At 41.9% G+C, this 144179-nt stretch overlaps 4 protein-coding genes across 4 annotated transcripts; all 4 read right to left on the minus strand.

Annotated features, from left to right (window-relative positions):
- Positions 1-11159: 11159 nt before the first annotated feature.
- Positions 11160-22523, minus strand: camk1gb (calcium/calmodulin-dependent protein kinase IGb; the record flags this gene model as incomplete). Its single annotated transcript, XM_083769642.1, has 11 exons — positions 22426-22523; positions 19429-19554; positions 19261-19335; positions 18194-18332; positions 17714-17846; positions 16271-16346; positions 14847-14959; positions 14666-14744; positions 14444-14531; positions 12196-12479; positions 11160-11235 (listed from the first exon to the last, which is right to left on the minus strand). The coding sequence occupies exons 1-11, from the start codon at positions 22506-22508 to the stop codon at positions 11160-11162; spliced, it is 1272 nt and encodes a 423-aa protein (XP_083625768.1). The 5' UTR covers positions 22509-22523.
- Positions 22524-28845: 6322 nt separating this feature from the next.
- mical1 (microtubule associated monooxygenase, calponin and LIM domain containing 1) lies at positions 28846-54598 on the minus strand. Its single transcript, XM_083769506.1, has 24 exons — positions 54487-54598; positions 53924-54224; positions 53250-53457; positions 51119-51226; positions 49421-49516; positions 47315-47470; positions 46235-46335; positions 45768-46019; positions 44676-44791; positions 43312-43438; positions 42222-42291; positions 41552-41699; positions 40525-40721; positions 39349-39452; positions 38965-39027; positions 38011-38251; positions 37406-37476; positions 35573-36425; positions 34496-34605; positions 33836-33949; positions 32279-32372; positions 32005-32098; positions 31320-31393; positions 28846-30972 (listed from the first exon to the last, which is right to left on the minus strand). The coding sequence occupies exons 2-24, from the start codon at positions 54179-54181 to the stop codon at positions 30770-30772; spliced, it is 3858 nt and encodes a 1285-aa protein (XP_083625632.1). The 5' UTR covers positions 54182-54224; positions 54487-54598; the 3' UTR covers positions 28846-30769.
- A 4854-nt stretch (positions 54599-59452) lies between these two features.
- src (v-src avian sarcoma (Schmidt-Ruppin A-2) viral oncogene homolog) lies at positions 59453-101194 on the minus strand. Its single transcript, XM_083770242.1, has 12 exons — positions 100757-101194; positions 75676-75950; positions 74983-75082; positions 72760-72858; positions 71032-71135; positions 69152-69301; positions 68651-68806; positions 67720-67899; positions 66573-66649; positions 66329-66482; positions 63789-63920; positions 59453-62714 (listed from the first exon to the last, which is right to left on the minus strand). Exons 2-12 carry the CDS (start codon positions 75935-75937, stop codon positions 62506-62508), a joined length of 1623 nt encoding a protein of 540 aa, XP_083626368.1. The 5' UTR covers positions 75938-75950; positions 100757-101194; the 3' UTR covers positions 59453-62505.
- A 5266-nt stretch (positions 101195-106460) lies between these two features.
- Positions 106461-119368, minus strand: kcng1 (potassium voltage-gated channel, subfamily G, member 1; the record flags this gene model as incomplete). The annotated part of the gene is made up of 4 exons (XM_083769643.1): positions 119348-119368; positions 118330-118373; positions 108374-109208; positions 106461-107213 (listed from the first exon to the last, which is right to left on the minus strand). The coding sequence occupies exons 3-4, from the start codon at positions 109163-109165 to the stop codon at positions 106461-106463; spliced, it is 1545 nt and encodes a 514-aa protein (XP_083625769.1). The 5' UTR covers positions 109166-109208; positions 118330-118373; positions 119348-119368.
- Between the last annotated feature and the right edge of the window lie 24811 nt (positions 119369-144179).

A 144179-nucleotide genomic window follows, 5' to 3' on the forward strand; every position in this document is an offset into this window, starting at 1 on the left:
GGACCAAAGCATTGTGGAAATTGTAGTTCAGGAAGGAAGTGAGCGACATCATGGAGTCCATGGACACTTTGAAATCCTAAAATATCTAAAAAGACATAAAAACCCCAGGAAAGTGTTTGTCTCAAAAATCATTCAAATAAGATCTAGTTGCAAAAGGGGTGAAGTGGCCCTTTAAAGTTGAAAATTTGAAATCAAGTTGCTCTGTATGGTAGAAATGGGCTTTGAATTCTGAGAATTTTGTACATGTGTGTTTTCCATCCAGCAGAGAGACATTTAGTTTAGCTTAATCTTATGAATGCGTCTGAGCCACAGTTACAACTTGTGTTACCATTATGTACTAAAGTAAAAGGGTATGGCATCAAAATGTACTTAAAGAAATGACCAAATGTACTCATTACGCAGAATGTCCCTGCATTTCAAATGTTTGAAAGGAAAAACAGAAAATCTGAAAATAGCAGATCAATGCAGTGCATCACAATGCATTGTGAGATTGTAGATCAGCTACTTCCAAATGGCCAAAATGTGGTTGTAGGCTAGCCCAGTGGTAAATTGCAATGTAGCCAAAAGGATTTTTTTTTTAATAATCCAAATCTACAAAACTAGTAAAGTGTCACTGTCCAAATAATAGAATATAAAATAATATATTGTCCATAGTACTTCAGTTGATGTAATTATTTACTTGCCACCTGTTTTAGTTTATTTGTTTGTGTCTCAAAAAGTACCAACACATTCCTCATATTGTTGTCCTTTTAGAGTCACAATAAACAACCAACAGTCCTTCTAGTCCTTCAGTCCTTCCTTGTTTATTTGTTTTTTAAAATGACCGAAATAAAGATTCAAAGTTTCAAACTCATACTGTCATAGAGACTCAATATGTCAGTTTGTCACCTCACCCTTCACATACAACAGATCCCATGATATTTTGTGCCCAGATGTAATTTTATGGGGTCTAGTAGGACTATAGTAAATCATTAAAAAAATGAAATCGCTATAAGATTTTGTAAAAAAAGAAAGAAAAATAAACATATTTAGCTGTTCGAATGTTCGAATGCCCCCACCCCCATGTCAAAAATAGTATACGTAAGCTTGCAGACCTAAAATGAAAAACATCATAGCCTACTTGTCTATCTATATGAATTGATTGATTGATTGAAATATTTATTAACAGTTTGTAGAATTTACAGTACATTTTAAGCACAAACTCAATACAAAGACTGTCAACTGTGAGTGGACGACCCAATTAAGCATTACACTTGTTTACAACAGGGTCCACATTGTTCAATTCATCAAAACATTTAAAGACATACAAACATCTAGAGACATATGTGACATATGTGAAACATATGTGCCCATTGAATCTTATTTCAAAGGGATTCACCTCTGTTAAAAATGTAAGGCTAATTTTGGTTATAGTATGTACACAGAGTTGGATACACACTCTGAATGGAAGATTGATTTATTTAATACTGTATTAAGCAGAAATGTAAACGGCACGAGGTGCAGTCACATAAAATGATACACAAAAAGTCCAGAGGGCTAAATAAAGACCAATGATTAGTTTGCATCATTCATGTGGGGTTACAATTAAATTCAACAGTTAAAGGATTTCTAGTTATAAAACAAAACGGACTCCCTGCCGTTTATTTAAAAAAAAGAAATCAACCAAAATGAGCATAAATTAACTGATAAACACAGGCAAACAGCAGCTGCAGCAGCATTAGCATTAGCCCTCCAAGCAGAACCCAAATGCTACTGAAGTTTCTGACATTTGTTCGACCCAGTGCATTGGGTCCTGTTCCTCGTCGTCCATGCCACCTGATTAAAACATTTACTGGCTGTGTTTACATGTTAAAACGCCTCCCCGCGCTCTTTGACGATATTCTTCAGTATGAGGCTTTCTGAATATGTAAAGTATAAGTACACATACATACCTTTGCGAATATCTCCTGTGGCGCGGAAGCCGTTAAGTATTTTTAATATATGTTTGCCCGATTTGGAAGCTTGGATTCTTCTTGTTTATTGACACCTCATTGTACCGCCTATCTGGCTAGCTAGTGGCGCTATAGCTATGACACAGCAGATCAGAGGCAGGGACGTAGCCTCACAAGCCAACCGCACACCGGGAGGCGGTACAATAAACGGTAAACAAACAAGAAGAAATAAAGCGACCAAATCGGTCAAACAAAGATTAAAAATACTTAACGGCTTCCGCGCCACAGGAGATATTCGCACCGGGATGTATAGCTACTTAAAGTTACCGAATTCAGAATAACTCAAGGAAAATAATGGCGTCACATGCCGCGGGGCCTATTTTAGAGAGAATCTCCACATCCGCATTTAGGAATTTCCATACGAAAATACAGTAGAGAGCAGGGACCCAACGTAAAACTCAACACAATATCAAAAAAGTTTTACGTAGGGTCCCGAAAGGGGCTACATTAGCATTGATACTTACAAGTTACACGCACATCCAAATAAGACATTTAAGGCAATTAAAAAATGGTAAAGTATAAAAGACGGATACCATTATCAAGACAAAAATATGGTAAAACTGAAAACAGTATTAATGTTAACTTTACCTTTCGGAATGAAACGATATTGGCCTCTTAAAGTCTGTAAAATTGCATGTATCTCTATGGGCGAAATATGCCGCTACCCTTCAAAAAAAAACGTACGTAAACCGGAAGTTGTCAAACGTCATCGTAAATAGGGTCTGATTGATTTATTTTAAAAGACTTTCTCTGCGAATTCTGCTTCATTCTCAACTTCTCTATCACAGCTCCTCTCAGCATCTCTCTACTCTGTGCTCTCTCAGCATCTCTCAGACTCTCATAGCTTGCTCTACGACAGTTTCAATTGAAATCCGTTTGATTTTATATCAGTTTTGTTTATATCATACAGTTTTATATCATTTTCCACTTTATATCCGTTTTATCATAATTATTTTAATCTCACTGCTCGGTTAACGTCGACATCGGCCGTAATCAGAGAAACAATGAAACAACGCACCATGGAGAAGGTATGTACATTTCATTTTAGATACTGTGTAGAAGAGTAACTTAATTCTTAATGTTGTGTACACTACAGACCGAGTTTAATCAATTGTAATTTGTACCGTACGTTATGATCTAGCTCTGGTCCACCGTCCATAGCTCGGACCAGTTAACCGTTGCCGCGGTGAAGTTCATGGTTTCATGCAGCTTTCAGGTTGTATATTCACCCAGTTCCCAGTTGTGGTTATGATTGATGATGATGAACGTCGATTGAACAAATGTTCGGTGGGTTATGATTGATGTCCGTCGATTGAAACACATAACGAACGTTGAATTTGTTTTTTCGTGTTAGTAAAGAAGGTGATTTTGACAGTTGAACTTGAATCAACACAATCAGTTGGTTTGACTACAAAACGTTTGTAATAAAAACGGTTTCAATGTCTGTTTAGCAAATGTAGGCTACATTAAGCCTTAAGGATGATGAATTTAGCTACATAGAAATGTCTATTTGTATGTCTCTAAATGTTTGTATGTCTTTAAATGTTTTGATGAATTGAACAATGTGGACCCTGTTGTAAACAAGTGTAATGCTTAATTGGGTCGTCCACTCACAGTTGACAGTCTTTGTATTGAGTTTGTGCTTAAAATGTACTGTAAATTCTACAAACTGTTAATAAATATTTCAATCAATCAATCAATCAAGGACGTTTAAGGGGAGTCTTTATTGTAGGCTAATATCTCAAGTCAAGTGTTAGCCCCTATGTGCCCTCTCCCGCTGAGGGAACATACTGGGACTATAGTCAAGCTGTGTGCTGAAATCGTACATTTTACTCTGAGAATGTATAAAACAAACTAAGCCGTTTGTACACACAGAGTTTAGGATAATGGAAAAAATTAATGGACATTATTTTTTCACCAACAGAGAGTTCCAAACCAACCGGTTAAGAGACCACATGGACCCTGCCATGATGGAGACACAGCCAAGCTGCACAAAGTGCACATTCCAGTAAGTACATCTTTACTATTAAACAGAGTAAATTAATAAATAGCCTATATCAGTAACATTATGTAGAATAACTACATATTTACTATTAACAAGAGAAATGCATCAGTAACATTATAGTTGTGTTAGAGCAGCCATCCATGAAGCCGTTTTAATGTTGCATTCTCTATTGAGGATAAAGCTGCTGCTTAAACTATCGCTCAAAGGTGACATTCTACAAACCTTAAAACTGCTAACAGACATGAAAAATAGGCATTGATGAGATTGCCTGAAGAAATATGCTAAAACAAAACTCTTTAATTAAAGAAAATGGACTTTGATTTACTTAAAGTATTCTTACTGTATGAGGGAAATTGGCTCAAATCACTCCATTTGTTTCCCACAGGTGCATGAAGGTGACACCATGGCTTGGTGCTTTCAATTTGACCCCATCTACCCTGGGCGTTTGTTCCTGAGGGGGGTCCCTATTGCCTCACCTGGAAAAGCTCCTGAACAGGTGAGTTGGTTTCCATGTACGAGTGATGCTAATCTACATGAAATTAAAATTAAATGAAGGAACCTAGCTAAAGTTACAAATCACTGCATTTTCTCCCACAGAGGGCTGAAGATAACAGCTCCACCTGGACCAGCCATGTAGAGCCCACCAACCCCAGGCCGGTGGTGGTCCAGAGGAAGGTAGCTGCTGTCCCACGCGTCCAAGCAGCCAAGCAGGTGAGTTGATTGCCATGTCTGAGTGATGATGATGTAACTTCAAAGGTTCGGCACGCTCAACTGTCTAAAAACAAACCGTTGTCAGAACTGTCAGGGGCAGATTTGGGTGCAAAAACAAAATCGTTTTGGCTGTCATGTGCTGATGAAGGCCAATAGGCAGAAACACGTTCCATTTCTGTGACTGCTGATGCAGATGAAATAATATGTGTGAGTGTGGTTGTTGTTGTTTTTTATGTGAGTGATGATGAAAACATGTAGACTAACACATGTTTCCTCTTCCTCACAGCAGGTCGTCAACAACTCAAGGGTCACCAAGAAGAGACCCCACAGTGATGCGTGGAGGAGGGTGGTGAAGGTAGCAGCCTCCATGCAGCAGAAGAAGACCCCTGCCCACCTGGATCATCTGTATAAGAGACCAGTTGGTGTACCTGGAAAGCCACCAGTCAAGCACCTTCAAGTAAGTACATCTTTTTTTTTTAATTATGTTTTTATTTTGGTCATTGTGTACAAGCATAATGAACAACTTTACATCATAATGAACAACTTTACATCATTACAATGGTTTGTGCTCGTTTCTCACAGGTATATTTCCCATGTTCTCAATGGTGACTAAAGTTACAACATTTTTTTTTTTAAGTAAGTAAGTAAGTAAGTACATCTTTACACACAATAGAGGAATTCAGAAACCTAATAAATACATTGTGTGGTTTAGTTAGACCAGCCATCCATCGCTGAAGAACTCTAAAGTTTCATTTTATTAATGAGGATTGTTTTACTTGATCCCATAAATAACATTGATGAGTTGGGTTGAACTAGGCTAAGCTCACTTTCAACAAAACTGTAAGCAAAGATATCAAAAATGCACCTGTAGAACAGAACAAAAAATACATGGATTTTCTAGCAGTTCAGTTTCTGAAAATTTGTTCCAAGTTCAAATTACAAACTATTCCATTTTCTCCCACAGAAGGTTCCAGAGCCCATGAGGAAACCACATTTTGCCATCCTGATTGAAGCGCCCATGGACGCCCCCAGAGCACTCCAGAGGAACAACGCCCCCAGAGCAGGGTAAGTAATAGTACTTAAGTTACATTGGGGTCGATTTAGGACTTCTATTTTACTTACTTCTATATTACTAATCTAATTACAGTATTATGATCTGGGGGCGTGTAGTATGTCATATTGCAATTTTGGGCATGTTAAGAAGCGCTTTTGACACCCCACGGAGTGCGCAAAACGGCCTTGAATTAGTCATGGGTGTGTTTAAGGCGTGTTTGAGACGTACCCAATCAACATGTCCGTACTATTCTCTTTACCAGTCAGCTGATGTCACATACGGAATGCGCACTTTGGGGATCGTGGTATGACATTTCTTCAGGCTGGCACCATAGAAGACATGACATGCCTTTGTCACATTTGGGTTAATTATTCCTATTGCACTGCATGCTGTCACCTTTATGCCTCAAAAGAACAGACCCATCTTTCAGATCGGAATGGAATTGCGAGTAGATAGCAGCATATTGGCAAATTGGCAATTAATTAATTAATTCGATAACGATAGAACCATGTACCATACAGCGAATGAAAGCAAGATTCCTAAGGAATATGGAGATTTTTACATTTAATAAAACGGTTGAGAAATGAGAGAACCATGAGTGTTTATAGGCTAATATCAACGTTTTTTTATGAAAGACCAAACGGGCTGTGAACTTGAAGAGCTCAATCACCATCCCGACACGGAAGAAATATAGCCTAGTGCATGCATGTATATGCACTGTTGCACTTGCACACAGTAGCCGCCCTACACACGCTCTTTATTTGTTTCTATTGAAAAACACCAGTAAAATAACGTTTATTATATTTTATTTCATTCAAGTCACGACGAAGGAATGAGTTGAATGCGTGCTGCGTAATGCTGTGGCCCCAATGGTATGGTCTTCGCTGAGTTCGCTCGTAGCATTTTATTGAAGGAGACTTGAATCGGGTGTGATACAGCATATGAAAGCACATTTCCCACGGATTATGGAGATGTTTTTATTTATTTTTAAGGTTGAGAAATGAAAGAATTATGGCCGTTTCTAATCTCAACTTTCTTTTTAAAAAGACGCAAAACTGCCATGTCTCATAGAAACAAGTAATTAGGTCTATAAAAATAAGCGCATATAACAGGGGTCTGTAACCTATTTTAAATGAAGTGCCATGTTTTTATTTTCTAAATAGTGAGTCTGCCATATCCAGATTAATTTGAATGACACCACATTAAAATAAAAAAACATATTTTGATTGTCCACAAATATAAAGTTCTTCCTTCTTTTTAAATATGTTCTTGCACATTGTTATAATGATCATTATATATCCCCCTGCAGTCAGAGTTCATAGTTTTAATGAATGAATGTGATGCATTGTGAGCTGGTATAGATCTGCTATTTTCAAAAGTAATCTTTTTATTTAATTTTTGGATTAGCTGTCCTTAGTTGGGCAAATGCATTCATCTGGGGATCATTGACATCGGAATGTGCTGTGTGAGGATCACTGGTTTAAACAACATTAGGAGAAAAGCCCAAATAACCACTTTAGAAACAAGAAAAACAACTACACAGAAAGCAACTTTACAGAAAAATAAGCCGCTTATAATAAACAGACATGGCAACACTCTACCAGCTTCCCAGAGCCGCTCAAGTGTCAAATCAAACAGTGCTTTTTGCGTTTATGAGGTGGTCAGACCCACGTCTAATCGTTATGCGCTGAGTGTCTTTAGGTCAAGGGGCTTAATAGCAAATTGCGCAAAGCGAAAATAATTAACATATGGACACTCCCACAATGCTAAAATATTCAGGACCGCGGTAAGCCATAATGTGTGTGCGTTCAACACGGGTCAGTGCGTTCAACACGGGCCGATATGCCTTTCATAATACGAATGTGCGCAGAGCGAGGCCAATTTATGTATTTCCATTGGTAAAACGCACCTTCAAAATCTACCCAATTGTGTCATTCTGTTAGAGCAGCCATAGTCTTCCTGTGTTCCTGGCATTAAAGGACATGTACAGTAGGCCTGGCCTATGTCTCATTCTTCCATTCCATTGTAACCAAGAGGAGTCGCTAAGTACTCCTAATGTCACAGTAATACTACGCCACTCCCAATTACAGGGTGGGAGACCCGGAATACCAAGGTAAGTGTTCAGTTTGAGTGAACAATAACTGTCGGTTGCTTCAGGGAATATAACTTTATTCAGAGTACATACACAGTATTGACATTTCCTTTAAAACGTATATTCACTATTCATAGTATTGACATTTCCTTTAAAACGTAGATTCACTATTCATAGTATTGCCAATAGAAGGTTATCAAGTCATCCACCATACAGATAAAGAATCGGATCAATTGCATTAAGGTGGTCAGGGACTCCAGGTGGTTGATAAAACAGTGTGTTTGCTCGGTCGGGACACCGTCTCAAAGACTGTTGTGTATACACACGGACACACACATTAGCCAGGCTCTCGTTCGCCGTTTGCCTCTGCGTCTTGGTTTCTCTGAACTGTACACACACACTGACAGGGCTGTCGCTAACTCAGAGCTCCACAGTTTCTCGATGCTACGAGCACAAACAAACGCCACTCAACAGCCTGACTGGAACAGGAAACAACCTGGATAAAACACCGCCTATTCCCTATGCCTGGCCAGCTACCTTATATGCTGAGCTGAGGGGGGGTGGTGCTATGACACCTATTGGTTCAGTCCCACTGATTACACCATGGCTTTTGCCTACTTTCTGTATCATTGCCTAGAAGACCCCTGGCTTAGAGCCTACTGAACTGTGCACACAAACGCACACGCACTCACACACACACACACACACACACACACACACACACACACACACACACACACACACACACACACAGATTAAATTAATAGAAAGATTACAGTAGGTCGATAAGTATTGCACTTCAGTACAAGTCCTTGCTGACATCTGTTTTCCCTTCCTTCCAGAACTAGGTGGTGAGACAGCTGTGCAGTCAGCAGACCTGGGTTGGAGCTGGACATGGAGCATCTGGAAGTGGTGTTTTCCCAAAGTTCCCACCCATTCTCATTGTAAATAGTGTCTTTATAATAGCCTATAATCATTTTATTATTATTGTATAGTGTAAATAAATAGTGTGTATTTGTTTCTTCTTACTTTGAGTCAATCACATGTACAATTCTGTTTCTAGTCAAATAAATAGTGTGTATTAATCTAAAAAAAATGACATTTGTGTTTGGTAGATTATTTCACAATGTTTCTTGGCAGTAACCAGCGTTGGACAAAGTTCTCAACGGCAGTACAGTCAAAATATTACTCCTGGTTAAATTTGACTACTACAAGTGAAAGTTGTTTGTCAAACAAATGTGTAGGCCTACTTGAGTTAAAGTACTGGAGCACTTGTTTAAACAGTAAGAACTTAACAGCACAAATTACAAAGTACATTTAGTTTATTATCAATACATTGCCGTTTTACAATTTTGACTTAAAAAAAATATTGCTGATCTACAAGCTCACAAATGCATCGCAACACATTGTGAGCATGTACTGTAGATCTTATTTCCACTATATTTGAAATATGGCTTAATGATTGGTTAATTACTACTTGTAGTTGTATGGTCATGCCTTGTGACATCACATGACATCATGTGACATCATCAGGTTTTTTTTTACCATCAGGTCAAAATTCGTGTCAGATCCTGTGTCTAGGTGATACACAATCTGAGAATGGCAAAAGAAAAAAGAACAGTGCTGCTCTATCAATGGGTAAACAGTTATGTAAGACAGTGGTCCTCAAACTTGGCAGATTGTGAGCTTGTATATTGGATATTCTCAAATAACCGATGTATAGGGTTAAAGTGGTTAAACTGATTTGACGCTATATTGACTGGGGAGCCGCGGTATGCGATATGGCATTGTAAACTGAAGACCATACTTATTTCATGATCAAAATCTTCCTTTTTGAACTTGTTGGAAAGGGCATGTTTTATAGTATTTTGTATATTACTATAGATATAATTAGGCGATGTTCATGCTTTGGGTAGCCTAATCCTGTGTGGTGCTTATACAACCGACGGGTCATCTAATCAGGCCAGATTAGTTAGGCATCGCAGCTAGCTATAGATAGTCACAGAATCAGATAAACATCAGAAGAAACACAGAGAAAGGGTCATGGTTAATAAAACCAATGGTACCAAAAGTGGGGACTACACACAGGCTTTATTGATGCGCATACAGGAAAAACAACTTATGATACTGTAGAGAACACAAATCCACAAAACAGCTCAGGACAAAAAGAAAAAAGACAGAAAAAAAGGTGAAGGAACATTCCCAGCATTACTATTAAAATATCTTGTACATTGAGGATATATGCCTGGTATTTATGACATTCTCACAGTTGGTAGTTTGTAAGTGCCTTTGGTTGTCAAGGCCTAGATTTGTTTTTTGGGTTAGGGTTAGGGTTATTATTTGTTTTCATTTAAACTCCTGTGTGTGTTTTCTTTTTTTGTAGAAAAGTAGTGAATGTTTTAGAAAAATAAAATATAAAAGAACCAAAAAAACACAATCAGTACAGACAAAGGCAATTTAACCAGAATCTGTTATATAGTATACACAGTAATAACAGAATTTTAGAAGCAGAAGCAGTTTTGCCATCATGCTTAAATTAACTAAATAAATGAACAATAAATAAAGTTAGCTTTATTGTACCTCTCTGTGCATTTACTTAAATATAATAACATTTAACACATTCATATAAACAGTATATGTGCAAATTTCAGAAATCTATAATACAAAGTTTAGATTTTATCGAATATTTTGTGAGTTGATTGTTCAAGTGCAGTACAACATCAAGGGAGATTATATTCCCCTCTGAAGGAAACGGAGATTCTTTAATACTATGTGGAACAGTGGAAATCAATCTTTCCCATGAAACCCTTCTGTGAGTTCTGTCTTCAACAGTGTCTTTTGGTGTGCTTCTAACTTTCTCACTATGTTTCCTTATGGTGTGTTCTGTGTGTTTTGATTTTCTATTGGCTTGGTATTAGACTATACAGTAGGTATTTAGGTAGTTAGTTGGGTATAAAATGTGTATGGTATTTTTATTCTTAATCTAGGCAGTTGTATGTTGTTTTTTTCTCTATGTGTTATGTTGTCACACTGTGGTGTATTTGTATGTGGGACTAAGGATAGAAATGAGCTCTAGCTACATCCGGCATATTGTTGCATACATTGATTGAAATGTTCATTAATAATATGCACTGTCCTGGAAATAAATAAAGTACAATTCAGGGAGAAGACTCATAGGCACACTCTCAAAAATATACACACAACATCACAGCAGATTTCTACACTTTCAGAGTTAAACCAACACTCTGAACTTGGCTGTGTCTTGTGAATTCAGGAACTTCAGCGGACCTCTTTCTTGGGCCATTCTCAGAGCCTGCTTTCCACTCTCATGGGCCGGCTGATATTAGTCAGCCACATTCTGAGTCCATACAGCGACACTGACCTGAGGTGGGCAGAAATACACATGAAACAATGTTTTTAACCAATAACAAAAAATAATAGATGTTGTCACTGTCAGGTGTTTCCTTTTTTATAAATGAATGGCAGTGTCGCACAGAAGAAGCACTAACAGCTGATCAACAAGCTCACGACACGTTTTTTAAATTTGTTATGTTCACCTATAATGGCATGTCCAAAAAATAGATGCCAGGTTGGAAGTGGTTAAGTCTCTCTCTATTAACAAGAGCTTGTGACTAAATAATAACTTCAAAGGCTGGGTTTCCCAAATGACATTATGCATATGGAGTATGTGTGTGGTTCTTCTCAACAACACCCCCTTTCACTGTGAACATAGATATTCCGTGCATAGATGTGTCACGCAATGGTAGGCCTGAGGCCTGACTGATCAATAAAATAAACTAGCTTGTATTGGTAACTTTGACTGCACAATAGCCTCCCATTTAACCTCCTATATTTATTAAACCACAAGCTAGTTAATTCAGCATTATTTTATTGATCGGTCAGGCCGGTACCATTGCGCGGCACATCTATGCATGAAATATCTATGTTCACAGTGAAAGGGGGTGCTGTTGAGAAGAACCACACGCATACTGCCTACGCATAATGTAATTTGGGAAACCCAGCCATTGTTATTGGAAGACAGGATATCTTTTCCATTTCCTGAAAAGTTGCGGTACAACAAGGTTTCCGCACGACTGTGACGATGTAGTCATTATGTGCGATCCTTGTACTGCACGTGGAAGGAGAAATTCACACTGTACCTAGTAAAACGATTCATTCCATGTGAGCTGTGTCGAGCTTTCACATAACAGCACACACACCAGCCTTGCTCTGCATCTTTTTGGCATAGCTGCAAACAACAGAGGGAAAGATTATAGTCTTCCATCACTCATACTATCGTGGTGAGGTCAAACGTTAGAAGAACCTGCAAATTAATACAAACCCATTGAGGTTAGCTGGCTCAGAGTGGTAGTTGTGGTTGGCCTGCTCAGTCATTTTAGGCACATGGTGTGGCTCAAACTGACTGTGAGTGTGACTGGGCTTCAGGGGATGGAAGTGGCTCTTCACGTCAGGAGAGCGAAGGGGCAGGGATACACGATTTGTCTCTGGAACGTTCCCATTGATTTCCTCTGCCACTGTGTCAAACCTGGGTTTGGAACGGTCTACTGAACGGTCCTGCTGCAGTTTCTTCATGTGGTTAATGGCCACAGTGGCATGGAAGGCTTGCTGGAAACACACAGAGACAATAAGGTGTTAGAGTGTGACTTAAAAGCCATATAAATGGCCAAGAAATCTGAATTATTGTTTAATTTTCACATTTAGTCTTTGGTGACAGTACCACACCAATTAAGACTGCTGAATAAGAGCTAAGCCTGTTGCCACTTCACTAGCATGAGAGAATGCTCGCTTTTCTTGGAATAGAGGGGTGGATCAAACTAGCGTTGGAAACGGACGCCGGCTCCAGGACGTAAAAGGAGCGGGACATTATTTTTTGACTCTCATCTGACACCTTGATCGAGTTGGGAGGTTGAGAGAGTTCACACGGGCAGATGAAACGCACTGTGAGTTGATTTGGAGCAGCTACATGCATCATTGCGTCTTTTTGCAAGGTCATGTCCCTGGTTTCCATTGATTGTCGTTGCGTAATACTGCGGGGACATTCAGACCCAAATGACCCCCCTCCGGCGCCTATGGCCGGCTCCCTATTGGTTCACTGACGTATGTGCCCGCCTGTGTTTTAAAGGGTCTCATACATGACTCTTATTTTACTATGCACTACTTATTATGCAGATTAGTTACACATCGTGCACTTTATGCATGTTCTTTCCTCGCTCTCCTCTTTACCTCGTTATTGTCTCCACCAGGCCGAAGGCATGGGGAGAGAGTATGTTTTGCACTCCGTCCGTCCGTCCGTCCGTCCGTCCGTCCGTCCGTCCGTCTGTGTGTGTGTGTGTGTGTGTCCGTCCGTGACCAGCTAATCTCGGCCACCGTTAACACGGTCGATGCCACATTTTGCACACACACTCCCTGGATGCCAACGATGAACCTCTGCCCCAAACTTTCCAGAACGGCCTGTTATAGCGCCACCAGGAGGCCGCTTTGTGCAAAACAAGTTTTTGCACAGTACACCTACAGATTTTGTCCAAACATCGCGCAAATTGGTACACAGTCTCTCTAGAGCCATTCAACGAAACCGGTCTTTCAGATTTCTCAGACTCCATCCTGATTGGTTAAGATTGGCTTCCAAAGTTCACAGGAGTGCTCAGTTTCAAACAAAATGCTGCAAATCATGAACACATCGCGTGATTTCCGTGAAATTGTGCACCCACATTCCCACTAGGCCGAGGACGAAATGCCACATGAACAATTTCAACTCAGCCTCAAGGTGGCGCTATAACTGGCCGAAAAGTGTTTTTACCTCTAACTGCACGGATCTGTGGATAACTTTGTATGCCAACTCCCTAGAGGCCAAGGAAAAACCTTTGCCTGGAATTTTTCACATTTGCTCATCCTGGTGGAGACCTGTGCCCAGAAGGGCACTTTTTTACCTGTCTTTTTTTTTTTTTTTTTTACTTCCCTCCATCAGGCGCCCCGGCTGGCCAGGGGGAGGTAGTTTTAGAGACCAGGATTACTGCATGTTTTTGTGAGGGTATCTACCCTAGGGGACACGGGGAGAACATGCAAACTCCACACAGAAAGGCCCTTTCGCCAACCCCCACCTCGGGTATGGGCACTGATGACGCAGGAGGGAACACGCCGCGAGTGCCCACAGCGTCCCCAGCGGGAATCGAACCCAGGACCTTCTAGCTGTGAGGCGACAGCATTACCAACTGTGCCACCGTGCCCCCTCTTACCTATCTTTTTCAACTGCAATGATGGGTCTGCAGTGCACAATCAAGAATTTCACTCATATTACCTGTACTGTATGTGATGTGACAATAAAGATTGATTGACATGATGAGGGGGTGATTTACGTCTGTCGAATCTAACGCAAACAAATATAATTGTGCATTCTGTACATATATCCTCATATTTGACATGTCATCAGAAACCTTGATGAAGTAATTATGTTCATTAAATGGTGCTTAATCAGGAAAGATTTGGGCAGTCATCCAATTATTCTGCAGGGGCAGGACCTCAAAAAAGTCAGTGGCAATGAAAACAACCAGGGCACAGCATTTAAGACTTACCTTCCACTTTGACTTTGCAAAATTCTTCTGGATCTGAACACTGACAGAATAATGAATATCCTGGCTCCTCGCGGTTTTTCCCATGATCCTGAAAAAGAAAGAGAGAGGCACATGGTATTTAGAATTCCACGTAGACATACAGTATCACTAATCAGTCCTATGGGTTGTCTTAAGCATTTCTGGCATAACACAGAATAATAAAAAAAACGATGAGACTCTCACCAAGGGTGCCTGAGTGCCTGTTCACAGGTGTAGCGCATGTTGGGATTCTTCTGCATCATGTTCCGTATGAAATCTTTAGCTGCATGCAGGGAAAAGGAAACAGCCATCATGGTCAGGACAGTGCTCTGTAAAGAAGAACCCATTTAGTCCAGTAGCATCTCCAGTGTCTGCTGTTTCTTACCAGATTCTGAGATGTCATCCCAGAAGGGAGAATCGAACTCATACTGCGCCTTCAGGATCCTCGCAAAGAGCTGAGACTCTGATTCCTCGTAGAAGGGAGGATATCCACAGAGCCTGCAAACAACATGGCGCTTGAGTGTCAAGTTTTGGATCAATAGTAGAAATCACCTCCTAAGAGGTATACCGTATAACAGGGGTGGGCAACTGGCGGCCCAATGCGGCCCGCAGGTTCATATCAGAACACTGATATAGTATTGATTGCAGCTGTTACAATTCCAAACATGACCCGCTTCAAGTACTTAATGACTAGTATTAAAATATTATTGTCTTTTTGTGTCCAATGTTGTTATATTAACAGTTCATAAAGTTAACATAACTAACTAAATGTATTTGAAATTAAATAAAAAGGTTACTTTTCAGGATTCCAATTAAAAAATAAATAAATAGCCGATCTACAAGCTCAAACTGTGACGCGTTTTGAGCTTGTAGATCGGCTATTTTTGATAGTATGCGTATGCACTGTGTGTGGCCCTCTCCATGTCAAAGTTGCCCATCCCTGCTGTATAACATACTGTATAACCTGGATTTAAATGGCTTAACCTATACACTGTATGCTAAATGCTCACTAGGTGGTGCTACAACTCAATCAAAACTTTATCATCACATTGAACAACACTTATTAGCCCAGGGGCCAGGGGTGCCCAAAAGGTAGATTGTGATCTACCTTTGATACCTGTACCAATACCAGTACCAATACCAATACCAGTACCAGTGATACCAGTAGATCACAAAGGCACCACAAAGGTAGACCACATGACATGGGCCTAAAAATATATTATTCAAATGTAAAAAAGAAAAAAGGCCTCTGCCACTTGTATTAAGGTGACTTGATTGATTGACATCAAAAAGGGTCTGCCAGCTCAAACCCACAATGCAGTACTTTGTTTTCAAGTATTGTATCACAAACGTCAGTAGCATTACAAAGTTACCAAAAAACCCTACCAATTAAAATAAAATTCCCCCTGTATTTCCCATTCCAAGTGTGTTTGTCCTATTATGTAACGCCATCTTCACTATTCCAAAGCCCCCTCAGGTGCATTGTTTAACTATTTTCAGCAATTGGATATATTTTTTTTTTCAGATCTTGTTGATCTGAAAGTAGCTCTCAAGTCAAAATGATTGTATTAGCCCATAATTTGACTTTACATCTGTATATAAAGACAAACCATGGTTACAACCCATTTAGGCCTGACGTCGAATATATATTCAAAGATTTGTGCCACATTTTCACGATTTTTCCAAAATAGCAGACCTACAAGCTCGTAGCGGATCTGCTATTTTTCAATAGCTAAAGTATAACATAATGCTTAGTTAAAACATCATTCAAAACGGCTTCCCGTCCAGGGTTAACAGAAGAATACTCACAGAATATAGGTGATAACTCCAATTGACCAGCAGTCCACTGCCTTGCTGTAGGGTTTCTGTGCCAACACCTCAGGGGCTGGAAGTTAGAAGACACTCTTGTGAGCAGCAACATCATTTGAAAATACAATTGAAATCATTTCAACATCCACACTAGTCCTCTGATGTCAAAGTTACTACTGTGACACATTATAGTTTGGCCTCACAAATGTTAAGGAATGTTGTGCAGATGGGGAAATGCCTTTTGAAAACCTACCCCAAATTGAAACTGTATTGAAAACTAATAAACAAACTAAAATCACAGAGAAAATGTCCTTAGTTTTCGTCTTTTATTTCATTTGTACGATTCATTTCATACCATTTTGGTTGTAAGTGAAATCTATCTTGAAGATTAATGGCATGATGTTTTGTTGAGTTTTTATTACACAATACCTTTCATGACCTTTTTGAATCTTACAATTTAGGCATTTAGCAGACGCTCTAAATTTACTGTAAGCAAGAAAAACACGAGGTAATCTAGTAATTTAGGATCTTAGGTAAACCAAGAACCTAATATCATCAGTCTAAAGTAACAGTATAATAAAAATAAAAACTATAATATGTGCATTGAAACTATACACACTATAGGATGCTAGGTCTACAAATAACCTGTCTACATAACATGCTCACTAAATTTCATTAGCCTTTTCATAAGCTTTCTTATGGCATGTGCTACAGGCTTACTGTACCCCTGACAAAAAATAAACTAATTTAAATGAATAAAAACTAACAACACTAACTAATAAAAAGTAAACTTAATAAAAACAACTAAACAATAATAATTGTGCACAGTGCACACTGGTCGAGTATCACAGAGCCCAATGCATAATAAATGATGTTTTCTGTGCTTTAGTCTGTATTATCTTACTGTCATCATCCCCCCCTGTCCTTGACCCATTTTCAAACACCGATAGAGCACCGAAGTCTGACGTCAATATCGGTAGAGGGCGCAAATCCACAGGTTTGTGTACTTTTTATCTGCATTATAATCCCCATAGGGGGATTTTAGATCGCCTCATATAAGAACTGTGTTTGAAAAATAAACATGTCACCCCGGCCATTTCACTCATATGGATATTACGAATCAACTGACTGAGAGAAAACGCTAATGTTACTGCTACTGAATTAGTTACATTTTCGCTAGAAACAGATTGTATCATATGAGTGACTGACTGTTGCAAACGATACAGAGACACCTCCCGGACAATAACGCAGAGACAGCTTGTATTTTTTTTTGGACCACAACACTTAAATGAAACGAGTTTAAGATGAGCCCATTTTATTCTCCATAGAGAAGTTACTTCCACGAACCAGGGGAATCGAAGGGATGAGCGAGTTACACCAGGACTTCGGTGCTCTATATCCAACCATAGATCATTCATATTGACACCGGTCATATTTTCTTACCAACATATCCTGGAGTGCCGCAGGCTGTTGACATGACATGATGTTCACTGTTGTGCACCATCTTGGACAGGCCAAAGTCACTGATCATGATCTTGGAGTTCTCGTCCTGGTTGTAGTAAAGGAGGTTCTCCGGCTGCATAGAGACAACGAGATAGTCCAGGTGTTGATTCGGTGACTTTCCGCACAATTCAATTTCAATTTAAAGGAGCTTCATTGGCATGATAAAAACATACGTTTACATTAATTGCCAAAGCAAGTGTGAAAATATAATAAAAACAGTTGAAAATGGGGAAAGTATATAGAGTTGAAAGGGTACAGCATTGTGTAAACAGAGCTATGTCACATTGCGTCGTCAAGTTGCCAATGTGTGACTTCTTGGGTTAAACCAAGTTTCCAAATGGAAGGGTCCATTTGTCTCTCAGTAGGTAAATAAACACTGACATAAGGATTTAACTTTAAATTATATTGACTATGTCCTACCTTGAGGTCACGGTGCACTATTCCCATTTGGTGCAGGTAGTTGACAGCCTGCAGCACCTGTTCAATGACCCTGCTCGCATCCTTCTCCGAGTACATCCCACGTTCCAGAATACGATCAAACAGCTCACCACCCGTAACGCTGCCGGTATGCAATGCCGAACAACAACAAATATCAAAACATGTCACTGACAAATTAGTAACATTAATAGTACAGGAAATCTATGGAAAATACAGGATCAAGCAAAAGAAACAAACTCAGCTGATTTTGTATCTTCAATATATCCTGAATAACAGAAAAAAGTTGTCTGAGGGGAAAGTGTTGAAAACAGCCTGTACAGTATGGAAACTATAGATATCCTATATATAAGGCAAATCTTTTCTAGATTTCCTATTAGTAGCATGTGACTTGTTAAACTAGGGTATTTTCATGATGCTGAATCCATTCCAAACATTCGTTTTGCACAAAAAAAAAACTCCTTCCTTGGGCTAATAACGGCTATGGCCAAATTTAGCCCAATGAGTGTTTTATGCTAAACTAATGCTTGGAATGGATTCAGCAGAGGAAATCTTGAAAAAACCACACACGCCAATATCCAGAGTGCCAATATTTTATTAGGACGTAGCATCATGAAAACACCCTAGTTTGACTGACATGTCAGTCAAACTAATCCATTCCCTGGTGAAGGCTTAACCGCCGAAACGTTGGATTAATTTGTCTTACCTGCTACGCTCTAATAAAATATTGGCACTCTGGATATTGGACTATAATGCACTTCAACCACATTAACCCTGGATACTTTATTTTGGGCATGCAATGTTCTATCCCTGAAAGTGTGCTTGCTCTATTAGCTCAGTGGTAAAAATGTCCTCATTAGTACAGGAGACCCGGTTTGAATCTTGGGTAAGACATGAAAGTTATAAGAGTGCAGCTTTAAGTATAGTTAATCTGAGTTTATATTATATGACATGCATTTATACATTTGGAACCTTCCCTTTGAGGGTTATGAAGGACTGCCATTTTTACTTTACTTTTAGTTTAAAGGGACGTAAAAAAATTTCAAACTCACAGCTGCATGACGAGGTAGTAATGAGTCCGACTTTCATAAAAATCCTCCAGTCCCACCACATTCTTGTGGTTGATCCTGTTGGAAAGAATAGTATTTTAGCTTTCATCTTTCACATAATGTAGGAAAATGTATTCTATGCAGGGACAAAAATGACTTCATTATCATTACTTTCTCAACACAGCAATCTCATTATCCAGATTGAAGTCCGTCTTCTGATTCTTCCTCATACATTTCATGGCAAACATCTTCCCTGTCTTCCTCTCCTTCGCCAGGTAAACATCAGAGAAGGCCCCCCTGTTAATTATAATACAGAATGAGTTATTGGCACCAGAGTGTTTAATGACTGAAATAAAAACATTTTACAGGGACCTAATAAATGTTTTTATTTGCAAATTAATAAAATAGTATGCAGAAGTTCTTTCTTCTGCATTAGTCGACCCGCATCGCCAACTCTGATGCACATAGTTGATCTGTAGATGTGCAAAAGTTCTGTTCTTTAATGAATCGAATCAGAGTTGTTCACAAGTCAAGTTCACTTGCTGCCATCATCAGCTCTGTCTGGGAATAGTTGTTCCACCAGGTGGATTATAGGCCCTTAATCCGTTATGCAATGGAAACTGTGGCAAGCCAAGGGCTTCCAGGTATATGAAGCTTAGGCGCAGAGCAGGTGAAAGCCCCTAATCTTTAGGCCTGGTCACAGACAAGAAGTCAAGGACTCAGGAACTGATATAAATAAAGTACTGTAGTCTGTCATAGGCCTGACTCACACCTTCGCAACAGATTGATGTATGCTTGTTGTATGAGATGTATAGCTGATGCAAGCTCGCAATGCATTTCCAATGGGAGTCACATGGTTTGACACATTTGTGTTGTATGAGGGGGTGGGGGGCAGTCGAAACACAGCCGAAGGCCGTACAACACAAATGTTGTGTCAAACCATGTGACTTCCATTGGAAATGCATTGGGGCAAGATGTATCACACCCTTTGTATACATCTAGCATGCATCAATGTTGTATGCTAGATCGAAAGGTGTGAGTGAGGCCATACTGTGGACTGTGATTGCGAACTGGCCAAAATAATGAATACGAAATGAACAAAACAATTTAACATTGGCTGATTGATTCCAGTGCCACTGGGACACGTTTTAAGCTAGAAACAAAGGCAGTGTGAACTTGTTTGATCTGTTTTCGTGCTAATGAGTAAAGGACTTAAGTGGATGCCATTCAGGATGCTGAAAGAAACGTTAATTAAAGCTTGAAGTGGTCACACGTTGCCAAGCATGTCCAACATGAATTTGACGCGTAGATGAAGAAAAAGAAGGCACCCAAAATCAACATCCTTGCCCAAGTGACGTCTCCATGGTTACTAAAAATGCATTTCCTTCGGAGGCTCTCCTTGATTTTAATTGTGATTCTCAAGAGAAATTAAAATGTTCATTCGAGCAATGACAGGGAACGCTAATCACGACCCTCTTTGCTTTCAGATTGAGGGAGAGACGAGACCTCATAAATGCAGCATAGGCAATATCAAAGAAAGAGGATAGTGGATGGCATAAACCTACATCCATAACCACTTTCAATCTGGCGGTCCAATTTTGGTCAAGTCATAATAGGCTAAATTCTTCAAACATAAAATAAATAATATGTCAAGCAGCAATAAGACGGGGTCAAGCAATAAAGCAATGAAGAAAAAATCACACCCGTGTGAAGTGAGTGGTGCAACTCTGTGTGGGGGTCCCCGGGGGGTCTGCGGAAGATCCAGACCCACATGAACGCGGCCCCGGTTCCGGGGAGCCGCCCCGCGTCCCAAACGGTCGAGAAATTACAGTTACTGTGTGGGGGTCCCCGGGGGTCCCTGGGGGGTCCCTGGAACATCCAGACCCCCAGAAATGCGGTCAGGGTGCCGGGCCATTTCCCACGAGCCGCCTTGTGTCCACATGGTAACGGAACCGACTGAATACAACGACAGCACAGAAATGCCAAAACAGTGAAAGATGGCGGAACCCCATCGGGCTTGACCCCTAATATTAATTTGTGTTCTCAAAAATATCTGATCTACATGCTCATATTGCATCGCATTGTTGCAGATTAGCTAATTTCACTATTATGACATATCGTATCACATACATGACTAGAGAATAGAGGAATTAAATGGTTAACAGAGACGTCTTTAGGTCCTTTTTTAATGGTAACCGCTAAAATCCATTGTTTGACAGCAGCCATTGCTAGGCAACACCTTGTTCAGTGCTCCCGGACATGTTTTGTGCATGCGCACAGCCATTCACTTCCTTGTTAACGGGCCGACAAAACTTGGTATTATCTCTGAATTTACGGTGCTGTCCATGGTTTTGATCAGAATGCAGATGTCCTAATTTCTGACTTAACCAAGCATCTCGTTTGTAATATTAACGCTATGAAGAGAGATCCCTTATTAGCAATGGAACACTATACCTCCCGGGTTTTGGGGGGAAATGGAAGGCAGGGCTTTTCAGAGTAAAATCTGTCTCATTTGCTGGGCACTCTTAGCGCCTTTATTTTTAAAGATTAAAAAGTGTTAAGAAGAAGAAGATCAGCTACTGCTGATATTTTTGAGGGGCCTCCTATATACAGCTTTTGACCCCACACGTCTCAATATTTGCCATTGACAATGAAAGGAGAAATTAGGTCAAATGGCCGCCAAATATGACGTCGATTTGTGGCAAGTTGGCAACAGGCAACAGGCATTCTGATTGGCCTGTATGAGATAATGCATGATGATGTATGATAAGAGTGCCCCTCACTTCACACGGGTGTGATTTTTGAGGGGCGCCCTATATACAGCTGTAAAGCTTATCTTTCAACGATGCTTGTTTACGAAAACGATAAGATGATAAGAGCGCCCCTCACTTCACACGGGTGTGATTTTTTGAGAATGATCAGCTTAAGCTGTCTGTCCCACCGGACACCAACAGAACAAATTAGACCGATCAGGGTATCTTGTGTCAGTAAAGTACGTCTCCACAGGCCAATCCAATCAAACCAATAATCTGTACTAGTACTCAACCATGAGTAACAGTACAATCAGGCCATGCCAATAGTTACTAGTGTACCACTGTATCACAGTCAGATTCCAAGCACAACGGTGGATGTGACAGTTCTTTGAGCAAGATGAGACTGAATACGTACGTTCCCAACTCATCCATGAAGTCAAATAGTTCCAGGATGTTAACAGTGTCCTTCCACACACAGTCAGCTTCCTTACGACCCATGTCTGCTTCAGCAGGGATTTCTGTCATGAGGAGAAAACAGTAAAAAATTTAATCTGTACCAAATGTGAAAACAAGAGCTGTTTCATATATCTGCAGCAATACATAGCTCCAATCAGCTAAATGGATTTGAGGGATTAGAATTACACTCATTATGTGAACAGGTATAAGCCTATAGCTTCCTAACCAGTTTTGGCCTTATATAAGGGATTTGTTGTTCTGGGGACCTGATCTTGGAACAGGCACCCAAAGAGTAAATAGCCTAACTGATCACATTAATACGGTCCGTTTAATGAGGTTTAAACATTCAGCGGAAAGATGCATAGCCAAGAGACACAAGCCAAACAATTCCAGCGATAGTGAGTAAAACCAGCAATTAAATTACTTGATGTGTGTAATAAAAAAAAATGCATCCAATCTCCAAATAATTTAGCAAACAAGATGTAGGTTATGCTTATACTGACAGTATAATACTGTAGCTACAACCTGCAATAAGCACTCTCTGTACACGCCAAAGTGTGCACCCCATAAATGGTAAATGGTAAATGGTGCATTTATATAGCACCTTTATCCAAGGCGCTTTACAGAGATCGTGCATTACATTCACCCATTCACACACACATTCATACACCAATGGCAGCGGAAACCATGCAAGGCACCAACTAGCACATCGGGAGCAATTAGGGGTTCAGTGTCTTGCTCAAGGACACTTCGACAGTAACTCTGGGGGAGCCCGGGTTCGAACTGGCAACCTTGCGGTTACCATCCAGGCACTCTACCCCTGAGCCACCGCCGCCCACAATGCATCGCATTAATCATCGCATGATTAAAGGACCACTTCACCACTTTTCAACTTATCTTCATATACAGTAATTGGTACTCACTAATGTTCACTAATGTTCATACCACATTTATTTCCTACTCAGTCTGTGTCTCATAGGAGGGCTGTGGGCAGTTCAGAAACCCGTCCACCAGTGACATCATCGTTAGGCAGATGTTTTTGAAACAATATTTTATAAAAATAGATTTTTATTATCGTGAGAACGATGGCTTCCATTATTGCATTGAAACTTTTCAGGAAAAGAAAGCCTGCAGTTTCTATTAGCTTGGATGCCCCATGAATGAATGAATGAATGGTTTATTTCAGTCTTAAAAACATGTACATGATTATTACAGCAAAACTTTACAGGAAATGTTTGGACCGAAAAGGTGTAGGCTGAAGCCGTATAGCTTATATAGTGCCTACCGTTTCTGACTTACTTATATTACATTAATACAAATAATAACAAAAGGAACAACAAGCAATTGAACCAACAGGCAAGCAAAGGAATACATTTGGTAGAATCATATGGAGATGGAAATGATGCATTATAAGATGTTTATTGGCAATGTTTTATATTTTTCAACTATATTATTTTTAAACATTTTCTTAAATTTATAGATTGAATTGCAACTTTTGTGGTCATTATCACAACTATTCCATATTTCTGCTGCCATTACAGATGGACATAGTTTTTTGTATATTTTTTGAGCCCCTCCTATATAGGCTACAGGTTTAATGTTTGTTTTTAGTTCAATGTTTGTTTTAAAAACGTCATTGACAATGAAGGGACAATCATATTGTCTCTTTATTGTTAATGGCATTTAATGTTTGTGTTGGCACCGCTTGTTTTACACCACATTACATCACCTAATCAACATGAGTTAGACTTTAATGTATTAGCGCCCTCACTTCACACAGGTGTGATTTCTACCAGTGACATCTGGACGGCTTTCTGAACTGCCCACAGCCCTCCCATGAGACACAGACTCTAAAAACTGTGCTATTTTATCATGAACATTAGTGAGGACCAATTATATGAAGGTATAGGTTGAAAAGTGGTCCTTTAAGATAATAAATAATAGGATGACAGAAAAAACAAAATTCTTAAACAGAAACAGTAAAAGATAGAAGAACAAGTCAAAGTATAGGGTAAAATAATACAAATTAATAAAAATCACACCCGTGTGAAGTGAGGGACGCGCTTATGATCGTACTACATCACCATGACTTAACTGTTAAGTCACGATGAGTCATGATGAGTCTTAACATGTCGATTTGCTCAGACACATGATGTAAATTCTCAATTCATTGTGAATGGGAATTTTGTTTGTGTAAGACGAAAATCTACACCAATATAGCCTGAATATAGGAGGGGCTATAGTGCCCCTCAAAAATGTAAATAGAAATAAAGTCAAGTATATCCTTGGAAAAACACTGCGGCAAGAATGCGAATGTTTACAGATAGCCTGCCATGCAGATCATTTTATAAAGCAATCTCAGAATTGAATAATATTAAAATGTAGAAAAACCTGTGGGATGCTGAATGAATGCCGACGTATATATGCACACACCCGAGCTATCCAAATAATCCGCGTAATTAATTTTGGACCAAAACAGGCTCGTCTGCCTTGTCAACTCAACACACAGCGCCGGTAGGTGATGAAGTGTTATGTGTCCAAACACTCAAACAGCAGTTACCTACGCTACTATAGTAGGCTACTATAGGCTACACTAAAAAGAGTTAAATGTTTTCATCACAGCCTGTGTAGTTCTGAACGACTCCATGGCTAGTTATAGATATCTTACCTATTGCGCTGTATGAGGTTTGTGCCACTGCTAACGCTTGGAGGTGTGGACCGTCTGGACTCTGGAGGGATGGTACGAGATGCTAGTGGACAGGCGAGGCTGCAGCCGCTGCACTGTGTGAATGAAATGAGACGCAGCCAGGAACTATAGAGCGCCGACGGGAGGGGCTGACAACATAAACAGTGCTCTGAACAGGTGCTGCGCCTCTCTGGCGCCACCCAGTGGCCAGGATTGACAAATCACTTTTATTAAGATTAGGCTATGTAAGTAACTGCAGTAGCGAACATGAAAATGAACACAGAGAGACTATACATAGCCTAAATAGCCTACATAAAAAAATTACATTTGAAATTGAAAGTCTGATTCACCAGTCAGATTAACATATGGAATGTCAGAAGGTCAGCTCCATACTATGGAGATCTAATCATCTAAGGGTGGTAGCTGGGACATTCTCTTGAGTGTAGGCTACAGGGTTTGATGAGGGCCCAGGTAGGGCCGGCCTTAATTTTCGGGCCTGTTGAGAACTCTAGTTTTCACCGGCTGCCGGCACGGCTGCACTAATAACTTTGGGGCAGGCCCGTCTAGAGGCCACAACCTGACCTGGCCTGCAGGTGGAGACCTGTGCCCCGAGGGGCACTTTATCTAGTTCAGTCAGATAACTCATGAATAGATTTAACCAATATTTATTATAGAACGAGAATACAATTGTGCATATAATATTTTATCTTGGCGTTCGGCTCTGCTAAATTTTAGATAGATATACAATAACAACCCCCCATGGGGAACAGAAATAAGCGGTGGTGCTGGGGTGGCGGTGGGAGCAAACATCACATAACAACTAGGAACCATATGCAGAAGGAAGGCAGGGAGAAGCATGCATGTTATGTTAGCATGCATTGGTCAGCTGACTGCGACATCAGCAAATGACATGTCTGGTCTTGCACACTGAATACACCGACATAATGCAGCATATTAACCCCTTGAGTATAATTATGTATGCACCCTTGAGCACAGCATGAAACCCCTTGAGTATATCTGACTGAACTAACTCAGCAAGCTATATGTATCATTTATTATTTAATTGCAGTCCTGCAGACAGTGCAGATTATAGGCTAATAACTCCACAGGCAGTATACTAAAGTGAAATGTTCTACAGATAGTATGCTGCCTACAATCTGCAGTCTACCTGCAAGGATGCAGCGCATGAATATCAATAGCTGGAGCAGTTCTTGATGTTGTCATGGATACTGCCGTTTCATAATATTGTCATAAAGGAGTGCGCTACTAAAGCGCTTCTGCTCTATTTATGAACAGAAGCGAACAGCTGCAAAAATAAATGATTGCATAAATTAATCACCATCACCATGTTTTTAATAGCCAAATTGAGGCTAAATCCAGAATTGATTTCTACAGGATGTTCTCTTTTTGTTCTGAATATATTAGTCGATGTTTACATCAAAAAGAAAAAAGGTGCTCTAAATTAGCATCTGAAAACTCCACAGGTTCTCAGCTTGGTTGCAATGCCTTTGCTTAACCCTGTAACACCCAGCGTTGTAATACTACAACATATTTTAATTAATTAATTATTATTTTTATGTTAATTTTTCAACTAAAGGTCATCATTGATGTTCATTGCAAAGCCATTGGTCATGATATTTGCATATAAATACCCCCCACAGAGGCTGAAATTCACACAAATTGTGTGACCTTTGACCTTTAACCCTGATAAAAGTAAGTAAAATAACTAATATGTTTTTTGTGATCATTAGAATGTAATATATAAATTATTAATTTATTATTTTAATAATTATTATAAATGTGCATAAAATGTGCATCATTTCCTCTGATAAGTCCTAGTAGTAAAAAGTAGTAGTAAGGTTGAAATCTGTTTTTTGCAAGTAGAAATTTATCCGGGTTTTACAGGGTTAAAACGTTAAATGGTGCTGGGTTCAAAAGTGACATCAGAAAAGAAGAAAATAACCTGCACAATCATTGAAATTGACGACGAAGAGCCTTGGCTCGAAACGCCGTCAATAAAGTACAACTTTTGGAGCAGACAAGTGTGCGGGTTCTTCTCTCCTTTTCTATAGTCTTCTTACAATTCTAGAATAATGGGTTTGTAAAGGTTCAAATTGTGAGTTGATTCATGTCCGTTAGGTCTACTAACTTTCCAGGCACTTTAGGGGCCGGCCACATACATTATGATAGCTCCTTGTGATGTGATTTACATTTTACTATTTACCATTTCTTTATTCGTGTTCACATGTGATATTTATCCTGTCTTGGTACCATAAATAGTCTCAGTTGACACCTGTATTCAATTGCATTTGATTGTATCTCATATATAAATACCTAAGTCGTGCTCAGACACAGGGAGGGACACTATAGACATTGCTGTCTATAAGAGTGGTTGCACCACTCAAACACTAAATTAATACTCAATAAACTCCCCCTTTGACTCATACCCTCCTCATAATACCACACAAACACTACCAACAGACCATTATCACTGTATCATCCTAATACCTCACAAACACCACCAACTGACCATTATCACTGGTATCATCACAATACCTCACAAACACCACCAACTGACCATTATCACTGGTATCATCATACCTCACAAACACCACCAACTGACCATTATCACTGGTATCATAATACCTCACAAACACCACCAACTGACCATTATCACTGGTATCATAATACCTCACAAACACCACCAACTGACCATTATCACTGGTATCATCATACCTCAAACACCACCAACTGACCATTATCACTGGTATCATCATAATACCTCACAAACGCCACCAACTGACCATTATCACTGGTATCATCATAATACCTCATAAACACCACCAACTGACCATTATCACTGGTATCATCCTAATACCTCACAAACACCACCAACTGACCATTATCACTGGTATCATCATAATACCTCACAAACGCCACCAACTGACCATTATCACTGGTATCATTATAATACCTCACAAACGCCACCAACTGACCATTATCACTGGTATCATCATAATACCTCACAAACGCCACCAACTTGATCATTATCACTGGTGTCAGTGGACTTGTCCACTGCTGGGGAAATGCATTCTGCATTTTGTATTCCCACAAAGCTGTTTGGACAAATCACCATCCAGTAATTCAGTACTTCTGGTTGCTGTGGAATGTGAGAGTGGGATTTGCTTTATTTTAGCTGTCATTTCCTCCTTTTCTAAACATGTTGTTAATCTCTTCATTATGAACATTATTTGAATAAAAAAGTATTTTTTCGATAGATATTTTAATAATCGATATTGATTAATTATCGCGGGAGGACGTATCGATATATATCGCAATATCGATATTTCAGCACACACCTATTCAATATAAGAGCCAAATTCAAAACGCATACTGTGGAGAGATGTGGTGCGTTTACTGTTGTGCATTGCAGGTCTGCCCCTGAGCTGTCTGTAAGCCAGTCTGTGTATTCCAAATGCACTGATAACACAATCTAAAAAGGATAAGTACGCACCCCAGTGGCAAGTATTGCAAATAGCAGGGGATAAACAAGGACATTACATAACAGTTTGAATCAATACAGTACTGTATGTCAAATGACACAAGGTCTCACTGTCCTGAATCAACCAGAAAATACATTTCTAATTTACAGTATGATTAATCATTTCTGTTCACATAACAAAAAAAAAATAATTAAATATCAAAGTGCATGACCTTTATTTGATAATTATATTGTGAAATGCTGTCCAAAAATTGGACAAAATAGAAGCATTGGAACAATGAATGTACAGTAAGGCTCATGTTTCACTTACAGTATGTTTTTCTCACCTTGAACCTTCTACTTTGCCAACAACACCTGAGTGGTAAATCTGCAAAGGATAGATAATGGCTTCAATTTATACATTTATGAATGTTTGCCATTCATTCTCCATGCCCCCCCCCCCCCCCCCCGTCTGTGTTCCTGTAGCGCAGCCATTCACTGAAGGCCACGAGTGAAATAACCACCCCATTCGACCGTTATCGCTGTATTAAATACACAAAATCAACCGTTATCAGCAACTTCAAATAGGGCCAATATGGCCATACTCACTGTTTCAGTATGTCATTATCACCTATTGTGACGGGTGATAATGTCACTGATGTCAATGACGGAGGCGCGCTGTGTCTGGTCTTGAGCCATGCGAGGCGCTAGCCGAGCGAGTCGCCGTGCCGAGCGTTGCGACGGCCACCAGACCCCGAGTTACGTCCCGATAGGCAGAGAATAGTATATATATTAGTAGCCCCTAGTTTCCATGCACCGACAATAAGAGTTGGAAATGGCACGTTCAGCCAAGGGTGAGTATGCCCAGTATGGCCATATTGGCCCTATTCGAAGGTGCTGATAACAGTTGATTTCGCCTATCCGATACAGTGATAACAGTCGAATCCGCTGAAATAACTGAACACTTTAATGTTGGAGGACCAAAACAGTCAACCCCTGAGATCAACTATCAGACATGCAGTTGATTTACAAAAGCACATGGTGAACGTCTTGAAGAGCTACGGTAATGATATGGTGAGTAATAATCATGACAAATTATCAATAATAGTTGCTGCATTCAACTAATGTTAATTTAAATAACTTCTATCGTATATTTTATTTATTTATTCATAATCCACAACCATGTATCTTTCTTTTTTTTTTTACTTCTAATTCCTAGAACTTATTCAGTATACAAATATCAAACATATCATACTGTAAAGTCTGCCATATGTACATTACATTTGTGTGCGTGAGTTATGGTGACACGAGACAAGTCACCGTGAAAGTATTTTCAGAATACAACCTCCTTGCTTGTAACCGTGGTAAAATCCTCAGTGTTGCCCATTTATCAATTTACAAACTCTGGAGAGGGTACAAATGACCTCTCAGAGGTCATTTGCTTTGCTTTATGCAGTTCAATCTTGGCTCTATCCCTCATCATGTCATTGTCCATGTTCAAATTCAAAGTGGTGGAAGTCTTTTGAGTCATACCGTACCGTATGGTGGCCAGTTTAAACCGGGTTCTGGGAGAGCAGCGCACAGCAGGGTTCCTCTTCCATCTTGTGGTCCAGGCAGAGCTTAAGAAGGAGAGCTTCCAGACCAAAAGTGAGTGTCTGTCTCCCCTTAGGGGATGGAAAATTCTCCCAGTCAGCATGGACGGACTCATGTCTCATGTGCACTGAGAAATGGCTGAGTGTTGAGTTAACAATTAAATGAACACTCTGGATTTTGCAATGTGCTTTATTCTATGCGCTCAGATACCGCTGAGCCCTCCTTTCACAATGCTGTGTATAGCACTGGTTCTCAACATCCGGTCCGGGGACCACCAGAGGTCCGAATTGACCTTTACAGGCCTGGGACCCTGAATCTACACTGTCAAATCCACAGTGTTAATTTAACTGAGCGTTATTGACCCGTAAAACTGTCCATACGGAGCCCTGGTGGTCCCCGGGACCCAGACACTGATAACCAGTGCTGTATAGGGTCTTTGGCTTTTGCAAATATTACAAAAAAAGAGAAATATTTACAGAACAGAACAGTATCTATGCACGCGCTCATTGACTGCACCTCTTGCATGTGCAACAAAAAGCCTTATTATGCCCAGTGAACCTGAGCTCCTGCTGATGTGGAGTGCCTTTTCGCCTCCATGATGGAAAAGACTGCTTGCTCCTCACTGATCTCTTTGAGTCTCTTCTCGTCCAAGAAGGCAACCAGAGCGTCCCTCATGTCCACCACCTCGATCTTCTGCTGCAGGAAGTGCTCCTCCTCCGCCCGCTGCTCCGCCGTCTTCTCAGAGTCTGAAAAAAGACAAAAACAAAACACACACACGCTATATAAAAAGCACGTAACTTTGGGAAAGTGTCATGGTAGCTTGTTTACAACTGAAACGGACTTCCTGTGCATAACTTTCTCTTCAAAATAAGATGGATAATGATAAACATGTAACGTGTAAACACAACATGAACATAGTACTTATTATGCATATCGCATTCTCGCCGAGAAATATTTGAGTTAAAAACGAATGGTTCAAGCCCATTAATTAAGATTCGAGTGCCAACCCTAACGAGCAAAGGTTCGAACCCCGAATGTTCGGGGACAGCCTTACCATCTTCACACAAACACAAAGTACGTTATATATACACACCACTCAGTTCCATGTATTTCCTGAGCTCCAACTCCAGCATGCTCTGCTTGTCTTCAAGCTCAAGCTGGCGAGACCTGAGAGAAACAGAAAAACAGTGTGAATCACAGCAGCACTATAACCCACCTTGAATGTGGAGGTTATTGGCTACCAGCAGGAACAGTAACCACAGTGTTATGGGTGGGAAGGGGGGGGGGGGGCTGCTGCTCTGGCCCTCCTGTGTCCTTTGTGTCATTTTCTCTCAGAACAGAATCTGTATTTGTTTTTATATTCTCTCAGAACAGAATCTGTATTTGTTTTTATATATCATTGCTGTCGGGTAGAAATCTTGTATATCCATATTTTTAACCCATTTAGGCCTGACTTAGAAATGTATGTCTTCTAAATCCTGACAGTTTTCTGAAAAACCTCATGTTTCTATATCAGTGGTGCTCAATATTTCATGTCAAGGACCCCAAAAATTATATGTATTTGGCCACCGACCATCTGAAAATATGTATAGTTCCAGGGGCCCCCCAGAAGCAAAGATTTGAGTTAAAAAACATTCGCTCTGAAAGAATATATATTCAAATATTTGCGCCACATTTTGACGATTTTTCAAAAATAGCAGACCTACAAGCTCGTAGCGCGCCATGTATAGTATAGATGCATGCGAGACTCCATAGGTGCATATAGTAATATTACTTACGCCACCATGAGGTCTGATTCCTCTGACACCAAGCCGTTTTTCTGGTGGACCAGCTCGATCCATTGGTCTATCATTACAGGGGAACCGCCATTGCCTGGGATAGGACAAGAACAGGGGGTTGACTTGAAAGTTATGTGGTCTTGTGTATATGCGTTTCCTTTGAGATACTGAAAATCGGACATTCAACCCACTTAAACTTGTTGAATTCTTTGGATGGTGTAATTTTATGCAATGTATATTAATCATCGTGAAACAAGCAGTTCTATGTTCTTACCGGTTTCCTGTCGGAGAGCTCTCTCCAGCTCCACCCCCTTCTCTTCCAACTCCTTGAATGTAACTTCAATCTCCTCCAGTCTCCTCTGGATGGACTGTGGATCACAAGAGAGAAGCACTGGCGTTTAAGTCACGAGTTGGGAAATCAAAGCCTGACAACACATAGTTATTGTACTATAGCTATCGATTATGCACCTCCCAAACCCTATTTTATACTGTACTTAGGATATTAATGTAGTCGAGCAAAAACTACAATATTTATTCTGAAATATAATCATTATCATCATCATACTATAATTCTGACAATGTCTGTCTGTCTGTCACTGTGACTGCCGTAGCTCCTCACTGCCTGCACCAATCACTCCCACTTTTCACACAGGCATTGGCCATAATAATATGGAGGTCTTAACGCTGATGACACCCAATTGTATTTTTCTTTTAAATCCTCTCTGCATTCTAATTTATCTATTTTAAAATAATTTCTTAATTCCATTAAGGACTGGATGTCCCAAAACTTTTTACAGTTGAACCCTGACAAGACTGAGATCCTAATTATAGGACCCGAGAGCACCCACTGTGAAATACAGCAGTCTATGGGTATTACAGCAAATTATACGAAGGTATCAAAAACCTAGGTGTACTGTTTGATCACAAAATGAGTTTCGAACCACATGTAAAAAAGGTTGTCCAAACATGTTTTTTTCCAGCTGAGAAACATTGCTAAAATTAAGACTTTATTAACACCACAAGACCTGGAAAAACGTATCCACGCTTTTATTTCGTCCCGCCTGGACTATTGTAATTCTTTGTTTACAACATTGAGTCGCTCCTCTATTTACCGCCTCCAACTTGTGCAGAATGCGGCTGCTAGACTGTTAACCAATACACAAAGGAGGTCACACATCACTCCTGTGCTTGCAGCCTTGCATTGGCTAACAAACGACTCCAGAATTCAATTAATTTTTTAATTAATTACTTATAAATCTCTTCATGGGCTGGGCCCAATTTATTTAAGTGAACTGGTGCACCCCAAGGTGAATATGAGACAACTTAGGTCTTCAGACAAAGATTTTCTCATTATCCCCGCCACTAAGCTGCGATTTACCACTATGCTTGAGAAACGCTGTGTCTGTTGGCATCTTTAAGAAGCTACTGAAAACGCATTTGTACCTCAAACATTTTGGCTTGCTCCAGTTATTTCTATGTACTGTTCTATCTTATCTATTTCTGGGTCTTTGCTGCTCTGTTTCTTATTTCATTGTTGGTTTATTTTTTGATTGAGATGTTCTTGTTTTATTCCTTTTATTTTATTGTACAGCACCTTGTAACAACTGTTTTGAAAGGCGCTCTATAAATAAAATTACCTTACCTTAACGAAGCCATTTTTCCAATTTAACAAATTATAAATTAATAATGAATTTATTAGTGAATAAAAAATGTGCAGTACCCCCCGCGGCAAGTATTTCACAACGGGTAAGGGCTAGTAGAGTAAAAGCATGAAATATCAAGAAGTTGAAATACTCAAGTAAAGTAATAGCACGGTGACATTTTAACTGACCTGGGCTTTGCGGAAACGCTGCAGTTCACTCATCTTGGCTCGCCGCTCCAACGTCCTCATCTTCTTCAGCTCCATCTTCTCCGCCTCCACGGGGTCAGAGGGCATCGTCTGAAACTGATGGCCCCAAGCATGCGTTTGTGAATGGCTAGTCTGGAACTCACCTATGCGTTTTATGGCATAGGCAGCTCCCGGAGAAACTATGCACAGCTGCGCGACATGAGACTAATGAGGACAGAGAGAGAGAGGAGAGTGTGTGTACATGTGTGCGTGTGTCAATTTAACAAAGGTGCAGACGATCAGAAATCAGCAGAGAGTGAGCAATGTTTGCACTACTCTATGCCGAATTGGAGTGGACTCAGACCCAGACTTTATTTTTCTCCCTGGAAATAAAAACGTCTGGGTTTCCGAGGCTAGTGAATGGCTGGTCAAACCTGACAGGAACGGTCTTTATGAAGACCTAATGTGTCCTTAACCCATTTTTCCTCCAGTTTTCTGAAATAAATATTTTCACAATTTTTCAAAAATAGCAGACCTACAAGCTCGTAGCGCGCCACTCGGTGGCTCGCTACGAGCTTGTAGATCTGCTATTTTTCAATATCTAAATTATAACATAATGTTTAAAACACCAAAAGGGGTTCCCGCCCAAAATGCATTAATTACCTTGTCATGGAATAAATCAATGTCGTCTCTTCCAAGCATCTCGTCGTCGTCATCGTCGTCTCCATCAGCACCATCTTCGGACGTGCTGTGGCCATGCTTGAAGGATGTTTCTGTGGTAAAAGGAGGAGAATACGGTCAATTAAATGTTGAAAATCCTGGAGGGTTTCAGTCTTTGTAGTCATTAGCCTAGTGTTGACTTTTTTCTGTATGCGTGTATGGAGTTAAAATTACTCTAATAGACGCCCAGGTGTGGTTAGAACATTGAAATAAGTCGTCCCTGTGTATTTTTGGTTTCTTCCTGAAAGCTGAGAGCCTTTGAGTCAAAAGCCCCAATCGAAATACACTACGCTAGTGATATATATATATATATATATATATATATATATATATATATATGACGAGTACCGTGTGTGAGCGAGTCATGAACAAGTAATGTGTGTGCATGAGTCATGAACGAGCACCGCTGTTGTTGTGTATTGGCGAGCCATCGTGTTCACGTATGGCCCAGCTGTGGGTGCGGCTTCAGTTTAGGTGGATCAACACCCACCTGAAAACGAGGCATACTTGATGAACAGGTGGGTGTGGCCACATAAAAATCATCATTTTAACACTTTCTGTACACCATTTTGAAAAGAAAAAAAACCCTGTCTCCTAGCACAATCATAGTACCTGATGATCATGTTTTAGGGGGGGGGGGGGCGGGGGGGATCACAGCATTCCATCTTAAAAATAATTGAGCTACACTAGGCTAAGCTCACCATTCGACTCATCTTCAAAGAAGATTGGGAAAACACAACAAATGACACTAAAACGGAGAGCTCCCTAGATTTAGGAGATACGAGCCTTTCTTTCTGAGCCGTAAACAGGGAAGTGAACGGCAGCGCGCATGCACGATCAGCAAGGAGTATGGTGCATAAGGAGAGCCCCCCCCCCCAAAAAAAAAGAAAATCTGAATATTTTTCTTTCGTTTGACATCAATGAAAATGCGCTAGGACGTCCTCGCAATCCATCGGTTGGACTAGCTAGGACGGCTCCACGCGTCCGTCCTACGATCTAAATAGGTTAAGGTTTCCTTACCGACTCTGCCCGGGTGGCTATTAAGAACACTGAGCCGGTGTTCTCTGCTGAGCCTGGGGGACGAGAGGTTCCAGGGGGAAAACTTTGACCGGACCCTGGTCTGCTGGCCGGCGGGCTCCTCTTTCCTCTTGAAGCAGCGGCGGTTCTTCCTGTCCCGGACGTGTACCGTGGTGCTGCCACTCCAGTAGCCCTCCTCTTCCTGCCCGTCCGTGCCCGTCGTCGGCTTGGGAGGACTCAGCCTGCCCGCCGTGGCCGAGGAAGAGGAGCAGGAGGAAGACCCGCCCGGGGTCTCCGAGTCAGAGTCTAGGCTGAGGCTCTGGAGGTTGACCAGCTGGCTCTTCTCTGCGTCGCTCAGCTGGAGCTTCCGCAGCGACTGCTTTGGCCGCGAGTCGGGCCCGTTGTCCTGCGGAGGGACCGGCGGCGATGAGCACCCTTCAGGGGGAGAGGGGTTCACTAGGTGGACGGAGGGGTTCACTAGGTGGACGGTGCGAGGTTTGGGTACAGGGGGAGAGAGCGTGGGCGTGTTCTGCCTCGAGAGGCGGGGCCTAGGGACCGGGGGAGTCATGGAGGGTGGCTTTTCCTCTGGCTCGTCATCCTCAGCAGGAGTCGCTGGCCAATCTTCAGGCGGAAGGTCCGCGAGGGGCTCCGTCGGCGGCGGCTCAAGGGGCTCGTCTTTACAGTCGAGTCTGTTGTGGACTTGATTGCCCTCGGGTTGATGTGGCGGAGCGTCTTTAGAGGGACCACAGTCGAGATAGTATTCATCATCATCATCATCCTCATAATCATCATCATCTGAGGGAGACGGAGTGGGGTCGTTCTCTCCATTTGTCTCCTCGTGCCTTCTTGTGATATCCTGAACAGAGAGAAAAGTCCAAAAATGTACTGTAAGCTTCTATGGAAGCCATGCACTAAGGGCCTTTCTCGGCCCCACCCCTCTCCCATTGTTACTTGCGCAAATGTATTTGGAAAATACCAACAACAACTAAAGCGGACACAATTATTATTACATATTCTGTTCTTGCTTATCACAATTGTGAAGAAAAAAATCACACACGTGTGAACTGAGTGGTGCAATTCCCCCCCCCCCCCCCCCCCCCCTCTCTCTCTCTCAATCTCTCACTCTCTCATTAGAGACACTACCCCTCTCACTGTTTCTGGCGCCCCCTACTGCTATTATTAAGTCACATACTCGTGCTCTCACAGACAGACACACACACACACACAAACAGGTACGAGGACATTGCAAGCTGGTTGTAGGAGTGGTTGCACCACTCAAAAACGAATACATTTATGTACTTGGAATTGTGAGAAGAAATGTCAGACCCGTTTATTTAACCCATTTTGGTGTTTTAAACATTATGGGTTATAATTTAGCTATTGAAAAATAGCAGATATACAAGCTCATAGCACGCCATTGAGTGGCGCGCTACGAGCTTGTAGGTCTGCTATTTTTTTTAAATCGTGAAAATGTGGCGCAAAATTGGAATATATATTTTTTCAAAACGAACGTTTTTAACTCAAATCTTTGCTCCTGGGGAGGTCCCTGAAACAACATATTTTCAGAATGGGGGGGGGGGGGGGGGTCGGTGACCAAATACAGATAATTTTTGGGGTCCTTGACATGAAAAAGGTTGAGAACCACTGACATAGAAACATGGGTTTTTCTGAAAACCGTCATGATTTAGAAGACATTTGTAGAATCGAACTTAGGTCTAAATGGGTTAACATTGGGCCACAGAAACACAGAGCAAAGACGTGGCCCTGAGTCACCGTCAGTCAGCAGACACCAGAAGGCTGTTGAGGTATCAGGTTTGTGTGCACAGTGAATCGCACCTTACGGGAGGATGTTCCTGTCCCATTCCCTGTTCCCTCGTCCTCGGAGTGCAGCTCACAGTAGAATCTCCCTGGAGGGGAAACATCACAGAGGGAACAATGGAATGCAAGTTCATCGTCTTAGACAAGCATAAGCCTTTTTTTCTCCTTCTTCAATGATTTCTTTTACATTACTTTTTCTTGGCTGAACTACAAAGCCCTTTAAGAAAGGGCCTTGCCACAAATTATTCATAAATACAGATGAATAAATCAAGATTTGTTCCATTTATCCTAGGAGAAAGCATGTCGTGTCCTCTTTACATTACATTTGACTACAGGTATGACAAGCTGTTGAACAGAAAAACTAGAAAAAGTGCCCCTTAGGGCACAGGTCTCCACCAGGTCCGGTTATGGCCTCCTGGTGGCGCTATAATAAGCCAATGTGAAAAGGGTGCCAAAGCCTTGAGGCATTTTGTTGCAAAAACGTGTTTGAATATTTAATATTCATTATAATTTTACATGATTTTATAATTCAAGTACATCTCAAGGAAAATTCAGATACCTTTACATTATTGCCAAAGAAATATATCAGGCGTTAAAGTGCTAGACGCGTAAGTTGAACCCACCTGTGCTCTGGCGGAAGGTGTAACCGCCCAGTCGGAGTGTGATGCCACAGTGATGGCAGGCAAAGCAACTCCGGTGGAAGAACTTGCCCTCGGCGCTGATGCGTTCCAGCACGTATACCCTCTGGGCACAGAAGTAGCACTCTGAACTACTGCCCGCAGGCGTCCCCATGCCACAGCCAGCGTCGGGTTGTAGCTGGGGTTCCTCAGGAGCTACTGGTAGGGCCACGACGGGGGCAACCGGCTATGGGGATAGGGTGAGATGGGAGCAAACATACAGGGGTGCAGTACTCAGTTTAGACTTAGTTTTTTGTTCGTTTTTAGAGTTAGAGTTTTTAGAGTTTGTTTAGACTAGTCATTGGTTAGACCAGCCATTAGCCCTACAACTACAACCTATTTCAAACCCTCACCCTAAACCTAGCCTCCCACGGGGCAGCACACCTAAACCTAACCTTAACCCATGTCTAACCAATGACTAGTCTAAACTAAGTATGCACCCCAAAATACAGTACATTTACCTAGTGTTGACACATGATGCAGATTTGTGTGATGATGGACACACACACACACACACACACACACACACACACACACACAGTCACACACACACACACACACACACACACACACACACACACACACACACACACACACACACACACACACACACACACACACACACACACACTTTTGACCATAAGGACAATGTTCTGTCTTCATTTCTGACTTCAGTATGCCGAACGCTTCTAGAGAGACTTTAGCGTGACCAGTGCAAGGTAAGAATGGAAGATTATGCCTCCTGTTTTTTGGGACGGACGGACGGACGGAAGGCAGGGCTTCAGATATGGCAGAGTAAAATCTGCCATATCTGATGTCACTCTAGCGCCTATATATTTTGAAATATGCTGGCGCATCCGTTGTGTTAAGTGGATCTGAATGAAGTCTCACTGAACTCACATTGTCCTCGTCACCCATCCTGGTCTCCTTTTTTTTTGTTTGTTTTTCAGCTTCCAGTTTCTCCTGCACAAAACACAAACAAGGTATGTTAGCCAATTACCGTATGTAAAACGGTCACTCATGACTCATACAACTGCCTCTCTATATCTTTATTGCTTAAAATATGATAATAATATGGAAAAATAAGAAAACATTACATGAACTAGCAGTGCCTCTGATAAATGAAATGGAACAGAACAGTGCAGCGGCTTGAAAAATTAACTTGGTGACATGAGTAATGCCAACTCCAGCCAAACATTCAGTGTATTTGAGAATGCCTTTATCAAGGAAGCTACTGTGTCAACAATGGAGTCCAGTCAGAGTACCGTATTTCTATGGGCTCACCTTGCGTCTCTGCAGAGAGTTGTGCTTCAGCTTGCTGATGAAAAAGACCGCCGACTGCCGGGAAAGAGTTAAGGGCCTGGATGGTGCCAATAGGTCTGTAGGTTCTACACACACACACACACACACACACAGACAGACACATGCAGACACACAAACACACACACCACACACTTCAGTTTTCCTCTAATATAGCAAATTTGGATGACTTAAATACAGATTTTCACAATAAATAAAGTGCATCCCTGCTGATAATTACTGCATTTACTCTGCCAGCTGAAATCTTAGCGATCCCATTCGTCTCATTATATCTGCCCCGCATCTGCAATTGAACTGAATTAGTCAACTCTTAACTTAGTCAATCTAAATAAAAAACTCCTATGCTCAAGCTGTCCCACTGTCACCAGTCAGGTAAGGTAACTGGAGGACTGACAGCCCCCCCCCCCCTGTCTTCTGCGCATCTGTCAGCGTATTCCTAGCAGAGCGAGCGGCACAGCATCACAGACCAGCAGAGTGTATATGTCACACCCACTTCAGCACAGACTGTGTAGTATAGTACCTCCTATAACACTGAACTCGCATCTATACGCTGCAAGAATTCCCCCTTTTCTCCACAGAATGCCAACAAGAATGCCACGAATACCTTGTTTTAAAATAAATCCTTCCTTCCGGTACAGGAATAGTTGATCTCTTTTTAAGCGAGGCTAGTTCCACCCCAACCCCCGATAAGCCATATGTCCTCACGCGATGCTTTTTGCTCTTGTGTCTGCTCTTGGCTTAGTGCAGGAGGAGATCTGGCTGGCTTTGAGCACAGCCCTAGCCACTCAAACCTGAGGAATTCTGGGTAACATGCTCTTAAAGGGACAGAGGCAGTGTTGATGGCTTATCAACACCAAAACACATTTCAGTGCGAGGAGAAAACCAGCCTCACTCTATTAGAAATAGATGATTAGAGCACGATGCAGTCAAGTGTCTCAGCGAGTGGCTTATGTAATAGTATTGATACCGTTGTCTCCGAAGTTTTTAACTGTAGGTGATGGCAATTATTTCAAAGACAACGCAACTATTGCACAAAACGTGGTAATTCTCAATCACGTTGTATATATGGATACTTTAAGCCAACGGCGAGCTTCACACGGGCAGTAACAAGATTGTGGGTCATGTTTTGAAGTAGGTTACCTTTGCTACTGCTAGGAACACTGAAGGCATCATGGACCTGTGTGAGGTACAGGAACATGGACAGCTTGTCTATTTGACCGCTGTTGGCCATATCGTTGGCAGACATGATGGGTGAGATCCCAAACTCCCTCTGCAGGATGCCGAATGCCAGTTGATTGTTGTGGATGGCATTGGACTCATCCAACGAGGACATGTCACTGTGGAGGCAGAATTAGAGCAGGGATTCATACTGTGTAGTAACCGAATGCAGGAGGAGGCCTATTGGTAGAATACAAATCATTTGCATCGCTCACAGATTGATTTCTCTGTCCATTGGGTAACCCTGTGCATCAGATGTTAATTGCCGACTGTCAAGAACTGGGACAAAACAACACAGTTAAAGGGGATTGGGCCACAGACACCTCATTATCTGGTTCTCAACATGGGGTCCATTTACCCTCCGTCAGAGTAATTGACGATAGTTAGGAACCAAATGGACCCTCACCCTTAGTCCACAGACCAGAGGCGTATCTACAATAAGGCGGGGGCAGGCGTCCGTCCGCCTGTCCAAATCCATTTCTGGCGTGGCCAAAATCCATACAATGAGAAAGAAAGAGGACAAAAACAAGACCTGAGAACTATCACCCTCTATCACCCATTGGAATGTAAATGCCTGCCTTTCAGCCTTTGTATCCTACTCGTCTGGCAGGTATATATCTCTTTGAAAACCTTTAGTGCTACGATTGTGCACGGGGAGACGACAATTAACACATCTTGCCTGCCCAAAATGTCATTCCTGGATATGCCACTGCCACAGACCCAAATGGGTCTGTAACTCTTGAGAGTGTATACATGGAACCAAAATGTAACGGTCCATTTGGTTCCATTTGTACACTCTCCGAGTTAACTCAGAGTACATTAGGGTACCAGAGATTTTAAAAAAATCGTATCAAACGGTGGTCCTTGAAATGAAAGAGCTTGAGAATCACTGGTTTGTGGTAGAAAGATGAAAGTTGAAACAGAGAGCAAAGCCGACAGGCGGACTCACATGAGCGGCGGCCTGAAGCGGTGGATGAGGGCACACAGAGCCAGACCGGACGTCCAGGACTGGGTGAGGTCTTGGACCTTTACCCTCTCGTAGCCTGCGGTGTTGTGCTGACACCACCTTAATAACTCATCGAAACCTCCAGACGAATCTGTGGAGGAAAACGTCAATGAAGATTTTCAGGTAACATTAGTGATCGTGTGTGTGTGTGTGTGTGTGTGTGTGTTCTCTTTTGTATGTTGCATATAGTCACTGTTGAGTGGAAACCTTGCATGTCCAAAAGTGTTCAGAAAAATCCAATGTAAGCGACGTAGTTATTATTTAGTCACAAGCTTCTAATACTTTTCATTGGCTCAATATTTATGAAACTCACATAAGACAAGAGTTAATCACTTTCAAAATATAGCAAAAATAGCAGATCTACATGCTTGTAGATCTGCTATTTTTGCTACAATTGTGCGACACTGTAGCTATGACAAAGTACTGTAGGGCAGTAAAAAGGTTTCTGCCTGACAGCAACGATAAGTAACCTTCTGATTCAAACCTGTGTCTTCCACAACGGAAGCTAAACATCTACTGCTCACACCAGCCAAAGGAGATAATACTGTAAGGATTCTAGGCTAATGAACAACTACAATAGTGACCACCAAACTGTTATGAAGGAACAGCTGACCTTGCCGCATCCTGTTCTTCTGCTTCTGGCTGGACGTGTTAGACTTCTCCGCGTCATATAGGTTCTGCACCTGTATGAGAGATGAAGAGAAAAGTTACATTCAGTCGTGCATTATCCTTATATGAACTGGAATAGAACAGAACAGAAAACAACACAAAGTTGTGATTCAAATACGTCTTTATATGCAGTGCACCTTATGTGGTATTTTGTGAAAACTCTCTAAAGCCCAATAATCAATAAGCTCTCCTACATTAAAGCCAGTCCCTCTGGCCTAGTCTGCCAATTCAATAGACCTTACATTGCAGTTTCCTGGCAACAAATCCACACTATGTGAAATACTGTACTGCTGGAATGATCCATGGAGCGCTGGAGGAATTGGGTATAACTTTTAAATAGAGAAGTTAGATATATATTAATTATATTTCAATTATATAACAAGTTACCTTCTAGCTATTTCAAGCAATTCTTTCCTGCTTTCTTTCGTTTTAGCGATTTTTGCTATTTTTGACAGGGGGGAGGGTGCATTCGAGTGGCTAAGTATGTATTTTTTTACAAAATGTTATGCCGATTTCTTTATTATTATTTACTATAATCCTACTAGACCCGAGGAAATTACATCTGGCCACAAAAGATCACAGGATTTAATGAATGTGAAGGGAGACATATTGAGCCCAACACATATACCGGTAGTATGGCAGGCCCCTAGTAGTCAGTGGTTCGTTCAGATGCACGGAAAAACAACTACTGTGACCAGATGTAATTCCCTGGGGTCTAGTAGGACTATAGTAAATAATATTCATAATATTCACATCATCATACTATAATTAAGCCAATGTCTGTCTGTCTGAATGAATGAATGAATGAATGTGTGTCACTGTAACTGCCGTAGCTCCCACTTTTCACACAGGCATTGACCATAATAATATGGAGGTCCTAACGAAGGAGGTCCAATTTAACAAATTATAAATGAATAATGAATTTATTAGTGAATTAGGGTGCAGTACCCGCCACAGCCACAAGGGGGGGGGCAATATCTCACAACGTGTAAGGGCTAGTAATAATAATAACACAAAAGAAAAACAATCCCAACCTGGCTGGTCTTTATGGATGAGAGGTTGACATGCTGATAGCGGGTTGAGGGGTCAATGCTGTAGTTGATGTAGTTCTTGCTGGTGTTTTCTGGGGTAGTCTGAGACAGTAGCTGGTATAAACTCTCTCTGTCCATTGCATTCATAAAATGAGACACAGAGATGAAACACAAAGTACAGGAACATTATAGCAGGGAGACACAACCAGGTCCAAATGATTCATGTCTGTGCTTTCAGTGCCAATGTTTACTCATGCACATTTATCCAAACGTGTACTCTGTAATGTTTAAATTCAAAGTAAAACTAGAAAAAGTGCCCTTCTGGGCACAGGTCTCCACCAGGAGGATAGGAATATTTAGGAGTAATATAAACATGTTTTTTGTTTGTTTGTTCCAATCTTTGCCAATCAGGATGGAATATGGGAAATGGTGCAGATCCGTGTTGATGGCACGCATGCACAATCCACCTGTTGGTGGCGCTATAACAGGGCAATGTGAAATGGGTGGGCTATATTCCTCAGCCTAGTAGGAAAGTGCGTGAAAGATTTCACGTGAAATTGCACGCTGCGTTCATGATTTGAGTTTTTTTTTTTTTTTAAGATATTTGTTTTTGCGGCTTACGCCTTTATTGATTTTTTTTTTAAGGGATAGAAAGTAGGCTGACAGGAAACGGGAGAGAGATGGGGGGATGACATGCGGTAAAGGCCGTGTCGGGTCCGGGAGTCGAACCCGCGGCACACCGCGACTGGATCACCAGTCCAGTGCCCAGACCGTTACGCTACGGCCTGGGCCTGATTTGAGGTTTTTTGTTCAAAACAGGCCAATCCTGCAAAATTTGAAAGCCAATGTTAGCCAATTAGGATGGAATATGAAATATCAGACACATCCGTCTTGAGCACATGACTATGGAGATACTGTGTAACGATTTGTGGGATTTTTGGACAAAATGTGTAGGTGTACTGTGCAAAAACTTGTTTTGCACAAAGCGGCCTCCTGGTGGCGCTATAACAGGCCGTTCTGGAAATCTTGGGGCAGAGGTTCATCGTTGGCATCCAGGGAGTGTGTGTGCAAAATGTGGCATCGACCGGGTTAACGGTGGCCGAGATTAGCTTGTCACGGACGGACACACGGACACACGGACACACGGACACACGGACACACGGACGGACGGAGTGCAAAACATACTCTCTCCCCATGCCTTCGGCCTGGTGGAGACAAAGAACATGATATTTATATTTATATGGGGAAGTTAATGAAATGGAGACTCTTATGAAACCTCTACTGGGCGTTTTTTGTCAAATTAGGGAAAGTACAGGTCCAATGATTCAAATGATCTCGTTGTGCTTCCAATATGGACCTTGGCTCACCGTTCAGCCAGGACCTTGAGATGTGGAACCCCCATGCCCCAGCTCCTAACCATCCATGCCACATCGAATGCGGCGAGGAACCCGCGGGCGATGCCGGTCCCAAGAGGCCAGAAAGGCTGCAAACAAAAAGGCAAATGCCAGAGCATTAAAACAAGCAGTTTGATTAAGAGGGGGGGGGGGGGTTGTCTTGACCACGTAAACCCTATATACTTTGTTGTGCAACAAATAAAGAGAAAATAGCCAATCTACAAGTTCAAAATGCATCGCAATGCAACACGTCCCCCTTGTAGATCATCCATTTCATATTTTTTAAACCAAAATAGGGATGCCAGCGTTAATGTGGTTAACATACAGTAAGTTATTTATTAAATTGTGATATAAAAAATAAATAGACAAATATCAGCAAATACAGTACATGGAATAGCAAGCAAGACTATAACATTATCTCTGCGTTATTGTAGATTGCCATTTTCAAAAATGTAGAAAACCTGACATCTACGTAGAATGCTAAATAGATAGACCTCAACAAACTCTCGATAGACATACATGGGGAAGACTGGATCATCACCTAGATCTGCATATATTGAGCCGGCCAGCAACTCTACATCTGACCTCAAACCCTTAGATCTCCATATATGGAGCTGATCTGTTCTGACATTCCATATGTTGATCCACCCACCAGTCCTTCCTCTTCGATGTCTCCCTTTTGACTGATACCGGTCCAATCAACAGGCCTGAAAATTAAGGCCCGGCCCTACCTGGGCCCTCATCAAACCCTGTACACTCAAGACACTGCCCCCGCTGCCTTAGATCTCCATATATGGAGCTGACCTGTTCTGACATTACATATGTTGATCTGACCTCATCAAACCCTGTACACTCAAGACACGCTCCATATATGGCCAGTACAGAATTTATTCCATTATGTTGATCTGACCCCCCCATGCCAAAGCGCAGGCCCAGCAGTCTTCCGCCACCCAGGCAGATGCGTGCACGCAACCTCGCCCTTTTTAGGTTGCCCTCGGGGCGTCTGACTGGTATATATATGGTGAAGTGTTTAGGAGAGCAGTGGACCCACAGTGTGTCACCTACCTCCACCAGGCAGTCTCCAACGAGGCCCATCAACAGTTTCTTGCCCTTCCGCTCCCTCACCAGCGAGGCGTGCTCCGCGCGGTACATGCAGGTGAAGTCAAACATCGCCACGTCCGGCTGTCCCTTATAGTTCCGGGCAAATTCCAGCCGGGGCAGTGTCGTGGAGAAGCTGGCGGCGTCTTGGGCGTAACAGCGCAGGGCGTCCTCGTCCACGTTGGCAGCAGCCAGAAGCTCTGCTGGGTCACTGCAGTCCTGGCGAGACCCCGAAAGAGCAGAAGGAAGGGTGTGAACCAACAGAAATTCTCACCTGCTTTGCACAGAAGCAGTTTGGCAAGCCGTAGAGGACGGAACAGGTTATTATTACGTGAAGTAAAACCACCGCTCCCCTCTCCACGTCTCAGCCAATCATAAGCCATCTCAGCTGAAGTCTTCCCATTGGTGTCCCCGGGAAAAACAATATCGCTCACCTGTTTGATGACACCCTTGTTCAGCAGGCTCTTCTTTTTAGCAGTCATGACAAAGTAGTGGGTGTCATCTTTGTAGTAGACAATGTTCTCCAGATCAATGCCTGAATTGGGAGAAAGGACAAGAGAGACTGAGAGAGAGCTGGGAGAGATGGTTCAAAGAGATTAAATTGACCTTCTTTTCAACGGCTAAAAGAAGTTCTATCATTCCTGCCTCTGGAAAAAGTCAGGTATAGAGTGGACAGAGCCCAAAAAAACTTTGTCCTGGCTTGGAGTGCCTTTGTGGAGTTTGTTGAGGACTATTCGTGAATTGTTTCAGTGAACTGTAATCCAGTGAACTGTAATCCGGACTGTGTCCCTGACTTGACTCTCTTTTTAACCTGCTTTGTCCCACCACTTTTTTTGTTTGTTTTTGCTTTCGTTTAGTTTTTTTGCCTGAAACTAATGGGGGGGGGGGGGGGGGTTGTATATGTTTGTGTGTTTTGTGTGTTTTCATTGTGTACCCTAACCCTAACCCTATGTGTAATGTCATGTGAAGAATTTATATATTTGTGAATATTAAATGAAAATGCTAAATGCTAAATCTGTTTTTGGAATTTGGAACATAATCAATAAAATAAGTGCTGTAACTTTGTCTATTGTTTGTTTATTTATGGTGGTGGGGGGCGACCTGTTTGGGCCTTTCAAAATCGGAGAAATATTTTAAATTCCAGGCTCCCCTAGATTATTGTCGCTGTGTTCTTCATCAACACTGAACCCATAACTTCTCCCGATGAATAGCTTGTTGCCTTGCATGGTTTCCTCTTCTGTCTGTGTGTGAATGTGTGTGAAATTGATGAATGTAATAATGCACATTGTAAAGCGCTTTGGAGTAAGGCGCTAATATAAATGCACCATTTACAGTATCACAGGACACTTGCTTTGAACGACAAGTAGTATTTATTGACATGACTTTTTGTGCATTTATTGTAGGATATATTGAGGGCAGGCTGAAATTCAATTTAAATGCTCAATTAAGGCATTATCTCTCTATCTGATCCAGCTGGGGATTTTACAGTGTGGGGACGATATGTGGACCTCTACCTTCTTCAGTCAGCAGGTTCTGGAAGAACTTCTGGTTGTAGATGCGAGCCACACCACTGATCTCAGGTACCCGGGCCTCGGCGGCTGTGTTCTTGTTGATGAAGTTGGCCGTGATCCCGATAGCCAGCTTGCCTCTCATCGCAATGTGCTTGAAGCCTGGAAAAGAAGAGGGAAAATGTTACAAAGAGGGGAGAAGTTACAGAAAATCATTCACATGTCACATTAGGGATGATTTGGTTGTACACTTGGTTATGTTGTTGGTACTCTGTAGTTAACCGTAGGATTTTTTTTTTTTATAAGATATTGCATTGCAACATTGCAATGCATGGTCATGTGTCTTGGATACAGCAACTACACCGTACTTGAGTTGTTACATGCATGTTGTTCAACTGAGTCTACAAGGAAAACAGTGTTCAAACTAGAAAAAGTGCCCTTCTGGGCACAGGTCTCCACCAGGATAGGAATGTAGGACATTGCAGCTTGCCTTCATCTGGTGGTTGGATAAAAGGGCAACAAAAGTAAACTAGGGAGTTGGCATACAAAGTTATCCACAGATCCGTGCAGTTAGAGGTAAAAACACTTTTCGGCCAGTTATAGCGCCACCTTGAGGCTGAGTTGAAATTGTTCATGTGGCATTTCTTCCTCTGCCTAGTGGGAATGTGCGTGCACAATTTCACGGAAATCACGCGATGTGTTCATGATTTGCAGCATTTTGTTTGAAACTGAGCACTCCTGTGAACTTTGGAAGCCAATCTTAACCAATCAGGATGGAGTCTGAGAAAGACCCGTTTCGTTGAATGGCTCTAGAGAGACTGTGTACCAATTTGCGCGATGTTTGGACAAAATCTGTAGGTGTACTGTGCAAAAATTTGTTTTGCACAAAGCGGCCTCCTGGTGGCGCTATAACAGGCCGTTCTGGAAAGTTTGGGGCAGAGGTTCATTGTTGGCATCCAGGGAGTGTGTGTGCAAAATTTGGCATCGACCGGGTTAACGGTGGCCGAGATTAGCTGCTCACGGACACACACACGGACGGACACACGGACGGACGGACGGAGTGCAAAACATACTCTCCCCCCATGCCTTCGGCCTGGTGGAGACAACTAGAAAAAGTGCCCCTCAGGGCACAGGTCTCCACCAGGCCAGGTCAGGTTGTGGCCTCCTGGTGGTGCTATAATAGGCCAATGTGAAAAGGGTGCCATTTGTTCTTACAGATTTGAGGCATTTTGTTCCAAAAATGTGTTTAGCAAAAATCCACCTGTTGGTGGCGCTATAACAGGCCAATGTGAAATGGGTGGGATATATTCCTCAGCCTAGTAGGAAAGTCTGTGAAAGATTTCACGTAAATTGCACGCTGCGTTCATGATTTGAGGCTTTTTGTTTCAAAAGGGCCAATCCTGCAAACTTTGAAAGCCAATGTTAGCCAATTAGGATGGAATATGACAGATCAGTCTTGAGCACATGACTATAGAGATAGTGTGTAACGATTTGCGGGATCTTTGGACAGAATCTGGAAAGAAAATGTTTTTCCAAAGTCGGCCTCCTGGTGGCGCTATAACAGGCCATTCTGGAAAATCGTTGCCATCCAGGGAGTGTGTGTGCAAAATTTGGCATCGACCGGGTTAACGGTGCCGGAGATTAGCTGTTCACAGACAGACAGACACACGGACGGACACACGGACGGACGGAGTGCAAAACATACTCTCTCCCCATGCCTTCGGCCAATTAGACATGAAACGTATTATGTCATGCCCAAGAACACCTGGCGTAGGACAGTGGAGGGAGAGTTGAAGACCCTGCATCACACCTGGGGAATGGCACTGAAACATACTGGAATCACTTTACCTTACATTTAGTTAAGAAACAAATATTTGTCTGCACCCCATCCTTTTTTTGTCCCCATCCTTTTTAGTGAAAAACAAACAATGTCAGATTCAGACTATCGCCAACACTCAGTAGATAATCACAATGAGAGAAACAACATGCACAAATCAAAAATATATACTTATAAACCTGATATCCAAGTCATGTATTGTAAATTAATAACTTGTTTGGTTTTCAGATCATATCACACATACAAAGATACGCATACTTGCGCGTGTTTCTCACCGTCTGGGACAAACCTGCCTCCTCCAGCAGAGATGAAGACATCAAACTGGAAGGAGGCTGCGGGATGAGACGCAGGGTGCAGCTTGGCTGTCCAACCTGGCAACGGAACGCACAGATATATAAAACTACCGTTAAAAATAATGGTTCACACAATTTTAAAGGTGTAATACTGTAAGTTATATTGATTTGTTAAAATAAGTGTTAAATAGCTCTATATTATTGCGTTGTTATTGTTCTGTAACAGGCGTCTCCCTGTCTCTCCAGCTTGTTTTGTAAACAGAAAATAGATTTTCAGGGCAGTTTTATCTAATCATCCTGCATATAACTTGTATACAGGATTACCAATAAGCGAACCTGGAATTGATAAAATAAAAAAAATAGACAGAACTGGATCTGGAACACAATTTAAGCTGATAAAAATGGTATTCAGACCTGAAAATATATTTTGTTTACTATCACTGCAATGATTACTATTTGGAATATAGGCTTTTTGGCTCCCTGTCCATCAAATGATTGATATCAAAATACTACTGTTGGTTTATAAACCAAAGAATGGTTTACAGCCTAAACACATTTCTGATCTTTTGCTATATCATGAACTATGCAGACCTCTCAGGTTATGGGAAAAGCTTATGCTTTTCCCAGTTCAGAACTAAATGTAGAGTAGTCGATAATAACCCGATAGAGGGAATCTTGACTTTTAACATGGCAATGTGGTTTGGCAATCTTAATAGAAAAGGAAGAAGCAAGCTGCAGTGAATAGTGAACCTAGCCTCAAAAATCATTGGGAAGAGACAGAAATAATTAACTTGTATCCATCTACAAGGAAGTACTTTGGAAAAAAGCTGAATAATTAACTTGTGTCTATCTACAAGGAAGTACTTAGGAAAAAAGCTGTCAAGATACAGTAGCAAATGGAACTTCGAACTACTTCCCTCTGATAGACGGTACAAAGTACCCAAAGCTTTAAAAATTCCTTCATTCCTAATGCAATTAAGGCAAAAATGATACCATGTCTCGTTAAATCAGTTTTTAATATATTTGTCACTGTTGTCCTGCTTTTTGCCATGTAGATAATTGTGTGTAAGTGTTGTTGCTGTTTTGTTGTTTATGAGACCAAAGACAAAATGAATGTCCACATTGTGGACAATAAATGAAACTAACTAACTCACATTGTTCAGTTTTGACTGTATGCACCACAAACTCAAACTTGCCACAGCCTATTATTGAGATATGTTTTAATCATTCTTCAGCACTGTGAGTTTACTCCCTTATTCTTCTGTTGATGGGTCAGGGTGTTTTTTTTGTTTTTGTCTTTAGGGGCGCTCTATGCCCAGCTATGTGTGTTTGCGTTTAGCCTGGATTTGATTGGCTCAGCACGGAATAGCGATGATGTGATTGGCAAAGTAAAACGTGAGGACAGAAAAGTGAAGACGGAACAGTGAGGATGCAACTTGTGATTGGCCGGAATGAGATGATGTATGATGATAAGAGCACCCCTCACTTCACACAGGTGTGATTTGTTTCATTATACTCAACACATTTCCTTTCATAATGTGATTATTTTACCGTTTTAATTTTGCTGGCTTAATGTCTTAATAATGCACTTAATGTTTTGTATGAACCCCTTTGAATGGCCTGCCATGTTGAAATGTGCTGCTAATACAAATAAACTATATGAGAATATATGGGAAGCACCTTTGTTTTCTGATGGTTCAATCAAGCCCTGGAACTCCAGTCCGGTGTGCACCTCCACTCCGAGGAGAAGGCATATTTTCAGTAGCATCAACTGCAGCTGACGAATGCCTGGAAACAATAGTTGAACAGTATACGGTTTACATGTACAGTATCAGCACTATAGAGCGTCGCAGTCCCTCCCCCTTTCAGAACGACGAGTGGCCCAGGAATGTGGTGATTCTCCATTCATTTTCTCCATAGGCTTTTCAAGACATATTTATTTAAAGACCTTTTAAGCGTCGTACGAAGCCAACTCTTGTCGTGACAAATCATGACAACACACACAATATTTTGGACCAAACAAATAATTACAAAGAAGAAAAACAAAAACAAAAAATTGTGTTTGTTGTCATGATTGGTCACGACAAGAGTTGGCTTTGTCCGCGGCATACACGTCTTTAAATAAACACTTTCTGAAAAGTCTATGGGGAAAATGAACGGGGATTTCTTTTCCGGGTCTCTCGAGGGGGCGGGACTGCGACGCTCTATTCTCCTATTGTATAACATACTAGTTATACTTTAAAATGTTACTATGAAATCACTATGCAGTGCCACACAGACCAGCGGTTCCTGACCTTTTTCTGGATCAGCGCCTGAGTGTTCACAGCCTGGACCCACCCATCTGACCCCTTCAGATGGGTGGGCCGCATGCAGTTTCAGAGCATGTTTATTTTAGCAATCAATCAATCGATTGTGTTCCAGCTTGGATCAATGGAACCAACGTAGTATTATTGAAGTTATTATTTATTGGTGTAACAATGAAAACACATAAAAAAGGGGAGGGGGATATTGCATTATCCTCATGGCCTACCACAGGTTGGGACTCTGACCTACAGTAGACTATATCAAGGGTGAATATGTGATTTCAGTACACTGAAAACTAAGGCAATCTACGGTATTGCAGAACATGTGAGCAAGACGTTGCAGTTGCACACAGGAAGCGGGGGTATTGTGGTCGCACCACCACAACTACCTGATCAAGACTGACATGAAGATAGCATCAACTGTAGCTGACGAATGCCTGGAAACAATAGTTGAACAGTATACGGTTTACATGTACAGTATCAGCACTATAGAGTGTCGCAGTCCCTCCCCCTTTCAGAACGACGAGTGGCCCAGGAATGGGGTGATATTTAAAGACCTTTTAAGCGTCGTACGAAGCCAACTCTTGTCGTGACAAATCATGACAACACACACAATATTTTGGACCAAACAAATAATTACAAAGAAGAAAAACAACAAAAAAAGTGTTGTAACCTGCCGTTTTTTTCCTACTTTCTAATTCTTTGTTTGGCCCGAAAAATTGTGTTTGTTGTCATGATTGGTCACGACAAGAGTTGGCTTTGTCCGCGGCATACACGTCTTTAAATAAACACTTTCTGAAAAGTCTATGAGGAAAATGAACGAAGATTTCTTTTCCGGGTCTCTCGAGGGGGCGGGACTGCGACGCTCTATTCTCCTATTGTATAACATACTAGTTATAATTTAAAATGTTACTATGAAATCACTATGCAGTGCCACACAGACCAGCGGTTCCTGACCTTTTTCTGGATCAGCGCCTGTGAGTGTTCACAGCCTGGACCCACCCATCTGACCCCTTCAGATGGGTGGGCCGCATGCAGTTTCAGAGCATGTTTATTTTAGCAATCAATCAATCGATTGTGTTCCAGCTTGGATCAATGGAACCAACGTAGTATTATTGAAGTTATTATTTATTGGTGTAACAATGAAAACACATTAAAAAAGGGGAGGGGGATATTGCATTATCCTCATGGCCTACCACAGGTTGGGACTCTGACCTAGACTATATCAAGGGTGAATACGTGATTTCAGTACACTGAAAACTAAGGCAATCTCCGGTATTGCAGAACATGTGTGTAAGTGTGAGATCAGTTGTAAGATGCAAGACGTTGCAGTTGCACACAGGAAGCGGGGGTATTGTGGTCGCACCACCACAACTACCTGATCAAGAGTCAAGACTGACATGAACATAAACACACTGCACATATAAACAAACTGAATTATATACCTACACTATATATAGTACACACATCCACACTATCCATCTATATTTATCACACTAATGACTCACAGACGTGATCCAGAGTTCCAGTACAGAATTTGCCATAGAACTTCTTGGCCCCGAGCCCACGGAGGTCGTATATGGTGTAGGGCCAGAGGTGGAGGACGTTATTCCTGGAGAATGTCTCCCTCTTCTCCAATACCATCACCTGAGCACCCAGCAGGGACAGCTCTATAGCCGTCCTCAATCCACAAGGTCCAGCACCCAACACAAGACACTGGGCGGAGAGGACAAATAATGAGGGTAATTAAGACTGAACTGAAAGAAAAAAACAACAATACAGCAATATAGTAATACACAATAAGTAGTTGTGCACATCCACACACATTTTAAATGCAGGTGCAAAGCACACACAAAAAAGACAGTAAATAAAACATAAACAAATATTTGATTTGCTGCTTTTGCAAAAGCAGCAATTGCGCACAGTATATACCAATGTATGTACAGTACATATACTTATTTTAGTCTGATGCAGAGCATTTGCTTGAAACGTTACTGGTGTTTGTGCCAATAAATTACTTTTGTTGTATTAATGACTGAAATAACAGACACAACACAACATATTCATGTGATTTATGATGACATACGCTAGCAATATCTTATCAGATATCGTTCTTCTATTCTATATACATTCACTATATCCACAGGAAATGGATTTTCATCACAGACTATTTATTCTTTACCTTGTTTTTGGCACAAGCTTTTCCTTGCTTGTAGTCTTGGTGGGACGCCCTCTTATCCAACTTGTCCAACAGTGCTTTGGCCTTCCAGTGGTTCAGCCTTTCTTTTAGCTTGGTGTAGAAGTTCCTGTAGTCTTTGGCATCCACATCCAGTTGCTTGCAGAGCTCAGCAAAGTGGCGTTGAACATCCTTACAGGTCGCAGCTTGGACGAAGAGGTCAAAGACAGCATGGGAAGAGTTGGTCGGGTCATGGCTGGCCATGATGCAGAACGGTGACCTGGGCCTGCTCGGTTTGGAGGGTTGACTGCAGAGGAAGGTTACACGTTGTAAATTTAACTCTAAATGCATACAAAATGTAGTTACATTTTTACTCTTTCAGGGTTAAAAATTATACCTGAGGGTTTTACTATATATGGTAAAGCTTTAGAAAGCATTGATAGATGAAGATAAAGTAGGTTTAAATGGTTAGATAATCCAAAACAGACTCATTATATCTGCGGGGGAGATCCAAAAGCCCCCTCGTAATTATAGCACAGAGCTTTAAAAGTGGAAAGCTTCCTCATTACCTGGTTTCCTTCAAAGCCTTGAGTCATCGCCAACTTCCCCAGTTGTTCCTACAGTATATGTCCTTCTATACAGTATATTTACTTTATTACCACTCAACACCACGCCTACGGATTATGTGTCATCCTCACGCTGCGCCTCAGGACTCGTCTGGCATTATTTGCAGTAGGTGGTAGACTAGAGCATGCAGTGTAATGGAAACTTGAAAGCACACATGAAACACTGGTCTACGGTAGTTAGGAATGGACTAGGAGTGAATAACAAAGACTCTGGTGACCTGTAATGTACAATCATGTCAAGACTGTGGTGTACTCGTTTTGTCTTTTTTTGTGTGTGTTTGTTTGTTTTTTGTCTGTGCATTGTAATGTCCGCATTGTGGTACTTGGGGTGGGGAAATGACACTGCTATATTTTTGTTTTTTTGCTATATGTATTGCAATAACACATGCAGATCTGCATCTAAACTTCAGTAGCTTCATTTGGAAAGAATGTATCCCTCTACAATGGTTAGGGACATTTTAGAATGGTAAATAAATAAGGCAGTTGCTCAATACTGGTTGACTCAACATGACACCTCTGTGAACGCAGAATGTGCGTGCAAGACCAGTTACCATGGTCCATACCAACCATTACATCTATTGTCAGTTTGTTTTTCTGCCAGATTAGTCATGATTGAAATGCACAAACCGTGCTAGTTTTAGTTTTCTTTTAACAAACTGTTTTAGTACATTGAGACTGACTGACTCGATTTGCCTTAGCTACATTGCATGCTTTGCAATGTCACTATTGCAAAGGAGGCAGAAGACACACACATCCAAATCCTGGGAGGCATACTTTGGTTAGACATACTGTAGCATTGGTTAGACATAGCATTGGTTAGACATAGCATTGGTCCGACTGGATTGAGGTTGGTGAGGGGTGAGTTAACACGACCGGATTTAAGGTTGGTGAGGGGTGCGTAAAAATGACCGGATTAAGGTTGGTGAGGGGTGCGTTAAGGGTTGGGAGGGGGGTTAAGGTTAGGTTTAGGTGTGCTGCCCCTTGGGAGGTTAGGGTTAGGGTGAGGGTTTGAGATATCGCCCCCAAATCCTACTAGGTTGGGCGACGGATCAAAACTTCAACATGTAAACAAAAACAAAAAATCTGTGCATCAATACAATTTATTTTCAGGTAATATTTCGAGCCACCAGGATCTTCCTCAGAACTTGTGCACATTAAGATGTCAATTCTGAAACTATACATTGTGCAGGATGAACCATTTTTAATTATGGTTGTACGGCCACACGACCACATGCACTCGGCCACACTCAAACAAAAGCAAAACATAACCCACTAAGGCAGTGAAGATACAAAGTTCTTTGGCTGCTTGTGAAAGTATGATACATCGGATTATGGTCCATCGGATAAGGGGGACAAATAGTTGCTCGCAGTCGCACATGAGAACGTCCATTTGCAATATTATTTAGCATACAAAGGGTTAGCAATTAACCTTTTCAGTCAATATTTGCAATAGGTGGAGTCAGTTTATAAAACAAAGTCAAAGGCAAAGACAAAGGCAGAAATCTGTAGTGAAATCTGTAGTGAGTACATATACTGTACACAATGAGGCAAGAGAAGAACTAAGAGAGAATTTACTTGAGTAAGGAATCAAAACTTACCTGTCAATGCAATGGAAACCCAATAGTGGCTAGCTGAATTACAGGGACTAACAGTTTATATAGTTTCCCAAAAGCTACAGCTTTGGCCAAAAGGAGAAAACATGAAAGTCACATGGGGGCATGTTGATTGATTAGGTCAGATAAATTAAAAAGCTCAAGAAACAGTCCCTACTGTCTTAGAAAGAACAGTACTACTAGCCCCAATGTCTAACCATTAACCAATGACTAGTCTAAACTAAGTATGCACCCCCTAGCCCCATCCATGATGCTCAAACAAGAAAGAGGAAGTAGATCTAATCTGGAAAGCATGAAAAATAACTAATCATAGTTCACAAGGTGTTCACAAGTATAGTCGTGTATCTGCTATTTCTAGATCTGCTACAGTATGTATTTAATTAATATAATTCAACACAAAAAATAAACATTGGTGAACACTCGTGAGTATTGCTGAGAAAACGTTACGTATGCAAAAATTATACTTTGATTAAACGGCATCAGCAAAAACATATTCCACCCATACAACTACTACACTGTCTATCGCGCTGCAGATTCTGACACATTCTGAAACCACATCAGCAACAACTCAGAGGCTCTAGTGTGCGTGAGTCTGTCATAGTGACTGTTCTAAAGTAGCATTTCATATAACTTATGGCCAGACCTTCCTTCCTGATGCTAAAATGTAACTCACACCAACCCCCTGCTGCTGTGAGTTGCCCTGCAACTGAGACACAGACCCTACAATTAACAGAATAAAATGGTGTGTGTGTGTGTGTGTGTGTGTGTGTGTGTGTGTGTGTGTGTGTGTGTGTGTGTGTGTGTGTGTGTTTGCGCGCGCGCACGTCTATGTCTGAGACCTTTTAAAATTCCGACCTGAAGGAAAGTTCAGATAAAATGTACATGCCAGAGTTATCTAAAATGATTAGCCCAGTCATATCAGGCTTGTATAAAGATGAAAGTCCAATACCATGCTGAAAGCGGTGCAACAAGCTGGGAGACTTGAAACTGTTAAATGTTAACGTAATTTAGTTTTCAGAATCAGAAGACACAATGAATAAGTGGAAAGCCTGAAATTAGTCTCACATGTCAATACATGCATCATCTGGTAGGAACCAGGAGGAGATAAACACACACAGTAGCTTTCATCCGACTGGCAAAAATGTTAACCCATTGATGCCTGAGGCCGAATCTGGGAACGCCTTCTAGGACCTGACCTAAGGTTTCTGAAAAACCTTCAAATTCTGATTCATTCTTTTTTTTAAATAGTTATGTTACAGACGCCGGCATAAAAGGTAGAACAACGTATAGTTGCACCAGGTGTCAATAAGAATTCCAAAAATATCATACAAGAATCAGCAGGATTCCTTAGAACATGTCCAGTCCTGCTCTGAGAGAGAAGAACTCACTTTAACTGCATGCTTCTTACTAAATATATTATTACTACTATACTGCTGTCGGGCTGTAGTTTATATTGGTACAGCTATAATGATTCTTATTTTGTGTGTAACCATTTTGTGTTGTGTGCTTTGTTTAGAATGAGCAATTCTGTAAATACTGTGTACTACATAAACCTACCTACCTTCATCTGTGAATAGATTAATTCACTTACCTATATGTTGTTGCGTGTCTGAGTTGATAATAATGCGGTCCTGCAGGTGCTGGAAAACTGTGTGTATCATTCAGGGTGACATTGACATGTGGGCTGGTAGATCGAAAGGGGCGTGGGTTGACCAAAAGTTGAGAGCAAAATGAGAGACATTACAGGCAGCGAGTAAGGAACATGTCATGTAATTTAACTTTGTCACACTGCAGTAGAATTGTATGGGTCCTAATAATCCTTCGGCGAAGACATTTAAGGCTAGACGCCTACAATGAGAGGAAGTGGATAAATGAACAAACAGGAAAAGTTTAATTTTAAGACCCATACAGTTTGACCTACGACGTGCCAGGGTTTGTAGGTACAGCAGTCACAACAGTGTTGTGTAGTTATTACAAGCGTTACATCAACTGTAACATAAGAGATAAACTATTGTGATTCAGTTCTATCTTTCGAATGACAGGCTGAGCGACAGCCAATATTAAGAAAGTACAGCACCCTGAGCACAGCAGTCAGAGTAGCAGAGTAGCCTACACGTATTTGCACAATAGACATACAGTAAGCAATTAGCCCATTCACTGCGATCAGTGCGATGTACAAACAATAATAATCTACATTTGGGTACTTATCTTTTGTAAAGATTGTTACATTACCTTTTTTAAAGTGAGGATGAATCTGTGCCGCGTCCATCTCGTCTTTCTTTTGTTTTACAGCCCAGGGCTATTAAAAGGGAATTTCCAACAGATAAGAGAACGAACGCTCCCTCTCCCTCACCTGCGTCCATATGGCCAATATGCACAGCTCTTCCCTTCCGGGGGTTTCTGGTAACAGCGCAAACACAATTCACACGTGATGATGGGCGGCAGCCAGCAGGTTGATGAAGGCCTAGCCACAAACTGCACTTAACGTGATGAGCTATAGACACGGGTCAGAGAGGGCGAAAGATACAGTGGAGTGAGTGGACTGTGCATGTGGCACAGTTTTAAAGGAAATTACTTCACATCCTGTATTCCTGGAATAGTGTGGTGAACTGTTTATGATGTATTATGTTTATGTTTATGTTTATGATGTATTTTGACCGGTTGAATTCAAGCCCTGGCCATGTGGCCCACTAGCCTGCAGGTTTCAACAGGACTTACAGAAACTTTATTCATTATCAGTATAGGCCCATCTTAATTTGATGCAAGATATTTCATATTTATCCTAACATAAGTAAGCAATGTGATAACTTTCCATTCCAGGAAGGCAGTTATTTTACACTAAATGAGCTGGCCAAACATGTAGGCCTATAATGAAAGTATTGTATATTCAAATCCTTTTAAAGTTATGCTGCTCTTAGATCAGTTTTATTCACTATATAGGCCTACTAGGGACTATATAGGGAGGCTCAAAAAGACAAAAAACGCTGGTAATTCAAAGGAAAATTAAATGTGTCCTTTATTAATTAAGACAAAAAGTCAGGGTGTGGCAGAATACATTTGGCAATATAGGCTACATATTTTATTCAAACATTATAATCTTATTTTTGAACAATATACAGTAGGGTATAAACTAGATTTAATTGTCAGAAAGTTCCTTTTATTTCTATTTGACGGCTGTATAACATATAATATATTTAAATATAGTATATTTATATATTATACAGTAGCCTATAGGAATACCTGGAATCCCCCCCCCCCCCCCCCCCCCACCCCACATACATACATAAATGGTCAATGTGAAGAAGACTAATACAGGCTGGTTAGAACCTCACATGATCATGGTCAGTGTGAACGAGACTGGTTAGAAGATTAAACCCTTTTCTTGCATCCGTTTCATGAAATCAGACCGGTTGGGTAAAAAAAAAAGATAAATGCAAGAAAATCTAAATATAGGCTACAGGCTACACAATCTCATCTGAAGAGGACGATAAGCTGAATCAATAGTGGTTCATGAAAAGGTGGTCATATCAGGATTTTAAAAAAATACAGCATTTACATCATGCAAGTTGATGATGACGTCGTCAACATAAACCATAATTCTTTCAACTGTACACAAGAAGGCAGCTCATTAGCTGTTCATTTATCAGCCTCTGAAAGTGCCCAAAAATCCCAGAAGATTTCCATATATAGGCTATGTAAACATTAGTGGTTTTATTTATAGGTTGTGGTGTGTAAAGATATTTGTAGCAGAGTTATTAGTTCTAGCAAGAGTCTCAGTTCTTTTTGGCACCATGTCGTGCGATGGAGCATAAATTAAGCTTTTGTTAAAAAGCTATGCGTTGAGTGGTTAGATGCACCACTCGTGTAAATGTCCCAGGCTACATTTCACTGAAATATGAACAAAAAACAGTTGTCTCAAGAAAATGATGCTCTCTTGTAATTATTATATACACATACAGTATGTTGTAGGCTACTTCAGTTACTCAAAGGGTTTATCATAAACATTAAATGGATGGTAACATGGTCCCAAAACGATAAACCATTGGGGATGGGGTATTTTGCAAATGAATAAATTATAATAGAGAGCATGTACAAAATATTTTCATTGAGGATATTATTTACAATTTTGATAAGATGCCAATTTATTTCCTAAAGCCATACATAGACTTGGGTTGGCTTTTCAGTGCCCCCTATAGGCTGTATTCAGTACCATCACTATTAATGCCTAGAGTAAGATCATGCTCACTCAAATCTGTACTGAACAGTTCTTACTTAAAGCTCACTATAAGCTCGTCGTGGAGGCAGAGTCTGAAAAGAGACACATTGTTATCTGAATGCCTGAAAGCAAACCATGATTCTAATCCATAGCTAGTACTGGACACAGGATTCACAAACCAGTGGAGTACTGTATATATCATCATCAAGTTAGAAATGACAGGGCCCTTACTGCACTGTAAGAAAATGTCAGTCATAAAAATACATTTTGTACACAATAGAAGAGTAAAAAAAAAATGTTTTCATTAGCATAAAACTACATTGCAGATTTGTATTCTTCTCTGTCCTGAGAAGTATTAGTCATCAGTAGCCAAAAACAACATTACATAAAGAGAAACAGTCCCTCTTTTTTCTCTCTTCATCGTGTTGTACTGTACACTGGTCACAGTGTTAAACCTATAGGCTGGCTAGTGAATGCTATCAGAGGTAAGCCAGAAGGACATACAGGGACATGGACACCTGAATGATTGTGATTCTCAACTTATTTAATTTTAAGGACCCCCAGTTTGATATGCATTATTTCATATGATTTAAATTTGTACCTTTGGGACTCCAATCTACAATGTAAAATGCTCCGCGTTTACTCTGAGCGTGTACAACTACAATCAGAGTTCCCATTAGGTTCCTATAAATCATCATTTTACTGGGGACCCCCTGGAACCCCCTCAGGGGCCATGTTGAGAACCACCGTCATGCTACACCTCACATCAGTCAGCAAACAGACCTAAATAATGCCAATAATGAGCCAACATACACATTATTCCAGTTGATCCAGGTTTGATAACGTGATTAATCTCAAATAGAACATCCGAGACATCGTAAATAGAAAGGTTCCAAAGAGTCACTCTGTAGAAATAAACATACTGTAAAATCCTGATAATTTAACCTTTCGTACGTACGCTCACAGGTATATTTTTACACTCGTAGAGTTAAATGAACACTCAGGACTTTACAGTGTAGGAAGACTAATACACAGTATACATTTGTTAAATGTCTGAAAAACAGGATATCCCGAAGTGAAGCTTTCATTCAGGTGTTGCACAGCGAAACCTGGAGTGTTAATTTAAGTTACGAGTTTAGGGTATGAAACTCTAAGCTAAATTTGTAGTTCCTCTTCAAACCTACAGAAGGTTAAAGACATTGCACGGTAGTAAGCAATGTAATTGCAGCCAATCAAATTAATAATGGGTGTGTTAGATTTAGGCCAATGTGCATCATTATTTTTGTATTATATTATTGTGAACTGAAATTCAACAACCCCATTACCATGTTATTATTTGCAGCAGCCTTGCTTACATCATGGTGTACTATAAAGTGAGCCTTATTGAGTAAGTGAGAGTCTGCCATATTTGCCCTGCTGTAGTTTAGACCAGGAAACAAACCAAATAATCAGCACCTTTAAAACAACACTCCATATTATCACGGTGTGCGTTGGGTTCACTGATCCCTCCCTTGTTCTACGCATCTGTAACGTTTCCATTTGGTTCAGCGTCACAGCCAGTGTTGAGCCTGACTAACCACAAAAGTCAATCACGTGAATCATCACAGACATAAGAAGGCATGAGCAAGATGTGTCATGAGGAAACATTGCAAACACGAGGGAATGAGGCATGGTCTGTTGACAAAAACATGAGGGGGAAAAGTCCTCCTGTACGTCAAAGATAATCCTTCTTTATTGTTCTCATAGTCCTCAGAACTGACTGAGACCATGCAGAGTGTGACAGTGATGATAGAAAGATGCAGGTACTGAAGGTGGCTGATTGCTTTGTTTTACGTCGCTGGCGGTCCCAGATGCCAGAGAGGTTGATGTCATTAAATCGTACCCAACTCTTCTCCCCTTCTTAAGCTTGACTTGTACTTTGAACGATGACATCGCATGCCGACACTGAAGCTCACAAGGTGTCTTTATATCATGATGCCTTGTGACCTTGTAGATCAGCTATTTTTCTAAATTTAGCTTTATACATACAGTACATGCCTGTGCACACGCATACCTTCATGACCATGTGCTCTAAAGCATTTTACATGCTCACGAGCATACACACACACACACACACACACACACACTGCCCATTTACAGGTTCTCTCCCGGCTGGTACTGGGGCTCTGTGGATGTGAAGTAATCTTCCAGGAAGCCCTGCAGGTACTCAAAGGTGGGCCGCTCCTCCGCCTCCTTCCTCCAGCAGGTCAGCATCAACTCGTGAAGGGACTCGGGGCACTCGGCGGGGATCGGCATCCTGTAGCCACGCTCCACCTGGTCCAGAACCTCCCGGTTTACCATGCCTGCACAAGAAAATGGACCACATGTTGTATTTTAGGCAGCCATAGCCGAGATGGTAGAGAGGCTGCCTGGGGATCGTGAAGGTCACTGGTCCAACCCTTAATTGGCTCGCCCGGTGTACAGTGTGTGTTTACCCATTTCTTACCTGCAGCTCATATAATTGGACCTCACTAATGCTCATGATAAAATGGCGCAGTTGTTTTCTACTTAGTCTGTATCTCATAGAAGAGCTGTGGACACGTCAGAAACCCCTCTACCAGAGTGACATCATCGTTTGACCTTTTGTATTAACGTGAGAACAAATACTTTCATTCAGTTAGCATGCTAACTTTCCAGGAATAGAAATCCTGCCTTTTCTATTAGCTTGGATTTCCCATTGATGATGTCACTGGGTTTCTGAAATGTACACACAGCCCTCCTCTGAGACACAGATCGAGTAGACAAAAAAATGTACCATATTATAATGAGCATTAGTGAGGACCAAGTCACGCTCCACAACAGATGCCTTATATAAAATATGGGACCCATATTCGCGTTTTATTGGCACGCAATTAGCTGCCACCTTGACCATAGGGTTCCTTGACAGAAGAGATACCACTAACCTTGATGTATTGTATAGGATCATCATTCCTTGTTTATTTACTTTATTTTAATTAACTTTTTACCTTCTGCTGTGGGTATTAATACTATTAATGTCTTATTATTTCAATTTAATTTTCTCAGCGTAGTTGTTCACCCATCTAGACGGTCAAGCACCAAACAATGTGTCCACATATATTTTGTATTTTTATTTATTTATTTTATGGCCCAATGTAGGTATGTGTACAGTATGTGCGTACAGTATATCTGTCCTTTGTTTCATAATGTCTCTGAGCTGAGCTGTCTGTGTTTGTTTTGTCTTTGTCAAAAAAATGTAAAAACCAATACAAATATTATTGATAATGGGTGAAGTCATCCTGTAAGTGTCCCTGAGCAAGACACCCAACCATTAACAGCTCGTTAGGTGAAGTGAATACAGAAAGAAAACATTTCCCCTCGATCCCCAGGGATCAGAATATATATTTTTTTATTCATACCCGGATATGGAACTCTGCCTTTGGTTGCTAGTTCAGTCAACAGAACACCAAACGACCAGACGTCAGACTTGATGGTGAAGCGTCCGTACAGCGCAGCCTCAGGTGCGGTCCACTTGATGGGAAACTTGGCCCCTACAACAACAATGGAAGACACAAGTTGAACTCCATCACATTGTTTCTTTACATCATGCCAACTAACTTCATTGGGGAAAAGGCAGGGGCAGACAGGAAACAAAAATCTACCTAGGCATTTCAATTACATATTTGGTGTTTTTTTATATCAAATAAAAATATAGTAAAAGAAAACATGCAGCCAAAGCAGATCAAAAAGCTGATATTTTGGTCGATCAAATAAATACAAACTAGTACAATGTAGTCTATGGGGTCAGACCAAGGTTATTCGAGTTAACTAAAACATAAATAAAACTAAACTAAAACTGGTTGTGAAAACATTGTGTTAGTACTCAGCTTGCTTCACAGTTTGGCATATCACTTTTGGACAGTGGATTAAAATGTACACCCCTTGGATTCCTTTGATCATGATGCAACTCCCCATATACTGTAGGCCCTCCCATTTGTACTCATATTTCATTCCAATTAATTCCAAAGGAGCGAGGAGCGTTCTTTTCTAGGTGAGACTGAGTCAATTGCCTTCACAAAGAGAGTATGTGTGTGTGTGTGTGTGTGTGTGTGTGTGTGTGTGTGTGTGTGTGTGTGTGTGTGTGTATGTGCATGCGTGCGTGCGTGCGTGCGTGCGTGCGTGTGTGTGTGTGTGTGTGTGTGTGTGTGTTCGTGCGTTATACAGCTTGTTACTGTATAACACAATACCTATTCTGAACTTGTTCATCTTGTTAAACTTGCCCCTGACAAACCCATATCATATATTGTAATCTCTATACAAATAACCAAAGAACCGATGATCGTGGCCACTGGGTCTGTTTTGCAAACCATACAATATTACTGCACAGGGCCACAGGCTTATGAAACTATCACATATTTTGACACTAGCATATTTTTACTCTATGGGAGGAAACTGAAGATAAAAGATAAACAAGAGAGAAGTATGTGTGACACAACTAGCATTGTTTTTTTTTTACTCTATGAGGAAACTGATGATAAAAAGATAAACAAGAGAGAAGTACAGTATGTGCAATTTTATCATCAACTTCACATTGACATTTGCTGTTCAATGTTATCATATCACATGGACACACAAACATAATCAAATCCAAAGTAACAACACAAAGGAATTAACCCAATGTAAAGTGCCTAAACCAAGGAACTGACTTGAGCCTAAAGTTGAGGAATAATTCTCAAAGTGCTCATTTTGCATGTTTAAGATGACAGCTGTCGGTAGACTTTGTACATTTACAACCATTTACATATGGTATTGTTGCCAATGTAAGGGAAGGACTCATCTTGGGACGAGTTGTGAAAAGCGTTTGCATTTGAAGCCGATCATACGGTTCAAGTTCAAGTAATTTCAAACTGAAACACAAACTGAAACACAACCTCCAGTCTCACTGTTATCTCTGTCACCTAAATATTTGTCACCAACATTCCCAGGTGGGAATGTTATGCTGTAATTACGCCTCGCTGTTCTACAGTATATAAAAAATGTATGGGCCTGGAAAGGGGAGGCATTGTTGTTCTTCCGTGAACCTGACAAAACATCTCAATCGAATTTCTGCTACTAACAGCGTGTGAAATGGCAAAAGAGCAACCACTGGAGTCATAGACTTAAGTAGGTCATCAATTACAGCGTGACTACAGTAGCAACCAATACAACACTCAACACTGTAGTCCTTGACATCCTTCAGCTCTCGGCTTTCTTGTGCGATGATTCCCTGATTTATCTCTGCATTTGCTGGATGCCATGTTGACCTCCTTGGAGTTAATGGTAAATCTAAGCTTGGCCTCACACCCAACTATGGTTCTCTGCAGTGTGAAGTCAATGACATTATGAACAGGAAGGGAGCTAGCTGGTGTATCTATCCCCTTGTAGAAGCCCAGCTGTGATCATGAATCTATTCGTTTCACCATTTGCGGTTATTAACTTAGCATGTGTGTTGTGTGCATATAGCCTCGATTGCATGGAGCAGATGAAATGTTACTCCAGGCTCATCATCACTTCTGTGATGATGCGCCTGAGAGACAGAATTTGAGCAATAGTCTGTCTAAAACCGGGATATACTGTAACTGGTCTAAAAGTGAACATTTCTTTGTGGTCTAGGCTTAGCTTAGATGTTGATTAGCTGTTTTTTAAACGTCTCTATAGTGTCAACATTTTTGCCGTTTTTTAAACGTCTATATATATAGATGAAACGCCGTTGTTTCAACATCTAATCTAAGCCTAACATGCTGAAACATGTTCAGTTTTGCTCGGCATCCGTTCTAGGTGAGCATTGATGGCACCTTTCTAGGGGTTCATGTTCATCTTTCTTTGCAACAGTGCGATGATGACCCTGACCTCACACTAATCACAACATTAAGTATGAAGAAAGAAATGAAAGCTAACCAGCGCCCTCCGGTGGTCTTACCTTGCCTAGCAGTGTATTCGTTGTCCTCTATGAGGCGGGCCAGACCAAAGTCAGCCACCTTGCACACCAGATTGTCTCCCACCAGGATATTAGCAGCTCTCAGATCTCTGTGCACATAGTTCATTCTCTCCACATAAGCCATTCCCGAGGCAATCTAAAGGGTGGGACAAGTTGTGTATATGAGAGACAGAAAAACTAATAGTATGGTAAGAAACAAGTGTTGTACAAAATCTTTTGTGCTGACCTGTGAGGCCATGTCTACCAGTTGAGGGAGGCGGAGCATTTTCCCCATGTCCCCTTTGAGGGAGTCCAGTAAGCTACCTGTTAGTGTACAGTAGATTTTAAAAAACATCAGCCAAAATAGAGACTTTGTGTAATAATACATATTTCATAATTAAATACACCTGCTTGCATTAACCCATTTTGGGCGGGAACCCCTTTTGGTGCAGTATGTTATAATTTAGCTATTGAAAATAGCAGATCTACAAGCTCAAAGCGCACCACCGAGTGTCGCGCTACGAGCTTGTAGGTCTGCTATTTTTGAAAAATCGTGAAAATGTGGCCCAAATGTTTGAATATATTCTTTCAGAGTGAATATATTCTTTTTAGCTCAAATCTTTGCTTCTGGGGGGGGGGGGGGGGGGGTCCCTGGAATTACATATTTTCAGATGGGGGTCGGCGGCCAAATAACATTTTGGGGTTCTTGACATTAACAGTTTGACTGTTTTTTACGATTAACCCGCATTTTAATCAACCCCCCTTCACTGCCGAGATTGTTGTATTACCTTTAGAGCATACGCTGAATTATTTGGGCTTTTAATCCGCGAAAATCCATCAAAAAAAGCTCCCGTGGTTTGTTATGATCTGTGTGTAGCATCCACCATCTTGGTGCACGCGGAAGACGCACACAAGATTGGTTTCAATGAGGCGTTGCACCCAATGCATTTCCATTGGCCTCAATTTCCCAGAAGCCCTAGCAGCCCACAGCATGTGACGATTTCCGGTTTTGTCATCTCAGCGAAGGCATCCAGTCTCATACTCCGCTACGAAGACGGATTTTCTTTTGATTCATTACATTACGGCGGATTAAACACATAAAACAAAAGGCGGGTATGTCCGATACGGCAGCGACATTAACCTGGAGTAATCCATTCAAGGCACGGAAACTGTTAAATATTGAGAACCACTGATACAAAAACATGAGGTTTTTCAGAAAAAAATACATTTAAAAAAAAGACGTCAGGCCTAAATCGGTTAGGTTTTCTATCGTTATGATTTCAGCTCGTGGTACACTTATTTTTGGTTGCATGCTGGGGTCGTTGCTAGAAATAGCAGATCTAAAAGTTCACAACACTGAACACAACTTCATTATAATGACGTATATATACTACCTTGGCCCATGTACTCCGTCACAATGTAGATGGGCTCCTCCGACACCACGGCATAGAGCTGAACCAGCTTCTCGTGTCTCAGCTTCTTCATGACCTGGGCTTCCTGGAGGAAGGCGTCAGTAGACATGGTGCCAGGCTTTAGTGTCTTGATGGCCACACGTGTTGTACCGTTCCATGTTCCTGTTGAAACAGGCACAAACACTTTTGTTCACTAATCACATCAAGATCAATCTTCTGATCAAAATGATCAATAAGCCAAACTGAAGGGTCAAAAGGGTCAAAGGTCAATGTAAAAATCAAGTTCACATGGGTCAGATTCTCATGAAAAGTTCAAAGGACAAGGTCACACTCTAGAGCAAGGTCAAAATGACAATCACAATTGCATATTGTTGGCAGAGTTAGTTAACACTCTAATCGCCCCGGACGAAATTCACCGTCATTTCTATTAGTAACACCCAGCGCCCAGGACGAAGTTTTATCCAAAAGACGAAGTTTATTGATACGAAAACCGATCGCATCACTCCACAGCCTAGGAGTGCCCTTGCGCAATACTCGATGTTACGTAACAGTGGGACGTCAGGGAAAATGTTCCGCCCCCGTTTAGCCGACGAGAACGAAAATCTTAAAACGTCGCGGTAGATTACCTTACCTTACCTCCCGTTGTTGTCGATCGGCTCTAGAGTGTTTTGGCTACATTTAGCTGCTACATCCACATCTGGGATAACATCCAGTCCGTCGGTAAAAGTACTCCGCTGCTATAAATCGATTGGGCGCTATGATTTCATGGATTAAATAACCCCGGACAATCGGAGTGTTAACAATGCCATTTCCAATGGTCTGGTTCCAGAGCTCAAGACTAAGAAAGCAAATTAGACAGTGTTTCTACATGGTGTCAAGACAGTAATATGTCACAGCACAAGATATGCCTTACCCATCCAGACCTCTCCGAAGCACCCCTGTCCAAGTTTGACGTCGAGGCGGAGAGACTCTCTGGGGATCTCCCAGGCGTCTCTGGCCAAACCCTGGGTCTGTGGCTTCAGGACGGGGCACACCTCCGTCAGACTGTGACACAACCCGTCAGCATGCTCTGGGAGATGGCAGGAAGCAAGAACGTACGGTCCAATTTTATTCTTTGCAGTAGTTCATCACTTGGTACATTAAATACCATCAAAAATACATTTTGCTTTCTGAAATATCATCGTCTCTCATGCAATGCAGACCTTTTTTGGTATTATGGCTTCATGGGTTACAACACAATAAAATAAGAGCAAAATCAATAAAAACAGTAGAATGGTAAGACAAAGTGGGGAGTAATTAGCTGGGGAAAGCGGTTTAGGAGGATGGGAGGTCTGTGGCCTAAAAAGCATATTATGAAAGTGAAATTAAAAACATTCAGAATGACTAGACTGGAGACTTTGTGGTGTGAACTCACTGCGGTAGTGATTGACGAGCTGCTGCAGGTTGCTGAACTGTGTGCGTGAGGTGATGTAGAAGCCCCCGCTGTCCAGCTTCCTGATCTTGTAGTGTTTCACGTTCAACCCTTTGGTGTTGTCGTAGTCCAATACAGACAAACAGTAGGCACCTGGAACAGATTACATTTAAAACCCATTAAAACCTGAGACCAGTTTTCTGAAACAAAAACTATGTTTCTATATCAGTGGTTTTCAAACTATTTAATGTCAAGGACCCCCAAAAGTTATATGTATTTGGCCACCGACCCCCATCTGAACATATGTTGTTCCAGGGACATCCCAGAAGCAAAGAAAAAATCACACCTGTGTGAACCAAGTGGTGCAACTCCCCTATCCCCTCTCCCCAAGCCAATGTTGGCTGTGAAAGAATGTATGTTTAAAGATTTGCACATGGTTTTCACGATTTTTCAAAAATAGCAGATCTACAAGCTTGTAGATTTGCATAAGCTAAGATGACACAGATACGGCAGCATTCCCGGTCTTTATGGGTTAAAGTAATCATGACAACCATATTGACAGTCAGCCAATTTATTGAATAAAATATATTTGCTTCTAAAATGTGCGAAAGAAAATCTTCATTTTCCTTTTCTTTAGATTATTTGCTTTTTGCTGAAAAAATGTCAGACAATTGTCAAATTTGTGGCAACCCTGTGGGATCTAAATCAGACGATGTGTTTATGATGTTTGGCTTTTTTTTGTAACTCCTCCCTTTGAAGCCAAATATATCCAATTGGTATGCATTATTACAACTCTGTATGACATGTTCTTCACATGACTCCAGAGCGATTTAGCGATTTATGAGAGTATTGGACAAAATCTGCAGGAGGAGTAGCAAAAGAAAATAGCGTTTTGAAGAGAATGCAAAATGGGGAAAAATCTAGTTATGCAGAAATCTGAATGGCCTATATGGGGAGTTGCGTCATGATCCAAGGGAAAATAAGTAGACACACACACACACACACACACACACACACACACACACATACACACACACACACTGGGGAGAAAAACTCAGTGACTGAAAGCCGCGAGTGAACAATGATCCCACCACCAGATGGCAGCCTCAATGTAGTGAACTGGCATGACAGTCTCCAGTCTCTGAGCAGTCCCAGGGCCATGCCTCTTCCCTCTCTCAGTGTGTGAACAGGGGCGATATGGACCTGTGACTGTACACTGACCTACTTCCATTTGGCTCACCCCCCCTAACAAAGGCCTCCCCCCACTGCTCCTACGCAGCCACCCACTCCCTGAGTCTGCAGCAGCAACCCCTTAAACCCTCTCCTGTCTCCACACATGCCACAGACATGTATTATCACGTGCAAACACACAAATATGAACTACTAGCATGGATCCTGTACTCAAATTCATCACATGTGCATGCATTCATGCAAAGTGAGTGAAACACGCGCGCATACACATACACAGTCAGTCAGTCAGTCATTCAGTCAGTCAGTCAGTCCTTGGGGAGTCGAGTGTGCCTTAGTCAGCACAGCAGCTGTCTATATCACCTCCAGGCTGTGTGGCACATGCAGCACATCAAACCTTTTCTCCCATCTCCCTTGTGAACCCAAACAACCACAAAGATGACAAGCAGCACACAGTGCACAATAATTACACAGCAGGGAACCACACAGCGGAATAATAAACCTTTTGTAGTGGCATGTTGTAGTTCCCCTCAACAACACATACTGTACTGTGTGAATGGAGAGTATGTGAACAATGCTAATGGCTTACTGTAACAGCCATATAATCATTGATACTGATGTAGGATGGATGCTGGAGAGAGTGACCCGCCCCTCCACCTTCTCCCATTTTCCCCAGAAAGAGGCATCAAACTCACCTTTGGTGGTCTCGCTCTCTCTCACGAGGAAAGTCCCTCTCCTGTTCTCCAAACTCAGCAGCAGCCTCTCAGAGTCTCGCCGTGTAATCTTGCCAAAGTACCACCTAGGGAGGCAGGGAGAAGAGGGACGTCAGGGAGGCAGGAGGGTTGGACAGGTAGGGGAGGACGCAGGGTGGAGTGAGGACAGGGAGGTCGGGGGAAAAGGCAGGGTGAGGGAGGATGGGGGGGTAAAGGATTGGTATCAGGCCGCGTGCACGTGAAAGGGAAGGCGAGAGGAAAGAGTAACGCTAGAGGAAGAGTCGTTGACAATGGCCTCTAAAAGTGCACGATTGAAAATAAATGCTATTGTCCCGACAGCTATAGAGCATTACAGCTGCTTACCTGGACTCCACAGTCAATCTGAGATGACTGGCGGTGCAGTGGGCAAAGGCAAAGAGAAAATACAGCTGTTAAAAGTTTAGTTTAGTTTATGGTACCCTTCCAGCCCCAGCGATGCTTTTGGGCAACATTTATTTTATTTGATCAAAAACTATTATTTTTTTCTGTTCTTTTTTCACCTAAAGATCATCATTGATGTTCATTGTTTAGTCTTACAATGCCATTGATTATGAGGCAGAAATTCACACAACTTCAAAATCTCTGGACTGGACTGGAACGTAATATATATATATATTTTGTGATAATCAGAATGTCTAGAACATGTTTTATATATTATTGTGAAAGATATTTCCCAAATGTAAATTATGTTTTGTTTTTGTTTTGTTTTTTACATATTTTCCTCTGCGAAGTACTAGTAGTAGAAAGTAGTAGTAAGGTTGAAATCTCTTTTTTGCAAGTAGAACTATATCCGGGCTTTGAAGGGTTAATGCAGTGATTCTCAACCTTTTTAATGTCAAGGACATTAGGCCACAGACTAAGTTGTACCTCTAATCTACACTGTAAAATGTTCAGTGTTCATATAACTCTGAGGGCTATATCTTGCGCCACCCCTTAACCCTATTCCCTAAACTCATTTTGCCCTTTTTTACTATTTAAAAAAACCTTTTAAAATAGTTCAAATAGCCGATCTACAAGCTCACAACGTCTCGACTAGTTGAATTATTTTTAAATGTTTTTCAAAATAGTAAAAAATGGCAAATATGTTTAGGGATAAGGGATAAGATGGAGCCCTGAGAATGTAAAACCAACGAAAGTACCTGTAACAGTCCATTTGGTTCCATTTGTACACTTTAAGTTACAAACTTGTAAGGGTTCATTTTTGGTTCCTAACTATCAGCATTTAGCTGGGGACCCCATGGAACCCCCCCCCCCCCCCCCCCCCCCCCAAGGACCCCCAGACCACACCAGTGGTCTATTAAATTCGCAAGTAATTAAGCATCATGTACACAAAGAATGTGCATGCCTTCAGAGAATTAAGAAACACTGGAGCTATACACATTAAAACGAGTGTGGATTCAACTCTTGAGGGTGTAAAAAAAGAAATATCTGTATCCATTAATATCTGTATTAATTATCTGTATCCAATATCCATTTTGGTGCTGAGGCACAGGCATCGACTTCAAAGTCAAATTCAGATTATATACGGAAATGAATTCTCTGTAGAATCACGCATCAGGCTGCACATTTTTAGGCTCTCTTGATGAAAGGAGTAGATAAAAGAGATAGCAGAGACAGAGAGAGAGAGAGAGAGAGAGAGAGAGAGATTGAGAAAAAAAAGGAAAGATTTACTCTTCTGCTTGGATGGAGTCAGACGGAGCCACATAATTGCTGGGGATATACCCGCTCTCTCCAGTGGTCAGGGAGCGGGCCAGCCACCAGTCCCCCTCTCTGTGGAGAAGAGATGAGAACACACATCACACATCCAAACGACTATAAAGCCTGAGTTACACTAGAGCGGGTATCGCTAGCCTAAAACAGCCAGTTGACAAGCTCCACAAGAGCTTGTAGATCTGCTATTTTGGGTGTGCAACACCTGCATTAAGCATTATTTGTAGTAAGACTGTGTAACTTGCCGAAAAGGACCGATCTATCTAACCAATGTGCGGTGGAGCATGAGTTAAGCTTTATGAAAACACAACGTATGACATTTAAAAGGGGCCCAAAGTGAAAAAGAAAGAAGGAAAAAGAAATAGAGTTAATGACCATTCATCATTGGATGCATGAATGAATGTTTACGGGTATTTCTTCATAAGTGATCCAATGGAGACTAGCAATGTTGATAGCTTGATAAATATAGGTGAAGGTTTTTTGTTTTGTTTTTTCACAGGGGGTTATTGAACCGATGCCGTTAGTCCGGCTCATACTTGTCTGTGACACTTAATGGTACGTTTGAATGTACCATTAAGTGTCCATGCTGAACTAGAACACATGAAGTAGCTACTGTAGCTACTGTAGCTACTGTAGTGGGTGAAGAATGTAATGATTATCTGAAAGTCTTCTAATGACATAGACATACGTTCCTTGGGACATGGGCTGAGGATAAGACAAATGGTACCTACACATTAAAATGCAGAGGGTTTCATTTAACTTTTTCAGAGTTAAAAGGACACCGTGTATGCGCTACAGCTTATCAGGGACACGCTGCCCGAGCTTTACAGCACTGGATTCAAGTGGAAGAATCATAACCATCAAGTAAAATTAATGTGCGTTTACAATTCCACTATTATCTGCTGTCGACTTGAGGTGATTACTGTGCTGCAAAGCCTTCAGCCAACATCCCTTGACTACTAAAGGAGCTTGGAGCAGAGTTATGGGGTCTTGTGTGGCTTTAACGCAGTGTTGATTTAGTGCACAGGCATAACACAGAGAGAAACAAATGGAGGAACACAAGCATAGCATAGCCACATACAATTCAAGAGAAGCTTTACAAACCTGCAGTTCACCTTCCTCCTAAAATACAAATGTGATGACATGCGATTGGAGAGAAAAAGGCAGAGGAAGAGAAAGATTAAAAGGAGAAGGCAAAGAAGGCAGTGGTTGGAGATAGATACATGTTTTATAGCGGACGCAGAATGGCAGACTACACAATACACATTTGTAACACGAGTAGAAGCACTATAATACTTGAGCTTAATGTAAATTTTCAACTCCCAAAGGGCCAGCCTGTTTTTATTATTCCAGGAGCAATTATTACATATGCTTCAGCTAATGTATGACGCCAATACTGAAATATTTAAATTGCTACATAAGTAGGCGGCAGGAGGCAGAAATCATAATGAGGCAAGGGGGGGTTATTAAGAACAAAACAAAGGGGGTACAGGGTGGGGGGCCTCATAATCATAACAAAAGCCTAGGCTAGCATAACACCCATTGTAAATGTGATACATTGGATTATTACCATCATGCATTGCATAGCAATCAGAAAGCCAAGACAAAGATGGACTAATTTGGACGCGGCGAGCCGTAAAACATGGGTTCACTAATCTTATAGTCAGTTCACAGAGTCTGGGTGTATTTGACCTAATAACAAACCAGGCCTCTGCCTCCAGGGCCAGATGCACCAATAATCCACTATTGTCCTCCGCCTCATGCCTTCTAGGTCAGTGGTTTGTTTTCAGACACGTAACAACTGGGGGTTCAGTGGCATAGCATGGTCGACTGAAGCTCCACTGATTATAGCAAGCCCCACCTTTGAAAACAAATTAGGATTGCATGGTATGGATTTCTGGGATATTGTTTTGGACACGATCTGCAGGAAAATTGACTGCAGGAGAATAACAACAGAACAGCAACATCCTTGCTGTGGTTGGTTATCTATCCAGTAAAATATCATCAGCCAGGTAGTGCTTTTGGGAATAGGAAAGAAAGAAAGTAGGCAGAAACTTGTCAGTTCGAAACAAAACAACTCCCACTGAAACAATATCAGACGCGCAAGATAGCCTCATCTGTAACCATAGGAACGGCGTAAATGTAAGTCTACTGTACATTATTTGCTGTATTTAATTTCCTTACGTGTTGTTCACAATCTGTAGTCGTTCACTCTTCCTGAAAGACAGATCTGAGGCTGTTCGAGACTCATAGTCATATAATGCCACAAAGGTTGTCACGCCCCCTATTGGAAAAGAGAGGGGATTACAAAAAGTCATTTTAGTTATTTGTCATTTTTCAATAAAAAGACAGAATAAAAAGGCACTTCGTTAAAGGAGAATTCCATTTTTCCATTCTTTCTTTGTAGTCGTTACGTCCCCACCAAAGAGGTCCAGGTGTTTTTTTGTGTAAAAAAAAAACTCCTTATTGGCTATTTCCCCTACCATAAGCCCTCAATGAATTGCATTGAATTGGGCTATGGGGTGTGCTAATTCGCTTATTTCCATCGAAATAAGTAGTTAAGTGTGCCGCTTGGGATATTATTTACATTATGAAGAGAGGATATATAAAAAAAAAAAAAAAAATTGAGTGATGGAAATAAGCGAATTAGCACAACATGACAACACCCCATAGCTGATAGCCCCATTCAATTCCCATTCAATTCAATGCAATTAATTTAGGGCTTATGGTAGGGGAAATAGCCAATAAGGAGCTTTTGCACGAAATAACACCTGGACCTCTTTGGTGGGGACGTAACAACAACTACAAAGAAAGGTAAGAAAGCCTTTTAGTATGGAATTCTCCTTTAAGATTAGACACGATAATTTCCTTTCCTACCTCCTAGGGTGCTTCTGTTGGGTGAGGTGACGGCGTTATTGTCCACGCCCCCAAACAGGGTAAGCTCTGCGCCGCTGCCCGTCGGCTGAGAGGTACGGAGTCCTCCTCCGTCCACCGTAGGGCTCTTGGTGGGGGACAAGGACTGCTGTTGGTGGGTGGTGTTGGCCTGGTATCCCCCGGCCCCTCCTCCGGAGTTGAGGTTGCCATCGAGACTACGGGTGCGTGGGCCTACGTCCTTGGGCTTGCTCTTGGATCCCCCCATGGCCTAGACAGGCCTATAGGATAGTCACAAACAAGGGCACAAAGTTGGCATATAAGTCCTGATAAAGAATATAACATTATTGTAAAAAAACTAGGGAAAAAAAGGAGGGCTTGCTTCTACGTTTCATCATCGTCTAAGAATAGCAAATCTCAAACTCCGGAGAAAATTCCTCTCACTGTGTGAAGACCAGATGCAGAAACCAGAGATAGATTGGAGACCACGGCTCTGAACCAACAGAGATGCCGGGTCATGTGTGAACCACACAAACCAGCACTTCCCAAAGGATGGTCTGGCAGCTGCCACACCCCATTTTCCACACGGACATCAGACCCCCACCACCACCACCACCACACACACACACACACACACAAACCAACACAGAAAAGCATGTGACGCGCGTGCGCGTGCCGACATACACAATACACATGTGCAATTTCCACGCACACAGATGACCAAATATGCACACACACACAAATGCATATGACTCACAACTAAATTCCGGTGTCATAGCATGAGCCTAAAAGAAGGACCCATCGTCAAAAAATAAAGGAACAGTGCCCTCTTTTCCTTGAATTGTCAACAATCTGTCTTGAGAGACAAACACAGAGTCTTTGTTAGGCGTAATGATGTTTCGTAGGAGTTGGTTTAAAATGGGGAAACCGGACATTCCCAACATAGACCTTTATATCAGTGATTCTCAATCTTTTTTTGAGAACCAATGTGTGACCTTGTGGACTAAGTGCTGTAGCCCTGTTGGCAGCTATGCTCTAAATTAATACTCTACTCGACACGACTCGGCATTCTGCAAACTGTACACTACGGTAAGCCACACGAGAATTTTGTATTTTGTTGAGGTATAACTTAAACTATGTGGTAAAAAAAATCTAAACCCTCTCAAGTCTCTCCGCCCTACTCGGGCACGTGAAGCATCTCAGACCTCTGTAATCACATCTCAGCACAGGGAAGTAGACTAAGCCAGGGGATAATTTAGGGACCGGAGCCCCTGCTATCATGGTCACATAGCTACAGAATTTAGAGAAAACCCCAAGTTGCAGGGTTTTCACTGTCATTGTACAGCCTCGGCTCTGAAGCTCCGAAGGCAATAGGAGATATGGCCATGTCGTTGTTTCGCTTGTTCACAGGCAGCCACTGTCATGCGCCGACAACATCCCATTGGCATTTGGCTCCAGGTTTGGAGCCAGTTATTGCATGAGAGGCCAGTTTCATTAATGCGTCTTTAAGCTCAGACAAGCTACACTACAACACACACACCAGTGCTGGCAGCCTAAAGCCTAGTTCAGTTCAGACCAAAGATTTGCGATGAGACAAAATCCTTAAGCCACTTTATACAATACTTCACATTATGCGACACGTTATGAGCTTGTAGGTCTGCTCCTGTTGGTGTGCGATACCATTGTATAATGGAGCATAGTACAGCATTCATTTTCAAGCTTTAGAATGGTGCATGCAGAGAAATATCGCAGCAGTCTGAATCACCCATTTTCAGGGACAGAGACATGCCCAGATGTCTATGGAACGTAACATAACCACTGTACAGTGGAAACCGTATACTGTACAGAAGAGGAAAAAGAACGCTCCAACAAGGGAAACGAGTGGAGTGTTGTCAGGTGTTGCTGTCTGTCAGATATACCACCCCGCCACCTCAATCCTCCTCATCCCGACGCACGACAGGCTGTCAGGAGGAGCGACGCCGGGGAGGAGGCGAAGAGGGAGACAGGAGGCTCTCTTGTGCCTTATCAGACAGCTGAGGGGATTCCTATGGATTAGATGTTCACAGCAGTCTACCAGATTCTTTCAGGGGGGAAAGTAAGCAGTTTCTTTTCTTTTCATTTTTGCAGACATTAAGCACAGAATATCCAGGTCATTTGACTCACAGTTTTTAGACAGAAAAACAATCATAATAAAACATAACCCAAATAGACATGGTGTGAATTCCAGACAGTAATTCACGGTCCATTTATTACATCCCACATTAGTCCTGATTATTTCCCTCTAATCAAGGAAGGCGGAGTTAACTTTGCAATGCAATTTTTGCTGTCCAGCTACTGTGTGTACCAACTAGTTCATATTATAAGAGGAAGCCGTATCTATCTACAAAAATAAGACATACAGTAGAGACAGAGAGCGGAGAGAGGAGGTAGTGAGGAGGGGTCAATGCGGGCAAAGGGTCGATATCTCCACCAGAGTACAATGGGGGAAAGCATCACACTAAGTGTATCAGTCACAGTCACAGTTAACAGACACTCACTGACACCCGCAGCCAGGCTAAAAGACAACTGGTGGCACAGTGGGCTCATCTTCTCCCTGCAGACTGGTTGCATGGTTAATAAAGCTTTTCATCTCAGTCCCCAGCCCAGTGCCTTTGCTAGATGTCTTTTACTTTAAAAATAAAAATAAAAACAAACAAAAACATCAACATTTTAAATTAAAATCCCCTTTTTCTTTTAAATAATAATATATGTAAATAGCTGATGCGACGAGTCGTGAGCCTGTCGATGTGCTATTTTCAGATTTTCGCCTATAATGACAATCCCAGAAGAAGTATGCCAGGCCAGGGTTTAAGACAATGATTAAACGAACGGCACCTTAAAGCTGCTATATGCAATAATATGTCAACATTTTAATGACCATCTTTTTATTTATTTATTTTGTAGTCAGACAGCCAGCAATGGGTAGAACGCTCCCAAAAACAATGTAGTCTCTGTGACACATCTAGGGGCCGCAATCTGCATTCAAAGATGTTCCTAGAAGCTTTGTCATTGGTCGAAATAAACCTGGTCGCATTGACTAACCAATCAGAAAGCAGACAGGCAAATCGACCAATGACAAAGCTTCTAGGAACATCTTTGAATGCAGATTGCAGCCCCTAGATGTGTCACAGAGACTACATTTTTATTGGGGGGGTTTTACTTATTGCTGGCTGGATGAATACCTAAAAATAATAAAGATAAAAGGTAATTAAAATGTTGACATATTATTGCTTATTGCTTATAGCAGTGTCACACAGACAATGACGATTTTCTGACATCAAATGGAAAAATGAAGGTGAGGAATCATACAGTACATAAAAATGAATTCCTTTGATAAAACAAAATTAGCAGCTTCTCATGACAGGATGAATGAACTAGAAAAATTGTAAACATGAAAACAGAGCTTTGAGGAATGAGGGTCTTTCTTCACATTCGGCTTCAAATAAAGACCTCCATTGTGAGCGCTCAGCAGGCGGCGTCCGCAAGACACAGAGGTGGCCTGTGGTTGTGGACTGCAAAGGCCTTAGCGTTTCCATTCCTCCTTCCTCTAGCAGTCACTGGGAAATATAGAAATAAAAGGAAGTCACAGAGTCGGAAACTGCCATGCCTCATGTCGTGTGTGTCTGGGGGGATTTCTATATGCTGCATTTATGCCAATATAAACCCATGTGTCAGCAATCACCTAGCAAGGCTGGGGCACACTAGCTTAGGTCCTAATCAAATCAAATTTAACACAACCAGAGTTGACCAAAGTGCTTCAAAACAAAAGATAAAAATTAAAGCAAAATAAGCAGAATAGGCCCAGGCCGTAGCGTAACGGTCTGGGCACCGGACTGGTAATCCAGTCGCAGTGTGCCGCGGGTTCGACTCCCGGACCCGACACGGCCTTTACTGCATGTCATCCCCCCATCTCTCTCCCGTTTCCTGTCAGCCTACTGTCTGTCCCTTCAAAAATCAATAAAAGGCGTAAGCCGCAAAAATAAATAAATAAGCAGAATAGGCCCATGATACAGTAAGCAATGAGCACCTGCTCTTTGTGAGGCAGAGTTACATGAAAATACCTCAGGAGGGGGGGGGGGGGGGGGGGTTGCTTAATTATGCACGAGATCTGGCAACGGATTTCAAATCCTTCAAGTCTCACAGGATTTGGTTGAATGTGAAATTGTGAGAAGTCTTTTAATGTTGTTGTCTTGTTTTTTTCCCTTTATCCTACCCGTCTTCCCATTTCTTTTTAATAATATTTTAAAAAGGTTATCTTTGAAAAACAAAGGAAGGGTCCCGCACACTGTCAGACACTTTAACATGACAACTGAACACAAGGAAAGAAACCTCCATTATTGAGAGAGAGGAAGTAATAGAATTCAATGGTTAAATCAGACCTCATCATGTCGGATGTGAGAGACTTTCACACCATGAGCGTTTTAGCAAACCCAGAATAGGCAGAGATAGTGAAACTGCTTTCGTGAGGAGGCAAGTTGCAGCTTGAATTCTGACTTGACAGCTACTTCTGGCGCCCATCCCTTTGTGCTGCGTTACTATTGGTTGCGTAGTCTAACAAGAGGATTGGCATGTTCAGACGAACTGTCTGAACACCTCCACTAGATGCCTGCTTGTTACTATTGGTCTCTGGTAGTCCAACAAGAGGATTGGCAAGGTCAGACAGTTCCACCTGCACTAGATGACCTTTCACTTTTTATGCCTTTGGCAACAGGTTAAAGGTCACACATTTTCACAATAACACTATAATTGCTGGAATTACACGTTGCGGTTCAAATGTTGTTGCATTGTAATTTAGTAATTGCAACGGCATAACAGGTTTGTCTGTGTAATAACAGACCTTATTCCCCCCTTTCACACCCATGATGAAAGATCACTGAGGCCATGTGAAAGGGGATTATATAGCAGCACTCGTACTATTCCTCTGACATTCACCCTGTTTTACACCCTAAGCTGAAATACCACAAGAATTGTCCATTACTGTGAATGTGAGAGGGAAAGAAAATATCTCTGCTCCTCTGGGATACATTGTGATCTTTCTAAATGATCCTGAATATCATTGCAATGCTATATAACATTGTCGCCTACTGGTTCTCATCATAGGGTCTGGACCTATAGGGGCCTGCAAGGGTCCTTGAAGGGTCTCCAGCTGTATGGTTGATAATTAGGAACCATTTGGTTCAATTTGTACATCCTCTAGGTAAAGTAATCGCATCACAAGGTGGTCTGTGGCCTAATGCATATCAAACTGCGCTTCCCTGAAATGAACCCATTTTGACCTGAGATCAGATTCTAAAAATGTCTGTTTGAATGACAGTTTTCTGCAAAAGGTTATGTTTCTATGTCGTTCTTAGATTTTTCAAAAATAGCAGACCTACAAGCTCATAGCGCGCCACTCGGTGGCGCGCTATGAGCTTGTAGATCTGCTATTTTTCAATAGCACCAAAAGGGCTTCCCGCCCAAAATGGGTTAAAAAGGTGACATCAATGCTTTTTGTTTTGCTGTACATACTGTAAAACAGTGGTTCTCAATCTTTTAAGGCTGTGACCCCCAAAATAATCATATTTGAACTGGGGACCCCTCAACCTGATATTAAGCGCTTGGAATACATGAATTGCTAAATAGCAAACTTCTACTAAATGGCCACAAAGCCAATGCCATGCTATTTTCTCCAAATAGCCTATAGTCAATGTCCCCTCAAAGTAACATCACCACTCTGGATGGAGTATCCATTGAATGGGTTGACAATGATTTGTATAAATATATTGGGATCAGGTTGGACAACAAGTTAAACTTCAAACACCACATTGATGCCTTGGCAAAAAAGCTTAAGTTCACGCTGAGTTTCTTCTACAGAATGAAGTCCTGCTTTTCTAATGCTAATGCTATCGCAAAAATCTGGTTACAGGCCTCTTCCTGTCACAGCTCGATTATGGCGATACTGTCTACCACTTTGCTAGTACCTCAACTCTGAGCAAACTTGACCCCTTGTTTCATGCTGCATTGAGGTTCATAACCAACCAATAGACCGATTCCGTAGCGGGTCTCATGGTCGCAGCCTACGTATTTCCTGTAGGCGGACTCGACGTAGCTGCGGGGGTAAAACCCTCACCAGGCGCACCTCTTCCACTACAGTGAACGGCAGAGTGACTGATGTTAGTTTGCCTCAAACTTTACTCCTTTACCTGCTTTTTTACTAACACTAACATTACAAAGATGCCCAGAACATCGAGATTAACCTGTGTAGTTTATGGCTGCTCCAACAGTAGTGGCAACATAAAAAAAAAAAAAAACGGAATGTCTAATATCCACCACGGTGGCGGAGACCAGAGACTTTGAGTAATGGTGGAGACAAAGCAGTGAAAGATACATAACGCAAGTCTTACCCAATACCAAATATTTCTGTTTTATTAACACAAGGCTGCTGTACTTTATACCTCATACTTTAAATGCTTAGTATGAGGTATAAAATACAGCAGCCTTGTGTTCATAAAACAGAAAGATTGGGTATTGGGTAAGACTGAAATTATGTATCTTTCAGGACCCTTCACTGCTTTGTCTCAACCATTACTCAATGGCTCTGGTCTCCGCCACCACAGTGGATATTTTGACATTCCGTTTTTTTTTTTTTTATGTTGTCACTACTGTTGGAGCAGCCATAAACTACACAGGTTCATGTCGATGTTCTAGGCATCTTTGTAATGTTAGTGTTAGTAAAAAAGCAGGTAAAGGAGTAAAGTTTGAGGCAAACTAACATCAGTCACTCTGCCGTTCACTGTAGTGGAAGAGGCGCGCCTGGTGAGGGTTTTACTCCCGCAGCTATGTCGAGTCCGCCTACAGGAAATACGTAGGCTGCGACCATGAAATCGCTACGGAATCGGTCTATAGGACTCATCACTGTACTCTGTATCTGTACGCCCTAGTGGGTTGGTACTCCTTAACGTCTCGCAGGTTGCTACATTGGTATATTCTCACATATAAAGCCATTCTTGGTAATCTCCCACTTTTATTTGCTCTAAATTTGAACTTGTCGAAAACTCTCTCAAACTCAGATCAAATGCGTGCCCCCAACAAAATCTGAGGCTGGGAAAAAAAGCAAGGCTTTTTTGGAATGACCTACAGACCAAACTCAAACTGGCTTCTGTGATTCCCCTAGTGAGCTTTAAAAGGATCGCCATGGGCACGCTTCCCAAACATTGCTCCTGCTTTCATGTATAGCAAATGTTGGTTCTCTTGCTTTTTAGTTTATTAGCCAATTCCGTTGCTTAGTTTTTATATATTTAGCCTTTATTTGTTATTATTGCGTTATTAGACGTTCCTGTTCTCCCTTTGAGCTTCTTATTGTTATCGTCTTGTATTTATTGTTGCTGGCAGAGCTGGGTCACTTATTTTGCCTCTTCTCTTGGCCAGTTCACACTTGTAAAAGAGACTCTCAATGTGGTTTTTACTGGTTAAATAAAAGGTTACATAAAAAAGTAGGAGTTGACACATTCAATTTTCGGCTCACAACGCCTCTCTTAGCCAATTATAGTTTATTGATTACTTTTGATGCAGTAATGGTCTTTTTCCAGGTATTAAGAAGGTGTTCAAAGTCCTAAAATTGTCACTTCACTAGGTTGAGAACCACTGCTGTAAACAGTAACATTACAATTAAAAGTGAACAAAAGAATAACAGTGTGTGTGTGTGTGTGTGTGTGCGTGCGTGCGTGCGTGCGTGCGTGCGTGCGTGCGGAGGATAGATGGACAGGTGATACATGCCTCTAAAATACAATGAGAAAGTTTACCCACTGTCCACAATCCCCTGCCCAACTCACCGTCCCTCACGTGTGCTCGCCAAGCAGAAGACCCATTTACCACTGCTACACTGCCTCCGACGTCACTCCTTACACCTCTGCATTTCTCCAGCCGGCCCCCATAGAACTCTATGGCCGGCCCACTGCACTGTCCACAATCCACTGCTCAAGTCACCGTCCTCGACATGTGTGTACGGTCATAGACCCGCCCCTATGGGCAGTGCGCGGAAGTACCGTCTATTTCCGTGCTCTGACGTCAGTCACTCCACCTCTGCGTTTTCCAACACCAGGGACAAGCATTCCATTCATTCATTCCTGCCTGCCAGCTGCAACAACGCAGGAATGCTCATAGTGCTCTCCCTGCTGTAGGGCAGGCCAGTCTAAGACAAAAAGGGCGTGACCCAAAATAAATTGCAATAGTAATGTTTTTTTATGATCCTCAGGGTCATCCAAATATCACATTAAAAATGGATTATTATATACATTTTGGATCATTGTAAATTCAGGGGTTTGAACCTTGGGGTATACCATTCAAAACCTATATAAAAAAGGCAAAAAATTCAAGCATTAGTTTTTCACGAAAAACACTCCTTGGGCAAAAAAACGGCCATAGCCACTTGCCCTTAATGTGACCTCATCACATTTGTGAAAACACTATTTTCTTCATTACACACCACATTGTCTCTTGTTTTCACTGTTTTCAACATCTTATAATCAGTCGTCTTACATTTGCCACAATACAGTATTATTCTTAATATATACATACACATACATACAGTCAGACTACAGGCCATGTACAGTACGAGTACATTACAGAGTACAGTTAGTACCAGTACATTACGAGTGCAGTGGGATTACAATGTACACTACGCGCACAGTACCACTACACAGTACATTACGAGTACAGTACGCCAACTGCACAACTACAGCAGACACACAGTACAGTGGACAGTACAGTATGCATACAGTATGAGTAGTACCGTACATTACCAGTGTACATTACGAGTGCAGAACAAAATACAGCGTACACTACGTGCACAGTACACATACAGTACCACTACAGAGTACAGTACCGTACAGCATGTGTACTGCACGCCTACAGCAGGCATACAGTACAGTGTACAGTAAGTGTACATTATGAGTAGTACCGTACAGTACAGTTAGTAGTAGTACAGTACAGCACTGTACAGTACAGTACAGTTAGTACAGTACAGATACAAATACACTCCGACATTTCCTCCATAATTGCATTTGACATTTTGGACTGTCTACCTTTGCTCCCGTCTTTGCACAAAGGCCTTCATTGACCATTAATGGTCACTTACAGTTTTCAAGTATATGGAATACACATCAACATACAGTACAGTACAGTACAAGTAGTACAGTGCTGTACACTCAATACTTACTGTATGTATTCGAATGTACTGTAACTATTAATGGTGATCCTCGAGCACTTTACACAATTTATGACATATTATTTCCCCTGGGTGTGGGTGTGTCCATGTTGTGCAGACATCCGCTGCTACATGTGCAAGACAGAATAACCGATTCTGACCGGGCACCCATTTTGGTGTCAGCATCATGTTATGCTTTAGCTATTTAAAAATAGCAGATTTACAAGCTCATATCGCGCCACCGAGTGGCGCGATACGAGCTTGTAGGTCTGCTATTTTTTTTTAAATCGAAGAGCGACTGACATTTTTAGAATCTGATCTCAGGTCAGAATGGGTTCATCAGACCAGTGTGTGTCCGGCGGAAACCTCGTATGAATCTGATCTCAGGTCAGAATGGGATAAAGGGTTCTAAAACTGAGATAAAAAAGGAAGTGGACGGTTGTCAAATCCCGCAATTTCCTTCGTCCGAATGGCAACGCGTGGCACTAGAAGTGAGCGACCGCAGGCCTGCGAATTCCTAGTGTAACGTAATACAAGTGAAAGTCAGGAGGACAGTTCAAACAAATATCTCATATGCCGCATTTACATTGCCGCACGCAACAAAAGCACCACGTTTCGTTACCGCAGTAATCCCAAAGTTTGAACAGCAAAGACAGCTGCATAAGGCAGTATCCAAGTGTGGCTCTGACCGATTACATCACAAAACGACCTGCTTCCCAAGACTAGACCCCAATTAATGGACAAATTATCGTCCATTATTTTGCAGGCAATGTGACTGTGTCCCAATTTTATTTAAGTATAATAATAAATAAAACTTTGATTATGTGACTAATCAAAGTTAAATATTATTTTCATATACTGAAGTTTAATATAGGCTATTTAATTAACCACTTATGCAGTGTACTTTGCCGTACATACTGTAGTGAAGAGATAGCCAATTAAATCTACAAATTGTCATTATGCATGATATGTGTTGTGAGCAGGTAGATCTGCATTTTTTGCTGTTTCCGATTTTTGAGTGGTGCAACCACTCCTATAGACCGCTATGTGTGTCCCTGGCTGGGTCTGTCTGTCCGAGCACGAAATGGCGTTTGGTTGGTTTTCACAACAAAGTGTCACTGTTGCGCAGCCTAACACACACATACATGTTAACTGTATATATGATGATTTGGGGTGTTACAGTACAGTGACAGTACAGAGACAGTACAGTACAGTACGGGACCCCTACACGGTAACTCTGTCATTTCTTAACCATTTCGGAAGCGGGCCGACCGGGCCGTCTCGCCAGAACCGGGCCGTGTTTTTTTTTATATCGAATATCGATACAAAAGCGCTAGGATGTGTGTTGTGTACACATCCACTGGATCCATCAGTTGGATTAGACGTTTGTACAACACGTCCTACGGTCTGAATATTAATGACAAGCTGATCTTTTTTCTTTTTTCAGTTAAAGGATATTTCTCTGATTATGTTTATTGATGTATTTGCTTATAAGATAAATGGTCTCGAATTCAGCAAATTATAACGTAATCGAAATAGAAAAAATCTCAGTCAAATCATCGGTCACAGTGGCTCTCAAAATCAGAAGAAAAACTCATAGGCATAGGTCAAACTACCCAAGAGCCCTGCTGTGTCACTATGCTTTAGCCATCTGATTCAGAGGTAAAGTACCCTGCTGTGTGTCTCTCTGCTTTAGACATCAGAATCAGAGGGCAGATTTAACAGACCATCACAGGACTGGCAGGAATTCAGTCCTCTGGTTCTTTCAGCATTGCTCTGCAAAAGCTGGAACGTGTCAGCATTCAGCCAAAAGAGGGAAGACATTAGTAGTCGTAGGCCATGTTTGGGTGTACAGTACCTGCATGAGTGTGTTTGTGCATGCATGCATGTACAGTATGTGTGTGCATGTACAGCATATAGTATGTGTACTGTATGTACTCTGTGCATGTGTCTATGCCACCTGTATCTGCATGTGATCCTGATGTCGGCCCACTGGCTATATGTATTCCTTCTATACCGTCTCAAAGTAATGACTACAGTACATATAGGAAAACGTGGTGGGGCTTGGTCTCCTGCGTCACCAGCCTCCAATCGCAGCGTCATCCAGGCCTGCTTTTTCCACACACAGATTATCAACATCAATTCCTCAGTCTTGCTCACCAAAACGGCAAGATGACGTGAAACAACAAGACTGGATATACCAGTCAGACTGCTGCTGCACCCCCTGCAACCGCATCTCTCATCCTGTCTCAACAAATCCGTTAAAAAGGGGCACGGTCAACTGAACACGCACGCAAGCAGAAGATCACCTGTACACAAAGTGAATGAAGGAAGTAGCTCAAAGGTTTGAGTTCCTCCTGGTTGCCTGTCTATTCTATAATGGTACCGTTACTGTAATGAAAGCTCATATACAGTCGAGTCGAGCTCGAGCCTTGTTTTCTCTTCTCCTTCTACAAACAAGAGCATGAGGAAATGGCTGACGGGATATATGTTTACACACCCCTTCCCCCTCGCGACGGTTTCACCAACTGCCTCGCGGTGACATGACATATATCCGTCCGCACTCCGCAGTTCCCGTAGAAAATGCAGTTACTCATTTTGTTAATAATTACAAAGAGGCTGAGGGAGGCCAACATCTCGGTGCATCGGGCCACGTCCTGAACGCAATGTGATTTACTGATGCGCAGCCTCTCGCGTGCTGTAACTTATACTGTACTGTCCACACTGGGCTGTGTGTGAGTCGCGCTTATCACCCCGTGAAATGGCTCCTCTGAGCCCACTGAGCCCCTCCACTTTTGGAGGTCTGAGGGTAAACATAAGCCCTCAGCGGTGGTACACGGTAAAATCTGCATGTTAATGTATCCAGTTAGGTCCAGTTTATATCCATTTACAATTGTAACCAAACAGACCCATATAGGCCTATTTGTTTACATTTGTACACGTCATTGTTACAATTTTACTGTGCAAGACATTTGCTTAACCCATTTTGGCCGTGGACCCCTTTTGGTGTTTTAACTAAGCATTATGTAATACTTTAGCTATTGAAAAATCGCAGATCTACAAGCTCATAACGCGCCACTGTGTGGTGCGCTACGAGCTTGTAGGTCTGCTATTTTTGAAAAATCGTAAAAATGCCTAATGGGTTAATTCAGGATTAAAAAGCGTGTGTGTGTGTGTGTGTGTGTGTGTGTGTGTGTGTGTGTGTGTGTGTCCCATGTGCTCCTCCTGTCACAGACAGACACGGGGTTAGAAACAGGGAGGTGCTGGAGTCAATATTTACCACTCCACACACACATACATATACACCTCGCCGTTGCTATGGAGGTGATTCTAAGCATTCCAGGAGCAACAAACTCCGAGACACACAGGGTACTTGTTGTTCCAGAGGGGGGAAAAAGATAGCACAAAGCAGCAATTTTATCTGGGAAATTGAAACAAGATTAGAAGAGCTAGGCTCCGGTCTCTGGAAATGGTGTGGGATTTCTGACACTTCACTTAATTGGGGGGAGGGAAATTAAAGAGAAAGATGAGAAAAGGGAGAGGCAGAGAACACCTGGGGAAATTCTTTCCATCACGTTGTCTTTCAGTGATTCACTTTTATATATATTTTATAATAGGAGCAGAAGGTGCGATCCCTTATCCCTGTGTGTGTGTGTGTGTGTGTGTGTGTGTGTGTGTGTGTGTGTGTGTGTGTGCGCGCGCGCGCGTGCGAGTGAAAGAGGCAGAGAAAGACAGACTGTTTAACTCTGATACTTGATTAAAAGCAATCGGATGCTCTCAGATCACCTTCTGTTTACTAACTACCCTGATCCAATTTTATTATTTTGGTACTGGGCTCAGCAAGAAAATATTCTTGCTGAGCCCAGAAAAGTTACGTATATTGTGAACTATGCACAGACAATGCACAGACAAATATATTTACTTTTTACATTTGACCAAATAGCCAATCGACAGCCATTTCCTATTTTCCTTTTCGAAATAGGGCTTAAGTGGTTAACTTAACTGTAATCAACTCCTCTCTTCATGACACTTAGCCCTTTATCTCAAACACCACTTCTCCATTTCCACACTGGTAGCACTATGTGGGACATTGTGGGACAAAACGAACATTGAAATATGACTGAGCAAGAGACAGAATCTTACGACTGCACAGAACTGCAGACATGGCATCCTCATCTTCATCCTCTTTTGCACGGGCTGGACCAGTCCAAACCTCTCCGAGTCACACACACAGAAACAGCCCCATGCTTCCATGTTCTGGGTTCTGGGTTCTGGCTGAATCATCCCTCCACAGACTGGGTTTCCATGGCAAGTCCCATGCCAGTCAGAATAATTTCCCACGCTGTGGTGGGGGAGCAATCTAGACTGAGCATCACACGGGTGAATGCTGCAAGGTTACAAGTAAATGTGTATCTGTCCTAAACTCTTTGGCTTTGTGAAGATCACCACGGCCAGTGGAGACTTCCTAAGACAAAACATGAGAGAACACGACTGGGTGAATCCCTCACAACCGTTCCCTAGACTGGGTGTTGACAAGTGAGGCTTAAAGAGACAGACAGAGGCATTACAGTCATTTCCTCCAGTTACCTCATCAGGCTCGTTGTTACAAAACAGGTAAGAAACAGCTGGACAATATAAAATGACGCAGCAAAATAAGAGAGTGTAAACGCCGAGCCATTTTGGTGTCATTTCAACATAAAAATGGACGCAACTGTTGGAAAGGTGCAAATTAAACTTTGCAGAAAAGCGTGTCTTGTTTTATGACCCGAGGCCCAATGCTGCTGATGATAAATATAGGACATAAACAAGCACAGCTGCAGCATGTGTCGCTGCTCCTGCAAAGCTGGGGGAGATCAGGAGCATCTCTGGCTTCCATATAGCATCAGGAGGACTGCAGTGAAAGGACCTCCGGGTTTGCAGTGTATTGTGTGTTGTGCTGAGAGAAGCCCCATATTGTTCCTCTGGGGTGTATTAAACACCAGACTGACTGGTTTACTGCTTTACCGTTGCTCACACACACACATGCATATGTTGCTTCTAGATTTTTACTCTTGAGTTGGCGCTCTGGTTTTAGGCCTACAGTATATATACTGTATATATCAATATCATTGGCTTCCTTTCCCCTTCTTGCCACTGTCTAGCACCGCTCCTGTGCTCCATCCGCTCATCTAAATATGGTCATTATGTGCAGCGAGACCGATGATCTGTGGTCATGTGTTCAAACGGGGAGTCTCGAGGAGAGCTGGATGGAGGAAGGGAAGGGGAAAAAAGATAATCCTCAAGGGGTTTAGCTTTCTTCTCCCTTCCCCGAGTTCTTATACTCAATCTCACTCGCTTGCACTCAATCCATCTTCTCTATGTCCCTCTCCTGCTCTCGAATCCTGAATCCTTTCTCAAGAGCTTTCCAGAGGGAAGTGACGAAAATAAAGGAATTCAATTCCTCCAGCAGCCAGGGATCTATCAGCCATGTGTCATCTGAAGAGGAAAATCACACCTGTGTGAAGTAAGTGGTGCAACTCCGTGTGGGGGTCCCCGGGGGGTCCCCGGAACTTCCAGGCCTGCAGGAACGCGCCCGGGGTGCCGCCCCGCGTCCGAAACGGTCGAGAAATGACAGAGTTACCGTGTGGGGGTCCCTGGGGGGTCCCTCTACTGTACTGATACACCTGCAATCATCATACAGTTAATATGTATGTGTGTGTGTGTGTTAGGCTGCACAACAGTGACACTTGGTTTTGAAAACCAACCAAATGCTATTTTCGTGCTCAGACCCAGCCAGGCAGCCACACACAAAGCTACTTAATGAAGTGGTTGCACCACTTAAGAATATCCTCTTTCTCCGCTGCCCAAATATTATTGATCTGATAGTCAGCCGCGAGGGGTGGGGGAACAACCATGACAACTGAAAAGATAAATAGAAATGCTATACACTCTTCTATGACATATCTGTGTTAAACACAGCTGTGCAAGTGTGTTAAACTATGAGCGGGTGCATTTTCACCTTAAACTCCATCACAGAGTGAATTTAACAGATCTACAAGCTCAGTTCTGAGATTGGCTATTTTTGGCATGCAATCCTGTCCAAGAGAATATACTGTGAATCAGGTTACGGTGACACAATAAAAAGGAATGAGCCAGGTGAGTACAATCATGCATAGTGTGTGTGTGTGTGTGTGTGTGTGTGTGTGTGTGTGTGTGTGTGTGTGTGTGTGTGTGTGTGTGTGTGTGTGTGTGTGTGTGTGTGTGTGTGTGTGGCATTCCCAGGTTTGTTAGAGCTCAGTCATGGCTGAGGAATGCAGAGTGGAGGACAAGGCGAGTTCCAACTCCTCTCCTTGGAATGCACAGGGGGGCAGGTAGAGACAGCGTCCTTCCACCCAGGATGTGCAGACTGTATTGCTGCCTTGGGACATGGATGCCAAGCGAGGAACATTCCCAACATCTCTCACTGACAGTGGAATAGAATGCAATGTCAAACAGCCACGTTCACACTAACTAGATAAAAACACATCAACAAAACAAAAAGCAAGAATGTTCAGAAAAACTACTGCCCAGATCAGGTTTATGGGCAATAACACAGAATTCAAATAAACAAGAAATGATGACAGTCATATTTGTCAGGTGAAACAAGCGCTGTCTTCATTCTTCCCCCCCCCCCCCCCCCCCCCCCCCCACCATATTATAATTATTACATATTATTATTATTATTTTTGTAACGTGTATGTTTCTGTGTAACAACCTCACGGCCGTTGTTTGCGTTCGTTTCTGACGTTCTGTTCGTGGTCCAATCACTGTGTTTTGTTGTGGCTTTGCTGCTGTCCATGCAGTTAGCTCATATCATTAGCAGCTAGCTACTTGTCGCTTCGAGCTGCGGTCTTAGAGTGGCCGGCACTAGCTGCGGTGCAGGCGGTGTTGCCAGACTTCCGTGGTGCGGGGCAGGGCTTAGTGGGCAGCCAATCATGACTAGGTCGCTACTACGTGATTGGCTACACGAGTGATTGGCTACACGAGTGATTAGGGTGGCCACCTGCAAGACCTCAGAAAGGAGGACACTTTTGCGGGGCTCGCTCCCCCGACCCCCCCCCCTCCCAGACCCCCCCCCCCCCCATATATTCATATTATTACTACTACTATTGCACCTGATTTTCACCACCATCATCTCCAGCATTATGTCCACAGAGAACATATATTTGCTAATTAAATTAACCTTTTTAAATTATAGGGTACCACAAAGGCCATTCATTTTAGAATACATTTATTTTATTTCATGTTTAGATATGTTTCATGTTTAATCTCTTTCTTGTGGGTTTTTTTATACAGTTTTATGGTCATCGGTGTGGGACATAGAATGATGCCAGTAGCCTATATGTTCACACAGCCTCCCTGTCTTTATGATGTCGAGTTCCTTGCTCCATTGCTCATTAAATGTAGTTTTTCATTTCGGCATATTTGGTTTGTTTGTCTCTGCATTAACTATACTAAAGTGATTGTGAGAGAGCACAACAAACAAACCGACCATCCCACTGGCAGTGTTGCCCAGTTTTGGAAGAGAACCAAGCAACCATGTCTATGAAAACAAGCCCAAAAGAAGCCTGACTAGACTTAGTAGCCTATTATATAAAACAAGCCTAAAGTCGCTTATAATTAAGCGGACATGGCAACACTCTTAACGTCTCCACTAGCCTCTCTCTTTTTAAGACAGTGTGGCCGGCTCGCTGCGGAGGCGGAGCTGAGCAGCGCTGCGGAGATTTTAATACCCAGGCAGACGACGTAAATGACACAAGCACTGTATATCACAAAAAACCGGACAATTATGTGTCCGGCCAGAGGTTGAGGTGGGAGGAGGACAGGTGGGTCTAAAACCGGACTGTCCGGCGTGAAACCGGACGTCTGGCCACCCTACGAGTGATGCAGACTACCATTGGCTTAGGCGGTGTTTCACACTATACCCTTGGCTTAGTGGGCAGTCAATGACTAGGTCACTAGGGCACCATAACTAGGTCTCTATTAAAAACGGGCCTGTTGTATGTCAGGTTTCACCTGATAAAAAGCCTGCCTAGTACCTGCTCAAAGGGCAAATACTATGACTGTCAGTAGTCTGTTGCCTCATAATTAAGTAACAGCCGTGCAGCCTTCCAGATCACAGAATCCAATCCTCTTATCTGGCCACAATGTCATAAAATAAAGACATTTACAGAGCAGTGTGTGACATATTCTATCTTCATCTTATCAGTGTTTGACATAAATGATTTTCCTTGCTGCAGACGATAGCTTTAGTCATTAAGATACCATATGCTTGACCTTACACTTGAATGCGGAGGAAGCAGTCCGTAAAGTAAACCATGCTATACATTGCTATATCCAGCTACTCCTGTAGTAAACTCAAACTGTAAACACTGCACAGATCCTGTTCAGGCATAGATACTTACAGCAACAGCAGCAACATAACTATAGTATGCAACCAACTACATCATAACAGCTTGTGGCAGATACCCTAGCAGTGCACCCTTTTTCCTTAGAGACAGACAAATGAGAGCAAAGAGCAGAAACAACCACCTTCATTAAACTTTTAAAATGTGCTCTTGTCACGCACAATCACCAATTATAAGGTGGCCCTGCACAGTAAAATCCTCAGTGTTGATGTATCCATTTGTAACTCAGACTGTGTAGGCTACACAGTTAAGCCTAAATTACATACGGTAAGTATACTCTCAGAGTAAAATTATAGCTGCAATCTATAAGATGTATGTCCTTCGTGGGATTCAAACCCAGAACTCCGACATGGAAGGGGACATTTCTACCAGTGAAGAAGATGCTTGGGCAGTTGAAATATTGCGATTTGAGATTCAGGCAATACCAAACCAGTAGCTTCTACATGAACACAGGGTCTGCATTTCTCAATGGAAGAGTAGGGAGACCACTGCAGTACTCCATGTATACTGTACAAACTCTGCCAGATTACAGAATGGTGAAAAATGTTTTATTTACACAAAAAGGTTCTGTGATTTCAGCTTTAAAACTGAGGATTTTACAATGTGCCATGCAATTTCTCAGATTAATAATAGATTTCTCAGGTGAGGGTTGCCCTGACACTGGAGTCACCCGTCCACAGTACAGAATCAGCTCTCCTGAAGGTACAAAACTACCTGCTCATCTCTTGCTAACGCTGGGGACTGCGCCGTCCTACTGCTGCTGGACCTCAGCGCAGCATTCGACACCGTGGACCACACCATTTTACTGCACCACCTCCAGTCCCATGCTGGGGTCCAAAACACAGCCTTGGGCTGGTTTGAATCTTACCTTACGGACAGAAGTTTCTCTGTCAATATGGGTACCATCTCCTCTCCACCTGCCCACCTCTCCTGCGGAGTCCCCCAAGGATCCATCCTAGGCCCCATCTTGTTTTCCCTCTATATGCAAAGACCACTCCACACTAATCAACCTAAATAAATACCTCACTGACATCAAAAGCTGGATGACAGTACATTTGAGATAGTATTATTTGGTCCACAAATAAAAAATGTTCTTGGCAACCTCTCTGCCCTTGCTAAAAACCTCTGTGTGCTTTTTGATTCCGCCTTTAAATTCAACAAGCAAATTAACACCATAGTCAAAACCAGTTTTTTCCACCACCGCTACATCGCCAAAATTAAACCGTTTCTTTCCACACGACCTCGAAATAGTCATCCATGGCATGCACTAATATCATCACGTCTAGATTATCGTAATTCCCTCTACACTGGAATTAGCCAGTCATCCTCATCCCGTCTCCAACTGGTGCAAAACGTGGCTGCCAGACTCCTGACTGGCACTAGGAGGAGAGATCATATCACCCCTATCCTGGCCTCTCTCCACTGGCTGCCGGTCCGGTTCAGAATTAAATTCAAAACCCTTCTTTTTGCATACAAAGCATTAAACGGACTGGCCTTCTCCTACATCTCTGACCTCCTATCATATCCCTCCTCCATTAGGACCCTCAGGTCAGCGGCTCAGGGGCGACCGTGCCTTTGCTGTCGCAGCTCCTACATTATGGAACAGCATTCCTGTTGCTGTCAGATCTGCCCCCTCCGTTGAGAGCTTTAAGTCCAGGCTCAAAACATTTTTATAAACAAGCCTTTCAGTCCCCCTGATGCTCTTGCACTTTTATGCATACATGTTTGCCTTGTTGCTTTTAAACTGCTCTTAATGCTTTTCTGTTCTACTGTACCATAACTAATTGTTTTTATTGCTTTATTTTACAGTGGTGTATTGTATTGCACTGTATTGTATTGTTTTCTCTGACCTGTGAAGCCCTTTGGTACGATGAGTCGTTTTTAAATGTGCTATAGGCCTACAAATAACATCGATTTGATTTAATTTTCTCAGTCTTTTTTTTAACAACTCCTTTGTTCACCAGGCCCTTATTTCAATATTAAATTAGGGCTTCACTTGGGCAGCCAGGCAGGGGCGGGGGCTATAGCTGCCTCAGAGTAGGTCTGGCTGGGTGGCTGCTGCTGCTGCCGTCGGATGACAGGTGTGGCATTAGTGCCACCCTTTGCGTACAATGCATCAGACTGCTAAGGAGGAGGAAGCACCCAGAGAGCCACCACTACAACAACACATACAGAGGCATCAGGACAAACATGGATGACTGGAGGTCACAGCCCATGGGAGAAGCCATCCAATTCTGCTGCTGGTGTTCAGAGAATAAGCAACACCCCAGTGAAAGCATGATTGATTTAACTCCATGCTCCCTGGTGGAATTATTCACCTGTTGAATTATTCACCCATTTTTCTATTACAGGGAAAGGTGTTTTAGGGGGTTGCATCGCTTACTTCTCCTAAATGTGTCTCCCGAAGTAATGAGAAATCTGTCTCCACGGCCATTAAGGTCCATTTCTATATTCAGCAAAATAATCACAAAATACTTTCATGTTAATATCATGCAACCGAGATGTGAAGCATTGATGCACAACCTAGTACAGTCCTGCATGCATCAAATATATTTCCAGTACAGTAAGACTTTTACGTTTTTGAGTGATGAGAAACATACAGTATATGCCATTTAAAAAGCTTTTTATAGCACACTGCACTACTGTAAGAAGTGTTTAAAATACAAGCCGAACCTAAAAATCACATTAATCAAATAGGCTTTATAATCTATAACTGTATCTATACAAATCCCTGTATACCGAATGTACTTTTTGTTTTACTTTTCAGCTGTGGTGCTTCACATTTTTGCTATGGTTTCAATACCTCAATACCTCCAAAACGTGAAAATGGAGAGCAACCGATACCAGATTGTTGGGTCCATGGCTGCCGATCCAGTGTCCTAGACCTAGATCATCGATTACCAATGTTGTGAGCAATCTTTTGTTAAACATTGGACACAAAAACAAATGAATGCAAATATTTGGCAACTTCCCTACTGAAAAATGTCTAAAAAGCCAATCTACTATTTTAAAAATATATATACTTTTGAAAACCATCAACTATGTATAATGAGTAATGACATAAAATAAAATGGCACATATATTGGTCAGGGTTGTACATGAAAGGATCTGAGATGACAATGTTTGCTCACATCCTCGTGAGCCAAGAATAAGGCATGTTTCATTTGGGGAATTCTTCTCAAAAAATGGTTCCTGTTATCTTGGTTTCACTGAACATTATAAGTTCTCCCAAAATAAGGTAATGATGAGCCTTGCTGGCACATCATGTTCTATTAATACCGAACTGACACAGAACTCCTCGTCAACAACGAGATCATCAAAAGGAGGAAAGAACTCATGCTACTAGTACGCAGTAAGATCCTCAGTGTCAATTTATCCACTTGAAACACTCATGGTTAAAGGTGGTGTCTAGCCTGGCTAATAAGACAGACCGAATCAGCCGTTGGCAAAAACAATTGTGTGATATTAGTCTGGCTCATTATCCAGGCTAGGTGTCTAGATGTCTATGTTGTTAAAATAACTGTTAAATAGCTCTATAGTGTGTAACATGTTCAGTAACAGGGGTTTCATTCAGCTCTTTATTAAAGGAATAGAAATTCGACCAGTTTTTCCCACTCAGGAATAGGCTAAAGTACGGTTAAAGTTCTCTCTGCTGATTGGATAAAATTGGTATCTCGAACGAATCATATATTTTATGTTTACTAAAGAGCTGGACAGGTGGGGAGACTGTTACTGAACAAACACTAGCAATTGGAATGTAGAGCTTTAACTTTTTAACAAAAAATAAATACAAATAAATGGTTTTACTATTGTTACACCCCTTTAAATGAACACTGGTGATTTTACTGTGCATGAGGCAGAATAGACCAATCGGGTCAGGGTAGAGACTAGAGACTAGAGCAAGTGGTGGCATGTATTTTCCCAGCATCTCCTCACCCAGGCTGCTCTCCCACAGCTGTGGCTACACAAAAGACACAGAGATGTATCTTTCTGCATGCCAAAGACCCTTTTCCTGTCACCAGAAAAACATGCAGCAGGGGGCTTGTGTGTGTGTGTGTGTGTGTGTGTGTGTGTGTGTGTGTGTGTGTGTGTGTGTGTGTGTGTGTGTGTGTGTGTGTGTGTGTGTGTGTGTGTGTGTGTGTGTGTGTGTGTGTGTGTGTGTGTGTGGGCGAGACGAGGGAGTGAGACTGATAGCCTTTCCACACCGCCAACAGTGGAGGAATTGAGTTGAGATGCATGGCTTGTGTCACCCTGGCTTGTTTCCAGCGCAAAAGGACAGGAAGTGGTCAGGGATCCTAGGAGGACACACACAAGCCCGCTTCTGTCCCTCTCTATCAAGCCAGTATCTGATACTCTATTCAAATGGACTCCTCTGATAGAGAACTGGAGGGAGATTGATAAATCAGAGCTCTACAGGCCTGGATTCTTATTATTATTCAACTGCTAAGTCTTTAACGGGTGCAATGGATGCAGCTTTGTAGCTGCATGTTTATGCATACATAAAGCCCCATGTTGAACGTTTCCACTGTGGTCACTGATTCAGGATGTAATGTAAAAGGACAAAATCTCAGTAGAATTAACTTGAACTTTATGAGCAATATAGCCAATAATATTATGATATTGTTAGAAGTCATCCTCATTACTAAAGGTGGGACACTAAAGCCTTAGCTATTTTATTTGCCATGCCACTCTACAAGCTCACAACACCTTGTTTTGCAAATTGCAAAGCGTTGTATGCAGATCAGCTATTTCCGCCAAATGGATGCAAGTTGTTAAACAAAGAGGAAAAGTCAAAAAGTTAAATGTGTGTTATTATGACATACCGGTAGTGAAATTCGAGAGAGAGAGAGAGAGAGAGAGAGAGAGAGAGAGAGAGAGAGAGAGAGAGAGAGAGAGAGAGAGAGAGAGAGAGAGAGAGAGAAAAACAGTTGGCACTGGCATTCCCTTGCTCGAGGAAATGCCCTTGAACATAGCTGGATGCAAATCCACCGTATTACCAAAACTGGGCCAGACCAACAGAAGTTTGGTGCCACATGAAAAATGTAATAGATCGGTCAGTGTGAGGTCATCACAAATCCCATGCCTGCCTTCTAGCCTATATGATTCTCTCTGGAATCAATTACTCATCTCTTTTCCAAATATGGAATAAGGGTAGATGCTTGTAAGTACTCTGCAGCCAGCCATAGGGTAATATGTTGTTTCAACATTCTTTCAACATTTTTTCCAGTCCACCAATCCAACAACAATCCAAAAAAAAAAGAAAAAACATTATGGGGCCACAAATATACGCTATTCAAATGGTGAAATGGATGAGAAATTGAAACTGTATAGGTGACCTCTAAATGCTCCCCATTCACCCTCCCTCTAGCTTTTTGAGTATGTGTGCACAAAGGCCATTTTGAAAGTGGAAGCAACTCATCTTAAAAGAGGCTGATTCTCTGGCCATGGAAACAAGCAGTTCATTGAAGCCAGGCCCAGTGTGTCACCCTGACAGACAGACTGTTCCAGTGGAAGCGGGAACAAAGGGGCCAGGCCACAACCACGTTACCAATTAACAGGAATTTCAGCCTCAAGAGCCACTTTCCAGCAATCCTCATTGGAGCTGACACAACCTTCTACGGCTTTCGTGGGAGGGCATTCACAGGATTCCAAGGGGCATTAAGGTCCTCTCTGTGAAGACTGAAACTGGCAGCTAAAAGTACAATGGACCATCTACGTGCCACTCTAGAAACACTTCTAATGTCAATGCCAGTTAAGTTAGGTGCATATTCCTGTTCAGGATGCGTGCGTTCAGACTCTAACTGTTAATCTTCATAATTCATATGATATTATATATAATATACCGGCGCACATATATATCCTTTTGCGCTGGAAACAAGCAAGGGTGACACAAGCCATGCATCTCAACACACACACACACACACACACACAAACACACACACACACACACACACACAAACACACACACACACACACACACACACACACACACACACACACACACACACACACACATTGAAATTGTGAGGATATGAAGAAAAAAAACGCAGACTGCAATCACCATGCATGCACTGACATGTTTACCCACAACAGTGATTAATCTCCAGCACCAGCAAGCATAGTGCATCATGTCATTGGCTCAATATTGTACTGCTCTGCTGCCATGGAATATGGTGCTTTCCTGTTGCAGAAACACTATAATTCCTCCAGGATAAATACTAAAAATATCAACAAGGTCAAAGCCTGCACACGCACAGGATTAGTCTAATGCTCCAGTGATAATCAACATAAGCAATTCATGTTTTATTAAGAAGAAATAAATTGCATTGCATTTCATAAATAAAACCAGCCTATGGTAGAACATTTTGGATTTAAGAGAAGATTTTTGGGCTACAGCCAACAAGAAAATGGAACTTGCTGCTTTTGTTTATAGAGGAGAGCTTTCAGTATTGCAATGACACATGCCAAAGAGGAACAGTGGGCATAAAAGTGGGCATGTGTGTGTGTTCAGCATTATCGCTTGACAGCATGTGATTGACTTACTATGATGTCAGTCACACAGCCTACTGTCACTCTGGAGTCTTGTACACATTGCTTTACAATACTGACATTTAACTGTCTCGGACAGAAGATATTTAGGCTATGTACGATCAGTGTATATCATAGTATATGAGATATGAGATGTGTCACGTGATCATCTCAGACAGTCAACTTTTACACCCCCAACTGGCTGAGAACATTTTGGTTGTGGTTATACTTAACAGCAGTGCTGTGACCGACCATGATGTTAATATGTATAGATTCAATTATAGGCTATATCTGCCATGTTGGCTACATATGACATGGCTCATTACTTGGTTGAATGATAGCAGCACTGGAATTATGGAAGCATACAGAGATTTGCTCAAACTCAATTACTATTAAACAATCTCCATCTCTCTTGGACGCACGCGCACACAGCCACACACACACACACACACACACACACACACACACACACACACACACACACACACACACACACACACACACACACACACACAATTGGAATTGTTTTCACAACTGCTTTAAATGCCAATCTGAATTTTTAAATCAACTTCCTATGGACTATATATATTTTTTTGGTTTCAATTGGGAATGTGCGCAACAGCGCAACACTGCCAACACATCATGTCGAGACACACACTTTAGAAACGAAAACGCTAGGAATTTATTTGAGTCCAACAAGTCTATCTTGAATTAATTAAATCCCGCAGGTAATAGTTTAAAATGCTAAGATGTACACATAATTAAGCCGTATGTACATGACAAGACAGTGCGGCATTGTTGAGATATCCACGTGTGACGTTCACGTTACCCTCATTCATGTTAAAACAGCTCAGAATCTCGGTAACTGACTGACAGGGTCTGTAGAAAAATAGCAAGACAAGTTACTCACCTAACGCGTAGGCAGCAGATGTGGCGTTGCTCTTCTGCTGATCAGTTTGTTTTTTCGCTTTGATCATCAAGTATAATATATTCGTGAAAGAGGGGTTCTAAAGACGAGACGAAACGCTCTCAGATGATTCAGATCCCAATCGCGATGTTCGGATGATAGTGATGCGTACAGCAGACAGTCGATGTCAAGAGTGATGAGGGATCCCATTCAACTGGAGGGGCGGGCTGTAAGGTCATGATGATGGGGAATGCCTCCCAAACGAAACTGCATTATGACTCTGAGAAAACCCTGCTGAGTGCAGCGGACATTTTCATCAGAAAACTCTGTCCTGCTGTGAATGAGTCTTGTCCAGAGGCCCACCCAGCCGCCAGATAGGAGCCGGAGGACCTTAATATCGCAGCAGCGATACCTGCTGCTGCGCCTGGCTGCCTGCGTGGGGGAAATCACGACCCAAACATTGGGGAGTGCAGACTGGGGGTGGGAGCCTAAACCTCGTCGTAGAGCAGTGTCGAGTGTCGCGTGCCGAAAGTAGCAGATAAACAAGCTCACAACGTGCCGCGTCCGCGACGCGCTGTGAGCTTGAAGATTTGCTATTTTCGGGACAGCGGATTGAAGAGCTCTGATAGGTCGCAAATGTTTGCATAATTGATAACTGACTGGCGTATCGTTGAAGCCCCACCTTCAAGGGAATCGTCAATCGAGGTCATATTATTTGGTCTTTGCTCAAATTCAAGTTCAACTCTCATTTTTTGGAAGTAGAAGGGCCAAAGTGACTCAAATTGAACATGAACAGAAAGACTCTTAAAATAAAGTCACGAAGAAACACACAAGAGGTCGTATTTAGTTAATTTGAAGTCAATCCGTTGAATTATTATTATTATTATTACTGTGTTGACTATCCTATACATCCGTGTAAATATAATCAAATGATTGTTATCTGACTCTAAACGCTACATTTTTGTTCAGCTATTGTTGAACAAAACAAACAACCATACTTGCATTTACAAGGCACCTTGCCTGTATTGTACTATATTAGTATTATATTATTTTACTATATTATATTAGCATTAGTCGCGTGGTGTCTTCCAAACCAAGAAATCTATCTCTGTTTGCCTGTTTGTATACAGAAAAGACTAGTTATAGACAGTAGACTGATGTGGACCATCTTTCTGTGACAAAGTGCTGCCACCTGGTGCTTGAATGTGACATGACATGGACACCAAATGGACAAACCATAATTAATAATTATATAACTACCGGTAACAATCCAAAGTACATTTACTACAGCCTATTAAGTACAATTGTGAGGTATTTGTACTTTACTTGAGTATTTCTAATTTCTAATACTTTTACTTCTACTCCACTACATTTCAGAGGCAAATATTGTACTTTTACTCCACTACATTCATTTGAAAACTTTAGTTAGGCTAGTTACATGTTGTCGATTAAAAAAAAACATACACCACTTCAACCTTATTGTGAGTTTGTAGATCGGCTATTTTCAAAATATTTTCATACATTTGAAAACTTGAAATGGGACATTCTGTACTTTCTACTTTTGGTACTTGACGTACATTTTGATGCCAATACTTTTGTACTTTTAATCAAGCACATTTTGAATTCCAAACTTTTGCTTGTAACTAAGTAGTTCTACATTGCAGTATCGATACTTTTACTTAAGTAAAACAATTGAGTACTTTTCCCACCACTGAAGATACTGTAGGTATAGCATTATACTTTAAATGCAGCACCACATCAAGAATATGCTCTGAAAATTATGACAGAGCACATTCAATATAAGATACATGATCTACATGATATTTTAAGTTAGTGCTTTCGTACTCATGGCCACATTTCTAGGAAGTGATATGCCCCATTAAATGATATTACCTGACTTTCAATATTCGCCTATATGTTTTCAACACAAAGTAAAGGAAAGCAGCTCTGGAGATATTAGAGTTGAATAACTTTTAATATGTTCTTGGATAATAAAATGGACACTCCAATTTGTGTGATTTCATCACACTGTATTGTAATACATATAACAATCATGGTGTATAGTGTGTCACTGTACAGTGTTATTTTATTTAATCGACTTAATGAGTATGATGTGATTATGTTTGTTCTTGGAACATAACACAGTATCCACTATGCTGGCAAACTGTTACAAATAATCCAGCTCTTGTAAGAGGTTAGTTATCGTCCTGCCCTGTCATTTACTTGTCATATGCAGCCGTCCTTTCTATTGCTCCCTGTCTTCTAGTGAAACTTCATCTCTATAATATAGTCAAATAAATAAAATAATAAGACAGTCTGCGTTCCACTATACACTACTGTCTCTCTCAACCCATCAATTTATATTTATTCCTCCTCCTATCGATCTCCCCTATAGCTATAGTCTACTACTGTACATAGCCACCCATTTATCTTTTCTTTACACTATCAAGGTCTTCGGCATAATACTGTATGTCCACTTCTTTCCCCCTCATTTGGACAAGAAAATAATAAAATAAAATCCCACTCTTTTGGGGTATTTCTCTTGTTACAGTACATTTGTACATATGTGGAATGTGTACTCTGCATTTACACATCCTAACAATTAGAACTTGTAAAAGGAGTATCATTGATTGATTGATTCCAATACTGCTAAAGAATTTAGTAGTTGGCTATTGCAGCTCTAAGACATTCACTTGGTTTTGGTTCATTCTCAGATATTCTTTATTTAATTACGTAAACAATTAATTTGCGACCAATGGTCGCAGTTAACTATGGAATGGTGCATTTCCCCTCAAGTGTGTTGTTTGGGCTGGTGCCCAGGGCTCGTGTCATCATGTGACATCATCAGGGATGGAGACGTGGAGACCCTGATGTCATAGTAAATGCGACCTGCTGTCGCAGTTAAGCCCATATATGGAGATCCCTGATGTCATCAATATTGGCCAGCAACTCTACATCTGACCTCAAACCTCAAACCCTTAGATCTCCAATATATGGATATATGTCAGAACCTGTTCTGACATTCCATTATGTTCAGTGTTGGGTAATACACACTACGTAACTTAATATATTACCGTAATGCGGTAACTTGTAATACATTACTTAACAATTTATCTTAACAAAAATATTTCTGTATTACTGCATTACTTTCTGTATTACTTTCTGTCTGTCTGTCTCGTTGCCCGTGGCTCTGTCTTGTGACATTATGTGACAACTGCAGAATTTTAAGAATGACATATTTTCTATAATTTGTCATCAAATTATTCATTGGCTTCCATGAATTCAAGGAATACATTTAGCTCCTGTGTTAACTGTCCATAGCTGAGTAGGATGGGGTAGGTCTCCGCCAGTAGCGTTTTCAGGAATTACATTTTGGGCAGATGAGTACGCTACAAAGGCTGAAAGGCATGCATTCGCATTCCAAATTGAGGGACGTGCTCTATACATGCAACGGCCAATCCGCTGCCCACTAATAGTTCTCAGGTCTGGCGTTTGTCCTTTTTCTCAGTCGTGTTTTTTTTTTTTTTTTAATATATTTTCTATCCCACGATTTTGTAACCCATTTTTCACCCCTGTGTCAATCATCTAATGTGATCCTGGGCTCTACACACCCTCCACCAACCTAGTCCCCCATATATGAGGGACAAGGTTGGTGTCGTGTTTTCAAATGGATTTGGCTAGGCGGCCGTTTGGCCTCGCCTTATTGTAGATACGCCACTGGTCTACGGAATATATCATTTATAATTATACTAAATATTTAATTGTTCAATTTGAGCATATTTCTTTAAGTAATATGTAATAGTAATATTAATATATTACTCTTGCTCAGACAGTAATATGTAATACAATATATTACTTTAAAATTAAGGTAATAAGTAATAAGAAATATATTCCAAATATAAAGTAATATACCCAACACTGCATATGTTGATCCTTCCCATCCATCCTTCCTCTTCAATGTCTCTCTTTTGACTTATACCCATTCAAATTTCAAACCCTAGACGGGCCTGCCCCAAAGTTATTTGTGCAGCTGTGTACGGCAGTCGGCGAAAACTAGAAAACTAGAGTTCTCAAAATTAAGGCCCGGCCATACCTGGGCCCTCATCAAACCCTGTACACTCAAGAGAATCTCCATATACTGTATGGAGCTGACCTAGACATGCTCCTTATATGGCTAGTACAGAATTCATTCCATGTTGATCTGACCCCCCATGGCAAAGCGCCAGCGCTCGCCCAACAGTCTGCCGTCAACGAGGTGGATGCGTGCACGCGTGCGTGTGAGGTCGCTTCTCACCCTCATGCGTCTTACTTAAGTCATTTACTGTACATAATACAATGGTGTAATTTATTTACACTTTTGAATACAGGCCATTATGTAATATGATACATTTTCTCATTATAGGTACAGTACTAGCAGTAAGTTGTTTTAGACTCTTTTGTCTTATTATACCCAATTCTGAGCTTTTCCAAAGTTAATAAGAATATAATTGCAGTGTGTCAAAGCAAAAGATTGCCTTCTTCAATTAAGTTTAGGCTAAGTCATTTTCTGCTCTTGGTCTTGACTAGGTTCGCGACTCGTGACTCGCAACTCGCAAGCTCGCTTGGTCTTCAACCAGCCAAAATTCTCACATGTCTCCCCCCTGCTCCGCTCCCTCCACTGGCTCCCGGTCGCTGCCCGCACAGAATACAAAACTCTGATGCTGGCATTCAAGGCAACCAAAGGTATGGCTCCCCCATATCTTGCAAGTATGATTGAACCCTACAAACCCTCCCGCGCACTCAGATCAGCCAACGCAGGGAAGCTTGAAGTACCCTCACTAAAAACGCCGGGACAACGCTCCACACGTCCCAAACTCTTCTCCCTTCTGGCTCCAAAACTGTGGAATGCACTTCCCATTGCAGTCAGAACTGCAGCATCACTCCCAATCTTCCGCCGTAGTCTGAAAACCCACCTTTTTAGACTCCATCATGGCCCATAGCACTTACCCTATACCCCCTTAGATAGCATTTCTGTAGACTTAGATAGCATCTGATACAGACTTATAGCATGTTATGTAGACGGCACTATAATTGCATTGTATATAGTCATAGCACGCCATAGTACATATGTATAGCATAGTAGTATATATATATAGTTTATATGTATAGTCTCATAATATAGATATTCCACTGTTACTTATATATATATAGTTTATATGTTTATATGTATAGTCTCATAATATAGATATTCCACTGTTACTTTCTTAGCTTACGCATGTTTTATGATAAATGCTTTTGTGATTTATTCCCATGCTTTTGTTCTTGATTATTGTAAATCGCTCTGGATTAAGAGCGTCTGCTAAATGCCTAAATTGTAAATTGTAAATTGAACTCAGTCACAACACCCAGAGGCGTCATTTCAGAAAAAACAAGGGGGTGCCAAAAAAGATTACACCTTAAACCCAATCGGAAGAATTGAAAATATAATGGATATAAAAGCTCACAACATATGTATCGCGTATCGCGATTCGTTGTGAGCTTGATCCATTATTTGTGCTATTTATGGAGAAAAAATAAATAAATGTTTGTTCGCCTATAATGACATCCCCAAAATAGGGACACCTGTCTATAGGCCTAACTTGTGGCACATGGATTCAGATGCAGTCAGCATCCACTAAAATTCGATCTGCAAATGACGCACCCTTGCCCTGACGACCCCCGCTCTCAGTTATCCGTGCCCCCCTCGGGGGTCACTCTCCAGAGAGAGGTCGCTGCCCAGCTCGGCCATGCGGCTGCGCAACAGCAAGTGCGTCCGCCTCTGGAGCAGCCTCTGCTGCTCCTGCTTCAGCTCCACGTAGGAGCGCGAGAACGTGTGGAAGATGGAGGTGACGGGGAACGCCATGAGGAGGATCCCGCTCAGGATGCTGCTCAGAGCCACCACTTGGCCCGGGATGCTCTTCGGCACCATGTCCCCGTAGCCCACCGTGGTCATGGTGATGACCGCCCACCAGTAGGTGGCCGGGATGCTGCTGAACTCCTTCGTGGCGGCCATCTCGTTCTCGATCAGGTACAGCAGGGGCGAGAACAGGGCGATGGCGACGCTCAGGAAGAGGAGGAGCAGCCCGAAATCCCGCGTGCAGCGGCGCGCCGTCAGGCCCAGCGTCTGCAGGCCCAGGGAGTGGCGAGCCAGGCGCATCACGTAGAGGATCCGCAGGGCCCGGAGGACGCGCAGCACCAGGCCCACCTTGTCCAGGTAGCTGCTGCCCGAGCCCAGCCTCTTCCCCCCCGTGGAGGTGCTGTCCACCACCAGGGTGATGTAATACGGCAGGATGGCCACCACGTCGATCAGGTTGAGCGGGCGCCGGAGGAAGGCCAGCTTGCTGCGGTCCTGGATGAAGCGCAGGGTGAACTCCAGGGAGAACCAGGCCACGCACACGGTCTCCACGATGAAGATGTTGTAGCACATCTGGGAGCACGTGCCCTGATAGGAAAAGAGATATAAATGATCATTGCTATATCCAGCAGCAGCAGTAGAAGTGGTCAATCATCACCGCCACGAGAGGGAGCCATCTCAATGTTAAATGCTTGAGCAGCTATACAGTATTAGACTCTGCCTGTGATATACTGTTGTACATACAAATCTCTGATGCAAGTATTTATGCAATAACAACTTGTTTTCTCAGAGGTAAGATGAATAATATCATGGCTGAGAAGATAGGTCCAGAATAAATAGAGCACATCAGAGAGCCTTTGAATCAATTCCATACCAGAAAAAGTATCATCAAGAAACCCAGAGAGCATGGAACCATCAATAAGCCTGTTCTTATTCAGAGGTATAGAATATTTAAGAGGACAATGGTAAGTAGGCTATTCTTTATTTAAAAATCAATCTGTTCATTTGTACTTTAATTAAAATGCCATGTTCAAGAATTGCTTGGGTTAATTAAATTAAAAAGTCTGGTATTTTATATGGCATATGCCTTAGACTCTTGGAAACTATTCACATCAAAAAAGAAAGTAGTAGCTTTATAGAATGCTTTATAGAATGTTCAAATGGTTGCTGTACTGTGTAAAATTCACACACCAGTTACGATTCGCTATACTTTAACTACTTGATAAAGTCATAATTGTCCCTGAGTCAGTCAGACCCGCACTGAGTCAGTCACCCTCAGAATAAATGGCTATGGGATTAGAAAGAGGATTTTTCAAATATCTTAATTAAAATCAACTACTGAAAAAGTGCTGTATGCATTGTTACAGACTACAGTAGCACCGCTAACAGCTGCTGTAAATGAATACAACATTTAAAGTTAATGTGTTGTTGGTGCGGTGAACTATATGTCAACCTTCGCTTGGGTTACTGTAATAACTTAAGACATCAATATTCTGTGACAACCAAAATGTCACACTTTAAAGTGAGTTGATATTTCCTGACCAGTTGCACTGTCAATTCTCACATTAGATGTAATTGTGCATATCCTGTCACAAACAAGCAGAGAGAAAAGTATTTTTGGAAAGCCAGCAGGTGTAATTACCCATAGTTATTATAGAGTGGGACACAATCCATGTCATTGACGTGTCTTTACCTGCATATCAGCTCTATTTTCACCACTGAAGCATGGTCATTACCAGTCTACTCACCGCCTCTTCTTCCGCCCTCATTGCAGGCATGGTGCTGATGGACAAGTTGACGGCAGTGATGGTGACAAACAGCACTGACAGACAGGCAAAGATCTTTCCCGGGAGCCCCGAGTGCGGCCTCTCCACCATGTCCCTGAGCTTGCCCATGCATCGGTCCATGCGGGACCCAGATGCAACGCTGCCCTCTCTCTGGTCACTGTCCATGTCCATCAGGTCCTCCAGGAGCTCGTCCTCCTCCTCGGCTCTCTCCATCTCCTCACACTCCTCCATGCGCTGCACCATGCGCCGGCGGCAGCACCACTCCAGGCTCTCCTCGGGGATGCCCCAGTAGAGCAGCTCCTCCCGGAAGGACAGGGCACACATCTCCCGGAGCGAGCGCAGCTTCCCCGCCCGCAGGAACGTCAGGATGGTGCGGAAGGCGCAGGGGTTGCGGTCGAAGAAGAACTCGTTGTGCGCCACGTCGTAGTCGTCGCAGATGCGCATGATGTCATCGAAGCTGCTGCAGAGGTGCAGCTGGCCCAGGCGGGACAGGGGGAAGTCCTCCAGCGTGGTCCAGGGGAGCTGGTACCGCAGACCGCCCACGTTGATGATGGCGTGCAGTTTCCGGGCACTGGACAGGGGAATGTCTCTGTGGCCGGCTGAGCCAGGCTCAGGGGCCTGCTGAGCCCTCTTGTAGTAGGCCCCCTTTAAGGCCTCCTGCTCATGCAAGGGTGGTGGGTTGAGGGAGCTGTCCGAGGCACAGCTCAGGGCACTGTAGTCATAGTCAGAGCCGTCACCTGTCAACAGGGTCATCTTTATAGCCCCCGCCTGAACCTGCCCTGAGTATTACTCTCACCTTCAATGGAAGAGCAAGGAATGTAATGTATCAATTAGTTATATGGCAGACATATATATATATACACACACACACACACACACACACACACACACACACACACACATTTATAGCATGTCTCTGTGATCCTTCCAGTCATTTACAGATTATTAGCGATCACCGATGTTATGTGGGATACATTTGTCATTCCCACAATTAAATTTAGGATTTCAGTTAACTAAAATGATTTGTCAATTCTGGTTTCTGTTGCAATAAAGTGTTACTGTGGTTACAGCATTCCCCAGCTATACCCAATTGAATATATTAGAATTTAGAAGCATGACAAAAACGTTACTTTTACAGGAAAAGGAAAACAAATGTTCCAATGGGTACACTATAGTTATAACATTAGTCATAAGCTCCAGTTAACCAGTCCCTCAGGGCTCTAGGCTAGGCTATAGTAACCAATTGACAAGCTGACAGCGTTTTCAGCTAAAGCTTTCCCCACAACACGCATACTGGGCTTTAAGTGGTTAATACCTTTCATTGTGTTCATGAAGCCCATTGACAGATTTAACCACTAACAACATGACATCCCTGTTGTGGCCATTTTGTTGGTTCCAAACATTTCTACCATAGCCAACAAACCCAATGATGCACTCAGGGATTAAAGGGACACTTCACCCTTTTTGCAAAAAGATATATGTTAATGACGTTTAGAAGCTTTAGAACACTTTCCTGGGGGTCTTTATGTGTGTAATATGTGGTTTTAGATATTTTAGATTGTAGCAGTGAGCCTGTTGTCTCTGATGTCATGGACACTGGGCTCACTTCCTTCCTGGACTACATGTTGTCTTAGTAGGACAGCCCTCCCCCTATCCACAAGGAGGAGCAGTGCACCAAAGAATTATGGGAATTGTAGTCCAGGAAGGTAGTGAGACCAGTGTCCATGACATCAGAGACAACAGGCTCACTGCTACAATCTATAATATCTAAAACCACATATTACACACATAAATACCCCCAGGAAAGTGATCTAAAGCTTCTAAACGTCATTAACATATATTTTTTTGCAAAAAGGGTGAAGTGTCCCTTTAAGGATGTACGCAGACATAAGAAACAGATTGTCCACAGGTTCAATGTCTTTTTGGTTTGCATTTACTTTCCAAAGTGCAGTGAATGATACATTACAAACAGTCACATCTTCTCTTCCTTGTTATGGCATGATCTCTGTTCTGTCTGTCAGGTAAAAACCATTTGTCCACCAGGTGCATGACGCTCCCCAATCACCCAGGCCTACTTATACCCTCTGTCAAGCAATTAGGCCTGGGGAGGCGTGCCCCTGTTGTCCAAACAATAATTCAATTATAGCCCATCAAACCAATGCAGTAGCTACAACAATTGTGATAATAATAATAATAATAATAATAATAATAATAATAATAATAAATAGACATACACCAGTGAGGATGGCTTCTACAATCCCTATTGTGGACATTATAGGCTAAAATAATAATAACAAAAAGGTTTGTTTGTTAAAACATGGCGAATATATCAGGTAGGCCTATACAAGCAGCTCACAACAAGTCATGAGAGTATGAAACCTAGATACAATGTTTCTGCTGCCATAAATAATGTGTATGTACCTCCATGCAGCTGAAGTATTGATGTGACTTGCCTACCAATCATATAATTACAAAACTGCTGGTCGCTGCGCATTTGAATGTCAACATCTCCACTGTACTAGTCAACTATAGTAGCACATACTGTATGTAAACTTTCCAATAATATAGTATAATTTCTCAGATGTGGTCTGTGGCATGGTGACACCATAGCAATCATACCCTCACTGTGTAGGGGGAAAGAATAACAGCATATATTTAAAGAGCAAATCCAACATCCGCGCGGCGAGGACTGTGTGGCCCAAGTCCAAACTAATTAAATCAATTGCAGTGATTTAAGGGGAGGCAGCTAGGTTAGCCAGTCACAAATGAATGGCAGTGCCTGGACTTTGCTGCAGGACCACTAATCCTGTGTTACGACGTAGGCATTGCATTCTAAAACGGGGAAATGAATGTGTCATAGAATGGTTATTAGGCACCTGCACTGTCAGTCTCTGTGAGCCCATGATTACAGTCAACCCCCTGTTTCCCACCCATCAAATTAGAGCTGCTTGGGTTTAATTTGTGTACAAGCTGGCTGTGGCACTTGTAAGCACACTTTTGTGTCAATTTAAACAGCACACACTGTATAGGTCATTTGTAAGATACATCTGATTATGATGGGACATACTGTATATCTTTGCTGCGGTACAGTATCTCAGTACTACAGGCCGAAACATTCAACGACAAATAGGGGGGTCACTAAAAGATATCTCAGATAGAACAGATAGAAGCCACACAGCCTGCATCTTGTTACACATCTTGTAAATGATAATATCAAGTCAAAGCGCAATCTTGTTGAACTAATGATACCTATACATGTCATGATTGTGAGGAGTCACACTTCTTATAAGTCATAGAACCTCCTATAGCTATTTGCAGAAGCTATTTGAAAGCAAACACATTCTGAGATTCCTCCCTCTTCCGCTACAAATCCATGTGATGGAGGTTATCAGTCAGTACGCCTACAGTGCAGCGCTGCCTGGTGTGGATATGCGCAGTCCTCCTATGCCAGTCTCCCACCAGATTCAAATCAAATTCATCCCCTTCCGGCTATTTGTTGTCTCACTTTGCCTTTAACATATTGTGCGTGGATGTGTAGTGTACATGTGTGTGTTCCTTCGTTGCACTTGTAGCCGTGGGGGCCTTAAATACCTCCTTAAAGACCTCTAAGGGAAGAAGTGTATATATTTCAGAAGGATATATTATGAAACTAACAAATGCTGTTTCCCACCCTCCAGTATAGTATACCAGATTGGCTGAGGTCTGGCCTCTCTCTGTGCCAGCGCTATCACAGCCCAGCCACAGGGCATGTTCTCCAGATTGCATAGTGAGTCACTATGGGCTGTGAGTCTCTGCTCTTCTGACTGCAATGCGCAGGCATTTCGCACATTGCACCGTTCGAGAATCTGAAGCCTATAGATTTATTTACACATTGGGACCGTATTTCCGGAAAAGGAGATTTTAATACAAACACCTCTATTCTGACTACACATTCTGATTCTCAAATCGTACTATGGGGACGAGCTGGGACCATATACGTCACCATGCGTCACCGTCTGACGTGATGGGATCCCCATCATGTCATTTTACAATTCTCGTGTTAATCCTATAGTCACACTGGAATGTGGAAGTGCTGTTCTCACCAGCACTGCGTGCCATGTCATTATTTTTCCGACGGCCCGTTGGTCCGACTGGCCCCATTATAACTAACCCTATCTCTGGCCTAAATCTATAACCCTAACCTCACCTCACTAACCTTATGGTCGGGGAAATGGGATGTCGGAAATTATGAGCGGACCCCCCACCCAGTGGCTGCACTCACTCAAATTCGTTGTTGGCTGAGAGTGTGGCCATGCTGAAGTCTGCTCCTGCCGACTAAGCACCATTCAAGTTGAATATAAATACCAACAGGCAGAGAATCACAAATCGTCACGTCCACATTGCAATGCGACGGGATGGCACATTTGACATGGTCAAATCCATCCCAACCTGTTTGACGTAACTACTAACTAGTGTGAGTCTGTGAGACTGCGCTGAATTTATGTCCAATGAGTGGCTGTGGCGGTTTCTTATTTGAACACCAGGGGTGTATTTTTCTATGTCAGAATGTGAATATCAGTATGCAACGTAATGAATATCTGAGGCATCAACCATTCGTTTTTATTTGAAATATTCTCCAGCGAGTAATTTACTTTATTGTCCCTCCTAAACATTTTATGTGCCACATTGTGAGCTTCTAGACTCAGCTAATTATCTTTGGGATGTCACACAATTGTACGATTGAGCATGAATTAAGCATGAGTTTAATAAACTATATTTTATGAATACATAATCCTGTTGAACAAAGCTGGATAATCCTCTTATGTTGAAATCCTAGACACATTCTAAAATCACATTATCACATTATCATTCTTCCTGCAGTACTTTTGAAAAGTGATTCTTATTCACTTGGATGTAGACAAGTCTGCTGTATAATATTCCTATTACACTTATTATCGTGTATCCTACACAAATACAGTTAAGCATTGAAAGCATGAACGGCATATGCTTTTTTAATACAACTGAGTCTTAAAATTGAATTCCAAGAGTGTAAAAATGACCTAAAGGTCCATGTAGCACTCAGGATATTTCAGTGTACTGGAGGAAAGGCTGTGTAATTTACAGTCATTGGTATTTTACAGGAGAGTGGGAATGAGAAACATTATGCCTGTCTGTATCTGAATAAAAGTCAAAGTCGGTGAAGTGCAAAATTATTATTATTATTATTATTATTAACACAATCATGCAACTGAGAGGTTAAACAATAGTTTAAAAATATACATTTTATAAGTTAAGAGTATTATTTCAGGAGTATGTATGGAGCAGTATGGAGCGATATGGGCTCTTATTCCCATGCTGTGCTCTTTCAGAAAGGCCAGCGAGCAAACCTATTTGGTTTTGTGGGCAAAGGAGAATGTAGAGGCTGTGCTGTGACTTCCATGATTCATCAATAAAAGTGTGCTTCTCAGAGCACGGGTCTCCACCAGACCGGGTTGACTACCCCTGCAGGGCCCATAAACTTTGGTCAAAAAGCACTTGGAAGGGAATCTGAATACAAACAAACTCAAACATCTTGATCACATGATCAAGACAAACAACAAACCACATGCAACCCAGATTCGGCAAAGGGATTCAATTAATTTTGCTCCTATGCCACTAAACTGTGGAACGCCCTATCAACAGCCATTAAGAAATCTCTAGACTCCTTCAAAACCACTCTCAAAGAGAACATGAGGACGGCTGCAATTGGAAACTGCCTCCCCCCTTCCCCCCCATATACTGACACTGTACATGTTTTTCCTTTTTTTACTTTTAATAACTGTAGCCTTAGCCTATATATGATGATTTCCTTTTTTTCATAGAAGTGAATATTTGTACATATTTAAATGTTTTGATGAATTGAAAATGGAGGACCCTATATAAGTCTTAGTACTTTTCATCCTCGTAGATCATGTCTATACCGATTTGTGTGAGTTGTGGACAAAATCTGTAGTAGGACGTATAGGAGTAGGCCCTATAGTAGAAAAAGTGAGATTTGATGAAAACACACTGTAATCTGGCACAGCCTATGAATTGCGTCATGATCCAAGGAATCCAGTAAAAAATATGTTGATGGTAGCCTATGATGTAATGGTTAAAGAGTTCGCCTATAGTTCAAAACATGACGTTCACATGACTACAGAGATAGGCTATGTACTATGTACAGTAAGGCTACTGTTGGTGCACACTTGGTAGGCTACTACTCCTGGAGTTTGCTGGAGGGGCCCATTTTGCACATGCTACAAGCACTACTGGACCGATGGGCGGGAAACTTTGCGCGCACACTCCCAGTAGGCCAAGGAAGAATCTCCAACCAATTTAAATTGTTTCAAATTTTTATGCACCATACATTTTTTGTGAAACTGTGTTTTTTTTGTCCAAACGTCACGTGTTTGCAAAGAAAACGCAACATGGCAGGAAATGATGATCGAACCAATCCAAGGGAAAAAAAGTTATGGGCCAAAACATGAATCAGCCTGATAGCACCACCATGAGGCCGATTTGAAAAACATATTTACCCTGGACCAGTAGGAATCCGTGTGCAAAGTTCCACCACGGTAATCTGACGGTCTGTCCATGATTTGAGGCCTTTTGCACAAAACGTTGGAAGACAATTTTAGCCAATTAGAATGGAATATGAAAAATGTGACAGATCCGTCTTGATCTGATGACTAAAATTGCTAAATTCTGCCTCCTGGCGGCACTATAACAGGCTGATGTGAAAAAAGCAGGGCATACCCGGAAGTTATGCGGGACGCCTACTGAGTGGGAAAAACTACTTTCTGGCCTTGACAGGCCACATCCAAACAGAAAAGTCCTATATTGCATTAGACGTTAAATGACATTAAACTCACTTTCTTAACACATCTTATTAAGTATATACTCATTAAGATATACAGTAGTAATGCTACAACCGTTATTTTCACGTGCAATTGTGAATTCTGAGTGATCAAATGTGTGTTCTATTCTCTTTCTTCTCTTTTTTTCTTTCTTTTTTTTCCCTGTATTTTGTTTGTGTTTGTTTCTTTTCCCCTGTTATCCCCCCCCCCCCCCCCATGTGTGTTAGATTATGATGTATTGTATATATTATAATTTTTCCCCTTACAAGTCTGTAGGTATAAATAGGATATAGGCAAAAATAAGCCACTGGCTAAATACTAAGTTATAATGATCAAATGTAATCAATGCATTCAATGTTCATTCTATAACCAAAATAAACTGAACTGAACTGAACTGAACTTTGCCACTAGATTTGCCACTCACTTTATGCATGCGCATAGTGTGGTGGGATGGATCATGCCCAGTCCCAGATCGACCCTCTCTCATTGGGCTCTAATGAACATTCAGACCAATATGTGGTTCTAAACAATCCCCAACCAATTCCCCCAGCCGTGTGATTCTCTCTAACGGACAGTAAAAGAGAGAGAGGCTTCCAGAAATGGGCTTTATATGCACAGTAAAGTCCTCCCATTTTGACCCGAGATCAGATTAAAAAATTGTCTTCTACATCCTGACAGTTTTCTGAAAAAGCTATATGTTTCGATTTTTCTAAAATAGCAGACCTACAAGCTCGTAGCACGCCACTCGGTGGCGTGCTATGAGCTTGTAGATCTGCTATTTTTCAATAGCTAAAGCATAACATAATGCTAACACCAAAAGGGGTTCCCACCCAGAATGGGTTAACACTGAGGTCATATGTAACCAAAAGAACCCGTAAGTGTCCATTTGTCAATTATTTTTAAACCTTTTTATATTATCGTATCTTATCTTATGCCGTTATTTATTTCTTTACAATCCAGGTTTAACTCTATTATTATCTTCTAGAGTATATTGTAGCCTATTGCTGTCGTCTTGATTTGTACACTTAGAGTTAATGGATGAATTAACAATGAAGGATTTACTGTGCGACCATAAGAAACCCCCCCACTTTCCCTTTAAACATTTAAATATTCATGCTTAACCGTGCCAAGAGCAATTTGACATTGTAGGACCTTTGCTTACAGAAAGTCCAACAGGAATAGGTTGACAGAATAAAATATATTTTTGTTACAGTGGGTGGTTTTTAATAAACTAGATTGGCTCTGCACACCTACGTTATGCTTGACTCATTCTGCATATCTGCGCCTTATACCCCCTGCAGCAGTCTTCATCCCCTTAACACTAGCAACCCATGCCACACAATAATTAGTCTACCACCTCATAGCCTCGCCTCAGGCAGTGGTGGCCGGACGGTTTGCGGAGCAGTCTTCATATCGGAAGGTCGCTAGTTTGTATCCCCGGACCGGCACGTTAAAATTACCACCGCTGAAGTGCCCTTGGACAAGGCATTGAACCCCTACCATGAAATGTTCTATGAGCAGGGCCTGGCTGTAAACAAGTTCTTGAGCTTAGTCCAGTTACCCTGGGTAAACATAGTAACTTTCTTTCTTTCTTTTGCCTCACCTCTACACTTCACATTACCTGTCCTGCTTCTTGCTAAATGAGAAAACAACTCAAACCTTTTTTGCTTATCGGCTATAGAAAATATAGCTGACAAAATGTTGTATAATGTGTCTAAATTAGTATAAATTAGGATTTAGGAGGCAGTTTGGGGAAATTTGACACTGAAGCATCGCATAACAGCGAATATAATTTGGATGAGTAACATGACACTGCAAACTGACAATATTGCTGTTTTGTGCCTCTGGGGACTTTTAAAATTAATTAATTATTTTTTTTAGCTCAAGTGACTATTCTTCTAGTCCTTTACAATTTTTGAGTAGGGTCTACTCTAAACTTGATAATATAATGATTATATATTATAACATTAACTGCAGCTGTGCACCAGCCATCCACTCATACAGTATCACCTCTTTAAAACTCATTTTGGGTGGGAACTCCTTTTGGTGTTTTAACTAAGCATTATGTAATACTTTAGCTATTGAAAAATAGCAGATCTACAAGCTCATAGCGCGCCACCGAGTGGCATGCTTGTAGGTCTGCTATTTTTGAAAAATGCGGCACAAATCTTTGAATATAATGATATTCTTTCAGAAGACTTTTTATTTATTTCGACGTCAGGCCTAAATGGATTAACTGCCTTTTCCCTGACACGCTGCAATTAAGGATCCAATCACCTCAAGGCAAATAATTTCAATTATAAAAGCAACGCTGTTGAACAGGTATGTTCAGACACTCTGACAGTCATGGGACAATGCTTCAGCGGTCTCCATCTGTCTGTCACTCTCTTAGAGTGTATATGAGAGGATTCCAACACCAGACCCAACAGACGTCCCTGCGGGATCAGGTGACAAAGAGGGTATACAAGCAAACACAGATCAAAGGAAAGACAGAAGAATGGACGGTGTCTCTTGACACCGTTATTGGATTGTGTCTGAAAGATTGCTTTAGGTGATGGACTGAAAGAAATGGACTGCACATTTTTCACACAGGGGGCCAAATTATTATTTTTCTTTTGTTGTTTGCTTGTTTTTTTTGTTCCATACAGAAGTAGAAAATAATGTGCATTTGTCTTGGAAGCCCCGTTCTGCAAATATGTGCTCAGAAAATTAAAGCTTTATATCACATGACATGTCATACAGTACAAACAAGGCATTAAAGAGCATCGAAATCATACCACAGTATCACTTCATTAAACCACGGACGAATTCAAAGGACCCAGAGGTAAAAACCCTAGGAAAAGGCTGTAATTATGAAAACATGATAGAATTACTGCTTATACTTTCAAGTCACATCCACGCATCACCCAATTTGGATTGACAGAAAAGTCAAAGGAAATTGTTCTACAGGTGTTAGACAGAGGCTCTGAGACCTTCTGTAATGACATGTCAAGACATCGGTCTTAGGTATGTTACACATAAAGACACCTGGGAATAGAAGGTTATAATTACTTTACTCACCCTCCCATGTGCAGGAGAATCACTCTCTTTTCCAACAGCTACAGCTGTTAACAGAGACAAGTCATTAGTTCATCTCATTATAATCAGAAATACCTGGAGGAGGGAGAGAGAATAATGACAAGTATGATGTATCATATATCACTGATCTGAAAGGCTCGGGGAGATGTTTGAATTGTGGACTCAGGTAATCACGTTACAGACCGAATTACTGCGTATTAATGGTCTCTGCTAATGGATTCTGACACCGTGCCGCATTGAAGATCTACTGTGGCCTCACACAATCTAAACATCTGACTTATTATTCCGTTTTTTATGTGGATTGGCTTTTGGAATTCTACAAATTCATCATCCAAAAATCTGCCTCTCACAACACATTTTTGAGAACTATACATTTTAATAGCATAGTGTATTCAGTGTAATGACAAAAGTCCAACTCATTCTATCATCACTCTACATAATATTGCATATGGTCTCTTTCTCTCTCCTTTTAACAGCTACGAAGATGTCAATAAATGTTGACAGATGTGCTTTCGTGTACCATCGAGTAAATTTAATCTCTATCTGTTATAAATGTTACAGAATTAAAATAAAATAAAAAAGACCAGTGTGGAAGATTATCAATGCAGCCCGTGCTCACTGGTATCATAAACAATAATCAAAACAAAAATAAACCTTAAAACTCTGAAAACTTAAATTAAACAAACAAACAAGCAAAAAAGAATTTGTATAGATAAATAATAGCCAGTCATTACTTTTCTCTTGCTGATTTTGTACAAGCAGTTTCTCTACCAAAAAAGTGTGGAAAATGTATCCATATGACTCAATTACATCAACAACACTTATGTTATTTGCTGTGTGCTGTGATATACTGTATATGCCTACACTATACCTTTTAATTAAAATGTTGCAGTCTTTGGAGTAAAATTAACAGTAAGGATTTTACTAAAGTTGCGGCAAATTGTGAAAGTGTGACAAACGAAACGACAGCTAAAGTTAGACAAGTGACACAAATACTCACTGAGCTCTCGCTGCATCAGTTGTTCCTCAATCTGGCTGATTGTTTTAGGTTACAACAGAAGTCCAAAGTCTCTTACAATGTCAGCATATATAAGGAAAAAACAGCAATGTGCTGATGTCTACCGTACTACTACAGTACCTTGCTCAACTCTGCCTCATCTGTACCGAGGCACAAAGCTTGTGGAGCACTAGCAGGGTTTTGATGATCAACAGGCGATTGCTTGCACAGGCGACTGCTTACACACACACACACACTTACACACACACACACACACACACACACACACACACACACACACACACACACACACACACACACACACACACACACACACACGCACACACGCACACACACACACACACACACACACACACACACGCACATGCACCCTCCCAACCTTCTTCACATCAACAGCTCCACGCTCTGACATCAGAAGTGGGATGTGCCATTATTCCAAAGAATGGAAAAAAGAAAAGCTTTGAGAGAAATCCATGGCAACCAACATTGAGCAGAATACCCCCCCCCCCCCCCCAACTGAAATGAGAATAATCGCTCTCTTTTGACCATAGATGCAGGCAGGTTTATATTGAGTTATCCAGAGGTCTCCTGGGCTTGCTGCATGTTCATCAGGGTGTCCACATTGATTGATTGATTGATTGAAATATTTATTAACAGTTTGTAGAATTTACAGTACATTTTAAGCACAAACTCAATACAAAGACTGTCAACTGTGAGTGGACGACCCAATTAAGCATTACACTTGTTTACAACAGGGTCCACATTGTTCAATTCATCAAAACATTTAAAGACATACAAACATTTAGAGACATACAAATAGACATTTCTATGTAGCTAAATTCATCATATGGGAAGCAAAAAAGGGAAAAGATACAATATACAGTGAGGGAAAATGGGGTGGGGGGGGGTGGGGGGGATTCAGATTTTACAGAGGCCAGTTTCGAAATGCAGCCATCCGTAGGTGCCCTTTGAGAGCGGTTTTGAAGGAGTCAAGGGATTCACATGTCTTAATGACTGTTGGTAGGGCGTTCCACATTTTGGTGGCATAGGAGCGAAAAGAATTTAGTCCCTTGTTTGTGCCGAATCTGGGTTGTACATGGTTTGTTGTACTCCCTCTGGTGTTGTGGGTGTGGACTTCGTTTACACTAAGGAAGTATTTAGACAGGTACATGGGTATCTTGGTGGTGTATCGAATCTTGTGGACCAGACCCATTGCAAGATGCTGTACTCTGTCGTCGACCCTAAGCCATCCCAGCCTGTCAAAGTGGGCAGGGGTGAGGTGGGTTCGGGGGGTGAGGCCAAGTAGGAGCCTGACCAGTTTGTTTTGGGAGGTCTGGAGCCTTGTTTTAAGGGCCTTTGAGGTGCTGTGGTACCAAGAGGTGGATGCATAGTCAAAGAAACCTTGTACGAGGGCTCCTGTTAAGGTCTTCAAGGTGTTTTTGCTGACCAGTGAGGAGATCCTGTAAAGGAATCTTGTTCTTTGATTGACTTTTTTGATTACGTTGGTGGCCATCTTATCACCGGAAAGATTGGCCTCCAGGATGGAACCTTTAGACCGGTGCTGTGAATAGCGCTGATTGACCATGCAGGACTGGGGAGGTAGTGAGTAAACGTTAAGAGGTAACACTCATGATTAAACAAACATTGATAAAGTGGCGCTTGTGTTGAATTTTGCTAATGGTGACAAACATTTTCTCCACCATGAAGGTGATATCATATTGCTACAGTATATTTGCCACTGTAATTTTTAATTTGTGTAGGCTACATTTAGGTACATTTGTGTCCATACTGTACACAGTGTACACTGTACTTAAAATGGGTTACATACCCCTTTATTTGAAAAGTTATATTACTATCCTCAACATTTATAAAAAATGTGATAATACAATATGTAGCCTATTAGAGAAAGAAAATATGAGTCCGCAACACTGGTAAGGAATAACTCGAAGCTCCACTGGTTTATTAATTCAACGTTTCAATCACTGGGATCTTCTTCAGGAATAGTGTGATACAATGTAATGTAAATGTATTACATTAAAATATGTGCATAATTCAATCAAATCCAATAATGCTGAGAAAATGTAACAGAAGCATGATGATTTTATACTCACACAAAGATCCCACAAGGAAGTGCCATTTGAACACATTGCGATAAAGTCAGGAAATGTGGAAATCTGGATGCAACACAAATTGGTGGAGTTGTGAAGTAGTAGACTAATGACCATTTTAAAGCCCTTTGTTGTGTCACTCACTCACACTCAGTGAGTGTATCAGTGTGTGTGTGTGTGTGTGTGTGTGTGTGTGTGTGTGTGTGTGTGTGTGTGTGTGTGTGTGTGTGTGTGTGTGTGTGTGGGCGCTGTGTGGTTTGGAAGAGGCAGACATGCACTGCAACTAGCATAATCTACTTTATTTCCACAAAACAGATTATGCTGGACAACAAAAGGTCTGTCCATGGTATGAAGATGAATTCATTATGAGCTTTTAAACCTAACAAACCTAATGAATTACAATAAATGCAATAAAACACTATTAAATGACTAAAGCTCAAAGCAGGAACAGCTACTGGCGAGGACTTCCGCTGTAATCTTTTTAAAACTCCTTAGCGAGATTAAAGACAGCAATTTGAGTCTGGTCTGAAGGTCGTTCCAAGCCCAAGGGCCGAAATAAAATAGGCTTTTTTTGGCAGCCTCAGTTTGCAAAGGGGGCACAATATACAGTAGTGCAGGCAGCACGACGTTTGATCTGAGGTTAAAGGAGTAGTTCACCCAAAAAAATGACTTATCACTCACCCCATGGAGATTTTTTATTTTGTTTTTGACAAAGCCAATAATTTGATTACCTGCTGTGTTTCCGGTAGGACAAAGAGACAAACGGCTGTATTTTGCGTGTCTTAAGTACCAGGTCTTATTCCCTAACTTGAGTAAACTAAAGACCTGGAGGCGTGATCAATGCTCTTTGGCCACTCAGAATAGCCAAATGGCATTGATCACGCCTCCAGGTCTTTAGTTTACTCAAGTTAGGGAATAAGACCTGGTACTTAAGACACGCAAAATACAGCCCATAGAGTCTTGCTTCCAAAATGCTCTCTTTTCTGTACTATGCATTTATGTACTCAGCTCAAACTAATACAACCACTTAATTCCTGACACATCTCCCAGCGAGAGGTACAGTATATTAGTGATACTGAACCTCAGATACTGTAGCTTATCGTCCTGAAACATCCCATTCGAGTCCCAATGTGTTTCCAACAGCCATCTGATTGTCATTCACATGATCTAATGAGGGCAAGTCTCCGACAAAGGCAACACCGGAGTTGAAAAAAGCTCAGAGGGTAACCCACTCCAATGAATAGGCGAAGCAGATTCTGTCCACGCAAAACAAGTCACCCATTGATGTGTGTGGGGAGACAATCCCAAATGATTTGTTTATTATATCCCATAGGCTAATACTTATTTGGTGAGTCTCATTGAAAACCAAGAAGCGAGTTCTATAACTGATTCTCACAAGGCTCAGTTCCATTGATCTGACAGAGGACAGCCGCACGCACGCACGCACGCACGCACGCACGCACGCACGCACGCACGCACGCACGCACGCACGCACGCACCACACACACACACACTCTCACACACACACACACACACACACACACACACACACACACACACAATTGTCTACCGTACATATGTGACATGTACAGGAACCTAATTTAAAATAACATATTGGAATTGCATGGTTCTTTACACCAATCTTGTACATCTTTATATGCGTTCATCCACTTATACTACTTGGATGTATAATAATGTGGTTCAATATGCCACTGAGCTGTGGCTATATGAGATAAACCATGTTTGTTGCTGCTATTTCAACCTTGAAGAGAGACTAGGGGAACACAATGCTGTCGTAATCTCTGGAATAAAGAACAAACAAGTCTATATTTCACACTGCTGTCACTCACACTGTTTTGTGTTGCTGAGCAGCGATTGAGTCTTGTTCCCATTATTATTGTCTTTGGACAATCCTTCTTGGTTACATGATGAAGCTGCTCATGCAGTAGTTCTGCTGACACACTTCACTTGGCAATAATATATATAACAATAACAAATAGAATGACTGCAATCTGTAGAGTGCATAGTATACCTCCTAACACAATGGCAAATATCAATAGCTTGACAATCATTTACCCGTTGTCCTTCATTGGGACATTGTTCATTGTTCCTTTTTTAAGTTGATCAAATCTGCATGGTAGTTTACTGATCTTACCATGAAAATCCACCCATCGTTTTTCAAGTTACTAAATCACGTTTTACTAAAAATCATGTTTAAGCTATACATTTGCTTGGGGCATAATAAAATAATTCTGGACAATATGACTATCTCAGTTTGCTTGGGAAGAGAAAGCAGTGCAGTGTACTGTGCTCACACTGAGGTATATGCAAGCACAATGCTTGACAGCATGGGAAAGCGTGGGAAGGGGCTGTGACCTCATCCTATTTCTGAGAGCTGTTAGGCTACAGATACAGGTATTTACTTAAACAATAGGGTGTTCACACATGTGAAAAATACTGTGCGTTGGTGGTATAATATCCTTTATGTAACCTGGCTACAACACTGTGTGTGTCCTTTCTAAAGCACTATTGTTGTTTTTCGTTGAATTTAGGCTCTGGCTAAACAGAAGGTATTAAGATAGAAGATAAAACACTCCACTCCATAAAACCTATTTCCCTTCACCTTTCTGACAGGACAGCATAAGAAAACAAATTCCAGAGAACAAAACCATGATATTATCTGATATTGTTAATGTAAACTGTACTGTATCTTTCGGCATATACAAAATTGGGCAGAAATGTGTCTCTTTTAGATAGACAGATTTAAGGTAGTGCTTGATGCAAAGATCTGTGGGAGTTTGGGAGACATGCTAAAAACAATACAATATAAACACAATTTGAATGACAGCTCATCTGTTATGATTATGAACAATATGCGTTGAGGAGTTGAGATTTTGCAGATGATACATTATGTGCTTCAGGAAAGCCATTCATGGCCAATTTGAAATGCCATTAATAGCAAATTTGTGCCCCACAAACACATCAGTCAGAGTAATGCTGTGGGGGGGGGGGAAAGCTCTGAGCCCTCTCAATCCATCAGTGATCTCAAATAAACCTAGGAAGCCGATCTTCACATCTATTTATCCGTTGTAAATGTCAGAGCTTCCCTGGGCTTTTTTACAGCGTGGGTCCGGGTCGAGCCAGAAGAAGCTAAAGCATCTGTGTGTGTGTGTGTGTGTGTGTGTGTGTGTGTGTGTGTGTGTGTGTGTGTGTGTGTGTGTGTGTGTGTGTGTGTGTGTGTGTGTGTGTGTCTCACAATATCACAAGGTTATACTCATATCATCTGAAGCACAGCACTTGTTGCAGTGTTCTGTGTTCTCTGTTCTCCACAGAGGAATGGATCTATACTGTAGACTAGAGGAACTGAAAAGAAAAAAGAGAGAGTCAGGAGATCTCATGGTCATGGCCAAAAAAACGTAATTGCCTAAACAGGTTAAATTTAGGAAAAGGTACAAATAAGCTTCAATTAATTTTAAGATACCAACCCAGAGGAGAAAATGCTACATGAGAACAGCCACACAACTGTATAAATGTCCCCCTCTGCAAATCGGTCATGTCACAAGATCACATCATGAGTGCTACTGTGGGTTGTTGCCACAATCGATGAGACTGTTTTGTTATTAAAGCTTTTGTGCTTTATTGACAACACACACACACACACACACACACACACACACACACACACACATGCACCTACATATTGGTGCACATGCCCAGCCTTGGGTCTGCTGCTTGTTGTGTTTATATCAATGTCCTTTATAACATTGAGCCAGTTCTGAGTCAGAACATGAACATGCAATCTGAACGTGTGTATGAGGCCATATCAAACACATGTTCTGTGTCTGTGTTTGATGGCCGCCAGAATGCTTTTCCAGTGGAAGGTACATGGTTTCACAGAACATTTGTCTTTGATGGCTGTGTTCTGCCCATCCAAACACAAATGTTTGGTCAAGCCATGTGACTCTCATTGGAAAAGCATTGTGGCGGCCATCAAACACAGAACATGCGTTTGATACATGTGTATGAGGCCTGGCTGTTTATGAGCCAGGTACAGCATGCTAAAGACTAAAAGAGTAGCGCACAATTAGATAATTGGAAACACCTCCCAATCAATTATTATCCGCATAGCACTGGTTTTCTTGACTTTGCCTATTGACTTTGTCTCCCCAAATCCCCATGCCCACCCCACACTCACACTGATGTAGAGGACATCAGTACAGTAACTTGTAAATGGGCCTGGTTTTCAAGATAGTGAAGGGACCAGTGCCCATGTATAGGCCTACCTGTCAAACTACTTCAAAAGAGTGAGAGAAACACACAACACCAGAGGGAATTCCACTGATCCCATTCCCCCCAGATTCTACAAACACGGGGATGAATGAAACATGGGGATGAATCTTTGGTTCGACATACTGATAGTACGACACGCAATATAGTCTGACACCCTACCCCCAAAACCTAACCGCATGCACGTGGAAGCCACGGGTGAGTACTTAACCGACCACGCATGTGTCTTAACCGGCCACGCATGTGTCTTAACCGGCCACGCATGTGTCTTAACCGGCCACGCATGTGTCTTAACCGGCCACGCATGTCGGAGCCACGGGTCAGTCTTAACGTATGTCGGACTGTTAGCACGTCGGACTAATGTACGGCCCACCTCTTGGGTGACCAAAATGTGAAATGCCCTTACCAGCAGCCGTCAAAAATGAGACTCCCTAGCCTCCTTCAAAACCACCATAAAAGAGTACCTGCCAATTTGTAACTGGACCTAGACAAGTCTTCTACCAGTGAATTGAATACAATTGACAATGAATGTAGAATTTACGTCATATCTTTGGGTGTCCCACGATTCGATTCCGATTCTTGGGGTCACAATTCCATTCAACTCGATTCTCAATCCAAAAACGATTAAAAAAAATATTTCAAAAGCTTTTTTTTCCAGATTCAAAACAATTCTCTATTAAAAATGATTATCGATTCAATACATAGGATTTCATCACAATCTACTCCAGCCAACTGAAGTGACTATACTAAACTTGAAAATGACTGAAGACATGATGTTTACTGTGATTAGGGTAAGCTTACATTTCATATCACAAACACCATGTAGTGAAAACTACAAGAAATTATGAATCGATTTTGAATCGTTCAAAACGGGAATCGTATTTCTTTGCTTGTGTGTGTGTGTGTGTGTGATGTGTGTGTTTGATATTTTGGGGTTACATAATGAGAGGGGTATACATGATGTACCGTATGCATTGGTCCATTGTTGTGGAAGCAAGCCACCCATATAGACATTACCAAAATCACACTTTATATATGTATGTTTTTATGCATTAACCCACACTATTGTTCATATACCATATTGGTTTCTCCTTCATAAATGGTTTGGTCAGGTAGATAGATTACATTGCCAGGTTTAGCTCAACGCCAGAGAAATCTGGAGTTTCATCCGCACTGTTACATTTAGGGAATAGGGATACCTTGTGTTCATGTGGCTTTGTCTGAGGCTTTGTCTGAGGTCTTTAAATAAATACTTTCTGAATCGTCTATGGAAAAATGAATGGGAAATCCGGTGCCCGGCCTCGTGGTTCTGAAAGGGGACGGGACTGTAACACTCTATTTCACTGTTGGCATGAGAGTGGCTTGCTCTCTAGAGACAGCTTGAACCTTGTTACACACATTTCTTCTACAACACCATTACATTACACAGTCAGTCTACTTTCAGTCGGGACTACTCATGCATTGATATTTATATGAGGTATTGATTGTTATGACATGGCATGGCATGGCATGGAGTAAAATAATGATCCATAAAAGCAGGTTGAATTGGATGTGAGGAGGAGTTGGGTGAATAAAGCAGTGCAGAGCAATAGTTCGAGCAGAAGAGCAGGTTTATGTGAGCAACCTGGGGTTGAGTACCCATTGCACCATATAAATAGTTGACACTAGGGCGTGTGAATGATGATTAGTTCGCTATAAACACACACTATTGAGTAGTCTAATGAGTCTAAGGCAGGTACAGATTCCTGACTGAACTTCTGCATAGAGTATTCTATTGGTCTATATAAGTGAATTTCTGTTTTTGAGTGGTGCAACCACTCCAAGGAACAGCAATGTCCGCCTATGTATGTATGAGCATTGAGCACCAGAATGACTATACTAATGAGTACCAGTAGGAGTGCAATGTAGGAGTGCAAAGTACCAACGAACTGGCCGGATGTATGGAGAAACGGGATGACTGGAAACGACGATGGAGGGCTCGTCTGAGGACGACCTAGAGACCAGTAGGGGCGCTGTTTGCCAGAAACAGAGAGATAGTGCTGCACATACGTGCTGCACTGTTGCCTGCTAATGAGAGAGAGAGAGAGAGAGAGAGAGAGAGAGAGAGAGAGGAGGGGGGGGGGGGGGGAGTTGCACCACTCAGTTCACATGGGTGTGTTTTTCCTATGACCTTGAGATGATGGCTGACTGTCACAGCTCTGAAATCACCGTTCCTTGCAGCTTTACCCTAGAAAATAGGAAGTCCAACTGTGTGGCCAGCTTTTGAAGCTCTCAGCCTTTTGATTGTAGTGACCTTTGGGTTCCCCGACAGCAGAGATACTCATTGCCTGAACACTAGGGGAGTCAAGATGCTATTTATTTATTTATCAAATGTCCGTCTATTATGTGACATGCTCAGTATAGGTATATGCCAGGGGTTGTGTGATTAATCTTTGCAGTGTTTGAATCAAAGAATATCCAAAATGCTGTGGGTTTTTACTTAAGTAAAAGTATCAATACTGCAATCATGTAGAAATACTCAAAATATATATATAAAATATATATACAAATAATATATATACCCCAAAAGTACTGTTTTCAAATGTCAGATAGATTTAACCAATATTTATTATAGAATGAGAATACAAGTGTGCATATAATATTTTACATTGGCGTTCGGCTCATTAAACATTAAGAGCAGGGAGATAGATATATACAATAACAACCCCCCCATGGGGAACAGAAATAAGCGGTGGTGCTGGGGTGGCGGTGGGAGCAAACATCACATAACAACCAGGAACCATATGCAGAAGGAAGGCAGGAAGAAGCATGCAGTCTAGGCAAAGAGATTCTATTGAGCTTAAATACCCCGCTCAATTGGTCAGCTGACTGCGACATCAGAAAATGTGGGTCTTGCACACAGAATACACCCACATAGTAATGCAGCATATAGCATATTAACCCCTTGAGTATGCACCCTTGAGCACAGCATGAAGCCGTGTATATCTGACTGAAGTAACTCAGCAAGCTATGTATCATAAAAAATCGTATGAAAACAGCAGATCTAGAAGCTTCCCAGAGCTTGTAGATCAGCTTTAATTTCCTTAAATTAAACAATGTTAATGGAGTAAGGATATAGACTCCTGTAAGTGAGGTATGCAAATGTTACCATTTTGGAGTGCTCAAACATCAATAATTAACCTTCATTCACTGTTGAAATGTTAGACATTTCAACAGTGAATGAAGGTTAATTCTTGATAGATTAAATTGTTTAATTCTAAACAAACACATCCCTATTTATAGAATTGCCTCTCGCCAAAAGGCAAGAGATGTAAATGTCTTTAGTTGTAAGTTTACATCAGTTTCTATGGAAACCACTTTGTTGCTATGTGACAGAGTTGAGAGATGAGGTGGAGAGTACCGTATAGTGCAATGTGTAAAGAGGCAATTCTTTCAAAGTATGAAGTAAAGGCGATCACCATCATCTCAATAAAAGCAAATAAAATAGAAACGGACAAGGACTGACCACTGTCCCGCGTCACGCTCCACCTTGTGGATGGTCAGAATCACACTGCAGGAGCCTCTTTCTGTTCTCAACACATAAGCTGTTTTGGTTGTAACTGCTTATTAGTCATTGTGGGATCACTAAGGCTATCACACTAATGTTATTCCCACTGATGAAATGATTCTGCACGTTTTAGCTAGAAACTCTGTTCCAACTCTACAACATTCGGCCTACTTAGGACATATCGGGAACATTTTAAAATTTGAATTTAGCTTTTAGATTTTCCCCATTCATTTCAATGGGGAACTACTTTTTACTTTATATGATGTATTGCCATGCTTTTTGTTCTTGCTTAATGTAAGTCGCTTTGGATTAAGAGTGTCTGCTAAATGCCTAAATTGTAAATTGTAAATGGGGAAATGTCCATTTTCTGCCAGTTTTTTAGCACCTACCTAACTAGTCCTTTATACTTTTAGCTAGAAACTCAGTTCCAACTCTACAACGTCCTTGTTTGTCAATGGTTGACCATGGCGTCACGTCAGTCTATAAAGTATCACACATAGAAGCATTCAGCAATAATACTACAAGTAAGTATTTCATACTATAACAAGTAAGTATTTGGAGTCATACAAGAAGGAGGTACCTAGCTAACAATTGGCTCAAGCTACTGACTAGTTCACACGGCTCCCTCCCTCCTAGAAACTTAAGAAAGGTATACAGATCCCACAAGCCGCAGGGTCCACAAATAGGAACAACATCTACTGACGGCCTTCTCTACAAATACAGAGAAATCTCGGTTATAGTCCTACTTAGGACATACCATTAGAATTGTTTTAATAATTAGTACTTTTAGAGAGATTTCACTTATATTTGCTACAAAAATCCCATTCATTACAATAGGGAATTGCCATTTAGCTACAATGGAGCTCAGAAACTGCTTATTATACCCTAGCAACAACATATTAGACCACAGCGCAATCTATTATACCTATAGCAACCCCCTATTAGACCCTAGAAACCACCGTTTTACCCTAGCAACCACCTAGCTGTTTTACCCTAGCAACCGCATATTAAACCATAGACACTGCATATTAGACCTTAGCAACAACTTATTAGAGCTAGCAACTGCCTATTTCACCCTAGCACCACTGTTTTACGATAACAAAACTACATTTTACACTACTCAATAATGTCTACACTATCAAAAACGTTAAATTACTAATACTTTAACACCTTTATCACTGCTAACACCTTTAAATACTAACACTTTAACTATTTTAAAACCTTTAACACTACAAATAGTTTAAAGCATTTAACACTTAGGAAACTATCAGCACTTTTAATACATGAATACTATCAATATTCTTAGTGATCCCACACTTCAGCGACAGTACTTTCTAGTTATAATTCATTATAGCTGTCATGATCGGTTGAGTGCAATAAGGCAGAGAAACATTAATCAACCCCTCTGAGTGCAAAACATAAAGAGATAATAAACTACTTTTGTCCATATGGGACCTTTAGAATTAGAAGCGTATATAAACACAAAGCCTGTTTGTGTTTACCCATGCAGCAGACAGGGGTGGACTGGCCACAGAACGTACCAGGCATATGCCCGGTGGGCATAATATGGGCCGGTCTGGGCCAAATGTTAAATTAGTTGTCTGTTGGTTGTGTATCATTTATGTTGTACTGTAAATGTGGTCGTGTTAAGGGCATGTATTTCACATATTTTTATGGGACTCAACCTAAAAAGTCAGTAGAGTATCTGCACGCTGGTTGTGGTGGGCCAGTCTGGGCCAAATTCCGTAAAATGTCTGGGCTGAAGCTTTGTCTCAGTCCAGCCCTGCATGCAGATAAGAGTTGATCTCAACACACAATTTTATAGTGAGAACTTTCACCTCTGGCTGTGTATTCTCACACGTCCATCTCATCAGGAACTATTAAGTCTGTGTAACGGTTGATTGATTCTATTAGGTAAGGTTGTAATTATTATAATCATGTCTACCAGTGACAGTGATTGTAACAAGATATCGCTCTGTAAGCAGGGTTCCCTCTCGGCTCTGCGCCTCAGAGAGACCAGATTCTATTATGTTAGAACAAGGCAGCTTCAGGCACTTGAACAAGTCACAGAATGGAAGGAGGAGGCAGGAAAGGGGGCCTATAGGACCCTTATGGGACTCCAGTTAATTATACTGTAAATATACGTTATGTTGGTCATAGTGATCCAGCCACTGCTGCCACTGTGCTGCTTTCCTCTGAGACCTCTGTGAGGCTGAGTGCTATGAAATAGGAATGAATCAGAAAAAAGAAGCACGTGCAAATATGTGACTACCGGGAGGCCCTAGACATGCAACACTAACTCCTCCTGATAAAAAGTTCCCGGCCCAACATCTTGCTACACTAATTGAAAGGGGGGGTCGACCGTTCATACGTCCGCATTTGTTCGCCTTCTCTCCTACCAAACCAAACTGTTTGCACAAGTCTCTCCATGCACAACACCTACTGCATGCCTGTCCAGACACAACGCACTATGTTGCATCCATGCAACTGCCATAATTACTGTACAGTTTGTGTTGTCAATTGTTTTTCATTATTAATAATTGTTGCATGTGGGAGGACCACAATGGAAACTAGAAAAAATGCCCCTCAGGGGCGGGGCACAGGTCTCCCCAAGGACAATATGCCACCATGAGGCTGATTAGAAAAAATTTAAGTGTCATTTCTTCCTCTGCCTATAGTGGGAATGTGCGTGCATAATTTCACGGAAATTACACGCTGTGTTCAAGATTTGAGGCATTTTGTTCAAAATGGACCAATCCTGCAAACTTTAGAAAGGCAATCTTAGCCAATCGGGATGGAATATGGGAAAGTGGACAGATCTTTGTGTTGATCACATAATGACTATGGAGATAGTGTATACCGTATATTTGCGTGATGTATGGATAAAATGTGTACGAGTAATGTACAGAGAATACACGTTTTGCTAAACTCTGACTCATGGTTGCGCCAAGGTTCGTCGTTGGCATCCAGGGAGTGTGTGTGCAGAGTTTGTTATTGAAGAATATTCAGATTTCTTTTTTTTATATTTCAGTCAGACAACTCACGAATAGATTTACCAATATTTATTACAGAATGAGTAACAAGTGTGCATATGATATTTGACTTCGCATTCGGCTCTGCTGGATTTCTCCCTGCTCGGCACGTTGGAAGTATGCCTCCCGCATAAATAGCAGAGCCCACCGGTGGTGCTGGGGTGGTGGTGGGAGCAAACATCACATAACAACCAGGAACCATATGCAGAGGAAGGCAGGAAGAGCATGCAGTGAGCTTAAGTAGCCCGCCCAATTGGTCAGCTGACTGCCGCATTGGCGAATGACGTGTGGGACTTGCACACACTTATACGCCCACAGTAATGCAGCATGTTAACCCCTTGAGTATAGTATGCGCCTTTGAGCATGGTATAAACCCACTCGAGTATGTCTGACTAAACTAACTCCACAAGCTACGTCTTATTTTTTGAGTAAAACCCCCCCGAAATTAAACTAAACCAGGCCTAGTAGCGGAAATTAAAGTTAGAATTACGGGTTAGGGAATTAATTTAGTCACTGGAGTCTGGAAATAACTGAAAGGTACACACAGTGCAAGAATGTGCGCATGCGGGAAGACAGATCAACGCAAGCTCCTTCACTGTCCAGTGGGAAAACTAGTGATATTATACTGTACCAACAGTGACGGGTTAAGAGCTTTCCACTGATAGGGGTGTTCCAAATTTTGGTCAGAAGGAGGTAGAGTGGCCCTTTGGGAATCGGAAGGTACGGTTGACCCCAAGCTCCCCCTGGGTTAGTGCCAATGAAGTGTCCTTGAGCAAGAACCCTAACTGCTCCCAATTTGAGCAGGTTGGTGCCTTAATTGCATGGTTTCCTCCGCCGTTGGTGTATGAATGTCTGTGTGTGAATGAGTGAATGTAATGGACATTGTAAAGTGCTTTAGTAGTATACCACATAATATGATCTTCTCATGTCAGGAATGGACTGCCGCAGGAAGGAAGCATTATGTAAACTCTGACACCCCAGTTGGTGAGGTGTAACTATAGAAATGAACTGTGAAGCAGTGTTTGATCTATGGGGTGGGTGGCAGGCATGGAGCCTGTTGTTCATCTCATTTAATGAGCATCAGCTGGGAGACCTCAGAGATGGATCTATATCTTTCTCCACAGAGTGAGACCTCACTGAATGGTCATAATAATGATGCATAATTATTATTATTATTATTCTCATTATTATATTCTTAACGGTGTAATTGAAATGGGTGCTGGATCAGACAAATAAAAATAATTATAACTTGAGATAGAAATAAACATTATGGCATTATATCAATATCATTATGAAACTATACATACACATAAATACAAAGAGTAGTATACTGAACTCTCTGTAGTGTAGGCTACAGAATTTATTATCCAAAATAAAATATATGTTATTTAATATGCTGAGATTATGCAAACATATTGGCAACAGATGTATCATGTATACATTTAAGCAATATTACACGAGAGGGTGTTGTTTAACGTGGTTATTGCCACGACAGTGATGCGGTCAGGAACGAGACGAAGTCGAGTTCCGCAAGCATCACTGAAGTGGCAATAATCACGTTAAACAACACCCTCGAGTGTAATATTGCTATTCTACAACAGTTACCCTTAAAACAAAGAGAATCGCTGAAAAAATATATTTTTTTAATGACAGATGTAGTCACTACGACCACAAATGTCCAAAGAAACTAGCTAGCCTAGCCACCGAGTTTGCTAGCGCTCTGGGAGAACAGAGCAGCTGAATTCTTTGTTTTGATTAGGTGGTGGTGTGTGCTGGTTAAACCACCGGCTAGAAGGCTGTTTCAACCAATCAGATTGCTTCCTCTTAACGACCTGTTGTAGAATTTGCGGTGAACGACATGTCTTAATAATGACCATCCACAGGCATGATCTCTCCTATAGTATGGTATACCTCCACCAGTGTACATCTACCACTGTTTGGGACCAAAGGGGTTAGGAACCAAATGGAGCCTCTTTAACTCTGAGAGTTACATAATCACAGGATTTGTGTAGGAAGAGTTGGACTTTATATAAACCATCTATATCCATAACCAAAAGGAAGCATGGGGCTGTGATTTAGCACATAGGACCTCAAACGGTAATTGAACAGGTAGTCAAATTGTATTTTATTTTTGTTTGTACACAAATGCACATTCCCTATTCTGGGGGTGAACATGTGGCAGAAATGGCAGATCTACAAGCTCACAATGCATAGATGTAGCCTACTATATTTTTGAGGTTTAATGTTTGTTTTTAGTTCAATGTTTGTTTTAAAAACGCCATTGAATGTGCGTCATCTTGTCCCCAACACAAACATTAAATGCCATTAACAATAAAGAGAAGTTTGTTTCGACACTGTTTTACATCACCATTACATCATCAACATGAGTTAGATTTTAATATATTAGCTCCCCTCACTTCACACAGGTGTGATTTGTGGACAAAGAGATAGAGGGGGAAAAGGGAGACTTGGGGGTTAATATAGCATAAAAATCAGCTTAACCCCATTATACTGTACATCGGATATTTGAAAATAAAGTTAAAAAAAAAGAATATATGTTACAAAAATCTTGTATGGGGGATAATAAATATTCTGTGGCTAAATACATTGTGTTTTGGGGGTCCTTGACATCAAAATGATCAAAATGACCACTGCCATATATAGGTTTATTACATATTTTGAAGTGTGGGATTTTACTGTCAACTTGTAGTGTGGCCTGTGAATCTGATGCATAGGTTAATGAAAATGCTTGTGTAATGTAAGATATGGAAGACTGTACCAAAAGCCCAGCGATTGTTAAAATTGCTTTTTAAGCCGCAGGCTAACAAGACTGAGTTCTAAAATTGCCATTTCTCCAATGAAATGACAAAGATGAATCCAATTTAAATGTGCACATTCACATTGCAGAGGTGGACTGCATCAGTAATAGAACAGCCTATTCTTTTTCCTAAGGATTTGTAAATAAGAACCCTGTGGGGTCTATACTGTACATTCACATGCTCATGTCTCCCTCTACAGGACATAATCAGAATGTCCTCTTTTGGCATTCAAACCATTTGTCCTTCTAAAAACTATAGAATGGAATCTACATAATCCAGGGTATGACCATGCTCTATGCCACCCACCAGTAGTTGCTTCTCGTCTGCATGTTGCTTTTGTATGTTCTCTTTAGTTTGTTCCATCCCATGAACTGTGCAGAGCTTGAGGGTTGGTTTTGTCATGTGGGCACCTGGGCTACACCTGGGCTGCACGACACAAACGGCTATGGCTATTTTCAAACAAAACTGCAAATCATCCACTTATGGGCCTCAACATTAATAGAAATAGATCAATTAGAGAAGATATGAAATGAAAACTATATTCACAGCATCTTACGTGCTTGAACAGCACAGATACAATTTACTTAAAGGGATCCTTAAGTACAGTACTCAAGTAAAGGTACTTTGTTACTGTCCACCACTGCCTCCAGGATATCTGTCTGGTGTGGAGACAGCATTAGGCCTGGTTTAGGCCAGCGTTGGTTGGCGCTTTCGCATGGGGGGTCAGATCAACATATGGAATGAATGCTATACTGGCCATATATGGAGCGTGTCTTGAGTGTACAGGGTTTGATGAGGTCAGATTCCGAGACGTTCCAAGGCCAGAGAGTCGATGTATTTCCTCGGGGTCTGCCCCGGGGTCTCCTCCCAGTGGGACATGCGTCGAGGACCTCCCTAGGGAGGCGCCCGAGAGGCATCCTAACCAGATGCCCGAACCACCTCAGCTGGCTCCTTTCCAGGCGAAGGAGCAGCGGTTCTACTCCGAGTCTCTCTCGTGTGACTGAACTTCTCACCCTATCTCTAAGGGAGATGCCAGCCACCCGTCGAAGAAAACTCATTTCGGCCGCTTGTATTCGTGACCTTATTCTTTCGGTCATGACCCACACTTCATGACCATAGATGAGAGTAGGAACGAAGATTGCTCGGTAGACAGAGAGCTTTGCCTTCTGGCTCAACTCTCTTTTCATCACAACAGTGCGGTACAGCGACTGCAATACCGCCCCTGCCGTTCCGATTCTCCGGCTGATCTCCTTCTCCGTCCTCCCCTCACTTGTGAACAAGACCCCGAGATACTTGAACTCCTTCACCTGGGGTAATGCCTCATTCCCTACCCGGACTGCACAATCCACCGGTTTCCTGCTGAGAACCATGGCCTCAGAGTACTTCATGTTATATATAATAATATAAATCAAACCAATCATTTCAAAATAAATCATTATCATATAATATAAGTATTTTAAGTATTTATAAATCAGGTCTTTTCAAATGTAAATCAAATCATTATAATCTATATATAGATACACACAACATTATATATATATATATATATATATATATATATATCTCATAAATAATAAATATCACAATAACAGATGTATGCTTTTCAACCATGGTATTAAATAATAAGCAAAACATCACCTCCTCAGAGACAGATGCCCTTCCTCGTACAACACCAGCAGACAGACTGACTGGAATACTCATTCTCTGCAGCTATATACCCCCCATGGCCCCTCCCACCAGACTGGACCAACTGATGGGGGTCAACATGATCTACAACATGTCAACTCTGCTTGGTTTGGCACAAAACACATTCATATATATATATATATATATATATATATATATATATATATATATATATATATAAATATATATATATATATATATATAAAAATCATATCATCAAATCATCAAAAATCATATATATATATATATATATTCACTGCTTAAAGTGACAGGAACTTGATAGGAATCCGATGAGCAGTGTGTGTGATCCGTTTGCTGCTTGCTTAGTTGGTTTGGCATACTCTAACAGTGCGCGCTACTGAAAGGCATGTACCCCTGCAAACAGTGACAGGGTGGGGTCACACAATACAATACAATACAATACAATACAATACAATACAATACAATACAATACAATATGTTGCAGGTCCCAGGTGGCTGAGACAAGCAGGCAGTATTATATAGATATGTACTGATCTGTCAGGTTAACCTGAGTAAACAGGGAAAAACGGGAGACAGAGTCAGTTTCAGTGTCGTTCGTTTTCTCTTCCTTGTTCATCTGATTTATTAACAATTATGCAGGTTCAATTACCATTTGCTTTTCTTTCTTTAACAATGAGTTTCAATTACTGTATGAACATTCACATTTTCACACAATAGCAATAAACCCATCTTTTCTTATACATATTCATCAACATCACCAATACATATTTTCCATTCATATTCCCATATGTTTACTTTTCTCAGCATCAAAATACTGTAATATACTGTTTGGCTTTTACCAATATGTTGCTTAGAATTAATTCTTTTTTAACTGTCATGTCTCCATGCACTTATTTATATAACCATGAATTATCTGTATCATGAAATCACATTCATACCCAAATTAAATTGCTTCTGTTCTTAAAACAGGTTAACACTGTACTGACATGCTACAATGCTACATACTAGGCTACAAGACACATGTCAAGGCATACTGGACTGAGGTTTATTAAATATATAAAACCGAAAATAAACATGTCTCAATTATAGTATATAGTAAACTAAAGTATATAGTAAAGCTTATAGTAAACATGTTTTATGTCCTGATACTATATTTACCTGAGTAAACAGGGAAAAACGGGAGACAGAGTCAGTTTCAGTGTCGTTCGTTTTCTCTTCCTTGTTCATCTGAAGAAAAACACGTCACCAGACCACCTACCTAACTTGTCTCACAAGAACACCTTTGCCACCTGGTGGCGGAATGTGGAATAGGTCCATTCATACAACAGACTCCCTGCTCATTCCCAAGACACAATAAAGCTGTTCAAAATACCAAACCACATATATAATAAAACAAAAATGTGACTACACATTTGGGTACGTCACACGCTCCCTGACAAAATAAAAGATGGCTCCTGGCATTTCAAACACTTTCTTTTCAAATCAAACCTGTACGTACATGTCTGTGTGTAAGTCAGTATGCAAAGGAAGGAACAGTGTATGGCATCATGACAGTGTATGGCAGTGTTGGGTAGTGTGTGTGATATGGTGGGAAGTATGGTGTTGGGCCTGACTGTATTCCCCATGCTGGCAATGTTAGTGGTCCACCAAGTCCAATATTGTTGACTGACCCCATTGGCTGGTAGGATGGCTGACCGAGAGACTCATATGTCAGCGTCCTGGGTGGTCTCCTGTCTCGCACTGGTCTCCTGACTGAATCACACTGAGGGGATACAGGACTGTCATGGTTAATGTCATACCTGGCTTGGTCAGGTTCATGTTCATGTGCTACATCCTGTCCATCATAGTCTGCTGTCTGTTCAAAGTCATGTTCACTTTGTTCATCATCTTCAATCTGTTCTTGCTCCATCAGTTCATGTTCCTCCTCTGTGAACCTGGAATGCTGTCTGTGCTCTACTGCTGGTGTAGTCAACCTTGCTTGTTTCTGTAAGGATGGAGAAGTCACAGGGTTCCTTTGAGGCACATGTGTGGTTGTAACATCCGGCCTTACTCTAAGCCAGTACTGGGCCCTGGGGACATCATCGTCCGAGTCAGACGAAGCACTGCTTTGTAATGCCTCTCTCTGTGCATCCGTCTCTACCCGACTCCCATTCCTTTGTCTCTCCTTAGTCAGTGCTTGGCTCCTCGACGGTTCAGCAACACTCACAGGCAAGTCATTCACAAGGTGAAGGAGATTCCTGTGGAGAGTTCGGACTTTCCCACCACCTGTCTCTGGAGACACTTTGTAAACAGGGCTGTCATTTATTTGTTCCTTCACAATGTTTACTCTTTGTTCCCAGTAGGACCTGAGCTTTCCCGGACCTCCTCTCTCACTCATGTTGCGGACTAAGACTCTGTCACCGGGCTGTAGCACAACTCCCTTCACATGACGATCATATCGCTTCTTGCCTCGTGCACTGGACTGTTGGCTGTTCTCAGATGCAATTCGGTAGGCCTCTTTCATTCTCACAGCCCATTTGTCAGCATACCCTTGTGGTGTTTCACCCTCCTCTTCAGTGGACAGACCAAATAGCAGATCTACGGGAAGGCGGGGGTGGCGCCCAAACATCAGGTAGTGGGGTGAGAAACCTGTGGCCTCGTGTCTAGTGCAGTTATATGCGTGCACCACCTGTGGTAAATGATCCTTCCAGTTGCTCTTTTCCTCTTCTTGCAGTGTCCTCAGCATCTGAAGCAACGTCCGATTGAATCTCTCTGCAGGGTTTCCCTGGGGATGATACAGGGTCGTTCTGGAGTGACTCACCCCAGACAGCTGTTGCAGGGTTTTAAACAGGTTGTTCTCAAATTCTTTACCCTGGTCATGGTGTAGACGGGAACAAAATCCGAACCGAGTGAAGAAGTCACCAAATATTCTCTCTGCAGCTGTTCTGCCTGACTTGTTTCGTGTTGCATACACTTGGGCAAATCTGGTGAAGTGGTCTATGACTACTAAGATGTATTCGTACCCACCCTTGCTCTTCTCCAAGTGCATGTAATCAATAGACACTAGCTCAAGTGGTGCAGTGGTTGTGATGCTGCCCATCGGTGCTCTATCATGGACCACAGGTTTCTTTTGCTTGATACAGGGGCACTGCTTTGTGACATAGGCCTCAATGTCCTTTTTCATGAAAGGCCAATAGAAACGATCTCTTGCCAGCCCAATGACTCTCTCTGATCCTAGGTGAGCCATGTCATTATGGAGATACTTCAGTACGAGGGGCCGATATTCAGCAGGTAGGACGAGCTGCTGTCGCCCTCCAGCTCTCCTGTACAACAGGTCACACTCCATAAACAGCTTACTCCACTCATGCATGAGTCTTTTCACAGGGCCACCTGCTTTCTTTCTGTCCTCATTTGTCAGTGCTGTCCTTGACTTTTTGAGCTTGATTATCTCACTGATGGCTGCATCCTGCCTCTGAGCTCTGATCAGTTCACTTTGGCTGATGGTGGGTAACGGGGACTTAACTTGTGACTCTGAACTTTGTGCCAGGTTGAGAGAAGCAACATAGGCAATGTCACGCCTTTTCGCAGCCTCACTTCCTTCCCAAGTAGCATGGATGGCATCTCTGTTGAGCTCCTCAGTACACTCTTCAACATAGCTGTTTATGTCTAGTGGGAGACGGGAGAGTGTGTCAGCATCCACGTTGGCTTTTCCTGGCCTGTACTTCAGGTTGAATCTGAAGTCAGCAAGCTCTCCGACCCATCTGAAGCCCGTGGCGTTCAGCTTTGCAGTACTCATCACGTATGTCAGTGGATTATTGTCTGTATACACTGTAAAGGACGGGGCATAAAACAAGTAATCCCTGAATTTTTCACATACAGACCACTTTAAGGCCAAGAACTCCAGCTTTCCAGAGTGAAGGTTGTAGTTCTTTTCAGCGGGGGTCAATGTTCTCGAGCCATAGGCGATGACCTTCAACTTTCCACTCTGTCGTTGGTACAAGACTGCACCGAGTCCCAGCTGACAGGCATCGGTGTGAAGGACAAAAGGCAATTCAAAGTCAGGGTATGCAAGCACAGGCGGGTGTGACAGGATGTCAATGAGCTGCTCGAGGATAGTCTGGTGACAGGCGGTCCACTGTATGGGGGTCTTTGAGTGCATCTGAGCTCCTTTACCTTTCTTTGTCTTCCTCTGTGTTGCATCAGGATTTCCTTTCACTTGCAGCAGCCCATATATTGGCTTAGCGATACGGGAGAAATCTTGGATATACATCCGGTAGTAACTCAGAAAACCTAACAGCTTACGGACGTCCCCCACAGTAGTGGGTGTCTTCTCCCTCAGTGACTTTACAGCCTCGATGTCTTTTGGGTCGATTCTCACACCATTAGCCGACACCAACCTGCCGACATACCTGACCTCTGGCTTGAACAGCTCACATTTTGTGGGACGCAGCTTGACACCATGACGCTGCAGGGCTCTCAGGACTCGACGTACTGCATCAACATGATCAGCGAAGGACTTCGAGTAGCATAGGATGTCATCAAGATATGGAATGCAGCAGTCGTCACGCAGAGTGACAAGCATCTCCTCCATGCTGCGCTGGAAAGCAGCAGGTGCATTGGTGAGACCAAACGGTATCCTCACCCACTCATGTAGACCCCAAGGCGATATGAAGGCTGTCATGTGGCGGGACCCTTCAGCTATGTAGCCCTGATGATAGGCTTTACCTTGGTCAAGTATGGTGAACCAGCTGTGACCACCCAGGGTGTCCAAGAGATCCTGGATGCGAGGCAGTGGATGGCGATCTGCAACTGTTTTCTGGTTCAACTGCCTGTAATCAATACACAGTCTTAGAGATCCATCACGTTTTCTGACACAGACTACAGGTGCTGAAAAGGGTGACTTTGACTTGACAATCCAGCCTTTTGCAAGCAGCTCTTGGATGTACTGTTTGACCTCTTGATAGAGTGGCTTGGGAATGGATGCATATGTTTTTTGGACTGGAATGAAGGCTGATGGTCATGTGGAGGCTTGGGATGTCACCAATGTCACCATCATCACGTGCAAAAGCTCCTGATTCCTCCATCAACATTTGTTTCACCTCCTCTTGTTGCTCATCTGTCAGATGACTGACATCCACTGGGGGGTGCCACAGGTCTGCAGTGGGTGAGACCTGATTAGAACTGGGGAGAGGCGAGGAGTCAACAGTGTTTACATGAATACTCTTAGGGTCACTGCAAGGACTGTCTGTCTCTATGACTTTGTCAATGGGCTCAATGCTGCCTAGAATTGTGAAACTGGGCAGCGTCACATCATGGCTGGAGTGGTTTGACACTGGCACTTTAATGAAAGATCTGTCTGTCTGGTGAATCTCCATTAAGCCTGCTCCAATGCTCAATGTCTCCAGCTGTGCACTGTCGAGGTTGGGTTCAAACAACAAAAATGTCTCTGAGAGGTTAACATTGGCTGGTACCCTGCACTTAATGTGAACTACCTGACCTGAATAAATTGTGACCACTTTGAAACCCACTTTTACGGCAGCATACTCCTCTTCTGGGGAGCTCTGAGTCTGAATATAAGTCACTATGGCCTCCGCACGAGCATCATCAATTTCCATGGCACCAGCGAGGAGATTGGACAGAATGGACATGAGCTTGGGTCGGCCTTCATTGCTTTTAATGAGTTCTTGGATTACATTAAAACCAACTAACGGTCTGTCTAGTTTCAGGTGACTCACTAGGAAGGGAACACGGATGGATAAATCTGGGTCATCATTTCCTTGCAGGTTTACCACCACCTCAATCCATCCGTCGTAGGGCACTTTATCACCTGTGACGGCAGTCACATTCAGCTCCCTGTCCATTAGCTCACAGAGAGGTCGAATATCTTGGCCAGGCAGGTACTTGTTCTTCCATGTGCGGTCAATTAGGCTTACATTGGCTCCTGTGTCCAGCAGGACAGTGACAGCATGGCCACCCATCCTACACTTCAGAAGGGATTTGCGGCCAATGAGTGGGGCAATTAACTTGCATGGCTGTGTTGTATTGTCAGTTTGTATTGTGTGTGCATCACTGACCTTAGCTGGCTTTGGTTTTGGGCTTGTTTGGGGTTGGGACATGTACTCGGGACCGATCAAAGTTTGTCCCTCTACCTTGACCGGGTCCCGTTTCCCGACGGCTTCTGTTTCTTTAAACACCCAACCGCACGATGGCCTTCTTCTCCACATACAAAGCAGTGGTTGCAATTTGGATTGGACTGTGCGACACATTGCTGGCAGCCATAAGGTCTCTGGGTCCTTCTCTCCGATCTGGGCTGGTCAGGGTTACTGTAAGGGTTTGGTACACTGCGCTGAGCTGGTGCTTGAACTAGCTGTTTCAAGGTCTCCACTGCCTGGCTCAATGCTTCAACCTGGGAACTCAGTCTCTGTATTGTCTCATCTTTAGTGACTGTGCTAACATTTGCCTCACTCTTCACTTTCTCCTCAGGTTCAGCCTGTGTGCTATGGGCCTGGGTTACCTTACGGGCAGTGCTGCTGCGGCCATGTCTGCGCTTCCTCTCACTTTCCTCTGTTGTGGTCTTTATCACCTGTCGCAGTAGAGCGTCATCAGATACTGTTGGGTCAGCAAGGAGAGGCTTGAGCTCACGCCTGACATCTTCAAACTTCTCTCCTATGCCTTGACATATAGTGTTCAAGAATATGCACTGGATTGTGGAGGCATCATACTTGACTACTGAGTTCGTCTGTTTAGCAGTGAACATAATTCTTTGTTTTAGGCCAATCATCCTATACAAGAATTGCTGTGGTGTCTCGTTCTCATGTTGCTTGGCACACATCAAGTCTTGAAAGAGCTCTGTGCCTCCTTTTTCACCTAGATGTGACTGGAGGAAGCTTTTGAGTTCTGTGACAGTCAGGTCGTCTTTGTTTGTCAACATATCTCTGAAGTTGCCAGGTTTGATTGCACGGAGCACCCCTCTAATGACCTCACCCTCAGTGTGTTTCTCTCTGAGACCTTCATCTATTTGTTTGCCTAAGCTGTTGTAGCTGAGGTCAGATGTAGTGTCACTTACTTGGCCCCCATGTATCCTGAACTCTTTTCGCTGGAGATAAGCGAGATCTTGTAGGGAGATCAATCTGTCTGATGCTTGGTGTGGTGTGGGGTTGATGCCATTATGGTTATGTGGCTGGCTGCCACCTTGCGCTGAGGTTGGAGTCATTACTGGGTCATTTGCATCTGGGCTGTTCATGTGTGGGTCAGTTGTGGTCGTCAGGCCAGAAGATGTGGTGGGAGTCACAGTACATTCCTGTAATTTCCTGCCTATTTCTTCATACATGGCTTGTAACTTCTCAATCTCCCCAGTTGGTGTAGTTTTGTGGG

The sequence above is a fragment of the Protomyctophum parallelum genome (genome assembly GCF_964188405.1).
Source record: "Protomyctophum parallelum genome assembly, chromosome: 7".
Classification (NCBI taxonomy): Eukaryota; Metazoa; Chordata; class Actinopteri; order Myctophiformes; family Myctophidae; genus Protomyctophum; species Protomyctophum parallelum.

Excerpts from the sequence above, each read along its gene's own strand:
- src (XM_083770242.1), bottom strand. The coding sequence starts at position 75,937 with ATGGGGGGATCCAAGAGCAAGCCCAAGGACGTAGGCCCACGCACCCGT. Across the intron at positions 68,807-69,151 it reads GCTCGTCAATCACTACCGCA|AGCATGCTGACGGGTTGTGT; the intron begins GTGAGTTCACAC and ends GCCATCTCCCAG. Across the intron at positions 63,921-66,328 it reads CGAATACACTGCTAGGCAAG|GGGCCAAGTTTCCCATCAAG; the intron begins GTAAGACCACCG and ends TTGTTGTTGTAG.
- mical1 (XM_083769506.1), bottom strand. The coding sequence starts at position 54,181 with ATGGCCAGCCATGACCCGACCAACTCTTCCCATGCTGTCTTTGACCTC. Across the intron at positions 46,336-47,314 it reads GAACCTGCTGACTGAAGAAG|GCATTGATCTGGAGAACATT; the intron begins GTAGAGGTCCAC and ends CTCCCAATTCAG. Across the intron at positions 30,973-31,319 it reads GAAATACATGGAACTGAGTG|ACTCTGAGAAGACGGCGGAG; the intron begins GTGTGTATATAT and ends GTCTTTTTTCAG.